Source organism: Hyaena hyaena, unplaced genomic scaffold (genome assembly GCF_003009895.1).
Source record: "Hyaena hyaena isolate Hyena2069 unplaced genomic scaffold, ASM300989v1 scaffold_108, whole genome shotgun sequence".
Taxonomy (NCBI): domain Eukaryota; kingdom Metazoa; phylum Chordata; class Mammalia; order Carnivora; family Hyaenidae; genus Hyaena; species Hyaena hyaena.
In genome coordinates this window covers 3,452,633-3,596,811 of record NW_024080741.1, presented here as the reverse complement: position 1 = coordinate 3,596,811, position 144,179 = coordinate 3,452,633, and the positions used below count along the sequence as shown (strand labels likewise).

General features: G+C 40.8%; 1 protein-coding gene and 2 long non-coding RNA genes across 5 annotated transcripts; all 3 read left to right on the top strand.

Moving 5' to 3' along the window:
- The first annotated feature begins 36,958 nt into the window (after positions 1–36,958).
- Positions 36,959–43,668, top strand: LOC120234449. The gene is made up of 3 exons (XR_005529100.1): positions 36,959–37,015; positions 38,629–38,791; positions 43,609–43,668. It is a non-coding gene; the product is annotated as an uncharacterized LOC120234449 (long non-coding RNA).
- A 26,067-nt stretch (positions 43,669–69,735) lies between these two features.
- LOC120234487 lies at positions 69,736–76,145 on the top strand. The gene is made up of 3 exons (XR_005529105.1): positions 69,736–69,833; positions 75,638–75,759; positions 75,858–76,145. It is a non-coding gene; the product is annotated as an uncharacterized LOC120234487 (long non-coding RNA).
- A 222-nt stretch (positions 76,146–76,367) lies between these two features.
- Positions 76,368–120,107, top strand: PARP11 (poly(ADP-ribose) polymerase family member 11). 3 transcript variants are annotated; one of them, XM_039236369.1, is made up of 9 exons: positions 76,368–76,562; positions 102,547–102,657; positions 104,957–105,082; positions 105,920–106,040; positions 108,521–108,596; positions 111,678–111,750; positions 111,829–111,959; positions 118,008–118,159; positions 119,637–120,107. In XM_039236369.1, the coding sequence occupies exons 3-9, from the start codon at positions 104,960–104,962 to the stop codon at positions 119,951–119,953; spliced, it is 993 nt and encodes a 330-aa protein (XP_039092300.1). In that variant the 5' UTR covers positions 76,368–76,562; positions 102,547–102,657; positions 104,957–104,959; the 3' UTR covers positions 119,954–120,107. The 3 variants fall into 3 exon arrangements, with proteins under 3 accessions (XP_039092300.1, XP_039092299.1, XP_039092301.1); XM_039236368.1 differs by having other exon boundaries at positions 102,544–102,657; XM_039236370.1 differs by lacking the exons at positions 76,368–76,562; positions 102,547–102,657; positions 105,920–106,040 and having other exon boundaries at positions 104,995–105,082.
- The last annotated feature ends 24,072 nt before the right edge of the window (positions 120,108–144,179 follow it).

Here is a 144,179-nt window from a genome sequence, read left to right as displayed (position 1 = left end):
CAAGCTCTGAACTGTCAGTGCAGAATCTGATGTGGGGTCCAAACCCATGAACCCTGAGATCACAACCTGAGCCGAAATCGAGAGTCAGACACTTAGCCAACTGAGCCACCCAGACACCCCTAAAATTAACCATTTTAAAATGAACAGATCAGTGGCACTTAGTACATTCACAGTGCTGTGCAACACTAACTGTAACTAGTTCCAAAATATTTCATCACTCTAAAAGGAAATCTCATACCCATTAAATAGTTACTTATTTCTCCCTCCCTCCACCATTTGGCAACCACCAATCTGCTTTTTGACTGTATGGATTTATCTATTTTGGATATTTCACATAAATGGAACTATACGTTATGTCATCTATAGTGACTGGCTTTTTCACTTAGCATGATGTTTTTCAAGGTTCATCCATGTTGTAGCCTGTGTCAAAACTTCATTCCTTTTCATGACTGAGTAGTTTTCCATTGTCTAGGTATGCCACAATTCATTTATCTATTCATCTGTTCATGGACATTTAGATTGGCTATTATAATGCTGTGATGCTGTGATGATGAGCATAGGTGTTAAGAAATTACACAACTCTTGGGGCATCTGGGTGGCTCAGTTGGTTAAGTGTCCAACTCTTGGTTTTGGCTCAGGTCATGATCTGACGGTTCATGAGATCAAACTCTGTATTGGGCTCCATGTTGACAGAACAGAACCTGCTGGAGATTCTTTCTCTCTCTCTTTTTTTCTCTCTGTGCCCCTCCTTCACTCTCTTTCTCTCTCTCAAAATAAATAAATAAACTTAAAGAAAGAAATTACACAATTTTTTAAAAAATAAACTATTCCAGCAAGTGTCATCTTTCCCATTTATCATCTCACTCCAGGCTCCTCTGCTAAGGTTTGGTATAGACTGTAGCTGGTTCCTTTGTCTACACACAGGCAGAGTGTGGGAAGGTCTGAGAAGGAGCGGGCAGGTGGAGGAGAGAGACAAAAGAGTGCTAGTTTGTGTTGCCTTGGCTTTAAACTGTATTTTTTAAATGCACCAAGTAATGTATATTCATTATGAAAGCTTTTAAATATGCAGAAAACACAGAAAAGAGATACTTGAAAATTATTTTTAAGTCCATCATTCAGAGAGAGCTTTCTGGTCTTTGACAATTTGTAGTTTTTATACTGTTTGTTTATGTGTTCTTAAAATAGACTTTACTTTTAAGGACAGCTTTAAATTTACAGAAAACATTGAGAAGATAGTGCAGAGAGTTTCCATATAGCACCTGACCCCACTTCCTCTATTTTTAATATCTTACACATGTTAGTTCACTAGGCCTTGTTGATACATTATTATTAACTAAAGTTCATAGTTTAATTATTTATTTTTTAATGTTCATTTATTTTTGAGAGAGAGAGACAGAGAATGAGTGGGGGAGGGTCAAAGAGAGAGAGAGAGGGAGACACAGAATCAGAAGCAAGCTCCAGGCTCTGAGGTTTCAGCACAGAGCCCTACGTGGGACTCGAACTCATGAACTGTGAGATCATTACCTGAGCCAAAGTCGGACGCTTAACCAACTGAGCAACCCAGGTGCCTCATAGTTTATTTATATTTCCTTGGTTTTTACCTATTGTTCTTTTGTTTTCCAGGATTCTGTCTGGAGACCACATTACATTATTTAGTCATCACGTCACTATGTGCTTTTCTTGGCTATGATAGTTTTTCATAGTTCCCTTGTTTTTGATGACCTTGGCAATTTTGGGGTGGAGGCGTCTAGACAGGTATATTGTAGAATTTCTCTCTATTGGAATTTGTCTGATATTTTTCTCATGATTTAACTTTAACTATTGTTATAAGTTAGGAGAGGAAGGTCATGGGGGTAAAGTACCATTCTCATCACATAATATCATTGGTACATATTATCAGTATAACTTATGACTCTCAACGCTGATTTGTGTCACCTGGCTGTGGTGGTGTTTCTCTAGTTTCCCCATTGAAAAGCCATTGTTTTTGCCCCTCTTCCCATGTATACTCTTTGGAAGCAAGTCACTATGCATAGCCCACACCAAAGGAATGGGAAGTTCCCGTAGTGTTTTAAACACTATGATTTTGAACAGTAGAAGTTTACTAAAGGAAGCTACAGTAATATGATTAACCTACCCTCTTATTCTAACAAGTATACTAAGTATATCACACATTGAATACTCACTGATTGTAGCTACTGTCTAGGACGCCCGCATTATTCTGCTCCTACTTATTGAGTTATACACCTACCAGTCATTTCTATTTATTCCCAAACTTACAAATGCTAATTGTATTGGTCATTGTAACTACATTATTTAATTATTAGGAAATTCAATAAACTGTGAGTGATAAAATCTATATACCAATGAGTGAACCAGCCTAACTGATATTCATTAAGAAGCTTCTATGGTAGAGGCACCTGGGTGCCTCAGTCGGTTAAGTGTCTGACTCTTGATTTCAGTTCAGGTCGTGATCTCATGGTTTGTGAGATTGAGCCCCATTTTGGGCTCTGTGCTGACACAGCGGAGCCTGTTTGGGATTCTCTCTCTCCCTCTGTTCCTCCCTTGCTCTCTCTCTCTCTCTCAAAAACAAACAAATAAACAATTAAATAAACTAAAAAAAAAAAGCCTCTATTGTAATATTGTTTGTCCAAAAAGTCTTGCCTATATTCATTTATTTTCTCTGCTAGATTAATTTTAGAATCAGTTTGTGATTCTAAAGATACATTAAAAATTCTGTTGCGATTTTCAATTTTGTTTCTGTGAGGATGAAATTGGATGATTTGGAAAGAGCCAATAAAAAGGTCATTTTAAAATCACTAGTTAGGGGCGCCTGGGTGGCTTAGTCGGTTAAGCGTCTGACTTTCGCTCAGGTCATGATCTCGCGGTTCGGGGGTTCGAGCCCCGCGTCGAGCTCTGTGCTGACTGCCAGCTCAGAGCCTGGATCCTGTTACAGAGTCTGTGTCTCCCTCTCTCTCTGACCCTCCCCTGCTCATGCTGTCTCTCTCTCTCTCCTAGGGAAAAAAAAAAGATCTTGCCTTAAAAAAAAAAAAAAATAAAATCACTATTTAATTAGAAATGGTTGGGACAAGCTTATCCCCTTATAACTTTGTACTATTATTGTTGGTAAATTGATTTTATATCTATTTGAACCTAACAAAATTCTATTTTATGCAGTTGATATTTTTCCATTTGCCATATATATTTCCTTTCTATGGCTATCATTCCTTTCTGAATCTCTGTGCTTCCATTTAGAATCATTCCCCTTTTACCTGAAAAATTGCCTTTTGTTTCTTTTAGTGTAGGTTTGTTAGTAAATTTTCTCCAATTATTGCTTGCTGAAATTTCTTTACTTCACCTTTATTATTTTTAAAAAGATTTGTTTAATTTTGTAATGTTTATTTTTGAAGCAGAGAGAGAGAGAGAGAGAGACTCTGAAAATCAGCACGAAGCCTGTCGCAGGGCTCGAACTCGTGAACAGTGAGATCATGACCTGAGCCGAAGTTGCATGCCTAATCTACCAAGCCACCAGGTGCCCCTCAACTTTTGAAATACATAGAATTCTAGATTGCCAATTATTCTCTTTAGCCCTTTGAAGACATCATTCAATTATCCTCTAGCTTTTAAAATTTGTGTTGAGAAGTAAGGTATCAGCGTTGTTTTTGCTCTTTTGAACGTGATTTTTTCCCCTCTGTTGTTTTTGAGATTTTTACACCTTTAAAAAAAAAAAAAAGATTTCCTATAATGGCCCTAGATGTGGATTTCTTTGGTTTGTTCTGTTTAAAGTTCAAAAGGTTTCTTAAACATGTGGCTTGATGTTTTATTTCCCTGGGAAATTCTCATCCAGTATCTTTTCAAATACTATTTTTGCCTCATTTTCTCTCTCCTGGGATTTCAGCTAAATAGATACTAGCTCTTTCACCCATTCCAGTAGTCATATATATTCTTTTATTTATTGTCAATCCTTTATTCACACTTCTTCAATTTGGATTTTTTTTGACCTATCTTTCAATTAATCAGTTCTCCCTTTAGCTGTGTTCATCTAATTTAATTTGCTGTCCAATCTATTGCATTCTTAATTTCAGTTATTGAATTTTTCAATTCTAAATGACTACTTCCCATATAAAATCTTTTTTTGTATGTAGTTTTCAGGTCTCTTCCAAAGTTGTCACCTTTTCATTTGCTTTATTTTACATAATTTTTTAAAGTAGGTTCTACCCCCTATGTGGGGCTTGAACTCACAACCCTGAGATCAAGGGTTGCATGCTCTACTGACTGAACCAGCCAGGTAACCCTAATTTATTTGACATATTATTCATTTTTTTAAAAAAAAAAAGTCTGTCTGATAAATCCACTATCTGAATGCCTTGTGGGTCCATTCATATTGTCTGCTATATCTCTTTCTGTTATTTTGAATGCTCATTTATTTGACAGGAGATGGGGACATAGAGTACTAGACAGATTTTTTGTATAAAACATTGGAGAGATAATTTGACTTCCTAAATGCATAGAATTTATTGTTGTTGTTTCTTTTTTTTCTTTAAATGTTTTATTTATTTTTAGGAGAGAGAGAGAGAGACAGCGTGAGCAGGGGAGGGTCAGAGAGAGAGAGAGGGAGTCACAGACTGAAACAGGCTCCAGGCTCTGAGCCGGCAGTCAGCACAGAGCCCGACGCGGGGCTCGAACCCACGAACCGTGAGATCATGACCCAAGCGAAAGTCGGATGCTTAACCGACTAAGCCACCCAGGCGCCCCTATTGTTGTTGTTTCTTGTCGACATTTAGATTAGGGCTGATCAACTAGTCCAATAAAAGGGTTAGAAGGCTTGAAGATGGGCTAGTGTTTGTGAGGGCTGGTCTAATTCTGGTTCACTACTATTCCTAGTGTATAGCCTTTTTATATAACTAAAAACCTAATTTAAGTTTTTAGGCTAATTAACACTTCCCACTTGGGGAATTCTGAACTTCAAATACCATTTTCCAAAACTTAGATGCTGCTGAAAGTTCTTTACTTGGCTTCTTAGCCACAATTTTTGATGAAATGTTTCTAGGGGAAGAGCCATATAAAATGTTGGGCTCATCAGTCTGGACTTCCTTTTTTCATAGGTCCTTATTGCTATAAATATTTGCTGCCCTGGTAGCTTTCCAGTGCCTTGAGTAGATTATTTATTTATGTGATGTTTAACCTAGCCCTTCTAGTTGTTCTCTGGGACAGGTTTGGTCTAAAATAGGCTGGTAGAGGGGTGCCTGGGTGGCTTAGTTGGTTAAGCGTCCAACTTTCGCTTAGGTCATGATCTCGCGGTTCGTGGGTTCAAGCCCCGCGTCGGGCTCTGTGCTGACTGCCAGCTCAGAGCCTGGAGCCTGTTTCGGTCTGTGACTCCCTCTCTCTCTGACCCTCCCCTGCTCACGCTGTCTCTCTCTGTCTCCTAGAAATGAATAAACATTTAAAAAAATAAAATAAAATAGGCTGGTAGAAGCTTCTGTTGTTCAAAGTAGGAAAGTTATAGCATTCCCTGATGCCATTAAAATAATTTTTTAAAAAATGATTTTATTTTATTTTATTTTGAGAGAGACAGAGCACGAGAGGGAGAGGGGCAGAGAGAGAAGGAGAGAGAATCTAAAGCAGGCTCCAAGCTCTGAGCTATCAGCACAGATCCCATTGTAAGGCTAGAACTCAGGCCAGATCATGACCTGAGCCGAAGTCAGATGCTTAACCAGCTGAGCCACCCAGGCACCCCACCTCCCCATTCCTGATGCCATTTTAAAAGTTATCTTTCACTGCCTTCTCAGTGTTTGATGTGATCATTGCTCTCAGTCAGGTTTTCTATACGTTTTGAGTAAGTCTCCTAGAGTATCATCTGTTTTATTTAAGTTAAAATTTATTGTTATAAAATGACATACAATATTCTCTTATAATTAAAATGTTAGTGTATCTTTTGCCATGTTTCCTTTCTCATTCTTAAGTTTCTATAAATATATACTTTTTTCTTTATCAGAGTTGGCAAATATTTATCTACTTTATTCTGTTCAATAACCTGGTTTCTTGTTCTATCAGTTAAGTTTGTGGTTTAAAACAATTTTTTAACGTTTATTTATTTATTTTGAGAGTGAGAGAGCACAAAGAGAGGAGGAGCAGAGAGGGAGGGAGAGAGAATCCCAAGCAGGCTCTGTACTGTCAGAACCCACTTGGGGCTCGATCCCATGAACCTGAGCTGAAATCATGAGTCCGATGCTTAACCAACTGAGCTACCCAAGGGCCCCTAAGTTTACGGCTTTAAATTTTTTAAAAAAATTTTGTTCTCTAGAGGATCTCAGTATTTTTGTTTGTTTGTTTTTGTTTTTGTTTTGTTTTTGTTTTAGTTGTTAGAAAGTGAGCATGAGTTGGAGAGAGGAGCAAAGTGGGAGAGAGTGAGAGAGAAAATCTTAATAAGCAGGCTCTATACACAGCGTGGAGCCCAAGCAGGGCTGATCCCATGACTCTGGGATCATGACATGAGTCAAAATCAAAAGTTAGCTCAACCAACTGAACCACCCAGGCACCAAGGATCTCAGTTTTAGGCCAAATCAAGATGGCAAATTGAAAAATAATAAACAAATAAGCCTTCCCCTTGTTGTAAAAGAGTCAGGTTTCAATCCTAACTCTATCTTTACTATCTGTTTCATCTTAGGCAACTTGCTCCAAGTCTCTGAGCTTCACCTGTGAAAGGGGAATAATAATATCTATTCTATAGGATATTGTGAGATAGTGTACAGTGCAAGTTATTATTTGACATGTGAACAACTGAGTAACAATATAATTAGAATTGTCATAGGGCAGATATCACAACTGCTGCCAAATATTTGAGATGTCATGTAAAGTGATTACTCTGACAATAATGGAATATGGAAGATAAGAGCTAAGATTTAATTAGACAGACTTGGATCCTGCCTCTACCACTCAGCTGTGTAAACTTGCACATGTGCCTAACATCTCTTAGCCCAGTTTTCTCATCTGTAAAATGTGAATAATAATAGGATCATTTCAAGGGCTAATCAATATAACACACACAAAGTTCTTACTGCAGAGCCTGGCAACATAGTCTTTAATTCATTTTAGCTATTGTTATTAAATTGCTAATTCCAGAAGGCAGGGCTAGAAACAACAAATAGAGATCTCAATATAAGAAGGATGTTTCCAAAGATTAAAGTTATCAAAAAATGGAAAGATCTAGCATTGCAAGTAGTAAGTTACACATGAGCTAAATGCTCAGTCTCCAAGGTGTTTTCAGCTCTGAGATTCTATGACAGTATCAGTGTTCCAGATCTTCCCCTCTTTCCAGATTCCTAAACTCTCTGCCTTTGCTGTCTCACTTGGCAATTACTTTGCTATGCTACGTCTTCTTTTTGGCTCGTTTGTCTCTTCATTCATTTAATCACAGTGCAGGAAGCCCCATGGCAGATGTTGAGAATAAAGAGAGAAGCAACACCAGGATCCCCCTCCCCCAGGCTACTGATCAGCAGGCAAGAGAGACATTAATCAACCAACCTTACTTACTACTGAGTGTGTAACTACAGCCTGAGATAAAAACCCTGAATATGAGAGAGCATGGAGAACCTGACCCAGACCCGCAGCTCAGGATTTCCCTGAGTAAACGACAGGTGAAGTGAGATTCACATGAATCTCAGGATGACTCATGATGACCAGGATGGCTGAAGTAAAACAGGGAAATGAGCAAGTCTTGTCTTAGATGTTCATCCACTGCTCCTAAATCTCACATCCCTTGACTTGGGCTTGTGCTGTTCTCACACCATACCCATTGCTCAGGCAATTCCTTAATGTGGGGCATCTCTCCCAAAACCATCCTCCCTGACTTGCCCCCACTAGTCAGAACCTACACATCTGGTGTCCCATTTCCTTAAGCTTGGCTCAGAGCTAAGCTAAGGTTAAGACGACACTTTTTTTCCATTAAATCTTCACATTTTATCAGAGGATTTAATGTATTAAAGAAGTAGAATGAATAATGAGGTCATTCCAGCCATTCTGTCAGGCTTGTAGAAGGGGTATTTTGGGGCAAAGAGCTTTTCTCTCCCTCTCAACTACCTCATGCCATGGTTGTGTACTTGACCTACCCTGAAGTTCCACTCTGCCTCTCCACACCCCATCCCCCACCTCAAGCCCCTCCATCTTCCCACACCCACAGACTCACCACAGTCAGCCCAGACTCCCTCTGACACAAGCATTCACACTCACAACGTGCTTTCTGCAGGGTTCCAGGGGAAAACAGCAGACAAAGGAATCTCTTCCACCTGACCCAAAGAAGGAGACCTTGTCAAGGAAGGGGTACTTGTTCTGTTCAGCCTCTTTTCCTGCGTAGCAATTAGTATCAGCCACTGTCGACTCCTCCCTCAAAGAAGAGAGAACATAAGAGGAACCGAAGGGTGCCTGCCCTGTCACCTCTGTGTCTGGCTCAGTCAGCTTAAATCATCTGCCTCAAACCTCTCTCTCAGGCTTTGGAACACACAGAATTGTTTTGCTTTTGGAGCAAATTGACTATGAAATGATCAATCAATCAGAAGTGTTCTACTGAAATAGATGTGAAAGACTTCTGTCTGCTCTAAATCGCGCTATGATATTAACTCTTTGCTTTTTTTTCTCTTCCTCCTCATAAAAAAGAAATACAGGCAGTACCATTTGGTGGTGGTGGTACTGCCACTAATATTTTTATAAAGTGTCACGTTGGCAATGATTATCTGTGCACATGCATGTTCTGCCTAGAGTCATGGAAGAATCATTTTGTGTCACCAATCGCAGATTGACTGATGGGTGTGAGGGAGAGGAGCAAGGCTTGTAGTCTCAGAGAAGAAGTCAACCAGGGCTATTTAAAAAAAGTAGGGGCGCCTGGCTTGTTCAGTCAGAAGAGCATGCAACTCTTGATCTCAGGGTTGTAGGTTTGAGTCCCACATTAGGTGTAAAGATTCCTTAAATAAATAAAAATCTTAAAAAAATAAATACAATTAAAAAATTAAAAAATATATTCCCAGGGTGGATAACCTACCTCTGGAGGATTTCAATAGGCTATCAATATAGGAATTGAGAGAAGTGGTAGGCAGTGTGGTGGACTAATGGTTTGGAGTGCTGGTTTGTAAAGCAGTGGAAGATATTTCATCTATATGCGGGATGAGGGCCTACAGGAGTTCTAAAAGAAAGCTCCAGAATTGATCTAATATGCAGAACATGGGATTTTGAAAGCAAGACATCAAAATCACTCAGTTCAGAGAAGAGATGATTGAGAAGTCTTCAAGGATGTGAATGAGCCTGTAATCACTGATGCATTACTGCTGTTCTGGAATCCAATATTGTTTTGAGATTCCATCAGTAGACATTTAATTGAGACATTTATGACCAGAATTGGTGCTTGGACCCTAGCCTGCACTGACAAGGCAACTAACAGCAAACATCTGAATTGTTAGTCACATCTTTGCTTAGAAGCAGGAATATGGAAGGATGCCTGGATGGCTCAGTTGCTTGAATGTCTGCATCTTGATCTCCACTCAGGTCATGATCTCACAGCTTCATGAGTTTGAGCCCTGCATCCGGCTCTGCACTGACAGTGTGGATCTTGCTTGGGATTCTCCCTCTCTATCTGCCCCTTACCTCACTCTCTCTGTCTTTGTCTCTCTCAAATAAACATATAGACTTTAAAAAAAGTATAGAAAATGAGAAATTATCTTTGGTTTTAAAAAGTAGGAGGGCATCACAAAGGAAACATCTGGGAAGGGTTTTGAAAGGTGACTAAGAATATGCCAGGTAGTAAAGGAAAGAGAGGGGACCAGGGGTTTTAGGTAAAAGAAAGAGCATATGCAAAGTATAGCTGCTCTGAAGAACATTATTTGTTTGGAGATGAATAAGCAATTCTGTAGGTGAGTTCAAGCCCTGCATCGGGCTCTGTGCTGCCAGTGTGGAGCCTGCTTGGGATTCTCTGTCTCCCTCTCTCTCTCCCTGGCTTGCATGTGTATGCTTTCTTTCTCTCTATCTCTTTCAATAAATAAATAAACAAACAAACAAACAAACAAACATTAAAAAAAAAAGAAGTAGGGATATGGAAAAGCCACTTTCATAGCAGTCATTCTAAACATTCCTGAAGCAGGATTGCCTACAGGATGGGCTAGTGGAGAACACAGGTGGAAGAGTCTAAAGCCCCTCTAGACAGCAAAGAGCTGCCCATCTTCCTGTCTACCTGCCTGACATCCCCAGCTCCTTCAAAATTTTTTGCAGATATGTGTTCATATATTAAAACATCAAGTTGTACACCTTAAATCTATACAATTTTTATATGTCAGTAATATTTCAATAAAGTAGTTAAAAACTATGGATAGATCTTAGAGCTTAGAGCTAGGGGCACTGGGTGGCTTCGTTGGTCGAATGTCCGACTTCAGCTCAGGTCATGATTTCGCAGTTCACGAGTTCAAGCTCCACATCAGGCTCTGTGCTGGCTCAGAGCCTGGAGCCTGCTTCAGATTCTGTGTCTCCCTCTCTCTCTGTCCCCACTCTGCTTGTGCTCTGTATCTCTCTCTCAAAAATAAATAAAAATATTGAAAAACTTAAAAAAAAAATAAAGGCTTTGAGTTGATGGGTTATCAGACAAGTAAGGGATAAGGGGAGGTTCCAAGTCAGAGCAATATTGAGAATGACAGGCCTAGAGGGTAGGGATCCCTGAGCACGCATAAAAAATGTAGATATTGGGTGTCCAGAATATGCCTCAAATCTGAGAGACATGTTCCAGGAGGGAAGACAGTGAAGCCAACAACCACTGATTTCAGGACTTTTCTGTGGACCCTGCAAGCTAGTGGGAGCAGAGTCCTTGCTGGCTGCCACTGGGTCATCATTCCAGGGCTAAGACTTGCAGTGTGCCCTTCCAATTGAGACCTCTTTCATCATTTGTGAGCACCTCTTGCCCTCTTGTGGGCATTTCTTTATAATAAAGTCTAAAGTTAACCCTCTCCCAGATTGCAATCAGATCATTTTGCTTTCTATCCTTTGTCACTTCATTTTACCCAATAAGCATTTTTTTGCATGACTTCCAGATGTCATGGTTATGTGGATGCATAGTTCATTGCTTGGCTGAATAGATTCTCAGTAGTAGGTGGTAAAACCATGACGGAGGTATGCGTTGAGTGCCAGAAAAGTATAAAAAGTGATGGGGTGCCTGAGTGGCTCAGTGGGTTAAGTGTCTGACTCTTGGTTTCAGCTCATGTCATGATCTCATAGTTTCATGAGTTCGAGCCCTGCATCGGGCTCTGCACTGGCAGTGCAGATCTTGCTTGGGATTCTCCCTCTCTATTTGCCCTTACCTCACTCTCTCTGTCTTTGTCTCTCTCAAATAAATAAAACTTTAAAAAAGGTTTAGAAAATGAGAAATTATCTTTGGCTTTGAAAAGTAGGAGAGCATCACAAAGGAGACATTGGGATGGGTTTTGAAGGATGATTAAGAGTTTGCCAGGCGCTAAAGGAAAGAGAGGGGACCAGGGGTTTTGGGTAAAAGAAAGGGCATATGCAAAATATAGCTGCTTTGAAGAACATTAATTGTTTGGAGACTAATAAGCAGGTCTGTGGGCCTGTGTCAAAGGCTAATGTAGAAACTTAATAGAGACTGCTACTTATTGTACATTTACTAAGAACCAGGCACCATCTAAGTGCTTTAAGCATATTAACTAAACTAATTCTTACAAGAGTCATGTAAGTTTTACAATCCCCTCCTAACTGGTAAGGAAAAGAAGATAGATTAGAGAATAAAGTGATTGTATCTTTTCATGTAATTTTATGAGGAGAAGGATTAGATGGAGGACAGCGGGCAATGAACAGCTTCACTTTCAGGAAAGAAAATGCTTGTTGTTTAGTATTCAGGAAGCCCCTCTTATCAGATATTTGCCAATGGCTCTTAATACCTTCAACTTCCAGGAAAGGCGTCTTCACGTTTATGATCTAGGCTTCATAACTCTGATAAATCCAAAACATACACATTTAGGAAGAGTAGCTATTCATCTCTTGTTTGAATTAAAAGTGGAACAATTTGGGTACTAAGATATTTGTAAAAGCAAAGATATGTTTTTCTTTAAGTACATTGCTATCTCCCTTATTCAGAATTACTTGTTCTACAACTTCCACACCCTAGAATCAGGAATACTTCAGAACAGTGAAAACAGACATCATATTGACTATGTACTAAAAATGCATGGATGTTATTCAGACCCATTTCTTCTTACCGACATACAATTCTTCTAAGCTATGATGCTTTATAAACTGCTTTCAAGTATATTATTTCGTTTTAATTTTCACTCACTTTAATTTTGTGTACTTCCTTACTTTCTGGAAATATAAGATGTACCAGGCTCATTTGGGATATTTCTTGACCCAGGGCTAAAATTGACTATGTCTTCAAGAAGCCTGGCTCCTTTTCGGATCACCTGGGTGGCTCTGGTTAGGCGTCTGGTTTCGGCTCAGGTCATGACCTTACAGTTCAAGGGTTTGAGCCCTCTGTTGGGTTCTGTGCTAACAACTCAGAGCCTGGAGCCTGCTTCGGATTCTGTGTCTCCTTTTCTCTCTGCCCCTCTCCCATTCACACCCTGTGTCTCTTTCTCTCTCAAAAATAAATAAACATTAAAAAAATTTTTTAGAAAGTAGCCTGGTTCCTTTTATTGGAAAGTGGTATTAGAAGCCAAGGTCTGGATACAAGATGTACTAATTGTTCCTGGAACACCATTTTTTTTAGGCAGACCAAGGAGATACATGTGTGTATGCTAGCCCATGCATGAATACATGTCTATAAGTGTTTCTATGTATAACCATGCGTGAACATGAGTTCATACTAACGTCTCCAATTCTAATCCATTACCACATGATGCATTTAGCCCCCCCTTTTTGCTTGTCTGTAATCTCTCACTCCGATAGTAAAAATCTGGCCCCCACCACTCACTTTCCGTTTACTTACTTGTTCCTTACCAGGATACGTGTTTAGCAGAGTCAGGATACAGTGTTCAGGTACAGTTTCTTCTGCTATTTGTCTTATAGAATCCATTTATTTCCCAAGTTATTTAAAGTTGTACATTACTTACCTTCTTTAATAAGGTTGTTTCATTCATTTGTTACAGTTATATTAATTTGATCACATATGGCATTCTGAAACCTCTGGAATGATTTTTAAAAATTTACATACATTAAGATTTATTCTTTGTGCTATAAAGATCTATGGGTTTTTTGACAAATAGTGTCATGCATCCACAATTAGTGTCATACAGAATAGTTTTACTGCCTTAAACAAACCAAACCAAACCTGGGCTTTATCAATTAAACCTCCTCCTTTTTCCCCAAAATCCCCAGAAGCCACTGATTTTTTTTTTGTTTGTTTTTATCAGTGCTATAGTTTTGCCTTTTCAAACTGGCTGCTTTCATTTATGCAAGTCTTTAAATATTTTTTAATGTTTCTTTTTGAGAGAGAGAGAGAGAGAGAGCGAGCGTGAGCAGGAGAGGAGCAGAAAGAGAGGGAGACACAGAATCTGAAACAGGTTCCAGGGCCTGAGCTGTCAGCACAGAGCCTGATGCAGGGTTCCAGTTCACAAACTGCAAGATCATGACCTGAGTTGAAGTCCGACGCTTAACCAACTGAGCAACCCGGGTGCCCCATCCATGTGTCTTTAAACTGAGAGGTTCATCCATGCATTTTTGCCACTTTTTGTCTCATTGGTTTTTTTTTGTCACTGATTACCATTCCATTGCATGGATGTACTATAGTTTGTTTAAATCATTCATCTATTAAAGGGCACTTTGATGTTGCCAGTTTTTGATGATGATAAGTAAAACTTCTATAAATATTTGTGTGCAAGTTTTGTCATAAGCATAAATTTCAAATCAGTTGGGTAAATATCCAGTAGCATGAATGTTTAGTTTTGTAAGAAACTGCCAAACTGTCTTCCAAAGTGTTTGTACCATTTTGCATCCTAACCAGCCATGAAAGAAAGCTCTTACTGCCCCACATCCTCACCAGCAACTGCTATTGTCAGAGTTCAGAGTTTCAGGCTTTCAAGTATGTGTGCAGTGGCTTCTCATTATTCTTTTAGCTGGAATTCTCTAGTGATAAATAATGTGCAGCATTTTTAATATGCTTATTTGCCATCTGTATGTGTTCTTTAATGAGGTGTCTGTACAAATCTTTTGCCTATTTTTAATTGGGTAGTTTGTTTTCTTATTGTTGAGTTTTAAGTGTTCTTTGTATATTTTGCCTATAAGGTTTTTTTTTTTTTTTTTTTTATCAGTTACATGTTTTGCAAATATATTCTCTCTGGTCTGTGGCTTTTTAAAAAATCTGAACGTAGTTGACACACAATGTGACATTGCAGGCATACAACATAGTGATCTGACAAGTTTTTACATTATGCTATATGCACCACCAAGTGTAGCTACCATCTGTCCTGACACATTACTATTATAATAACAGTGACGATATTCCTTATGCTGTGCTGTCGCCTGTCCTTTGATTCAACAATGTCTTCTATGGAGCAGAAGATTTTAATTTTAGTGAAGTCCAAGTTACCAATTTTTTTTTTCATGCTTTTGGTGTTGTACTGTTTTATATATATTAAAGGATTTTCTATATAAGCAAACATGTCTTCTAGAAAGACATATCATTTTCCATTTAGCCAAACTTTATATCCTTTATTTCTTTTTCTTGCTTCTTGAGACTTCTGGTACAATGTTGAATAGAAGGGGTGAGAGATGTTAATTCCATCCAGTAAATTTAAAAATTCATATATATTTATTAAATATATTTCAATTTGGTTACTTTATTTTATCTTTTAAAATGTTTATTTATTATTTTGAGAAGGCAAGGGGCAGAGGGAAAGAGAGAATCTCTCTCACATTGTCAGTGCAAAGTTTGAGCCCACAAACCATGAGATCATGCATTACCTGAGCAGAAATTGAGAGTAAGACACTCAACTGACTGAGCCACCCAGGTGCCCCACAACCTGGCTATTTTATATAGTTTCTACTTCTCTGCCAAGATTTCCTGTTTGTTAATGTATTATTAGCATATTTTTCTTTGTATATTTGAACATAGTGGCTTTAAAATTCTTACTTGCCAAATACAATGTCTATATTCTTTTGAGGTTGATCTCCATTGATTGCCTTTCTTTGGAAAATGGGTCACACTTTCATGTTTCTTTGTATGTCTACTTGTTTTGTATTAAGCCCTGGGCATTGTATGTGGTAGAGATTCTGTATTCCTTTGAAGAGGGTTTAGTATTTGGTTTTAGTGGACAGTTAACTTAGGTGGACCCACGCTCCATGCCATGTGCCCCCTGAGTGTTGGCCAAAACCACTGATAAGTTATTTCAAGTTTAGCAGGAGTCTTTGTACCCTACTACATAGATTTGTAATTCAGGGACCAGCCAGCATTTATATACAGATTTTGGGGCTCTTTCTTTGTGATTCTCTCCAGTCTTGGTTTTCTCCCTTCAATTTTCAGATGCTTGGGATTTCCCAAATTATATCTTCTGGTACTTTAAGCTAGTTAGGCCAAAGGCTGTTGATCCTAGTTTTAGCTGCCCTGATTGGGTGCTGACTGAGACTTTCCCTAGGACAAAAATCTGTAAAAAAAACAAAAAACAAAAAAGGAGACATCCAAAGCAAAAGTAGACAAATGAGACTACATAGAAATTAAAAGCTTTTGTGCATCAAGGAACGCGATCAACAGAGTGAAAAGACAATCTATGGAATGGGAAAAAATATTTGCAAATAATATATATATAATATATATGTATATAAATATATATTATATATGTTTCTTTTGAGAGAGAGGGAGGGAGAGAGAAAATTGCAAACAGGCTCCATGAAAGCCATGGAGCCCAATGCGGGGCTCAAACCCATGACCCTGGGATCATGACCTAAGCTGGAATCAATAGCCAGATGCTTGGGGTGCCTGGGTGGCTCAGTTGGTTAAGCATCAGACTTTGGCTCAGGTAATCATCTCATAGCCCGTGGGTTCAGGCCCTGCATTGGGCTCTGTGCTGGCAGCTGAGTCTGGAACCTGCTTTGGATATTGTGTCTCCCTCTCTGTCCCTTTCCAGATCATGCTCTGTGTCTCTCTCTCTCTCTCAATCTCTCTCTCTTTCTCTTGCAAAAATAAATAAACATTTAAAAAAATTTTTTTAAGTCAGATAATCAACTGACTGAGCCACTCAGGTGCCCCTGCAAATAATATATTTTATAAGTAGTTAATATACAGAATACATAAAGAACTCCTAGAAATAATGAGCCAAAAAAATCAAATAAACTGATTAAAAAATGGGCAAAGAACTGGAATAGCATTTCTCTAACAGAAATCTTGAATAGAAATATTATGCCATCTTTTCGCTTTGGGGCATATTAATGTAAATGGTATTGTGTTTTTAATTTCACATTCTAATTGTTCATTGCTGGTATATAGGAAAGCAATTGGCTTTTGTATATTAGCCTTATACACTACCACCTTGCTGGAATCACTTTTCTCGCTTCCCCCCCTCCCCCTAGGCATTTTTGGTGTATTCTTTCAGACTTCTTACATTGGCAATTTATCTTTCGCAAACAAAGACAATTTTATTTCTTCCTTCCCAATCTGTATACCTTTTATTTCCTGTCTGTTTTATTGTTTTAGCTAAGACTTCCAGTATGGTGTTGAAAGGAGTGAAGAGAGGAGACATTCTTTCCTTTTTCTTGATTTTAGGAGGAAAATGTCCACTTTCTCACCATTAAAACATGATGTTAGCTGTAGGGTTTTCATAGATGTTCTTTATCGAGTTGAGGAAGTTCTCCTCTATTCCTGACTTATTGGTAGTTTAAATCATGAATGGGTGTTGGATTTTCCCAAATGCTTTTTCCTCATCTGTTGATGTAATCATGTGCTTGTTGATGTGAATGATTATATTAATTGGTTCTCTGATGTTGAACCAGCCCGCACACCTGGGATAAATCACATTTGGTCATGGTGTATAATTTTTTTAAATACATTGGATTAAATTTGCTAATATTTTGTTGACATTTTACATCTGTGTTCATAAGATATATTGATCTATAGATTTTTTTTCCTATAATGTGTTTGTTTGGTTTTTGTATTAGAGCAATGCTGGACTCAGATTGAATTAGGAAGTATTCTTTCTTCTTCTTCTTCGAAGAGATTGTAGAAATTGTATAATTTCTTCCTTAGATACTTGGAAGAACTTACCAATGATCTCATCTGAGCCTAGTGCTTCAGTTTGAGAAGGTTATTAATTATTGATTTAATATTTTAATAGATGTAGGTCTATTCAGATTGTCTATTTCTTCCTGTATGAATTTTGGCAGATTGTGTCTTTCAAGGAATTGGCCTATTTCATTTAGGTTATCATATTTGTGGTCATGGGGTGGTTCATGACACTTTATTTTCTTAATGTCCATAGGGCCTGTCTTCTCTTTCATTTCTTGTATTAATAATTAGAATCCTTTTTTTCCTGAACTAGCGTTGCTAAAAAAGATAAACTATATGATATTTTCAAAGAACTAATATTTGATTTTATTGATTTTCTCTATTGATATCCTGTTTTAATTTCAGTAATTTCTGCTCTGATTTTTATTATTATTTTTTCTTCTGTTTCCTTTGGGTTTAGTTTGTTCTTTTTTCTAGTTTTCTAAGGTGGAAGCTTAGACTACTGATTTTACATATTTCTTCTTTCTTTCATCTAACATATGCCTTCACGCTATAAATCTCCCTTGAGGCATTCCGTTGCTTTTTCAGCATCCCCCAAATTTTGACTAGTTATATTTTCACTTTTATTTAGTTCAAAAAAATTTTCAAATATATCTTCAGATTTCTCCTTTGACCCTTGCATTGTTTAGAAGTGTGTTGTTTGATCTTCAAGTATTTAGGGATTTTCCACCTATTTGCTATCAATTTCTAGTCTAATTCCATGTGGTCTGAGAATAGATGTTGTGTTAATTCTATTCTTTTAAATTTCTTAAGGTGTATTTTATGGCCAAGAACGTGGCCTATCTGGTGAATATTCCATGTGAGCTTGAGAAGAATATGTATTCAGTGTTGTTCGATGAAGTAGTCCATATAGATGTTCATTCTATCCGGTCAATTGAGAGTGCTGTTGAGTTCAATTATGTCCTTACTGATTTTGTCTTCTGGATCCATCCATTTCCAAACAAATGGTGCTGAGGTCTCCAACTCTAATGGTGAATTTATCTATTTCTCTTTACAGTCTATCAGTTCTGGTTTCATGAATTTGATGCTCTATTGTTAAATGCATACACTTTAAGAATTGTTATGTCTTCTTATTATTTGCAAATCTTAGAGAAGTGACACCTTTTTCATTATGTAATGCCACTCTTTATTTATAACTGTCCTTGTTCTGAAATCCGCTATCTCTGAAATTAATATAGTTATTCCTGCTTTCCTTTGGTTAGTGTTAGCATGATGTACCTTTCTCCATCTGTTTGGAAAACTGAGGTTTAAAATGACTATTGACATAGTTGGATTAATATCTACTACATATGTTACTGCTTTCTATACATTGCTTTGTTCTTTATTCCTTTTTGTCTTCCTATTTTTTCTGTCTTTTTATCTATTCCTATTTTTTTCTGCATTTTTTGCGATAAAAACATAACATGAAATCTATCTTCTTACACATTTGTAAGTGTACAATACTGTTAACTATATGCACATTGTTGAGCAGAAGCTCTCTAGAACTTTTCCATATCGCATGATTAAAAGCATAGACCCACTAAACAGCAAAGCCCAGTTCCCTCTCCCCCACACTCTGGCAACCACCATTCTATTTTCTGCTTCTATGGGTTAACTATTTTAGACACCTCATATAAGTGGGATCATGCAATAATTTTTCTTCTGTGACTAGAGTATTTCACTAAGCAAATATATCAGCATTCATCCATGTCTAGCATATGACAGAACTTTATTCTTTTATAAGACTGACTAGTATTACATTGTATGTGGATATCAGATTTTCTTTATTCATTCACCTCCTGCCTATTGTGATAATTCAACAATGAACATTGCAAATATCTCTTCAGACTCTGTTTTACATTCTTTTGGATGAACACAGAAGTAGGATTCCTGGGGGGCACCTGGGTGGCTTAGTCGGTTAAGCGTCCGACTTTCGCTTAGGTCATGATCTCGCGGTTCATGGGTTCGAGCCCTGCGTCGGGCTCTGTGCTGACTGCTAGCTCAGAGCCTGGAGCCTGTTTCAGTCTGTGACTCCCTCTCTCTCTGACCCTCCCCTGCTCACGCTGTCTCTCTCTCTCTCTCCTAGAAATAAATAAGACATTAAAAAAAAAAAAAAAGAAGTAGGATTCCTGGATCATACAGTGAGTTCTATTTTTAATTTTTTGAGGATCCTCCAGTTTTCAATGCCAACTGCACTTTTTACTATTCCATCAACAGTGCAAGAGATTTCCAATTTCTTCCCACCCTTAGTCACAGTTGTTCTTTTCTTTTTATCACAGCAATCTTAATGGGTATGATGTAATATCTCATTGTGGTTCTGATTTGCATTTCTCTGATAGTTAGTTATGCTGAACATCCTTTCATCTACCTATTGGTCACTTGAATGCCTTCTTTGGATAAATGCCTATTCAAGTTTTTTGCCCATTTTTAAATCAGGTTATTTTGTTTTGTATTGTTTCCTACTTAGTTGTGAAAGTTCCTTTGGATACTAATAATTATCATATAAATGGTTGGAAACTATTTTATCCTATTCCATAAATTGTCTTTTAAGTTTGTTAATTATTTTCTTTGCTGTACAGAAGTCTTTTTTTTTTCTGATGTAGTCCACTTGTCCAGTTTTATTTTTTCATATTCCTTCCCTTTTGTGTTTTCTATTATTCCATTTTCTATCCTTTCTTAGCATATCAACAATATATGTTTTTTGCTTGTTTTGTGGTTGTCTTAGAGTTTGCAGTATACATTTACAATTAATGCAGAATCTATTTTCAAATAACACTATACCACCTCACCCGTAGTTCAAGTACCCTATAATAGCAAAATAATCCTAATTCCTACCTCCCATTTCTTTTTTATTTCTGTCACTCATTTCATATTTATATATAATATTATATTATATATACTCATATATTAATATTACAGATAACACAGTGTTGCTATTCTTATTTTGAGCAAACTCTTATCTTTTAGATGAATTAAGAAGAAGAAAAATAAAGGCATTTATTTCACCTTTACTTACTTCTTCTCTAATGCTCTTCCTTTCTTTATGTGATTCCAAGTTTCTGATTGGCATAACTTTCCTTCTCTCTGAAGAACTTTTAACATTTCTTACAAGCTAGGTCTACTGTCAATTAATTCCCTTAATAATTGTCTAAGAAGGTTTTTATTCATTTTTTATTTTTGAAGTATAATTTTGCAGTATACATATTTCTAGATTGGGGTTTTCTCTCTCAACCCTTGGAATGTTTTACTCCACTCTCTTCTTGCTTATGTGGTTACTGAGATGTAATTCTTATCCTTGTTTCCTTATACATAAAGAGTTTTCCTCCCTCTGGCTACTGTGAAGAGCTTTTTCTTTATTTTTTATTTTCTGCAGTTTGAATATGATATGCCTCAGTGTAGTTTTCATGGCATTTATCCTGCTTGGTATTCTTTAAGTTTCCTGGATGTGTGTGGTTTGATGTTTGATATTAATTTGGAGAAATTCTCAGTCATTATTTTTCAAATATTTCTTTTGTTCCTTCTTTCTTTTTCTTCTTCTTTTGGTATTCCCATTACACATACATTATACCTTTTGTGGTTGTCCTGAAGGTCTTGAATATTTTTTTACACTCTTTTTTCTTCTTCTTTTTCTGTTTTGGAAATTATTTCTATTGAGATAACCTCAAGCTCAGAGATTGTTTCCTCAGCTGTGTCCAATCTACTAATGAGCCCATCAAAGGCATTATTCATTTCTGTTACAGTGTTTTCAATCTCTAGCCTTTCTTTTTTATTCTTTCTTAAAATTTGCATTTATCTGCATACATTTCTGATCTACTTTATTCATTAGAGTCATTAGAATATTAATTGTAGTTGTTTTAATTCCCAGTCTGATTATTCTAACATCCCTGCCACATCTGAGTCTGGTTCTGATGCTTGATCCGTCTCTTTAAACTTTGTGTTTTGCTTCTTAGTGTGTTTTGTAAGTTTTCCTTGCTAGTTGAACATGATATCCTGGGTAAAAGGAATTGTAGTAAACAAATTTTTAATAATATGGTGGTGAGTGGTGAGGTGTGAGGGGAGGAGAAGACTCCCATAGTCCTATGATTAGGACTGTATTTTAGTGAGCCTGTGCCCTGGACTGTGAACTTCATAGGTGCTGTTTACTCCCCCACTCCCATGCCTTAGGTGGGACAGGATGTCTGGAGTAGCTGGAGTTTAGTATTTTTCTTCCCCCATGTGGAAAGTTAGTGTAAGTGGAGTTGGCTATTTACCTTCCCTAGATGGAGAACCAGAACAGGTTGTAGTTAGGTATTTCCCTTCCCCCACTGGATCACCTCTGATAAGACCTCAGTAGGCTAGACTCTGGTAAAATAGTCTTTTTTTCCTGAGGATAAGCCTCGAAGAACAGAATTCTCTGGTACATCTCAAAATGATCCCTTTCCCTTCCCCATGCCAGATGCATGAGGGGATTTTCCTCTGATACTCACTGTGAGTACCTGGTCAAGGTCTTGGATGTAAAACTGACAAAAAGGAGGGGGCCCCCTCTGAGGTTTTTCCTCTCAGACTTGTCCATCCTGAGCCTTTAGCAATTCATTGGTTTTAACATGTCCAGCTTCAGTACTGACTCCCATGTATGTTTCTACCCTAGTAAGTTGTGATTTTCTGTATTTGCCTGTCCATCTCTCCAATTCTGAGAGTGGTACCTGGCCTTGTGACTTCGTTTTTCTGATGAATCTAAGAAGATATGTTGATTTTTTAGGTTGTTCAGCTTTTTCTGGTTGAAGGGTTGGAGTAAAGACTTCTAAGCTCTTTATATGCCAAATCAGAAATTAGAAGTTTATGATACCCTTTCCATTCTTCATATGCACAAAGATCTGACTCATATTCTTTTTTGGTCTTTATAGTAGTCCTTAAGCAAGGAACTGCTATTCTGCTAGAGTATTAGGTAGCAGATGAAATATAAGTATCACATGCCCACAGTGCATGGAGCTCACCAGGTTACTAATCTGCTTGCCCAGAGGAAATTATCTTAGGTCAGTGATAGTTCTCAAACAAGAGAGATTTTTATCCTCCAGGGAATATTTGCAAATGTTACATTTCCGATTGTTACAATGGGGGAAGCTGCTATAGGTATCTAGTAGGTGGAGGATGCCACTAACCATATCTTCATTGAGCAGAATAGCCCTCCACCCCCAACAACAAATTATCCAGTCTCAGATGTCTATAGGCAAGACTGAGAAACCTTGTCCTGAGTTACCCTTGAAGTTTTCTTCTCCTACTCCCTCCCCATCTTCTATCTTCAATAAAACCAGTGTTGAACCAAGCTGTTGCCTTGAATGCGTTTTACAGCCTTGAAATTCAACTATACTTTTGATTATGTTTAGGTCTTGTCACTATTATTAGGGTATGAGTCAAGATTGAACCAACATTACACTGATTATCTATGGTCTACCAGGCAGCATGCCTATTAACTTTCTCTTGTCATCCTGATCCATTCATCTTCATTAAATATTAATTGAGCCCTTAATACATGCTAGGTACACTACTTCAACATGAGGGAAGGACCGTTTTCCCTTTTACAGATGAGGAAGTTAAAGCTCAGAGGGGTTAACTGATGTAACCCAAATCATATAGCTCAGAATTGGCTTGTCAGTCAAGTACATATGCTGAGAGAAGCCACCATAGCCTCTCATCTGGGAGTTGTGGGTGCCCAGATGCTTTGGCTAATTGAGGCTAGCTAGTGTCAGCATCTGTCAAAGTTTGGGAAACTGAGGCAAGGTTGAGGAAGTGACACCATGAGCGGCAAAAAGAGGAATAGAACCCAATGTTCCAAGTCCCCACCCAGGTGCTCTGCAGGCCTCCCAGAGAGCATGAATGGGTTTTGATGGGGATAATAGTCTCTCTCCAAATACACTCACTGCTAGCCTTTCTTATTGAGCAATTCAGCTTTCAAATGCTCAGTACATTAGACCAAAGGATGGGTGTTTTGTCTTCTTTTTCCCCCTGGCTTTTTCTTTTTTGGGGAAAGCAATTTGCTCCTTTCTGATTTAGAATGAGATCTGGCAAGTAAGTGCTTGTTCTCCCTCCTTCCCTTGTGTCCCCACTCCCTCCCCACCCTTCAGTTTAAAAACAAGTTGTGGGGAGAGGGAGGGGGAAAAAGAACACAGGATCCATGCTAAGCAAAACTATTTGCATAAGCTGTACACTTGGTTCTCAGAGCCTGAGCTGATCTAACCTATGACAAATTCCTCCGTCTCGGCCACCTGCCAGCTGCGTTTTCATCGGGGCTGGCAGGACAACTGAAGTCTACATTCTGTACTAATTAACGACCTTCGGGGAGAAGACCACCAATTGCAATGCCAGCACACTTTGCTTGTTAAAGGGGACAGGGGGCCGTGTTGGACAAGGCCCAGGCTTTTTTCTTTAGGGTGGTGGGCGGGTAAGCAGGCCAGGAGGAGTGAGGGGTGGACAGGGTGGGGGGGGGGGTTGCAGTAAACATACCAGAAAGACAAACTCTAAGTTGTAGTAACAGTTGGGAAGACATCTGCACGCGCCAGAACATTGTCATGAACCCTGGCTTCTTCAAGGTAACTCTGTAGCAAGTAGGAAAGGGGCCTAGGAGTGTGGGGCTATCTTTTGGGGAAAAGACTTCTGCTGGCCCTGAGAGTGGCAGGCAGAGCCCATGCTACACAGGGCAGCCTGGTTTGAAAACATCAGGATTGCCTTATCTGTGCCTGCTTGTTACATCCACAGCGCAGATAGTCATCAGCTTTTGGTAGCATCACCTTGTGGTACAAGGAATAGAGATGCGGGTCTACAAGTCATGCTTCAAGAAAACATCTTCTCCCCCAGGATCCCATCCATTTCATTTTTCTTTACTATTGGGACTTGGGGGTATGATAAGAGGACATTCTCAGAGAACATTGGGATGAGGAGAAGACTCATCCATAATTTCCCCATCTAACCTGGCTGCTCATTTGTATATTGGCGAATGTCATATTGTCTTTGGCCACATTGTGTGAATTCTTGTAGCCATTCTTCGTTTTCTTCTCCTGGATGGAGGAGGCCTCCAACTGTGACATATTAGGGCTGAGGAGAGTCTATGAGATCATTTCACAGACCCTCTTGGCTCCAAGAATTACTCCTTAGACACTAACCCTAGATGGGTGATGGATGACACAGTAAGCTTTTAAAGAATGAAGGAGTGTTCCCCAGGGGCCCTGTTTGCCCACTCATATGTTGGATGGTGTAGGGAATCTCTTTGTCCAACAGAAATGCTTCTTGGCCTACGACCTCCTGCCCACCTGCCCAGCAGTGTCACTCCTTGATGGAAAACAGAGTCCTCGGTCTTCCAGCTCACCTCCTCACACCTCAACCTCCAAAGTCTGTGATGTGGAATTAGTTCCTTTCTTACAGGCACATCCATTTGAACTGTGGGAGGTAAAAGAAGGGCCAGTTGTCCTTTCTCTCAGGAGGAGCCTGGAGTAGAAAGATGGGGTGTCCCTCTGCTTACCCTTACTCCCTGTAGGCCCCCAACCACCCCCATAACACCAGCCCCATGCTTCATTAAGGGAGCACAATGTGTCCCCGTGGTCGCCTGCCAGCCGGGATGTCCTGTGTGACAGCAGATGCAAAGAGAATGAACAGGCGGCTGAAAGAGCTGGGGACAAAAAGAGCACATTGTCCAGAGCTCTGAAAGGGCTGCCTGAGAGGGGACATATGCATCTGAAAAAAATACCCCAGTGGGTCCCCCCCTTGCTGGCCTCAGCCCGCCCTCACCCAAACCTTCAACTGATGCTGCACAATGGCGTCTCCAGACCCAGCAGGGCCAGGCCAGCTCCAGGCTAATGGCAGACACAGAGGTTAGCCGGTGAGTGTGAGGCACACGTTCTCTCCGGGAAATTCCCATCCCTGTCCCCTGTCTGTCACCAAACTGCAGAAGACCAGAGCTGGGAGTGTCTGGAGAAACCACCTTGCCTTCCTCCCCCACTTTGTAGGTGAAAGAGGCTGAGTCTCAAGAAAGTTGAGGTCAGGATTCCTGGGCATACAGGTCTCCCACTGCCTGCTCGGCTCTGCTTTGGGTGCCACAGCTATGGATCCAGAGGTTAAGGGTGGACTTTCCAAAGGGGTTAGATATTCTCACTAATCCTCCCCTCTGTTGCTCTGCCAGGGTATGGAGCCAAAACTCAGCTCAGGAAGTGATTGTGTCATACCCATAAGAATCCCAGGGCTTGGTTGGATTTCCGAGTCTGGGGCCTCAAAAAATGGGAGAAGAAGTAAAAACTAGCTTACAAACAGGCTGATACTTTCTGAGAGATGACTTCATGGTTTTGCAAAAGGAAAAGTGCATGGGTTTACAAGTCAAATGTAAGAGTCCATGTCCTCTATTCTGTTTTGTGAACTCGGACAATCCATGGAACTGCTGCAAGCTTCAACTTCAAAGTTAAAAAATCAGGACTAAGGCCAATATCAGTATCTTTGCTGATAACCAATTCTGGTACTAACAATCATACTAGCAATATCTTTCCTGCCTCTCCCAGGGGGCCACTTGAAGATCAAATGTGATACCATGAGTGAAAGCTCTTTGTAGACAATACGTCACTGAATAAATTAGAATATTATTTTTAACACTAGAAATCTTAGGGAAAGCTGTGATACATGGCCCAGGACCATAATCTTTGGAAGATATTTTCTAAGCAGAAATTGCTTCTTGACTTTTCGGAGGAGGGGAGGAGGACTTGATAGAAGTCAAGTTTCTTTTTAAAATCAATTATAAATTGATAATAACTCCTTTTAACCATAATGGCAGAGAAACTTTCTGTAAAACCAACTCTCCTAGTCAAGGAAGGTGTCCGTGGAAGCACTCAACCTTTAGCCTGTCTCCAGTGAATTTTATGACATGAGAAAGTTCCCCTCCACCTGGGGCCACTTCCTTTTTCCTTCTCAGCCCCTCCCAAGGTGTACTTAAGTGGACCCCACAGACTCAGACTGCATCCCCCGGAGAAATGAGCTCACCGGCTGTATGCTAGCAGATGTGGGGAAGTCTGTGTGGTCTCTCACAACAGCTGTTCAGAATTCTTTTCCCCTGAAAGTTTCCATTCTGTATATGGGGAGGTGGGCAGGGGGGAAGGGCAAGCCGGCAGGCAAGGAAAGAATGTCGGCTCTCCACCCTGTTTTGGAGCTGTTTTGTTTCTTTGAGATTTCAATGTTTCAGACACAGTGTACATGCTGGAAGATGTCATAAATGAGTTTGTTTTGTTCCAGATGTATGACACCAGGATCTCCGACTTGGATTATACATATTGTGTTGCCATGCCAACACACACACACATGCACACACATGCTAGTATCCCAAACCATGCTTAGCACTGGGGAGGGAACGAGGGGCCTCAGAGAAATATTTTTTTTGTCTCAAAGGAATTTCCCATTGTGAAGTCAAGTAACATAGTCCTGAATCAATTAGAGGCCTGGTAAACGTCAAGCTGCCCAGAACCCAGAAGGAGTGTTCTTTTTGGACAGGGCTAATCAGAAGAGTGTTGAGGTGAAGGTGGGACTTGAGCTGGCTAGAAAGGAGGGTGTAACTTGGGCAGAAAGGCAAAGGCTGAGCACCCAAACAGGGTAAAAGGATGCACAAGAAGGCAGAGGTGGGAAGAGCCACTTTCTCTTACCCATGAGCATTCCATATATGTCCAGAAGTCTACTTAAAGATTCCTAGAGCAGAGAAGACCAACTGGTCTATTCTTATCTCCAAATGGGTTCATGACCAAGTCATCCCCTCTCAATCGTAAAGCTTATTCCAGAATCTCTAGTAAGTTGTTCTGGAGTTTTACAACTGTAATTGTCAACAAATCTTTCCTCATATTTGCTTTTAATTCTTCCAGCAGCGTGGTATTCACAACCTGAAAGCAAGTCTTAAATTTGCTTAAACCCATGGCCCCAGAGAGGTACTATGTATAGGGTGAAATGACCTCACTCAGCAAACAGGCTGTATGTTAGGCTGTAGGCATTCAGAGGTAAGTTAGGATTTTCTTTCCCTTAAGATGCTCATAGTGTAGTAAGTAATTAATGCATAATGTCAGAAAGTCTATTATAAAATATAGGCAAAACGAATTCACCTGAAAGTTACTAACCGTTTGCAGGTTGGGAGATGATAAGGAAGGTTGGATGGAGGAGGTTATAGCTGTGCTGGGCTTCAAAGGACGAATAGGGGTTTGGCAGGTAGACAAGGGAGAAATTGGCATTCTACGCACAGGGGTCAGTAAGTATGAATATATGAGGGATGGACAACCATCCCCTCCTTATTTCCTCCTCTACTGTCATAAAGACAATTTAGTATAAGCTAAAAGAACAAAAAATGAATGTCCAAACACATAAATAGCACAGCACTTCATAGAAATAAACCTTACAGGTGCAAGTGCACACAGGGTTTTTTATTAATTGGTTGGTGCCCAAGACAGTGTCTGAGACTCATGGTGAGGCTAAAATTCTTACCAGCAGAGTGTCCAGGCCTGTGAAGGCCATTTGATCATTCACTTAATTATAGACCACTCTGAGAAAAGGGATTCCTTTTTATTTATTTATTTATTTATTTATTTATTTATTCATTTATTTAATAAATATTTTATTGTCAGGTTGGTTTCCATATAACACCCAGTGCTCATCCCAACAAATGCCCTGCTCTATGCCCATCACCCATTTCCCCCTCTCCCCTACCCCCTATCAATCCTCAGTTTGTTCTCAGTATTTAAGAGTCTCTTGTGGTTTATCTCCTTCCATCTCCTTAACTATTTTTTCCCCTTCCCTTCCCCTATGGTAGGGATTCTAGTGGAGGTTATGAAAGCTTTAGCTAAATTCATGAAAGATAGAATCATAACAAGAAGAGAGGTATAGGGTTGGTGTAATGAGAAGGAGACATGTTTGTCTAGTATGGCCCCTGGTCTCTTCTTAAATGTTTTTGTTACATAAAATAAGTCTGGTTTCCCTTCCTCACTGAGCTGGATGAGAAACACACTACAACAATAGTAACTATGATGGCAATAGTGACAATGGAAACTTACCACGGGCCACGCTCTGCTCTACGCGTTTTGTATTTATTAACTCACTTAATCCTCACAATCCTGTGAGGTAAGTGTGATTATTAGCTCCTTTTTATAGACAAGGAAACTGGAGAGTCAACTCAAGCAATTTACCCAGGTTCACCTAGTTAAAGGTTAGCAGAGACTAGAGTTGAGCTTAGGTGGGGCAGTTCTAGAGCCCAGATCCCAATCATGACCTTCTGGGTCTTCTTCCAGTGATATAGGGCAAACCAGAGCCCTTTCCCTGCACCCTTGATGCTTATCTACTGAGTTTCAAATAATAAAAATCATTGCTGTTCTTATTATAACTGCCTTCTAGAAGTCCTTTCCTCCCACCCTCATTTCTCCCAAATATCAGAACAGGGGTGGTGGCAGAGGAAAAGTGGACACCCCAACTAAGATGCTGTTTGATGATTTGAAAGGAGTTCTGGGCATCTCTGTTTCCCTGTCTTTTTCTTTTGCTGTGGGGATTATAAGCCCCATTTTGACCTTTTGCTTTACCTCATCAAAGCCTTGAAAGAAAGATGTCTCCTTATATAGATGAGAAACTGAGGCATGAGACAACAATTCATGTACCAGTCATAAGACCTGGAGAATATCAAGGCAAGATGAGACAGGGACTCCTATTATATAGTCCCACTGACCACACAGCTCATGTCACTAGCCAGTGCAAGGTGAGAACAGATGGTGGCCACGTGGCGCATGTGCCTCTGTCTCCTGTTCCTGCTCCAAGACAGACTTTACACATCCATGAAGGCATTCTCTTCCACTGAGTTTGGATGCTGCTTCAGAAGACTTATTTCTCAGATGAGTGCTTCAAGTGGTCACTACATCTCAATCTGATTTGACCCATGAGATAAAACCCCTTTGATATCCAATTAGCCAGCCATTAGCTGTTTGAAGATTAAGAGGTCCTTGGGCCCCTCCTAGATCTAGACCCAATGCATCATCTCTGAGGAGAGCTGGACATTTTCTCACTGCAAGGCTGTTGGGCTAACTAGTGTTTCTTTCCTGTTTTATGGGACTTGAGCTAGTGGGACAGAAGTCTGAACAGTGTCCTTACCTGAGGTTAGATACATGAACTTTGACTGTGTGTCAGTCCCTGTTAAAAATAAGATCTGGGGCGCCTGGGTGGCTTAGTTGGTTGTGCGTCCGACTTTTGCTTGGGTCATGATCTCGCGGTTCGCGGGTTCGGGCCCCGCGTTGGGCTCTGTGCTGGCTGCCAGCTCAGAGCCTGGAGCCTGTTTCGGAGTCTGTCTCTCTCTCTCTCTCCTAGAAGTAAATTTTAAAAAGTATTTAAAAAAAAATAAAAAATAAATAAAAATAAGATCTAACTATCCCCAAAGCTTCTGCTTAGGAATGTGCAGAGTATATTCAGACTACAATGCAAATGGCACCCCAGAGGGTTGAGCAGTGCACAGTCTGTACCACTGTCCCTTGAGGCCCTCATGATTCCTTCCTCAGGCAGCACATAGTCTAGTTGGAGTAATGATATCTAAATAAACAGCCATAATTCAGTCTTATCAGCACTATCTCGATGCACATCCCGAGAATACAGCTAAGAAGGAAACCAGTATCTCTCCATCTGAGAACTGGGAAAGTCTTCAAGCATAATTGCCCTTAAAGCTAAGCATTGAACAATGAATAGGAGTTTCTCCAAGACGGCAGGAAAGAAACGGCATTCTGGGTAGAGGGGTCGGAATGCGGAAAGGCGTAAGTGCATGGCGAATGGTTTATTATGTGTGTAGAGAGAAGGGGGGTGGGGGGCTGCTGGGAGTTTGCTCACTCTGTTCTCAGACCACACGGGTGATGCCTGGGTGCCTGCAGTTAGATCAGGCCACTCCCAGGAATCTTCTTGTCTGTACCGCTCAGGGCTGTCTGGAGAGGAAAGGTCCTCAGAGACAAGCATGTCCAATCAGAGAGGAGATGGAGGGATTTTTTTTTTTAAGGCAAAACCCCCACACCTCAGTCCCACAGTACATCAGTGTATGAAAGTCAGAGCACCGATTCACGGCTTTCTGGGAGTGAGGTGAGAGCAAGGCTGTTCCCAGAGGCTCCAGTCTCTGTTTGTACAGACAGCATGGAATCTTTTCAAGCCATGACCATGTGGCATCCGCTGTTTCCCTCCAGGAAAATTCATGACATGGTGAGGAATGGGCCAGGCTGGTGTGCCAGAGAAGGGCAGCAGCTCTGGGGCCCTGCCCATTGTGGTGGTCAATCCACTTGAGAGACCGTAGCAGTTCAAAGCTCAATCTCAAGCTAAACATAAAGACAAGAGAGCGAAGCGAGAAAGGGCTTTTAGGGACTACCCCTTCCTCAAGTAAAACACTCTAAGGACAAATAAATCTACTTCTAAGCCAGATAAATCCCCAGGCACTTGGCCACTGAGGGAAGTGTCCAGCACTGCTGGCAAGGGTTCGCTTTTCTCCTGCAGGCGTGGGGGAAAGTGCAGAGGGCAAATGATGGCTGACCATCTGGGCCAGACGAGTCCATCAAAACTAGATTTGGGGTACCTGTAGCTGTTCCAAACACTTCAGTGACTGTTCTTGTCTATGAGTAGAATCCGAAATCCTCAGTGTGGCTTATTTAGATCCATAGCTACTTCACTCCATCTTACCCCCATTTATCTGCTGCTCTATTGGCCTGTTCTCTCTCCCCACAAGCAGCTCTCCATTCCCTGAGGAGCTCACTATTTCCTGAGCTCATTGCAGCCGTAGCGCTGAGCCGCCAGCCGGCAAAGCCCATCCCTCCCTTCTCTGCTATTGAAAATGCAGTCTACCCCCCAACCCAGAGCTGACTCACATATTGCTCGTTCTGTACCATTAAGCCATGATCTTTCCCCTTGTTCTTCCACATGACTGCATTGTGTTGGTTCCTACCTTATTCTGATCTAAGATAAATTCAATTTATAGCATAAAATTATGCATGGCTATATACCTTTCACTGGATTCCAAACTTCTTAAGGACAGGGACCAATCTCCCACAGTGCTTGTATAAGTGTCTCACACTTAGTCATCATGTGCCTACCAGAAGAAAGGAGGGAGGGATGGGAGGAGGAATAGGTGGAAAGAAGAAACGAAGGAAGGTATATATATTTTTTGAAGATTATTATTTTTTTAAAAAATTTTTTAATGTTCATTTATTTTTGATAGAGAGTGTGTGTGAGTGGGGGAGATACAGAATCTGAAGCAGGCTCCAGGCTCTGAGCTGTCAACACAGAGCCTGACATGGGGCTCAAACTCACAAACCACGAGATCATGACCTGAGTTGAAGTTGGACGCTTAACTGACTGAGCCACCCAAGTGCCCCTGAAGACTACTGTTTAATGAGGTGATTTCTTTTTTCCATTTTTTAAGTTTATTTATGTATTTGAGAGAGAGAGAGAGATGAGAGAGAGTACAAGTGGGGGGAGGGGCAGAGAGAGTGGGAGAGCGAGAATCCCAAGCAGGCTCTGCAGAGCATAGAGCCTGATGTGGGGCTCGAACCCACAAACTGTGAGACCATGACCTGAGCCAAAGTCGGATGCTTAACCAACTGAGCCACCCAGGTGCCCCAAATGAGGCGATTTCTTATTCTTGAAGGCAGGCCTTACAAATACTGCCTTCTTGTATCTATAGAATCAATTCTGTCTGAAAGAAACCCAGTAAGCCAGATGTTTTCACAAAGATATCTATGTGTGATGTGGCATTATATATTTGAATACATGAAAAATGGCAGATGCTTTTCATAAAATGTTTCCTTTTTTTTCTTCAATAAAGATTTCTCAAGCCCCTACACTGTGTGGGGCACTACACCAAAAGAGACCGAAACATGGGGGCAGATAGGAGCTATGTCCTCTAGCAGCTCCACGTCTATAGAAAAGGAGAAGGCATGAGCCAAAGATCAAATGCAAGGTCAAAATCCTTACACGTGGTGAGGGATGGTGAAGAGGGAGCTTTACCTCCAGTCTGCAGAGATGGGAAAGCGGGGCTTTCTGCCTTGAAGGTCTGGGGAGGAATTGCAAATCTGTTTGTTTATTGCCAGAGAATGCTTGCCTTGGAAACTGGAGAGTGCCTGAGATTCAGTCCCAATGATAGAGTGTCTCTAAACTGGGTCAGGGACAAAGACAAAAGACAGACGATACCATAAATAACAAACTTATAGGGCAGAAGGTGTCAGCTCAAGTATTTAGAGGCTCTCTCTGCAAGAGAGAGGGAACCAGGGATATAATCCTTGGACTAGAGGTTTAGGAAAACTTCAAAACCCAAAAGTCAATTAATTATTGAGTTCGACATTTTTCTTTCTTTCCTGGCATATTACAACTTCTTCCAAATTGATTTCTCCAACTTCAGTCTCTCCCTGGTCTTACCTACCTCCACAGTATTGCAAGGTTAATTTCCTGGGACAATGCTTTGATCACGTTATTTTTCTTCTTACAAATGTGACATAGCTCCACTGAAAAAGAATAGAAGTAAAATTTTGGTGGGCATTCAGAATCATTTTAGCTGCAGCCTGTTTTAACAAGACCTCCAAGTGATTCTGAGGCATGCTAAGATTTACAAATTATTGCCATATGGCTTATCTCTTCTCCCAAGGAAGTATATGTATCTCCTGAGGCAAGAGCCTTCCCTAGTATATGTCAGAGTTCCTCAGCTCAGAGGCTGGCACATGGTAGATGTTTTAGAACGTGGAAAGGTAACATGTATCTTCAAAGGTAGCTTGTCAAGTGGAGTACTGGGTGCAGAGTAAAATAGAGCAGAATTAGATGTGTTAATGGGCATCTGTTCGCTTTTTCTATTTCCCTCCCTTTTATACCATGACTTATTTATTCCATAACTGGAAACCTGTACTTCCCACTTCTTTTCACTCATTTTGCCCATCACCCCACCACCCTCTCCTCTGGCAACCATGAGTTCTCTGTATTTATGGGTCTCTTTCTGTTTTATTGTTTGTTTCTTTGTACTTAAAAAAATTCCACATGTAAGTAAAATCATATGGTATTTGTCCTTCTCTGACTTACTTAACTGAGCATTATACCCTCAAGATCCATCCATGTTGTCACAAATGGCAAGATCTTATTCATTTTTGTGACTGAGTAATATTTATTGTATATATACATACCATGCCTTCTCTACCCATTCATCTTTCGACGGGCATTTAGGTTGCTTTCATATTTTGACTATTTTCTTTCTTTCTTTCTTAAAATGTTTATTCATTTTTGAAAGAAAGTGCCAGCAGGGGAGGGGTAGACAGAGGGGGACAGATGATCCAAAGTGGGCTCTGCACTGACAGCAGCAAACCCAATATGGGGTTTGACTCACAAACCGTGAGATCATGACCTAAGCTGAAGTCGGACACTCAACCAATTGGGCCACCCAGGTGCCCCATATTTTGGCTGTTTTAAATAAAGCTGCAATGAACATTGGGGTGTATGTATCTTTTCAAGTTAGTATTTTCGTTTCCTTTGGGTAAATAGTCAAGAGTGGAAATCACTGAATTTCTATTTTTAATTTTTGGAGGGCCGGCCATCCTGTTTTCCACAGTAGCTGCTCCAATTTGCATTCCCACCAGCAGAACACACGGGTTCCCTTTTTTCCACACCTTCCCTGACACTTGTCATTTCTTGCTAGCCATTTTTGATGCTAGCCATTCTGACTGGTGTGAGGTGATATCCCATTGTGGTTTTGATTTGTGTGTCTCTGATGATCAGTGATGTTGAGCATCTTTCAGTGTGTCTGTTGGCCATCTGGATGTCTACTGTGCATTTGTTTTGAGTCTATTGGAGGAGACAGAATTGACGCATGCAGCAAGTGAGAATAACACAGTGCTAGTCTGCAGGGGGCAGTTCCTAAAAGCAACACAAGCAGAGAAAAGGGGATGAGCCTGGGTGGCTTACTTATATGTCTTTATATGACTGAACTCTTCCTTCACGGTGCTCGTTTTATTTCTTATCTGTCCAGGAGTAGGTGGCCAGCAAACCAGAGGAGGAGGAGGAGGATGATGATGATGATGATGATGACGACGAAGATGATGATAATGATGATGATTATGATGATGATGGCAATCTATTACTACTTATGATAATAATAGCTAACCAGTATGAGGTGTCATAGTACTTTGTGTCATGTACTATTCTCAGCATTTTATATATTAGGTTATGTAACCCCCACAACAACCCAATGATAGATATCAGGGAGGGTTTGGAGTTGGAGAAATCAATTCGGAAGCTGCTGCAGTGTGCTAAGTAACCCGATAGATAATGTTATTAAGCAGTTTTACAGGGGTAGAAACTGAGGCACAGGGAAGTTAGGGAAGATTCTACTGATTTGAAGCAACAATCAGGTTTGAAACCCTCTGTGGACCAAAGGGGTTGAGAAGAGAGACCTGGGGTCCCAGCAAAATGCAGGATGGGGCTTGAGACTAAACAGAAATTCATGGTGTCTTCAGCAGGATTCTTTCTGGATGGCTGCTGCTCCGTATTTGGGCTTCCATGAGCTTTCTGGCTCTGTGATTAGCTCGCTTTCCCCGCCTCCATGGGAGACCTTCCATTTTCTTTATCCATTCTGTTTTCACCTGTTTCCACCATCCCTGCCCCTTTAGAAACTCCAGATACTTCTAAGAGTGATATACTGGTGTCTCGTCACCATCTTTTTCTTCCTTTGCCCCTGAATTGGATAGGCTCACCTTAACACTGAGGATCTTTGAGGACTCTCCTCCATCCTAGAATATTCTTTTCATTTCTTTTTTTCTATCCCATGAGGTATGGAACAACAAGGTCCTATCGCTCTTGTAATGGCTGGATTTTAAAAACAGATGCACAGAGAGTTAGAGTTCAGCGTGATCCCGCGGGGTGGATGCTTTGGGAGACTTGCAGCAGCTAAGTTTTATGCCATCTCTGACTTACTGTGTGACCTTGGGGCCAGACACTTGCCCTCTCTGTGTCTCAGTCCCCCGCGGTGGGATCATAATATCTACCGCCAAGCAGTGCTCGGAGCATGAATGAATTATTATCCTGAACGCCCTCTGAGCTTCTGGGACAAAGGTGCTATGTTAATACACAGTATCCCTCTTCTTCTTCTTCTCATTAGTATTATTCAAACCCAGATGGCATTATTATTGTTGTTGATTGACAGCCCCGCATAGCCCCATTCACGGGTGTCAGAGAGCCAGGCGGTAGTTAACACAAGCAAAAACCATGTTTAAAACAAAGCCCAAGGAACACTCCAATAGTGTGTGCCTTGGGTTGCTATTAAAGCCAGAGCAGCTGCATGGCATCACGGAGGGACAGGGCAAGGAAATGCATCCCAGAGCACAAAGAGGGGAAAGTGGGTCTTGACACTGATCATATAATCGTGCTGGGCTTTTATAGACACTGGGAGGCCTCAAACAGAATAAATGCTTGAACTTTATCCACGGTTTACAGGCAGCGGCTGTAAAGGTCTTTGTTTCTGTTGCTGCCATGTTAATGACCCAGCTTGGGGCGCTGCCGCCGCCGCCGGCCGCTTCTTCCAAAGAAAACAAATCAAAGTGAGTAACTCGATGTCCAGCAATGAGTTTTCCATTATATAAAAATAAGTATAAATCTTTCCCAGTTGGGCAGCCGTACTGCGACGTCGGAGGCTGGTAAAGGGGTCAAGGGAGCTAGACGCTTTGAACCCCTGAACCAGCGCATCAAAAAGAGGCTCCTTCTCTTTGTTAATTGCAAAATAAACAGATAAAAATAAACCGCGGTGTTCTGGCTCTGTGGACAGAGTTTGCACCAAAGGAGAGAGGATCGGAGGCAGCTGGGGAGGGGTAACAAGGTCCCTCTCTCTGGTTCTCCATTCCTTTTCCATCCTGCCTACACTGATAAAACCCCAGGAGTAATTGACCCTCAACCAGCAGATACATTAATCTTCAGCTACAGGGCCCGCCTTGCAACACTGGAAAAGTTCAGTCAAAGTGGTATCAGGGGCAGATACAATTTAGTGCCTCCGAGGCTTTGAAAAATGATGGTCCATAAATATTCTGATTGTTTTAACAGAACTTGGGAGTCCTTGGTAGCATGAGGAAGCTGAAAAGTGGAGGCAGCATGCCTTTGCAAAGGTTTGGACGAAGCGGGAACTCCTAGCACATGGGAACACGGATGAACCAGCGTAGCTGGGGCGAGGAGAGGCGAGCATGTGAAAGAAAGCAGGGTGGAAGCAGAGGGAGAAAACAGGGGAAGCAAGAGAGAAGCCTAGGGGAGCTTGTCCCTGGTGTCGGGGGCAGGGGAGGGCTGTGAAGGGAGGGGCAGGGACAGAGTTAGTATCAAGGGAAGGAAGCTGCACATCTGTGGGCCTTGGATGGGGAGACGGATGATTCCTGAGGGGTGCTGGCTATAGGGTCTGGGACCCATCCCCTTCCCACCCCTATTCGTCCTTCAGACACAGCAGAAAGAACTCAATGTGCTCCTTGAATGTGGTAATCTCCCAAAACAGAACGCATCACCCCCAACAAAAATAAATGTGTTCCTTTTACCCGCACATTTATTGATTTTTCATACTCTTCTTCCTCACCAAATCTCTTTCCTTCTCTGGATCCTCCAGACTATCTCTTCTTTGCCACCAGGTGGGCATTCCACTATCCATCTGTTCACTCAGTCACCATAATGGAACCCTTCCTGTGCTACCTTCCAGAATCCAACCATACAAGGTGTTCTAGATGCTAATAAGGAAGGGTCTCTGTCCTGAAGCTGCTCTTTTCCCAGCGTCAGAGACAAACTGGTGCCATGGTAAGCGCTTGAAGCATGGGGTGGGTCAGGGACAAGATCAGATGAAAGGAAGGTCATTGGATTGTGGGATGAGGAGACTGGAGGGCAGGGTGTGGGGTGAAGACCAGCTGGTTAGGAGGCTTTGTCATCTCTGAGGCAAAATACCACCTGGCATAAGCTATGCCAGAAGGGAGCAAAGAAGACAGACCATCTAAAAAGGTGGAATCAGGGGCACCTGGGTGGCTCAGTCAGTTAAGCGTCCGACTTCGGCTCAGGTCATGAGCCCATGGCTTATGGGTTCCAGCCCCGTGGCAGGCTCTGTGCTGACATTTCAGAGCCTGGAGCCTGCTTCGGATTCTGTGTCTCCCTCTTTCTCTGCCTCTCCCCTGTTCATGTTCTCTCTCTCTCAGAAGTAAATAAACATTAAAAAATATGATAAAATAAAAAGGTGGAATCACCTAAAGAGGAAGGTGTGGGAAAGGCAAGGCAAGGAAGCCTCTCAGAAATCTAGCAAGTGTAATTACCCCCTCCTCACCAGAAGCGTGTCTCTAACCCCTTCTTTATGTCTCTGCTTTTGCTGTCTCCAGCCCCATTTTTCCTCCCCCAGGCATGTTCCCAGCAATTGCAATCATTGCTCTCCATTCCCGAACATTCCTTCTCCTTCTCAGATCTCACTTTCACCCCCATATTCTCTCCTTTTCCACTTCCCTGCTCTTCCCAGGGGCACCGCAGTGAGAGCCTCCTGCTCAGGGCTGCGGGAGGGAAGGATGGAAGGATTCTCCTGGGAAGCACGGACGAGGCAGATTGGAGCCCAGACGGGAGACAGACCCAGAGAGATGAAGTCAAGGGTGGATTTGAGGCAGAAATTAAATTAAATTAAACTGGTCTTGTTTCTTCTCTGACATAGTCCATTGGGAGCTGATTCAATGTGGTCCCTGGAGATTTCCACATTCCACAGTCCTAAATTTGGGATATTTTATAGTATGGGAGAGAATCTAATTCCCAAGAGGACAAGAGGGAAGCTTCTCTTCCTCTTGTCCCCCAAGGAGCGGGAGCCTAGATTCCTGGTTCCAGACATCTCAGGAAAGGCCAGCAGAGGCTTCAGAGGGATGACAAGGAGTCATGGTTTTCCACATGGGTGGTTTCAGAGTGGTTTACTGATCATTTGCGAGATGTTCCGCTTGGCTATTGCTCATACATTATGTCTCTTCTACCTCTGACATCAACTTGTGAGGTAACTGTAATTAGAATTCCACCTCAGAGATGGAGATACCGGGGCTGGCAGGCTTAAGAAACTCAGGCATGTTCACAGGAGGCCTCAGCCAGCAGCCTTTCCCACTTGGCTGCGCACTCCTTCTGCGGCCAGCTCATGCTCTTCAAAAATAAAAGTAAAGCTCATAACCCACATTAGCCTAACGTACCTTTAATCTCACATTTTTTTCATTCTCTCTCCTAAAATGTTGGAAAAGGATCTCACTCTGTGGATCTTGCTCTCAGAGCATTTAAAATGTTCACCACATAATTATGATATTCTTCCCCAGATGAATGAAACATTTGGTATCCTGGAAAGGGTTGGTTGGTTGGTTTTTGGAGGATGACATCACATAAAGTCTTCCACTAACTTCATCTTCCAGAACCTTCCCAAGAGAAGCTCCTCTGAGGAACTGATCTCTGGGCTGATATGTCAGAACTCTTTCCCAGGATGGCCCCAAGGGGCAGATGTTCCGGAAAAAAACTGTCTGCCCCGCCCCTGCATGGAAGGGGACCAGAAGCGGCCTTGATGAGCAATGGCTGGAGGTATAAAGGGACAAAGGGGTTTAAAGTAGGGGTACAGAAAGTGACAGACAAGTGAAACACTGCTGTAATTAAAAAAATAAAACACATAAAAACTATGAGAGCGGCTCTGGGACAGCAGAAGACAGAAACTAGAAGGAACTTGAGGAGAGTACTGCTAAGAATCTAAAAGATCTCCAAGAGACTATTAACAGCAGCCTGATGTCACTTGAGAAAGCTGTTGAAGATTAAAGACAAATGAGGCAAATGTAACTGGAAACTAGACAGAAGAGGACCCTTCTCCTGCAGTGGCAGGAATTTCAGCCACACTCTGGCCTGCAGTGATGCGGAAAATAGAAAAGGTACCTCGTGAACTGGGTGGCCTGGCTGAGATTTCCAGGCAGCTTTCAAGGTCCCCCGGGGCTTCTTCTTGCTGCTGTATTGCAACCTGACAGAAGAAGGATACACTCGAGGGGGAGAAAAGTTAAATATAAAGGAAGCAGAATCTGCACAGTTTGACTATCCCTTGCCACTTCGAGCTGAAAAGCAATGTTAAACTAAGAACAGCTTCTGGACAAAAAATACAATTCAGGGAATAGTCAGAATAACACGCGGGAAAGATCAACTTGAGATAGTGGTGATAAAGTCCTTTGTGAAGACCCTGGAGAGGTTTAAACTTAGAAAACTGGTCAAAACCAAAAGCAAACAAAAACACAGAACTTTTAAGGACCCTTGGCTGCTTCAGCAAAAGCCCGAGGTACAGAATGGTTTATCATGAAGAGATTAGTGAATGTGGCCTCTTTTCTCCCCCTAACTGCATGAACCACAATAAGATTCACAGGAAGCTCCCACAGATTTAAAGAGAATTGTATAAACAGAAACATCACCAGTTTGGACTAAAAGAGACTAAGAAAAGTACCTCCCCAAAAAGTCTTTGGATCTCCAAACTTCTATACAGCCAAGAAAATTCATTAGCAAATATGGGCTACCTTTTACAGAAATGGAAGAATGTGATGGAGGGCAGAGCCAAGAGCCACAGAATAATTCCCAGGGCTTCATCTCTCATGAGGGGACTGGACATGTGTACCTTGCCACATTTCAGAGTTACTTTAAACTTTGCACTCCTATTTGCCTCCTGTTTTCCCCCTTTCTGGGTGGGAGTATCTATAGAGGCTATCCCACATCTGTGTGTAGGATTGAATGTTGGGTGTGGCAGAGAGGTACAGATAGCTGGTCCCTTTATTCTCAGGTTTTCAGATAGAAATGAGCTGTGCTGGAGGAATGGTGTCTATCTCTCTATGGAATATACCTTCCTTGGCACTTTGCACACTCTATTCCCCCTCCCTAGAGTTGTCTTCCCTTACTTCCCTACCTGGCTAACTCCTTCTCATTCTCTAAGATTCAATTCAAATATCAGCTCCTCCATGAAGCCTCCCCAGTTTCACCAGTTAAAGTTAGTGGCTAGGTTTGCTTTCTTTCTACAGCACTTATCATGGCCTTAATTTCTGTCTTCCCCACTGGCCCATGAGTTCAAAAATGGCAGGGACGTTTTATCACTTTTGTTGTTTACAGAAACCCATTGCAAATTAGTACAGATGCTCAGCACATATGTGATGGTAAATAAACGTGAGGCATATATATTTAAACAGATAGCATACAAGCTTTGAAGTGAGAGAGCAAGTTAAGAAAACCTAAATGGTGTGCTTAATAACCAAGGCATGGATGAGAGAAAGTTTGGTAAGTGTGGAGCTGCAGTCCTGTCCTGGAGGTCAGTGTCTTTGGTTTGGTGTTTGGAAAATCTGAATGTACTTGCCACATGGTAAGAGTATACAGTGAAGACATAACTTCATGTCTTTGAGGGGAAGGTGAGGCCCTCTGTTTTCCTCAGCATACAATCCGTGACTTCTAACTCATTCTCAAGTTCACAGAACATGGAAGAATCCCCACCAAGGATTTGGGAAATGTGAACATCAAATTCCCAAAGACCACCTCAGACCTAAAATGTTCTTTTTGGAGAAACCAACTTGAAAACAAACTTGTGTTAAGCTCCATGTGACCAGAAACTGGCTGTGTCTTCCTTTGTCACCAATGGGACATAGTATGCATTAAGAACATTTTGTTAATGGTTGATTATTGGCATATGGGAAGGAGGAAGAAGGGGAGGGAGAAAGTTAAGGGATATTTTTGGGAATTTTCTAATGTAACTTAAATGAGAAGGAATTTTTAAAAATGAATTGCTTGGATTTCTGGAGTGGTTTTACATCACCAGAAGAGTGATCTACAATAGCCATGCTCTCAGACTTTTCTCCAGAAGGACCCTTACATTTGGATGTGACTCTTCTCCCCTAATTCTTAGTAAGGCTCATTCCTGAGAGCGTATGAAACAGAAGCCCCTGTCTCCTGCTGTCATGGAAAACTCCATCTGAATGCCAGGGAACCGGAGTCTTGAGGGCAGATGATTCATGTTGGGCCCAAAATAAGATTTAGTGAAATGATTGATATTTCTGTTCTTTTTCTGTTTCTCCCCATGAGAATCTTATAGCCAAGATGTAAGATTTATCACAAATATAAAAACTTCTATTTTGTTTGTGTATCCTAGACTACATAGAACTTAAAGTCAACATAGGGAGTCACTCGCAAGATATATTTTAAGAGGGACTGATGAGGGCTCTTCCTTCACCCAAAAGTGCCCTGCAGCACAGAGCTGGCACTGTCCAATACAGTGGCTTTGTTAAAAGTTAGAAAGCCCATTCTTTCCTTCGGTAAGATGAGGCTCCATGCCAGGGTGCATGGCTTAGTGGATAGAGGGCAGAATGGGTTTATGGTGTCACCCACCCTGTTGGCTCTGAGTTCCATGGTGAGAACAATCTACACATTCCCGGATGAAAGTCCTGTTGTCATGGAGTCCAAAATTCCACCATTTGGATTCCATTCTTTATGACTGGATGAAAGTACTGTTCCCTCCTTCATCAAGCGCAAACGCCCTGCATCCTGACTACACACCTGGCTCCTATCAGCCATCACTGCATTATTCTACCAGATGACAAGGATTCGTAGCAGAGACAGGGGAGGAGCCACCAGGCTGAGGCATGAGCTAGTGGAAGGCCCGAGGGGAAAGACGGGCTTGTAGGAGGACTTCAGTGTCCCTGTGAGGCTGAAGTTCACGGACAGAGAGTGGGAGCGGTAGGGTTAAATTGAAGGCTGGTCGGACCAGCCCCACATTCACCTATGTCCTTGTGATGGTTTTACGTGGCTACTAGCAACTTTTAAATTACATGTATAGCTTACATTATATTTCTATTGGACAGTGTTACTCTAGAACTTAACGCAGTGCCTAGCACCTAGCAGGTGCTCATATATAGGACTTGAAATGAATGAAATTAAATGTACCACAATTACATGTCTAAGAACTATGACTGATATGTTTTCCTTCGGCAGTACTTCTTTCTCTATTTCTTAGTCTCCTTTAATTTTTTCCAGTTCTATTGAGATATAATTGACATACGTCACTGGGTAAGTTTAAGGTGTACAGTATAATGATTTGATTTACCATTATTGTGAATCTTGTTCTCCTTTGCAAAAATTCATAGATACTCAGCATAAAAAATGAATAAGCCAAAAGATAACCCCAGATATATTTTCTGTAAATAAAAAATCCCCATGGGATGCCTAGGTGGCTCAGTTGATTAAGCGTTTGACTTTGTGGGTTCGAGTCCCATGGGTTTGAGCCCTGTGTCGGGCTCTGTGCTGACACCTCAGAGCCTGGAGCCTGCTTCAGGTTCTTTGCCTCCCTCTCTCTCTGCTCCTCTTCCACTCACACTCTGTCTTTCTCTCCTTCAAAAATAAATAAATATAAAAAAATCCCCACATCCTTCTCCGTTTGCCCCTTCTCTAGGACATGGCCACAGTCTCTCAAGTATAGTGAGATAATTGGTCATACAACTTTGGATCCTTTCTGTAGATGGTGAAATTGATTCAGAATTCTAAATTGTCTAGGGGCACCAGCTGGCTCCATCAGTGGAGCATGTGAGTCTTGGTCTTGGCATGGTGGGTTTGATCCCAGTGTTGGATGTAGAAGTTACTTAAAAATAAAATGTTTGAAAAAAATTCTAAACTATCTAAACTCTAAATCCTTTCTGAGGGCTTATCATGGATTCAAAGTTAATATCTGTAGGAAATACAGCAGAGAGCAGAGGAAGTAGTTAGTGGTTTTCTGTTAAGTGAAATTGAACGAATAAAGTCTTGAGTCTGAATTAGGAATGTGCTGGGAAATAGAGATTTGGAGAAATTTTTAGGCTTCCCCTTCCCCCCCCCCCCGCCCCGAATCACCAGGGAGATGAAATCTCCCATAAGTTTCATCTGGAGTTTTCAGGAAGCTGGGATGACTAGTGGAATCAGGAACAAAGTTGTAATGTTAACATGGGACGATTGCTTCTCCTCCTCGGCTCTTTTACCCACGGTTCCCACATGCAGCTTTGGGGTGACACAGCCCTGTGTCCCAAAGCAAGCCCTCTGTGACAGGTGGGAGATGGCACGTGCAGGAGTAGGCGGCCCCTCAGGGGGAGGAGGTGCAGGCAGGAAGCGGGTGTAGACGGCGCCAGAGGAGACTGTGGTTTTAGGGGATTTTTTGTTTGTGTGCTTAATTACTTGTTAGAATGGATTTAGTTTCTCTCCCCAGAAGAGATACGGATTTGAGATGAATTTTAGATACTTTTAGAACAAAAATGCTACTCAGTTGAATTTCTGTTTTTGCCATAGCCATGCAACTGAGCTGGAGGAAAAGAAAGCCCAAGTATCCCGCACCCAGACTGAAACCCTTTTTTGTTTCTTCCGTGTCACAGAGCCTTCATTCTGTTCCTGAGGAAGAAATAGTATCCTGAAGGATTCCAGAAAATTTGGACAATTAAGTAAATATTTTTGCTCAAAAAACATGCCATTTGGTGCCATTTTCCTTGATAAATTATCTTCTCATGGTCAAAAAGGGACCAAAAACACGTAACCCTTCTCCCGAGATAGAATCGTAATGAAGAGAAAGATACAATTGGGCTTTTATAGATGTTAAAGCATTTAAACATACTAGATCTTGAAGTAATTAAGCTTTTTTCCATCATATTTCTAATGTTCCTGAAATGAAAAAAGAAAATAGTGCCCAGGCTAACATGTCTTCTCTTTTTAAAAGAATGCTGTGAAGTTGAGGAAGGAAATGATGCAGTTTGTCCCTAATCGTCTTGCCTTAATAGTTGTAAAGGCCACACTTTTACAAAAGTATATTAGGCTGTCTTAACTGGCTTCATGCAGAATTAGCTTAATGGCTGTGATACAAGACAACCTTCACGGAAAAACTGTGTCCACTGCTTTCCCCTTACATTACAGTTGCTCAGACCAGACACTTAGATAAACAACAATTGACCGCAGAGGTAGCACTATGGCAATAAGTCCCATATCCTGTGTGCTCACTCAGTCTTGCACCTCAAATGATTCATTCATTCATTCCTTTTATATGTATTAAGTGCATTGTGCAGAGAAGAAATAGAAATAACTGAGCCTGTAGGATCTGGAGCCAGCTTCCCAGTTGAAATGAGTTTTGATCAAGGTCTTAACGTTAAACGTGTGGCAGGAGAGCCATGCTGACAGAAGGAACAGAGGTGTGAAGACACAGGAGCATGAATGTTCAGGGAACAGCAAGTAACCGTCAATGTCAATGGAGTGCAGGATGCCTGGAAGTGGAAGTGGAGTGGATCTGAAATGCAAAAAAATGTTGAATGGCAGCCCAAGGCGTTTATATTTTATGTTTTATTAAAAATTTTAATGTTTTATTTATTTCTGAGAAAGAGAGAGAAAGAGAGAGAGAGAGAGAGACAGTGTGGGCAGGGGGAGGGTCAGAGAGAGAGGGAGGCACAGAATCTGAAGCAGGCTCCAGGCTCTGAGCTGTCAGCACAGAGCCCGACGTGGGGTTTGAACCCACGAACCGTGAGATCATGACCTGAGCCGAAGTCGGACACTTAACCGACTGAGCCACCTAGGCGCCCCATATATTTTAATTTTTAGGGAGAAAATTATAGGAAATTGATAGCCTGTCAATTTGGCTTTCCTTAATTTTGTATTCTCATACATTTCCTGTTCTCTAAACACAAAGCAATAAAAGACAAAGTGTAAAAACAAACATGATAAGATGCAGCCAAACTCAAAAACAAGAAAAAAGTATCTTTATGGGTCACTGCAGAGCAGGGAGAGGGGGTGAAGCCATGGGGTCGTGGGGCTCTGGGTCCAAATTAGGCAGCAGCAGAAAAGCCTAACTCCTTTGGGGCACAGGGACTGAGCATCTATGCACAAGATGATCGTGGCAGGCTAACTCCCTGAAGACAGGGTCTGACTCAGAAGCTATGGGGCCAGGGAAGGCAGATCCTTAGACCCCAGCCCCCGAACTAGGAACTTATCCAGGCTCTGCTACTGATTCTGTAATAATACTCTCATTATCACCATAAACTGGTGAAGGACCGAGGGTGCAGGGTCCTGGGTGAAAGCATCCACAAAACTTCTCAGCTGGGTGCAAGAGAGATTGAAACAAACAAAACAGAAATCCTTCCATGCAAAACAAGTCTGCAAACTTTCCAGAATATGTGTAGAAACGAGACAATCAACAAAATCAATACTTAACTCATGAAAAAAACAATTTTTTGAAGCAATCTGATAAGAACTCACTTAGGATGATTAAAGATACTAAAAAGAAATTAAATACATTTACAATGAGCAGAAGTTGTGACACATAACAGGGAGAGATTGAACATGATAGAGTCAGTATCAATTACCTTTGGTTTCATCATAAACCACCCCAAAACTCAGTGGCTCAAAAAAACAAATCTGTATTATATCTTACAGTTTTGTGTTGACTAGACAGTTCTGATCTGAACTGGCTTAGCTGGAGCTGCGTGGTCCAGGGTGGCCTCATTTGCACATTTGGGGCCTCCGCTGGGATCACTGGGACAGCTAGGTGGCCTCTTTTTGTGCTTTCTCATCTTCTAGGAGGCCAGTCCAGGCTTGTGCACATGGTGATGGCATTTTCCCGCAGCCAGAAAAAAGGACAAGTTCCACTGTACAAGCTCTTCTCAAGCCCTTGTTTAAATCATATTTGCCAATGTCCCCTGGCCAAAGAGAGCCACAGATCTAATCCTAGATTCAAGGATGGAGAAAGAGACTTCACTTTTTGATGAGGAGAACATCAAAGTCACATTTCAAAGGGACATGCATGTAGGAATGGAATGAATTTGAGGCCGTTTTGCAAACCACCACATGTAGGAATGCAAAAGGATCTTCTGAAAATCTTGGACCTGAAAATATATTACTGAATCAAATAAGAAACTCAATAGGCAGGATAAATTCTTTGCACACAGGTTAAGAAATCATTAGTAAATTAGAATATATTACTGACAAATTCACCCAGATTTAGTAAGAGGAAACAAAGAAATACAAAATTTAAAAGAGAAGAATAGTCACAGGCATAGAGGATTAAATGAGAGGTTGCAACACGCATCTCTAATTTGAGTACCAGCAAAAGGAAAACTTGAAGGAGTGATGGAGAAGCCATTTACTGAAAGATAGTAGCTCGGAATTTTCCAGAATTAAAGGAGAACATGAGATTCAAATCAAAAGTGCACTTTGGGTGTCTAGCAGGATAAAGATATATCTTTATCATCCTGAAACTGTGTAATGTCATCAATAAAAGAAAACTCTTTAAAGTTACCAGAGAAGATAAAATAGATTACTTATGAAAGACTAACAATTAGACCAAAGTTGTGCCTTAAACTTTATATCAGTAGCAATAGAAACCAAGAAATATTGGAGTCATATCTTCAAAGTACTAAGAAAATTTATATTCAGCTCTCAGTCAAAATACAGTATAAATTTCAGAAATGAAAGGGCTGAAAATCTTGCCACCAGCTAATCCTCACTGGCAGAACTTATAGTCAGTTATATTTTGACAAAAAAACAAATGGAAAAATTAATCAAGTATACAGAAATTAATGAAATATGTTACTAAATATAGTGAAGTATTGACAGTGAAAGTAATACTTTTTTTGTTTATAAAATAGTGAAAGTAAAGTTCAAAAGAATAACAAAATGATAGAAGAAGGAGATTTATAGACAAATTTTTTACGTGATCAGAAAGGGAATAAAAATATTGAAAGAGTTAAAAAATATTAAAAGTTTAGATTTGTTAATTTTTTAAAAAAGTATATTATTGTTGACTGTTTAAGGATACATAGAATCATTTAAAGGATAGAAATGCATACTACAGGCAGAGGAAAAAATAGTGGTAAAACTTTATCAATCTAAAAGCACATAGAAAAACAAAAAAGCAAAGGAAAAGCAAATTTTAAAAAGATAAAAGAGGGGGTGATGGGCATGGAGGAGGACACTTGTGGGGATGAGCACCGGGTGTTATGTGGAAACCAACTTGACAATAAACTACTTGTAAAAAAAATATTTTAAATGGAGCTTCTACCCAAATGAAGTGAATTCCTTAAATTATATAGTAAACACCTGACGTTTTAAGATAAAAAAATAAAAAAATAAACTCTGAAAGAAAACATAAAAAGATAAAAGAAGGATAATAATAATTCATACTACTTACAAATGGATTAAAGCCAACAACTGAAGGCAGAAACTATTTAAATGAATGAGAGAAAGAGAGAGAGATACAACCAGAAATGACTAACAAGAAAGATGTACCTAAAACAGTATCAAAAGGCTTGAAAATGAAAGCTGGAGAAAAAAAAAAAAAAAAGAAAAGAAAAAGAAAGATTGTTCAAATTCCAAAACAATATTGAGCAGCAGTGTTAATATTATACAAAGTGGAATTTATGGCAAAAATAACAAATAGGGAAAAAGAGAAACGCTATATAACAATAAACTGAATGATCTTCTAAGATATGTAGCAGTCATGATCTTGTATATACTGAACAAGATTAAAATTATATGAAAGGGGGAAACTGATCATTACATATGTACATTAGGAGATTTTTAACATTTTTACAATAGAAAATAATAAATCAAATGGACAAAAAGTAACTCTAAGACATTAGAAGAATATTTGAAGAAAAAAGTCTATCACTTTATCTGATATCTATATGTAGAGCCCTGAACACAATAAACATTATAATTTATTTTCATGTTAACATGGAGCATTTGTGAATTTGACTATAGAACAAAGAAGATTTTAAAAATATTTATTTTATTTTATTTTTAGAAAGAGAATGCAAGCAGGGGAGAGAGATAGAGAAAAAGAGAGAAAGAGAGAATCTTAATCAGGCTCCATGTTCAGCACAGAGCCCAATATGGGGCTCGATCCCATAACTCTGGAATCATGGCCTAAGCCAAAATCAAGAGTCAGACGCTCAAGTGACTGAGCCACACAGGTGACCATAACAAAGAAGTTTTTAATATTTTTCAAAGAATTTATATTATACATATTTTCTGATCATTGTGTGATTAAGTTAGACACCTGTAAGCCAGAGGGAGAGGATTGTTTTAAATGTTTGTTTATTTTTGAGAGACAGAGAGAGAGAGACAGAGTGTGAGAGCAGGGAAGGGCAGAGTGCTAGGAAGACCTAGAATCTGAAGCAGACTCCAGGCTCTAAGCTGTCAGCACGGAGCCTGATGCAGGACTCAAATTCACAAAAGAGAAGATCATCACCTAAGCACAAGTTGGACATTTAACTTACTGAGCCACCTAAGTGTCCAGGGTTTTGTTCTTTTTTTTTTTTAATTTTTGTGAGTTTATTTATTTATTTTTAGAAAGAGAGAGAGAGAAAAAAAGAGAAAGAGAGCCCACAAGCAGGGGAGGGGCAGAGAGAAGGAGAGACAGAACCCCAAGCAGGCTCTACACCATCTCAGAGCCCAAGGGAGAGCTCGAACCCACAAACTCTGGGATCATGATCTGAGCTGAGATCAAGAGTCAGATGCTTAACTGACTAAGCCATCCAGGGACACCCCAGAGTTTTTTGTATTTTTTTTTTTTTTTAGTTAAAAACAAACAAACGAACAAACATGTTTGGAAGGTTAAAAATGTCCTCCTAAATAGTTTTTGGGTTCAAGAAGAAATCACAGTGAAAAGTCCAAAATATTTTAAATTAAATGAAAATAAAAGGGTCACATATAAATGTGTGATACAGCTAGAGTGAAATTAAAGGGTATAATTGTACATAGATCTACATAATCATACATATTCAGCCCCTTCAAACCCATTGTTATATCCTTTTTTCATAATCATTAAGGGGTTTGTATTTAATTTTCATGAATTGTTTTGTGTGATATTCTTTATTCTAATTTTGAACTATTCATCAGTGCTATGTAAAAAAAAAAAGGTGCAATTAGAACCTACAATTAATTTATAAAAAGAAAGATGAAAATTACACAAATGTACAATCAATTCAACTCAGAAAAAGGCTACAAACACTGGAAGGAAGGAGATAATAAAGCTAAAGCAGAGATCAATAAATTAGAAAATGAATGGTATAAAAAGATCAATGAGTAAAACTGGATTTTTTGAATAAAAAAGAAAACATCTTACAAGGCCAACCAAGAAAAAAAGGCATAAATAAACAATATTGTGAAGCACAACAAAAAGAACAAAAAAGAACAGAAGCACACCACATTAGGATATGGAATAAATAAACCATGGGAGGAAATACATAAGTGTATGCAAATTAATTTCAAAATTCAGAAGAAAAGGTTGAAGTTTATTTTTACAATGAGAGAGGGGAGAATACATACTGGGCGAAGTCAACGAACTTGGCCATATATTCTAGTCCTAGTTTGTTAAGGTTTAAAAAAAAAAAATCTCAAGTCTGTGATAAATTATTTTCTTTTTTAATTTTTTAAAAAAATGTTTATTTATTTTTGAAGGAGAGAGAGTTAGATCATGAGCGGGGAATAGCAAAGAGAGAGGGAGACACAGAACCCAAAGCAGGCTCTAGGCTCTGAGCTGTTAGCACAGAGCCCGAAGTGGTACTCGAACTCACAAACCGTGAGATCATGACTTGAGCCTAAGTCAGATGGTTAATCGACTAAGCCACCCAGGTACCCCATGTCTATATGCTTTTTCTTCACCTATTGGGAAAAGCTTACCTTTTTCACCTTTCCCGTGAAGATGGTGGAATTGTAAAAGTAGGAACCAGAATCTCTCAGACTGAGATGCGCTCACTATCTGTGTGTTGAGCTGACCACCTCTGGACATCTTGAACATGAGAAATACATTTCTATCTTGTTTAATCCACTGTTATTTAGACTTTTTGTGTTATTTGCAGCCGAGCCTAATGCAAACTGATAGAAAAAGGAATACTTTAACCAAATGAAGAATATTTATAAAAATATATCACAAAATCACACGTAATGGCACAGTAATGACATGGAGTCCCCTGGAGTCATGCCATGATGAGGCCTAAAAGGTAAAACTTCATAAAGATTCCTATCAGAGCCAAGAGGAGCCAGGACTGCTTACTGTAACTCCTTCTTTTCAATACTTTACTGAAAGCCTAAGTAATACATTAAGATAAAGAAAATAAGTAACAGATACAAGAATTTAAAAGCAAAAGGAAAATTGTCCTATATTTGCAGATGATATGATAGAGATATTTTAGACAGACTTTTGGAATTAATAAAAGTGTTAGCTGGATATAAGACCAACAAAAAAATTAGTAGCCTATTTCATCGTCAGTAACAGATAATAAGAAATATAATTTTTAAAATGTTTTATTCATAAAAATGTATGAAGTGCCTGTGGCAAAAATGAGGGAATAGTAGTGAAGGAAATGAAAAAAATGCCTGTTACATTCATTGGGTTGCTTTCACATGCTAGTAACAGATACCCACCCCAAAAATTTCTTAAATTGGACAATGTTTATTATTTTGCATAAGAAGAAACCCAGCATAAGTAGGGCCGGAGTTGGTTAATTCTGTCACTCAAAGATGTCAGCAAACACTCAAGCTCTTTCCATCTTTCTGCTGTATCATCTCCAACAGGGCTCTTATCTTCAGATTTGTCTTCTTGGGGTTGCAGGTTAGATGTCCTAGCTCTAGTCCATATGCAAGGTCCTCCTCACATAGCCCTGTTCTGAAGGAGGTAGAAGTATCTCTCCACATATCCATTATTATCAAACCTTTCTCTTTTTTAAAAAAATTTTTTTGAATATTTTTTTAAATTTATTTTTGAGAGAGACAGAGACAGAGACAGAGCATAAGTAGGGGAGAGGCAGAGAGAGAGGTAGACACAGAAGCCAAAGCAGGCTCTAGGCTCTGGGCCATCAGCACAGAGCCCGATACAGGGCTTGAACTCAAGCTGTGAGATCATGACCTGAGCTGAAGTTCGAGGCTTACCAACTGAGCCACTGAGGCACCCCTATCAAACCTTCCTCATAAAGCTTCACCTTATGCCCCACTGCCCAGGAGGAAGTCATGAGTCATGCCTACCAGTAAGGGAGCTGGGGGAGCATCGCCTGTCTGCAGCCTCTATCATGGAGGCATGCTCTACCAATAAGGAAGGCATGTTGGTCGGGAAGGTTGCTGATGAGTAGGCAACCAGCATACCCTGCCACACCTGGATAAATGGATGGAAGAACTCAATATCATTAGGTTGTCATTGTCAGCCTGCACCCCCCCCCCCCCAATTTAAATCCATAAATTCAGTGCAGTGACAGTCAAAATCAAAGTGAGGATTTTTTCAAGGAACTTGAAAAGCTCATACTAAAATTAATATGGAAGAAAAAGGAGCCAAAAATAGCTAAGACAATTTTGGAGGAACAAACACTGGAGACACTTGTCTACTAGAGATCAAAACGTATTATCAAGTCACAATAATTAAGCTGGAATTGCTTTGAGGAGTCTGGGTGGCTCAGTGGGTTAAGCATCTGACTCTTGATTTTAGCTCAGGTCATGATCTCACAGTTGTGGGATCAAGCTCTATGTTGGGCTCAATGAGGAGCTTGGAGCCTCCTTGGGATTTTCTCTCTCCCTTTCTCTCTCCATCCCTCTCCCACTCATCTCTCTCTCCCTCTCTCAAAAATAAATAAACTTTAAAAACTTAATTAAAAAAAAGATGGAATTGCTTTGACATAGAAACCTACACCAGTCGAAGATAGTCCAGACATAAGCCTGAATGTTATTAAAAAACTTGATACATGAAAGAGGTGGCATTAATTCACCCCTTACATCACTGTTTCTCAAACATCAGCAGCAAAACCTATCACCTCCTTTGATAAAAATTAAAATCCCATGCACTCTTCTGCACTCTCAAAATAATATGCTCTCCCAAAAGGACTGAGAGTTAACATATTGCCTATATATCACTACCAAGCAGAAATGTATTTACGAGCAAAGTGCTTTAATTTTTCTTTTCAGATAATGTCTGATGCTTTGAACCATGCTTCATTTCCTCCTAAGATTCTGAAATGTCCCCTCCCAACTGTGTTCGGAGTCTTTGTGGGAGACAATGGAAGCTAAAGAAATCTAAACCGGGGGCTGACGTGGTCAGATCTGCATTCTAGAGACAATGTTGAGTGGCAGAAGGATGGCATGGAAAAAGAAAAATAACATAGAACCCTACCCGAAGGGGTGTGTGTTTTTTTTTTTAAATATTTTTATTTATTTCTAGGATAGAGAGAGACAGCGTGAACAGGGGAGGGTCAGAGAGAGAGGGAGATACAGACTCTGAAACAGGCTCCAAGCTCTGAGCTGGCAGTCAGCACAGAGCCCGACGCGGGGCTCGAACCCACGAACCATGAGATCATGACCTAAGCGAAAGTCGGACGCTTAACCGACTAAGCCACCCAGGCGCCCCCCGAAGGGGTTTTTAAAACCTAGCATCCTAGATGCAAAATACACACGGTTGTAAAAGACAAAAGACCTTCCTATGGGAGCCCATAAAAGAGCACCCAGGGACTCACACCAGAGGAGTGACATCTTATTGTGGAAAGTGCCAGAAAACGTGAGCTGGAGGACTGAGCCGTGTCACTTGAGCACTTCAGGCTTCAATTTTCTCACTTTTAAATGTGGGAGAATGACAATACCTACAAGAATGAAATTACAAGGTCTATATGAAAAGTGCATTGTTGACTGTAAAATGCTATCTAGACGAGAACCAATACAGAGCACAAAGATGCATATTGTATCTCTGAGCTCCAGGGCTCACTCTAGCAGTAAAATTAATGACATCAACTTCTGTCCTCCTTACCTGCCATAAATTCTTCATGTGAACAAGGTCACCGAAGGGCAGTTTTGTGACTTAGAAAGCAACATCAAACTTTCCGGTAGGAAAGAATCTTTGAGGTTATTATTTTTGCCTCCCACTCCACAGAGGAATCTGGTCCACAAATTCCTGCCCCGGGTGACCATCCTGCCTGGGCGTGAGTATTCCCCACGATGGCCATTGGTAGGCAGCGGGAATCATGATAGATGGAGCTGTGATCAGACTTTCCCCAGCCCCTTTCTATGCTCTTTATTCAACCTTCTGGAGCCAACACAACACTAATTCCCTCCCTTTCCCTTGTGACAGCTCTTCAAGGATTTAAAGACAACTCTAAGGACTCTCTTATCTGCCCTTCCCTGGGACAAACATTCTCATTATCTAACTGTCCCTTTCATGACAGGATTTTCTAGGGCCTTCACGCAACTCACTGACCCCCCTGAGCTGCTCACTGCTTTGTTGGTATCCTCTATAAAATCTGGTGTCATCTCCCTGCCACACCTCTAAATAGAAACAACCTAAATGTCTAAGAGTAAATCAGTGTAAACAGATTAAGACATATCTGTATGATAATAGATTGTCTAACTATTAAAACTGTGTTTTTAAAGGATATATAATGACTCGGTGAGATAATTCAGGATACAATGTTTCTTTTTAAAAACATATAAAACTACATAAGCCACATTTTTAAAAAGTTTATTTATTTTTAGAAAGAGAGAGAGAGAGAGAAAACGCAAGCCAGGGGAAAGGGGCAGAGGGAGAGAGAGAATTTGAAGCAGTGTTCACACCATCAATGCAGTGCAAAAGCTGCCCCCGGGCTCGAACTCACAAACTGTGAGATCAAGGCCTTGAGGCAAAGTCAAGAGTAGGACATCTAACCACCTGAGTCACCTGAGCACTGACTGGTGTCTCACATAAACCACATCTTTAAAACATTTTCCCCTTGCCTCCTTCTTACACTAAAAAAGACCTGAAGGATGCATACCAAAATGAAATCAGTAGTGATTCCAACTTATGAGAGAACTAGATTGCTTTCGTGTTCTTCTTCTTTTTTTACTTCTCGACATTTCTAAGTTTCTTTTTTTTTAATGTTTTATTTATTTTTGAGAGAACAAGAGACAGTGTGAGCAGGGGAGGGTCAGAGAGAGAGGGAGACACAGAATCCGAAGACAGGTTCCAGGCTCTGAGCTGTCAGCACAGAGCCTGACGCGGGGCTCGAACCGACGAACTGTGAGATCATGACCTGAGCTGAAGTCGGATGCTTAACCGACTGAGCCACCCAGGCACCCCTCGACATTTCTAAGTTTCTAATGATTATATTTTGATCTTATAACTAAAAAAAAATTACAAAGGCCCACAAAGCTTAATATGAAGGAGAAATCTGGTGCCTAGGGCATACCTTGATGCCCTGAAGGAAGTGGCCCAATGGCACTCTCATGAGCCACGGGTGGGGAACTCCCATGCTTCCCTCTCTGTTGCCTGATGAACATTAGTCTCTTGTAGCCATGTCAGAACTTTTGGCTTCTGTTGAGCTTTTTGAGTTCAAATCCTCAAGACTTCTTCACATTAACCCTTGTCAGTAGTTTGAATAACTGAGTTGCTGTTTTCTTTAAATCAAAATGAAAAACCTTCATTCCCCCCCACCTCACCCCTGTTAAATTCCATTGTGTTTGTTTTGGCTCCTTGTTCAGGCAGACCATATCCTGTTTCTGTCATGCAGTGTATTATTTATATTTCGTTTTGTGTCAGCCCACATTTATACATTGTCACATTGTGCATGTCATTGAAAGATTTTTAATGGAACCGGTCCCAAACAGGGACCAGAGGCATCTCATCCTATCTACCTCTCCTTGGGTGACTTGGCTCAATCATTTGAGGCTTTCTGGATGCCATGGTGTGCCCGGTTGTGCCTTCATCCAACTGGAGAGCATCTGGTCCTTATCTATTCATCTTACCATGAGAAACTTTGTCAAAAGCCTGGCTGAAAGATTCGCTCCCTTTAGAACAATCTAGTGAGCTTTGGTAACCTTGCAAAAAAATGTAAAAAAAAAAAAATGAAATGATGTCAGCATGATGTGGTTTATTCTATATGAACTTGTGCTGGCTTCTTGAGAGCACCACTTCCTTTTCGAGGTGATTACAATCTAACTCTTTAATAACCCAGGTTAGGGTTTGCTGGGATCAAAAGTAAACTGAACACTGCAAACTTTCCTGAACCTACGTAGTCTCCCTTTTGACAACTAGGATAGTTGCTTGTCACTGTCACTTTGGCATCCCTCCAGAGATTCCTGAAAGATTACTGACAATGGTTCTGTGATTAAATCTACAAGCTCTTTCAGTCCCCAGGGATGTAATTTGTCAAGGCCTGGAGACCTGAGCTTATTTAGAGAGGCCAGGTATTTATTTTCTAAGGAGCTTCACACCTAGAGCTGCAATTTCCTCTTCACCATGTTTTTACTCTTTCCAGTTTAAAGATCCTTCTTGGAGATAGAGAAGATGGAAGTTAAGTAGGAATTGAGTAATTCTGCTTTGTATCACTCATCTGTTAGCATGACACCTTCTGCCTAAGCACTGGACCTGCCCTTCCCTAGTCTTCCTGCACAGAACATATTCGCAAAAGCCCTTTTTGCTGTTCCTGAGCATTTTTTGCAAGTCTCAGCTCCCTCTGAGCCCTGGACATGCTAACGTGGTGGCTACAAGCAAGTGACACTCTTTGCTTTTCTGCTCTGATTATGTGCCCCTCCTTCCCACTTTTGTAAAGGCTCTTTGAAAACCTCAAGAGTGCTGTGGAGCTTTCTCTTCTGGCTGGGGGGTGGGGGGTGGGGGTCTTCCCTTTGCAGCATAGTCAGGATCACTGGACATCATGTTGTCTGAATTTGATTTAATTTGGGGAAGAATGTTTCTTTAATATATCCTCTGTCCTCCTGTCCTTAAAAAAATAAAACACAACAAAATAAAATAATAACCAAAAAATTCCTCTTCAGGTTTGCTTCCTGTCACAGATGCAAATGAGGTCTGGTAAGCAACTGGTATTGTAATTTTAGGCTCATTGTGTCCAATTTTCCTAGAAAAATGTATGATAAATGATAGAAATGTTGCTTAACTTGCTTCAAATAAGAATGTGGAGGAGCTGTTCTTTCCAGTTTATTGTGCAATGTGAAAGAGGGGAGAGGGCAGAGAATAGAGAAAGAAGGAAAATTAACACTGAGTGCCAACTACACTATTTCATTTAATTTGTATATCAATCCTGTAAGCAATGTCCTGATTTTGGAGATGGAAAAAATGAAGCTTAGTTTAAGGAACTTGAAATAACATTGTGATCTAATAGGTAGAGCTAAGAGTAGAATTCAGTCTGTATGATACTACTTCTCATTCTCTTTTTCCTGCATTATAGGTTGTAGGGAAAGCAGCTCACAGGACCAATTTAGCCCAGAGATGCGTTTTGTGGACCACACATCATTTAAAAAATTTTGAATATATTGCCAACATTTCCAATTTAGGAGGTTTTCCATCATCAAATTCCAGATTTCCAGCTTTCGAAAATTTATGGACCTACATTTTCCCCCATGGCAACCACTGGCCAAGCTGAAGAGTGGTCATCCCTTTAGAGAGATCATTTCCTCTCAAGGTCTCCATGATCTGCACTTCTTCCCTCATTTTTATTCTCTACTTGATCCTGCTAGGTATTTGGGTTTCCAATGCCCAGGGCCATGCTGCTGCTCCATTGTTCTTCCTGGTTTTGGAGAGAAAACCTTCAGCCACATGGAAAAGGAGCAAACGTTATGAAAATCACAGATATGTCTCTTACCCTCAATTCAGCCTTGTTATTCCCCTGGAATAGGGGCTCCCAGAAACTCAAGAGGTTCCAAAAAAGAATGTGCTATGTTACTCAGCTTGTCCAGGCTCCTACATTCCCAATAATGTATTCACTTTCTGTGCTGTGGTTTTTTTTTAACAACAAAGTCTAACAAGAATATAATTTAAGTCCTTAGAACCTCTAAGAATGGGGGGGGGGGAGTAGATTGTTCTCATGACCGCTTACACAGGGCTCTCAGGTATAATCAAAGCTTACGCTCTCCACGAGTTTCTGGCTAAGCCTGCCATTCTAGATGGACACTACTAACAGAACATTAAAAATATTTAGAGGCTGGAATGACCAGGTAGTGGAGGTAACCTAGGCCGAGAATCAGGAAACCTATTTCATAGTCTTGATTCTGTTATTAAAGGACACCAGCGCATTGGTATTATAGTAATACAGACTTGAGAAAATAAGTTCTAAACTAGGGCTGGTAGATGAAATGAAGAATATAGGAGGATATCTGAAAATCATCTTTAAAAAATTATTTCAGAGGGAGAGAGACAGAGAGTGAGGGTGGGAGAGGGGCAGAAGGGGGGATGGAGAGAAGGGGGGGCAGAGAGAAACTTAAGCAGGCTGCATGCCCAAGACAAGGCTTGGTCCCATGACCCTGGCATCATGGCCTAAGCTGAAATTAAGAGTCAGACGCTCAACTGACTAGCCACCCAGGCGCCCCTGAAAATAATCATCAAGGGAGAAATCCATTCACTCATTCAAGACACAATGTCCACTAAATGTCAGGCATATTTTAGGCAATGAGGGTTCAGAAGTGAACAAAACAGACAAAAATCCCTGCCATCACAGGGCTTACATTTTAGAAGGGAAAGGTAGACTATAAAAAGAAGAAAAAAAAAACAAGTAAATATACATAATGACAGTTGGTGATTAGGCTGTGGAAAAAATCCAAGCAGGGTAAGGGAGTTGGGGAGCTTTGAGACTAGGAATGGGGCTGTTTAAATAGAGTAAGTGGGACATCTTCAACAGGAAGACAATATTGGTATACAAACCTGAAGAAGTAAGCAAGCAAGTCATAATAGATATTTGGAAAAGAGTACTTGGGTAGAGGAGAGAGAAAGGGAAGATCAGAGGTGGGACTATGCCCAGCATGTTTGAGATGGAGCTGAGGCCAGCATAGCTCGAGTGGAGAAGGCAAGGGGTAGAGCATTTGGAAATGGGGTGCGACAGGCAACAGGGTTTCAGACCATGGAGGGACTTGTAGACCACTGTGGACACTTTCATCTTTGTTCAAATCATCATGGGAGGCAGGGAAGTGACAAGCTCAGTCTATACAGGATTGCTCTGAGAGCTCTGTTGAGAATAGCATGTAGGCAGCCAGGAGTTAGGAGCAGGGAGTTAGGAGGCCAATACATGGTGGCTGGACTAAGGAGGTACCTTGGAGGTGGTGGGTCATGGTTGTATTGTGCACATTATGTTGAAGGTAAAGAGAAGAAGATTTGCAGAGGATCCCAATAGAATGTGGGAGAAGAGAGGAGGAAGTGGTGGGAGGAGGGAGATTGGTTTCTAAGATTTTAAGCACCAGCAACCAGAAGGATTCCATAAACTAAGATGGGGAAGGCTGTCAGGAGAGCAGGTTTTGGTATTGAGATCAGAAGTTCAGTTTTGGATGCCTTCAGATGTCTCTTATACATTCAAACAGAGATTGTGAATGGGCAATTGGATATGTGTACATGCAATTTCAAATGTGGGCATTATAGGCATATTGATTATATTTAAAACCATGGATGAATGAGGTCATTCAGGGAGTGAGAGTAATTAGAAAGAAGTCTAGGGACTGGGCCCTGGGCATTTGAACAGTAAGAAGTGGGGAATGAGGTGGAATCAACAAAGCACGCTGAAAAGATGTATCCAGGAAAGAAGAAGGAAAATCCAAAGAGGGTGGCTTCCCAGAAGCCAAGTGAAGAGAGTGTATTAAAGAAGGATGGAGTGATCAATTCAGTCAAATGCTGTCAAGGGGTCAGGCACAATGGTTACTTGGAATGACCACAGACTGCAGTGGTGAGGCAAGTATTGGTGATTTTGATAGGAACAGTCTTGGCAGTGGTGACATGCTTTGGAGGGTGCCAGAGGGTAAGATGCTGTGAAATTCTAACGAGACCAAGTTCAACAGAGAATATGGGAGAAGAAAGATCGGAGACTATGAGTATAAACAACTATTGAAAAGAGTTTTGCTATGTAAAGAAGAGAAATGGGATGGGAGCTGGAGGAGGAAGTGGGGTTAGGGAAGGTTCCCGGTGTGTGTGTCTGTGTGTTTAAGGTGGGGCCATGTTTGAATGCCCATGGGACAGTTCTAGTAGAGAGAAGAGAAGTGATTCTTCAGGAAAGACAGGATAATTGCTAGAACAATGTCTGAGTAAATTTGCAGGATAGGATCTGGTGTGTACATGGAGAAGGTGGCCTTTGCAAGGGCCAGGGCTAGCTCATCCATGGCAGTGGTATAAAGATGAGATATAAGGGCACTTGGGTGACTCAGTTAAACATTTGATTCTTGATTTTGGCTCAGGTAATGATCTCAGGGATTTGAGATCAAGCCCCATACTTGGTTCCACATTGATAGCACAGAGCCTGCTTGGGATTCTCTCTCTCTCTCTCTCTCTCTCTTTCTCTGCCCCTCCCTCCCTCACACACACAAATACTCTCTCTCTCTCTCTCTCAAAAATAACTAAAATAAACATTTTTTGAAAGAAAAATAAAGGTGAGATACAGATATGTCAGTTCATGGGGTGACAAAGCATGTAGCTATAGCTGGCCTAGTCACCAAACTGAAAATGTGCAGGACAGGGAATACTTAGAAATCCAGGCCCAAAGGCCCATGGAAAGGTTGATAAAGGATAGATGTGTTTTACTCCAGAAATGAATCTGAAAAGGCACCAAGTGGAGGCATCCTCTAAGTCATGAGACAGAGTAGACCTGAAGGTCACAATTAGCTGGTCTACTTCAGGTGCCATGACCATAGGTACTTCCCCTTTGTCAAGCTTCTTTTTTTCTTTTTTTAAGTTTATGTATCCTTGACACTGTCCCTCATAGAGACTCATAAATGCAGTCCTCTTCAACGCCCACACCACCATAAAGGTCAGAGATTCAACATCTTCCAAGGCTAGGGGCCCTTTAGGGGCCAGCATGATCTTCTTTAATCCTGACATTTCCACCTCCTCAACATTCTCCTTCTCCAAAAGCAAAAATAATATTTGGGTGGTCAAGTGGTGGCCTTTTGTCATGCACAGAGTTTCTCTGTTGTTTTCTTCCTCCTTTCCAAGAATATTTCCATTTACCAGTTCATTAAAGAGTATGATAAGGATACAGATGACCATCTAGATGGAAGAAATGCATAGGGCGAGGTATAGGGAAGGGGTGTGGAGTTTCCATTCTATCTAGAGATATTCCATTCTCTTCAAATCTCCATGTGTTCACCAACCCAGAAGCTCTGAGGGTCACAATTAGAAATGAAAACTGTGGGGTCTGCCATCTGAGCTGATGGCTAAAAACATGATATGGGATGAGTTCACTGAGAAAGAAAAAAGAAGAGCACAGGCCAAGGAGTGAATGTTGTAGGACACCTGCACTTAGGGAGACTTGCATGTGTGTGCATGTGTGTGTGTGTGTGTGTGTGTGTGTGTGTGTGTGTGTGTGTTGGGGTGGGGAAGGCAGCAAAGACAGAAAAAGGGCATTGCTTGGTTTGTCAGTTCTTGTCCAAGGGAGTGAAGACAACCCAGCATGCCAGAGAGGATGGAATGAAGAGTATTTCCAGAAAAAAGGAATCTTTATCTGGGTTACCAGCCTCAGGGAGGCCCCAGGGCTGAGAAAGGGGTGGGAAGGTGGCTTAGGAATGTCACCAGATTTGAGAAGAAGGTCACTAGCTTTCATGGGAACAGTGGATGAAGTTGGGCAGATGCCCAGTCTCTGGGGCTTAAGATGTAATTGAAAAAGGAGGTAGAGACACTAGATGGGTATAAGGTTTTACACTTTGAAACAGTGTTCTCATGAAATGAACAAACTTACATGAAAAACTATATAATGTCTTGAGAAACCAAGCAAAACACGTTGAGGGATATCTAGGATGACATGAGGAAAGGGACCCACGGAGAGGGCAAGAGAACCTTGGAAGCTGTGGTGTGCGGGCACGGTCCTCAGAGTGTTCTGACTAGGCCGTCCTTGTAGCAGAGCTGGAAGCTCCGTGGGACAGGCAGAAGGTTGCAGGCTCTTGCATCTTCCTAAGATTGCACACAACAAGGAAATGGGAACGCAACATGTGCTGTGCCTTAAAATCCCCCGGATCTGTATTTCGTGGCCTTGAGGCAACTGTATGAAGATACTGAGTCTTCTGTTGCTTTTCCTTATTCATTTTCTGAATTACTTTTCCCACATGCCTCTAAGGTGGCTGTAAATGTGTGTCTCTGAGGGGTTTTCTAACAGGCTCCTAGTTCACAAGAGAAGTCCAGGAGTTTATTCTTGGAGATGGCACCATCAGAGATGGACCCTACAACTTTTGGAGAATGATAAATATTGTGCTTTGGGTCCTACAACATCCTCCTAGCCATGTCTTTATTGACATAGGCCTTTACTGACACTGAGCCAAAAACTTCAGCCACAGCAGGATAAAACAGCTTCATGCTCCTCTACTCCAGTTTGCTCCCTGACACTCTTATGGAAGGTCTCATGAAGCCTTTAGGGTTGAAGCACCAGTGATCATTTTTACTCTGGAAAGAACTCGTGTTTTTCTTATATTTTAAAGATACATGTTTCTATTTATTGATCCATGAACACATTTCTGTTTTTTTAATGTTCACTTATTTTTGAGAGAGAAAGCACGAGTGGGGGAGGAGCAAGGAGAAAGAGACACACACAGAGTCTGAAGTAGGCTCCAAGCTCCAAGCTGTCAGTGCACAGCCAGACTTGGGGCTCGAACGCACCCACCTTGAGATAACGACCTGAACCAAAGTCGACCCGAAACCGACTGAGCTGCCCAGACGCCCCCATTAACACATTTCTTAATACATATATTACATTAAAGTGCAGGAAATGAAGCTTAAAAAAAAAATCACCTCTCCACTTAAGGCAAAAGTCATTTTCATGAAATACAACAGAGATTCCCAAGTACTTGAAATATGGAAGTCACAGGGCCACGCACTTGACCTGTATCACCAGATTGAATCTTCAAAACAAATTGATGAGATAGGTATTTACTGTCGCTATTTTATAGATGAGGAAAGGGAGCCTCAGGGACATTCATGGGCCCAAGAACAAGGGCTGGCAAACGAGTTTTTATACCACTGGAATCCCCTGATGGTTTTTAGTCAACAGTTGTTTTTCACTTGGCGACCTCGCTTTCACCGTTGTGGTCATGAGGGGTTTCCCTGTAGGAGGAAGGCCTCTAGAAAATCCGTAGGGTCCCTTTTCCTCTTCCCCCAGTGACGCCACAATTCTCAGGGAGCGTGGACCACCCCCGCCTTCCTTGCCGCACTGAGAACCTCTGTGGGTAGAGGGAAGCCCAGGCAGCAATGGAGCCCCCTGCTGGTGAAGGGCTGGATGCGCAGGCGGCTCAGAGGCTCGCAAAGCAGGCCAGGTCACACTTCCTGCTCAGGATCCCCTTGGACCTTTACTAGAAGTGTGACCTTAGACAAGTGGCAAGACTCTCTGGGCCTCCGTTTCCTCAGGTGGAAGGAAGAAGTGATCTCACCCTCCTCTCTGGGGAGGTACAGTGGGAAAGGGGTGTGTGTGGGGGGGGCAAAGGAGCTCCACCCAGTCATTGGAGACCAAGCTGGAAGAGAAAAGGAGAAAATGTGGGGAAGCCATGGTCCAGACAATGGGCTGACTTGGAATTTGCAACCCGGTGAAGGGCGGGGGGATGGGGTCAGGGACTCAGGCATGTGAGAGATAAGGTTGGCTTCACAGAGATGGGATTTGCCAAGGAAAGTACTTTCCTTGATTTGAAGTGACAAGTGCTCTTGACAGTGTTCTTTAAGGGAAGGAGATGTGGCTTCGGTGGTGTGATTTCTGGATGACTGTTACTGGCGAGCAGGAGTTTATGTTCCCACGGCTGAGGATGCATCCAGCAATGCATGTGGCTGGGCTGTTTCTTCACACGCTTTTACTTTTGCTCTCCTGTAAAGAGTTCCAGTGTTATCATTATGTTTAACAGTTATAAACACTCCCATTTATTACGAGATTTCTAAGCACCGGCTTTACTTGTATTTGCCTGGGAAATTTGTGCTTATCGCCCCCAACCAGGGGAATGAGTGAGCTGTACAAACACTTTTATAAGCCTCAGGCTGGCTTGTTAGTATGCAGCTCTCACTATATTAGTACATGATTCAGCCTCCCAGTTCCCGACTTTTTCCTGGTGTTGGAAGATGGCAGGGGTAGTGATTGCCAGAGAACGTAGCCTCTTCTCAGGTGTGTGGGGAGGTTTCAGAAGTTTAGGGCATGCCCCTCAGGAACAAAGATGTTTGCTCCCTTCTACATTCACCCAGCCCCTGGGCCCCAGTGGATTCACAAATCACCGTCATAGCTTTCTCTTACCACACAACCCTTATCTGTTTCTTTAGTGGTCTCTCCCCCGAGACAGAGAGCTTCTCGTGAGCAAGATCTAGATATCCTTTCTATATCTCCCCGTGCCTAACACTAGTGTCCCCAGTAGGGTCTGGTACACAGGGTATGCTAAGCGTGTGTTGAACACAAAAATGACTTCTTTTCTCAGCTCTATTTCCGACATGCTTTGTGAGCAGCTCCTTTTGGAAAGACTTTATTTTTCCTCTGTCACAAACTCATCTCAAGGCTTCCCTCACAACTACAGAACATGTTGGCCCTTGACCGACATGGTTTTGAACTTCACAGCTCCAGATACATGTAGATTTTTTTCCAGTACAGTCTTGTAAATGCATTCTCTTTCTTAGGGTTTCCTTAACATTTTCTTCCCTCTAGCTTACTTTTTTGTACGAATACATGCACGTAATATAACATATTACATATATATACACACATTACATGTAATATAATATGACATATAACGTACAAAATATGTGTAAATGGATTGCTAGGGGTAAGGCTTCTGGTCCACAGGAGGGGATGAGTAGCTGAGGCTTGGGGGAGTCAAAAGTCATAAGTGGATTTTTCTTGTGCAGGAGGTTGGTGCCCCTAACTCCCAAACTGCTCAAGAGTCAACCATATTTTTATGACAGTGGTGTGATTTTGAAGTGTTCTGTTAAGACTATTCATGACAATTTATAATTTACTACCAACAACTATTTCATAAACAGTCCTCCCTGTCCATATTTGCTGGGGTGCGCCTGATGTTATGTAGGACACACAAAAGTAGTGTCTCCATTACTAAGAAATGTAGCTGTACCATCTATTAGATGAAATATAAATGGGACACCCAACCCAAAACTTTAGGCTGTTAGCCAATAGAAGAAGGGTTAGATTAGAATAGGATGGTCACCAATGAGGCAAACTTGACGCTGAACCAGTTAGTTGTCCATTCAACAACTTTTCTCAAATCCCATAGCATTTCCCCGTAGGGAGGAAAGTGAGCTAGTTCGGGCTCCGTTATCAATTATGTACTAAAATCATCTTCTTGTCTTAAAATGAAATGTGTTCTAGTATTAAGCTATGTGGGCTCACCTTACCTTCCTATGACCCCTAAGATAAAAAAGAAATGTCTGCGTATTAGATTATTACCTAAATGTTCTGATTAAGAAAAACTGGCAATGGCTTGGAATTCATTCGCATCAAACTTTTTGGAGTGTCCCCTGGACAGTGCTCAACAGGGAGAAGGGAAGAGGGAGGAAGGGAGCAGCCCAGGACACGCAAATCAATAACAACACAGCTCAACACCCACAACCCAAATGCCACGAGGATTATCGTGGTTAAGTGGCAGACCAACTGCACTGAATGCATCAGAGATTTAGAGAGAGGAGAGCATTGTGCCTGGGGGTGGTTAGGAAACACTGCTTAGGAGAACTGGTAACTTAAAGGGCCGGTGAAAGCCCGCTGAAAGAGGTGGCTGGGGATCACAGATCACTTTTCCCCTTTGGGAAGTGGCCTTGGAAAAGGATGGAAGGGCTAGTGCACCTGGAAGACGGTATCGCTCATCCAAATGGAGAGCAGGCTTGCACCTGGGTGGAGGGGACACAGCCAGAATGAAACGCTGGGGCCAGATATGTCGGACTCTGAGCGTGACACTAAAAACTTTGGATTCTAAACCAAAATATATCTTCCAAATTAAAAAAATAAGGGGTGGAACAATTTTTACTGAGAGGAAATTGAAAGCCAAGATAAATGAGAAAAGCTAGTAAGAAAATGTTAGATTACTTGAGACATAGAACAGAGACCATCAGACCTTGAAGGGCCCTTCAACATCATCTGGACCAAATGCCCTATTTCACAGATGGGGACGTTTCAGCTGAAATAAAATCAAAACCTACCCACGCTCACTCAGCTAGTGAAGGGCAAAGCCAGAGCTAGAAACTAGTGTGGTGTTCTTTTCACCCCCCTTAATAAATTCAAATCTCCAGACTTAGACAAATCACATCCCAGGTTGCTCAAAGAACTCCCAGAACCATTGTCAATAATCTTTGAAAAAGCATGGAGAATAGGAGAACTGTTAACAGACAAGAGAAGAACAAAGTTGTCCCGATTCTCAAAAAGGGGGAAAGGGGCATATTATAAAAACTATAAGCCAGTCAGCTTGACAATTATCCCTGGCAGAATTCTAGAACAGAATTTTAAAAAGCTATTTACTCCACAAACATTATTATAATAATAGAAACGAAGGGGGAAATAACCCACAATTTCCCCACTTTAACCCATCAACTGAACAGATTATTAAGTAGACTCTTTGTAAGTCTTTAGAAAAGCAGAGATCACTCAGAGCCAACCCGAAATCTCAGAAAACAAAACATGTCTTCATTTATTCCTTTTTGGATAGGGATATTAGACTGGCAGAAAGAAGAGGCATCAAAACCATACTTGCTTTCAGCATGGCATCTGACGAAATCTATCATAATCACCTTGTGGATGAGACATGACCTGGCTGATAGCCAATGGGCACAACCACGGCTGGTGTAAGAATTATACCTAAAGACTGCTGATTAGTACATATGTCAGCCTGAAGGGAAACCATGGCGGCGAGCCCTGGATGTCTCTCTTTTACATGTCCCTGACAGGATTTTTGTCTGTGTCTTAGAGGAGATGCTTATCAGATTTTCATATGACATGAACAAGGAGGGATAGCTAACAAGAAGGATGACTGAGTAATAATAATAATAATAATAATAGCAAACATTTACTGAACACTTGCTATGTTGCATGAACTGTGTTAAATATACTTTTTCCACAAAATTATCACATTTAAATTGTACCACTCTCGGAGGCAGGTGGTAAAATTAGATCTCCATTTTATTTCTTATTTTTTAAATTTATTTTTATTTTTTTATTTTTTTAAATACTTTTATTTATTTCTAGGAGAGAGAGAGACAGCGTGAGCAGGGGAGGGTCAGAGAGAGAGGGAGACACAGACTCTGAAACAGGCTCCAGGCTCTGAGCTGGCAGTCAGCACAGAGCCCCACGCGGGGCTTGAACCCATGAACCGCGAGATCATGACCTAAGTGAAAGTTGGACGTTTAACCGACTAAGCCACCCAGGCGCCCCTAGATCTCCATTTCAGAGATGAAGAAACTGATGTTTTCAGTGACCAAGTCACTAGCCCAAGATGACACGGTTCATGAGCAGAGGAACAAAATTTTGAATCCCATTATGTTTGGCACCGGAGTCTGAATTAAATGAATCTATGTAATTTTGACAGACCACAGCCAGGAGCTGAAATCCATACCACATCACAGAGCTGAATACCTGCATTATAATTTAAAAAATAAATTTCATATACAAGGATTGGGCTGGTCTGACGTATCACGTCCATGTGAGTGACCTAGGAGCTGGCCACAGGCTCCAAAAAGAAAACAGTGAAGAGAGTTCACCAAACGTGGGTCCTCTTCATAGAAACACAGTGTTTGAATCAAGGCAGCTAAAGGGCCTGCTGGCTATGTGATCAGAACATGTTTTAAGATATTTCAGAAAAAGGCAACCAAAATCAATCCAGAAACCATGTTGTATGAAACATGGTTGAAGAAAGGGATGCTATTTTAGTCTGAGAAGGCCTAAACCACCACATATTTTAAAAAACATTTTAAATGTTTTTTCTTTATTTTGAGAGAGAGAGAGAGAAACAGAGAGCAAGCAGGGGAGAGGCAGAGAAAGAGGGGAAGAGAATCCCAAGCAGGCCCTACGCATGAGCACAGAGTCCGATTCAGGGCTTGAACTTAAAAATCATGAGATCATGACATGAGCCAAAATCAAGGGTTGGTCACTTAAATGACTGAGCCACTCAGGTGCCCCTAAAGCATCACATATTTAAAAACAAGTCATATGAAAAAAATGCTTGGAATTCCTTTAAAAAGAAGAATGGAGATCTACAGGTAGAAGTTATAAAGAGCCATGCTTTGGCTTAACCTAAAGGACTTTCTGTTGGAATTCTCTCGAAATATAATGGGCAGTTTCTCAGAGTGGCCAGTTTGCCATTACTATAAGAGTTTAAACAGATAGACCGAGCCCTTGTTAATGTGGAAGAGATTAGTGTGGGAGCTGGGAAGAAGACAGAGGCCATGTAAGCTCCCTTCCAAGTCAAAAATTCTAAGACTCCACTTAGATATTATCTTATCAGAATTTGGTTAGCGGTCATAGTTCAAATAGTGAATAACTTATCAAATGGTCCATCAGCCAACCCTGAAACAGATCCCAATATGTTCAAGCAATATGGTTAGTTGGGAAACAGGAAAGTTTCTACTTTAATTCCTAATTGAATTTGTAGCTACCTGAATTTATATCAGCATTGTTTAACTGGCAAAGGCCCATCCATATCAGAACAAGAATGTAAAACTTCTCGCTTTTAATTATAGTACAGTTGAGCCTCTTGACCACCTATCTCTTTTTGACACTATGTAGTTAAGAGATCTATTGTTTTTTTTTATAAATGCCTTTACTCCTAAATACACATTATACCACTTTCATTTGGTCTTGACCATTTGGTTGATTTGGGGTAAAGCAGCACAATTAGATTACTGCTACTCTAGACAGCTATTCTTAAATGTGCTTGACAAAAGCTGATCTTGCCCACCCAGAAACAAAGGAATTCTCTGGCTTATTAGAAAGTTTGTGCTCGCCTTTTTTTTTTTTTTTAAATCAGAGCCATTCTTGCCTGTGTTTCAGCGCCATCTAGTGATGAGATGAGCACACTTTCAGTCAGGGAGTAAAAACCCGGTTTCAGACAGTCTGTGAGGGACCACCATTCCTTTCTGCATCCCAAAATATTTGGAGTGGAAGAAACCTCAGGGGCCAAATATTTAACAGGCTTGTATCATCGTATCATCCAGGCAGGCCTTCCCCACGATCTTGCCCAGAGATAGTGATTTTTAGTCTAGTCCCAGAGTAAGTATTCACCCAGGAGATCCTAGGCTGAAAGAGATCCTCCCAGGAAAGATGAAAATCAAGGAATTGAATGGTAGAGATCTGATTTTTTCCTTTTTTTTTTTAGTTTCTTTTTTTTTTTTTTTTTTTTTTTTATAACTCATGGCTAGTGAGGACAGGCAAAGGCATGTGACTCGAGACCTGCGGAAATGCTTAGAATAGCCTCAGGGAGTGGGAATGGATCTGGAGTGAAAGCATGAGATAGGAAAATGCACAAGTGCCCTTCTATAGAGGGGAGGAACTTGACTTTCTTCAAGGCAATGATTTTTGAGAAGTGGTTCCTAGGCAAATCTTGTTCAACTCTATAGCAATGCTGAGCCTTGTCTTAAAACCATTCCACATTTAACCCACTGGACTTTGGAGGGAAGGATATTAAAGGCATTCCTATTCCAGTTTTAGGATTATTCAGGATCATGGACAATGTTAAGAGTATCCTATCAAATAAGAATGTAAACATGAGAGAAGCATCATCTACAAATGCTAAATGTAGACGGAGGGATTTGGATTACATGTTTGCTAGGGTTCCTTTTCTACTCTAAGAGTTTCTTTTTTTTTTTTAATATTTTTTTTATTTATTTCTAGGAGAGAGAGAGAGACAGCGTGAGCAGGGGAGGGTCAGAGAGAGAGGGGAGACACAGACTCTGAAATAGGCTCCAGGCTCCGAGCTGGCAGTCAGCACAGAGCCCGACGCGGGGCTCGAACCCACGAACCGCGAGATCATGACCTAAGTGAAAGTCAGACACTTAACCGACTAAGCCACCCAGATGTCCCTCTAAGAGTTTCTTATTCTGTGATTTGAGTCCATCCACAAGGTCTATAAGGAGTGCCTTTGTGTCAGGGGTACCTATCCTAGAGGGCCATAGTTTGACATAGTAAGAGCCTCCTTGATTCTTTAGTTGCACAGTTGAGTCAAAGCAAGATGATCTAGACAGGAGAACTGATTGTCCTTCTCAGCTCCTTCCTGTCCTTTGCATTCTTTGGATGGTTTGTGTATTTACTTTATATCTTTAACAAGTCTTACATGTAACTCTCTTTTTCGTTTCCTCCAGTAGATTAAAAGTTCCTCAAAGGCAAGGGGTTTATCTTTTGCTTCCTGATGTCTGAGCATCGTGGCACTGATACACCTTAGCCCAGCATCTGATTTGTCTCATTATGACACCAAATCATGGACTGTGAGATCTGGCGGCAACATTGCAGATCACCTGGTCCAATTATCTCATTTTTTTAGATGTGAAATTGAGGCCCCCTAATCGGGATGTGACTTGTGCATTATAACCCAGCTAGTTAGGACCAGAGTTTGGATCAGCCTCTGAGTCTCCTGACTGTTCTAGACTTTAACATGTCATCTCAAGCTTCTCTCCCAGGATGGCAGGGAACACATGCCTCCCCATCCTTAGCAGGAAACAGCCACAAGCAAGAAACTGCTTCAAACAGTAAGTATTGTCTTCTAATGTATGCGAATATTACCTTCTACTGCATAATATATACGTGTTTGTTTCAAGATACAAACGTTAGAATTACTGTTTTCTAATAAGGAAAAGGTAGCAAAGGTATAATAGGAAAGAGTCATTTCCTTGGCGTAATGCTGTAAGCAGGGGAGTCAAAACAAAGTTGTAACTTTGGGTGGAGTGCTTGGGGTTTAGGATTGGTGGACATCTTTCTGAGTGTGGTTCTGGGCTCCCTAAAGCTACGTGAAGGAGGACAGAGGAGGCTAAACCATGGATGTGAAAGCCACGATCCTGTATTTTCACAAAATGAATTGTTGTAACAGCTTTTTTTTGAGCTGTAATTCACAAATCACATAATTCTTCTATTTAAAGTGCATAATTCAATGGTTTTTAGTATAAAGGTGCTATATCTTGAGAAAATGGGAAGAAAGTATGAGAACAGCCAGTGATCAGTGTGTTACAAACACACTTCCTCCACACGGTGACTTTTAGAGTGGAAGGAAAGACAATAAATATCTAGTTTTTAAATGCAGTGTATGCTCTGTCCTCCCTTCTAGTGATCTATAGGGCATTAGTAATCCATAGAAGCACCCCTCTATTGCTCACCAACTCCCCCTCCCACACTGAACCAAAGCTCTATCCACAGATGTTTATTTGATTTGCTGGACGAAAGCAACGGACTTCACGGTGAACTTGCAGAAAGTCCTCAAGTTGGTAGAGGAAGGATGCCAAGGGTCAGGGAAAGGGATGTAGGCAGTAAAGCAACAAGTAACACTACTTTTTTTTTTTTTTTTTTTAATAAAGAAGAACATAAATTTATCCTGGGAGAGTACTTGAATTCCAATTGCAACTGGGTAATCAGGTCTGGTGTCAGAAGTAGATGGGTTGAAACGACATTGAAAAGTGGCATAGAGTAGTAATTAGGGGCACAGGCTCTTAAGCCAGGCACCTAGGTTTGAATCTTTGGTCTTGGGCGAAGGTCATTAATCTCCCTGAGGCTCACTACTCTTACATGTCAAAGGGGGTAATAAGGGCACCTACTTTATAGGGTTGTTGTGTGATAATTATATTTGTAAATATATACAAAGAGCTTATCACAGGGTCAGACACATACTTTGTGCCATGTAAGTATTTGCTAATTGTTATACCAGGTCCAGTTCAATCTGCACATCTTATCTGCTCCCCACTTTCCAAACACACACACTCAGACACACTCACACTCACACTCCTTAGGAAATTTCCACCAACTGTTCCCTCTGTATGGAATACGTTTTGCCCAGATATTCGTCACATTTGGCTCCCTTACTCCTTCCAGGCTTTTCCTCAAATGTTACCTTCTCAATGAGGACCATTCTGATTACTCTCAATATCCCTTACCTTGTTTTTTTCTTCTTCTTTCTGTAGTCATCACCCTGTAAAATACTACACAATGTACTTACTTATTACAATATATTATCAGTTTCCTCCCACACCCAGCCCAAGCCTTGCCTGGCCCCCCTTAGCATGCAGATTCCACAGGGACAGGGATTTTTCTCTTATTTGTTCACTGATATATCTTAAAAGGCTAGAGACAGTGCCTGGAACATGGAGGGTGGTTGGTAAATATTTGTTGAACGAAGAACTGAAGAGTAATTCATATTAGATAATTTGTTCTAGTTTTTTGACCTCCCAGGCCATGCTCATTAGGAACAAGAGAAAGCCCCACATGCCTGGAATGACTTAATGCGGGCAGGACACCGTCTGGCTGCTCTTTCTATCACCTAAGGCTTTTTCTTGCCTCCCTGTCTCCTAATTTTTAATAATATTTCTCATGGAAGTGTTTTCCTGCTTTCTGCTTTTAACCTCAAAGCTTCTCACACTCTTTTCTAAGTCATTTCTGTTGTCCCTTTCCAGATCAGCCCTATCAAGTTCTTCTTGACAATGTGATGACCAAAACCCTAATGTGGCATTCCTGGAAGGAGAGCCCCAGCCAGGAATGTCACAGCCCCAGAGTCCTTTCAGAATCTCCATCCTCTAATTAGGATGGCCACACATCTCAGCTGCTGCTTTTGACTGCTGCTGTGAGCTGCATGTTGATGCCTAGCATTGTGCCCAGATAATTTCCCCGAGCAGCTAAAACTAATAATCAGTGGTATTTTCAATAGAGCCTTGCCACTTAGTGGGGGGAGTTATTTAGCACTTCATTTTTTTTTCAGTTGAATTTAATTTCTGGTCATGTTTCCTAATTAGGAAGATTTACGGGATTCATTTTGATTTTTTGAAAAATTCCTTCCCAGGAATGCTTATCTCAGCTTCAGCAAACGTTTCATCTGCTTATTTCACCTCTTAATTCCTGCCGGGGTTGTTAACACATCAGACTTCAGCAGAAGGGCTGATTCTGGGGCTGCCTCATTGTTGGCTCTTTTTCAGGCTGAGCCTGGGTCTTTATGTTCAAGGCTGATGGGCACAAATGCTGCTTTTTCTCCCTTACTCTGGGTTCCCTCTTGTGGCCCCTTGGCTCTCCTTTTGCGCCTTCTTCCGGTCTCCGGCTCCTCCTTTTTGTCAAATCCAGCCTTGTCGTCCACGTGCATTTCGAGTGCTCTCCTCTTTCTGGCTGTAAATGAAGATTTAAAAATAAAAACAATTATGAAAATTATATTAAAATTATAAGTGATGCTATATCTTGCATCTCACTAATTGGTTCTCTTTTCTCCCTCTACTACTGTCTTTATGTGAGATTTGATTTTCACCACCTTACCTTGCCACTCAACTAATGGTTTTCTGATTTTTTTTTTTATGCTTTCCAGTGATAGGTCTTCACTGCTCCTTTTCTTCTTCTCTCTCCTTTCCCCTCAGGCATTTCCTCCCTCCTCTTTTGACATTCAAAGATCTACTACACTCAACCAGGTGGAAGCGGGGCTGTAATCACTCAGTATCCTTGGGCTGGGGTTAGCATGGCTCTAGACACTTCCACCCAGAACACACATAGAAAACACGAAAGATAAAGTAAATTGTCTTCTGTTTGTTTGGTCTTCCTGAGAATGCCAGTGACCGTGGTCAGTATGCATAGTTTCTACTGCTGTGGCACTTTGCCCAGAGCTGTAATGTAACGGGAAACATTCCCAGTGCCAGCCCTTGTGTGACAGGGAACATCTCAGGCATTACATGCAGAGAGTAATCTACTGAAGGCTGAGAGGTTGAGCTCCAGTGATTGGGCCCATCCTTGGGAGAAGTATGGAAGAGTACACTCAAGTTGTTTTCTATGAGGATATTTTAGAAAGTCCCAGATCCATTGCATTTCCTCAGCCAAATAAGAGGTGGATTATTAGTACAATTTCAAAGCTGTAGATTGGTAACTCTCTCATCCTTAAATTACCTACTTGAGCCATTTTGGTAACTTGGCAACTCAGGTAAACCTGAGAGGCCAATTCTAGTGGGATGGGATCAGCAAGACTTTGGCCAGTTGTTGGCATATGAGAATACTGAGTCTAAGGAAAGCTGGAGAGCCACAGAATTTAATGTGAAATTTCCTAGTTTTCCTAGTTTTAAAATGGCAGCCACTTACTCCTCAACATTTAGATAGTCTGTGTGTGTGAAAGCTCATTAGCTATGAGTTTATGACCCCGGGACTAAATGATCACTAAGGTCCCTTCCCACTCTTGCTCTCTCAGTGGTCATAAATCAAGAATGACGGGAAAAAAATTAATACTAAAATTTGCACAGTTATTTTCAATTTGTGAAATATGTTCCCTTCATTTTACTTTGAGATATAGCAGTTTATATTTTAAAAGCTGATATATATTCAAACAAGTTGTGTTCTTTCCATTCCATTCTTTGATCACCAGCGCTGGCAACTCGAAGACTTCAAACCCCACAAAAAGTGAAGGACTTGGTCCTAACTTGCTTTATAAAAATCCCCACCTTTGAAGAGGAGCTAAATACTATTCACTTAACAAAACTTGTTGGACACAAAAACACCAGTAACAATGGGCCAATTTCATTAATTATAAATAAATTTTAATCCTAAATAACAGAATCCAGCAGTGTATTCAAAGAGTAATGAACACACCTAAAGGATTGTTTATTTCAAGTATGTAAGGGTGGGCTGGACATTAGGAAATCTAGTACAGTTCATTATATTAATAAGTCAGAGTAAAAAGTGAATATAGTAATAGAGCTTAAGAGACAGTTCAGGGGCGCCTGGGTGGCTTAGTCGGTTAAGCGTCCGACTTTCGCTTAGGTCATGATCTCGCGGTTCGTGGGTTCGAGCCCCGCGTCGGGCTCTGTGCTGACTGCCAGCTCAGAGCCTGGAGCCTGTTTCAGTCTGTGACTCCCTCTCTCTCTGACCCTCCCCTGCTCATGCTGTCTCTCTCTCTCTCTCCTAGAAATAAATAAAAATATTAAAAAAAAAAAAAAGAAAAAAAAAAAGAGACAGTTCATAAAATTTAACCTCCTTTCCTAATTAAAGCTTGACGAGAATTAGAGGAAGTTTCTTTAGAAATGACAGTGTTTTCTTAAGATTTTATTTTTAAGTAATCTCTACACCACAATCCCAAGATCAAGACTTGCATGCTTTACTGACTGAGCCAGCCAGGTATCCTAAGATGACTGTAGTCAAAGGACATGAAGAACCAACTAGGAACAAGTGCTTATCTTACTGCATTATAGACTGAATGCTCATTATCTTGTCCTGTCTTCCTCAAAAGTTTTCTGAGGTTTTGGCCAATGCAATAGGGAGAGAAAAAAAATGCATTATTTGCAGGTAAAATGATTGTTGACATAAAAATTCAGAGATCAGCTGGCAAACTATTAGAACTAATAAGACATTTTCAGTGTGTAGGGATACAAACGAAATAAACAAAAATCAATAGTTTTTCTAACTTACAGTAATGAAAAATATCTCATTTGCAATAACACCAAAAAAACTATAAAGTATCTGGGAACAAACTTCACAAAAATTGTGCAAATCTTTGTGAAAAAATTTTTATGTATTTGAAAATATAAAATACCTAAATACATGAAGAGATGTATTCCTGAATGGGAAGATTCATGATTTTGAAATTTTTGAAAAAGAAGAGAGAGGACTTGCTTTATGAAATAGCAAAAATGTTACAAAGCAGCAATGATTATAACTGGGACATGGCACAGAAATGAACAGATAGTTAGTAAAATAGATAAAAATGTTCAGAAACAGATATGCCCTCCCTGCACACATTTAGTTTGTAATTAATATGCCCCTTCAGAGCAGTGGGAAAAAATGGGTTATTCAATAGATGATACTGGGGCAACCGGTTAACCATTTTGTAAAAAGTGGAAAAAAATAAGGTGAAGATACCTGTCTCAATCCATTTACAAGAAGAAATTAGAGATTTCAAATTTACACACTGTTCTCGAGTATGGTTTGGCAATGTGTACCAAAATTTCAATAATCCCTTATTAAACAATTCCATTTATAACAACTAATCCAAAGAAGTAAATGGACGAATGTACAAGAATGTTTATTGCTGCACTCTTTAGAAAAGCAAAAATTGAAAACAACTCAAATATTTATCGCAATGAGTCATTTCAAATGTGTGTGTGTAAGATATACATACAAACCTTGGAATGCCATGTGTCCACTTAAAAATGATGAAATAGATTTAAATGCACGGGAGTGAAGGCTATCCATACGATATTAAGTGAGAGAACCAGGTTCTAAATCTATAGGTATTCCTTGATAAAAAAAAAAAAATTTTTTTTAATGTGTAGAGCTATATAAAAGCCCAGAAAGATATTTAACAAACTGTTTCTTTTTCCTTTCCCTTGGATAGATTCTATTCTTTGCCCAGAAGATTCTCCCCATCTCTTAGAGCTCTTTAAGAGTTCAATAGTACATCCTTGAGGTCTTAGTTTAAACCATATAGGTGGGAGGAAGGAAAGCACTCTATCCTAGGTAAGCTGCTCTCACAGAACCCTGTACTTGCCATACTACCTACAAACCATACTGCACATTTTTATTTACCTAAATTACTTTTTCCTTTCTTCCCTAAGATTCTAAGCTCCACGGGCATGGGCTGCATATGGAGCAGTCTCGCACGCCAGAGCCTAGCGCGATGTCTGGGAAACAACGGTCGCTTATTGAGCTTGTGGTTGGTGTTTTAAATGATCTCACTACGCCCATAGGTGGGTACTGTTACTATTTCCATTGTGAAGAGGAGGAAATTGAGAGACTGTGAAGTTTATCCCAAAAGCCATTGGCCACTCTGGGATTAATTCTCAGGCCTGTCTGATTCTTGGCACTCACTACGTAGTGATCAATAAATACCGTTGGAAATACAACCGGCCACAGCTTGAGGATCACTCGGGGGAAGAAGTTGCCTTGGAGACTGAGCCCTGGAAAGGTGGTTGCAAGAGAAGCCCTTTAAATTCCCTTACGCTCCGCTTACACCCAAGCCCCGCCCACCGCGGCCCGCCCACCGGCCCGGAAGGGAGGGACTGGGGCAGAACGAACTTCCGGGGGCGGGGCGGGGCAAGCGCTGGTTGGCCGGCTTCGGGCGGAAGTCGGGAGGGTCGGTGGTCCGAAGACGCTGGCTTGTGACAGGGCGGGGTAGAAGGAAGGCTATATAAAGGTTGCCTCTCCATCCGTTCGCTCCCGGGGACCCTCGGATAAAACCCAACACCCTGGTCCCGCGGCTAGCCCCTTCCCCCAGGCTCTCTCCGCTCGATTTCGCCACCGTTATGTGGGAAGCGAATCCGGTGAGTAGCCGGGCGGGACGGGGCGGACCCAATGGGCGGGGTTGAGGGGAGAGGAGCGGGAGGGGGTTCCCGGGAACTGCTCCCCCTCACCCGCTTCAGGCTGGGTGTTGAGTTCCGGGACCCCGAAGATCCCGGCCCTTGTGGCTTCTACAGTCTCTGGCTTTTTGAATGGTGGAGATGATTCTGTGGGATCCCCAACGCATTATTTCCTTCTGTTACAATTATTTATTGGACTAGCTGTGGTTTCTCTGACTTCCTCCGTTCACTCTCTTTTCAAACTTTGTGTTTTGCTTCCTGATCGGAGTTACGGGGCTTCGGACCTGTTACTCTTCCTTTGCCTCAGGTGTACCTGCCGGTCCCATCTGTCTAAAGCGAGGGACTTCAACCCCCCGTGTCTTGAATGGGCCTAGGAGGAACCATCAGTACTCCTTTTCCTTTCTTGGTGGACAGTCATTTCAAACTTGAGGGACTGAGTGTATGTTCTAAGCCTTTAGATGGGGAAGTTCTTAGATAATTTTTTTTTCCAGTGGACAGAACTGATGACCTGGGACTTTTCAGCTGCAAGTCTTGCCTCTCTCTTGTTTGACTCCGGTATTTGGATTGTGTCTGCCTGTATTTTTGTCTGCTTTGCTTTTTATACATTTATTTAATGTGCTGCCCTCAAAGAGTGGAATCTGTTTGCCGATTCCATTAATCTGTTAGAGTTGAAATCGCCTAGTAACATGGCAAACGTACACTATATATGCTGTACGAGTTGACAGGGGAAATGGCAGAATCACATTTTACCAAATCGTTGGACTGTGTGAAACCACCCCTATGCAGAGATAACTGCCGAAACTTACTTACAGCCGCGTTTTCATATTGCAATAACTCTTTTGCTGTAATCACTTATTTTTTTCCCATTTCTGGAATATATTCTGAGGTGAATTGGAGAGTTTGTCAGTTAATTCTGTTATGTTTTTTAAGTTTTTATCCAGTAGAAACTAGTCTGTAGGTCCACATTTGTTGGTTGTGTATTGTGGTTACATCCCAGCCCATCATGTCATCCTCTTGAGATTTTTTTTTTTTTTTTGGTTCATACATACAATTGTGCAGTAGCAAGGCCACATCAAAGGAAAATGATTGCTGGTGTTTGATTTCAGCAAAAATAATTTAGAATTATGAGAATGTGTTCTCTGCTTTTATATTCATTTTCACTATCATCAACAGTCTTCATTGTATATCATTGTATGTATATGTGTGAATGTATATGTGTGCATTCGGTGTGTGTGTATTCAGTTTTTATTCACAGTCCCTTTCATCTTGGTTTCTCCGTACAAACTTTTTAGTCACCTCAGTATGTCTTGGCCAAATTCTTCACTATATGGTAAGCTCTAGATAGGCAGGGATTTTTGTCTGTTTTGTGTATTTTTGTATCCTCAGACTAGAGAACAGAGCCTGGCACTTAGAAGGCACTCAATAAATAACTGTTGAATTAACAAAGGTGACTGGATTAGTACTAGAGAGAGTTCTTGGCTCCTACTGTTCACTCTGCCTCCTTCGTCACATATAAGCATCTGCTGTTGGCTCATTTGTATGTTTGTAAGGATTATAAAGGAATTAGTGAATGTCTCATAAATTTAGTTTGTTATATCATCATCTCGTTTCTTTGTTTCTTCTCACCTTACCCTAATGATTTTGTTTGATTTCAGTAGAACAGACTGACTTTTTTGTTAATAGTGGTGAACCTTCCACATAAAATCCCACATTCTTCTTTGATTTTTATCATGCTGCCTCAGTATATCTTAATGCTACTGTGTTTTCTTACTAGTACTGGTTTTCTTCTGATGAGCATATGAATCCCATCAATAAGGACAAGTTTAGTTTTTGAAAATACAATCAACATCTGCATGTGTGTTTCTCTTTAACTTATTAGCTTATGTTAATACGAGAGGACAGTTTGTCCAGCTGTGGTCATGGAATGAAAATTAATTTTAATGTTACCCTAAGCCAATCACATTGGGAATTTTAAAAAACCCACAATGTATCCTAAAGATAAATGCAGATGAGTTTTGCATTATACAGTTGAATTTACTATAAACTGAAATTCCTGTTTACCATATCTAACCATTGAATGAAATAATAAATTCTACTTTGTGAAGGAAGGCCCCTGTGAACTGCTTTAATCAAAGACTTCTGCCTAGTTTCTCCCTGCATATGTTTGGTAGCATATATGGTCTTAATAGACCACCTGTGAACTACACCATATACCTCCTGTTGCAAATATACCTTCTGTATGATACTGTGTTCTACTCACCAGTGGCTTTGAGATAATGTTACACTGATGCTTGCTATGGTAATACTCTGGAGCAGCTGCCCTTTCCAAGTGAAAAGTCTCTATGACATGGTTCGAGTGTGGAAAATCACCACTGAGCTTGCAACATTTCCTCAGGGGCTGGGGGTAAGGGGGTGGGTGGGTAAGATAACCAAGGAGTTATAAATAAACTTTGTCACAGTACAAAATTTTATTTTACTTTTCAAGACAGTAATGAGGTCAGTGCTATCTACTCAAGCTTTTCACTGACCAGGCACCTTGAGGTAAGCATAGTGTCCCTGCCAAGGCAGATCTGATTGACGGAAGCAGCAGGCACACTCAGTTCTGATATGAGTTCCTGGCAGTTCTCCATCCACCTGGGGGAGGTAACCCTTGACTAATGTCCCCCAGTTTAGGAAAGGGGCAAAGTCTGTAGAGAGGAATTGAAGGGGTTGCCGTCACTACCTTGACTCTGTAACTCTGACTTTGTCCTGCTTTTCTTTGCCCCCTTGTCATTATCTTATTCCTCTTTTCTGGAGTTGGAATGAGTAACCACTGTTACATACGGAGGAGTTTCAGTTTCCCTTTGTCACACGGAGAAAGGAAACTGAAAAATGACAAACATCTGTAAGGAATCTGAAAGGATTCTGAAAAATGACAAACCCATTTATTGAAGCATTGAGACCTTACTTTCAACAATAAACTCTTCCATAACTCCTTTCCACATATTACTCATACTCTTAGAATCTGATGAGTTAGCTAAGCGAGGGGAAAATGATTTTCTCAAGATCACACAAGTGAGAGAGCAACAGAATTATATGAGTACTTACGTCCTGTGCTACTACATTCCGTTGTGAGGTGGTAGCAGTGGTAACATTTGTGTATTGGTGCAGTGCTTTATCTGCTGAGCCATCTTTTTCTCTGTTATTTTATGTTCACAGCTGCCTCCAGACTCCCTTGGCACTGTGATTCTTCTCTCTCCTGTCAGACTTCTTGAAAGAATAGTCTTAGGCTTTTTGTTACCCTCATTCATACCTCTCCTCCCCCAGCCCTACCTCTACCTCTACCTCTAACACCTTACTGGCTGATGGTCACCGAGAATTTTCAAACCAGCACGTACAGTAGTGACCTTTATGCCTCCAGCCTCTTCTTTCTGCAACATTAATGCACTAGAGGTGTTTCTCAGGATTCTCTCTTATTTTTCTGGGGCTGTGTATTCCTTTGGATTTCTTTTCCTTTCTGTGATTTATATCTGAATAATAATCTTAACTGCGGTGCCTTCTTCTATCCCTGAAATGTTCTATTGTTAACTTTTGTTTTCTCTCAGCACATCCCTTTTTTTCCCCTTGTGAGCTCCAAGGCTTCAGATACTACTGTAGTGAATGCCTGCCAAATGTACATTTCCAGTCCTGCCCCTATTCCGGCCCGACTCATAGATACCTCTACTGGTTGTCTGTCTGATAGTTCCCACTATCAACTATAGGTCAAAGCCAGACTGGCAGAGAAACCAATCATGGATTCATTATTTCACCCATTCAACAAATATTTACTAAGTGTCTACTACATATAAAACTACTACATATAAAACATTCTAGACACTAGGGAGGAGGATTACAGACATGGATGAAGCCAGAATCTGCCCCTAGGGGTCTTGCAATATGGTTTGGGGGATAGAAGGGGGTACCAGAGCGTGCGGGGGACTAAGGTTTACTAGCGTAAGTTACATTTGAGCTAGGTGTCAAAGTTATAAGTGGTCTTATGGGAAGGTCAGGGGAGCAAAATGCCCATAAACCACCAAGGTGAAAGAGAACAACAGGTACAGTTAGGATAATGGAGTGAAGTGGGAAGAGTTCATACCTGATGAGTAGAGTCTCAAAATGGGCATTTTCAGAGAATGAGGATGGAGAGGTTGTGGGTAGTGGTAACTAACATCTGTGTACTATCTCTTCTGAGTCAGGCAGTGCCCCTGAGGTTTGCGGGGGAGGATGAAGGTAGGATTTGTTCCTGGAAATGGAAGTTCTACAGCAAATGTAGTGTCTTCATAGATCAACATAAGTCATGGGTCCATATACTGATGATCTGTATCTTGACATTCTTTTTAATTGCCCTAGTAGTGGATTAAGTTAAGCCCAGAGAGTAGTGTGAGCTCAGAGAGTGCCAGTGCTTGGTGGCTGAGGCAGTGGTAAACAACGTATGTGCACACTGAGGTCATCTAATACCTATGTGAGGTAAGAATTAACAAATCATTATCCTTACTTTTTCAGTGATGATACTCAGTCTCAAAGTTTGGTGAACTTTCTGGATAAGCACGGAACCAGGTTTTAAATCTAGGACTTTCTGGCTCCAGAGCACACACTCTTGACAGTCTGACTTAGGAGATGGGATTTCAAGTGGGTAGAAAAGGACCTTTGAGAGGAAGCTGGGTGGCTCAGTCAGTTAAGTGTCTGACTTTGTCTCAGGTCATGATTTCGCAGTTTGTAAGTTCAAGCCCGACATTGGGCTACCTGCTGTCACCACAGAGCCTGCTTAAGATCCTCTGTTCCCCTCTCTGCCTCTCCCTGCTTCCTCTTTCTTTCTCTCTCCCAAAAATAAATATATGCACATTTAAAAAAAAAGAGGGGCACCTGGGTGAGTCACTCGGTTAAGCAGCTGACTTCAGCTCAGGGCATTATCTCACAGTTCTTGAGTTCGAGTCCCACATCAGGCGGTGTACTGACAGCTTGGAACCTGGAGTCTGCTTCAGATTCTGTGTCTCCCTCTCTCTCTGTCCCTCCCCTGCTTGTGTTCTGTCTCTCTCTCTCTCAAAAATAAATAAACATTACAGATTTTAAAAAAAGAAAGAAAGAAAAGGACCTATGAGAACACTTACAGGGAGTCAGAGAGAAGGAGGGGTTCCTGAGCTGCAGAAAGTCAACTTTCTGTGGCACTGACTCCCATGGTTTTTTTTAATTTTTAAAAAATTTTTAAATTTATTTCTGAGAGAGAGAGACAGAGAGACAGCGTGAGCAGGGGAGGATCAGAGAGAGAGGGAGATACAGAATCTGAAGCAGGCTCCAGGCTCTGAGCTGGCTGTCAGCACAGAGCCTGACTCCCATGTTTTTAGAACTTGTTTCTAGTGGTTCAGCACCTGAACAGGGGTAGGGAAATGATATGGCCTCCTCAGGATTTGCATGGCACATACAGCACAAGGCCAAGGAAATGAGTCACACGTATTTTGGAGTCTCAGAGTTTGGTATACAGGCTGCAGGCAGAAGTTTGTAACAGGTTTGAAGGATGGGGTGAGGGAAATGCTGCTCATGACCCACCTGGTCTAAAATTCTCAAGCAGAATGTTGAAGTCTTTGGCTGATGCAACTCACCTCCTAAGAGTTAGGTCTGCTTTTGAAACAGTATCTGATAACACTCCTCTATTTATTGAGCACCTACTGTAAATCAGTCAGTTTTACACCTCTGTGTTTGCAGTGGTGAACAAAACAGACTAGGCCCCAGCCCTCATGGCTTGCAGTGTAGTTCAGGGAAGCAGACATTAAGCCAATAATTACACAAGTAACATTTAACTGCAATTGCAGTAAATGCTTTGAAAGAAAAAGAACAGTGAGGGCACCTGGGTGGCTCAGTCAGTTAAGCATCCAGCTCTTGATATTGGCTCCGATTGTGATGTCATGGTTCCTGAGATCAAGCCCCGAGATGGGCTTTAACGCTGACAGTGCAGAGTCTGCTTGGAATTCTGTGTCTCCGTCACTCTATGCCTCTCCCCCACTCATTCTCATTCTCTCTCTCTCCAAAATAAATAAAATTTTAAAAAAAGCAATGACAATGAATCATAGAGGGAGCTAATATTGCTATTATTATATTGGGAGACCAGGTAAGTCCACTCTGTGAAAGTCACTTTTACAGTGATCTGAAGGCTTGAGCAAGAGTCAGCCAGGTAAAGGTTAGATGGAAGGCGAGGAGGGTTGTGTAGACAGCAGAAATAGTGTGAGCAGAGACCCTGAGGCAGAAAGGAACTTGGTGCGTCAGGCAGAGAGAAGCCATGTGTGGCGGGAACCCAGCGAAGCAGATGAAGCCAGTAGGTAGGCAGGACCTAGCCAGGCATGTTTAGGATTTTGAACTTTGTGCTTAGAGGAGTGGGAAGCCATTGAAGGGTTTTATATAGGAAGTGGCATGAACATATCTGTGGTTTAAAAAAGGCCATTCTGACTGCTATGTGGAACGTGAGTTCTGTATTTGGAAGGGTGGTAGGCAGAATAGTGACTCCCCAAAGATAGCTACATCCTAATCCCTAGAAGGTGTGAACATGTTAGATTGCATCGCAAAGAGGTTAAGGTTGCTAATCAGTTGACCTTATGATTGGGAGAGTGATCATTTGGATTATCTAGGTGGACCCAGTGTAATCACAAGCATCCTTAAAAGCGGAAGAAGGAGACAGAAGAAGTGAGTCAGAGAGAGATGTTACTATGGAAGAATAGTCAACATTGCTGGCTTTGGAGATGAAGTAAGGGGACCACAAGGCAAGGAATGTGGGTAGCTTTTAAAACCAGGAAAGGCCAGGGAAACAGATGCCCCCCTACAGCCTCCAGAGGGGAATCAGTCAGGCCCATACTGATTTTAGCCTAGTGAGTTCCATGTCAGACTTCAACATAGGTGTCAGATAATAAATCTGTGTTGTTTTAAGCACTAAGTTTGTGGTAATCCCTTCCAGCAACAATTGAAAATTAATATGGAGGGGCATCAGAAAGGCTGTTGGAAGACCACTTGGGGATCTATAGTGTAGTCCGGGCTAAAGTTGAAGTTGATCTGCACTAAATCGATGGTAGTGGGGAGAGAGAGACAGAAGTGGATCAGTTCACGCCGTGCTTTGGATGATGAGTGACAGATTTCTGGCACAGGCAGCTGGGAGGAACTGATATGGGGAGATTGGGAAAGTAGAAGTTATGGCTAAGATCAAGAGTTTGGTTTTGGGCCTATTCTAGCTTTAATGTGCCTGTGAAGCACTCGAGCAGGGAAGTCAAAGAGGCTTTTGGCTATTGGGTAGTTGGGTCCAGAACTCAGAGAAGACTGAGCTAGAAATGGCAATTTTGGCCTTAGTCTGTGTAGATGGCTTTTAAAATCATGAGAGTGAGTGAGACTCCTAGGGCATTGTTTCTCAAACTTTCAACACCCATGCAGATCACCAATTTTAAATAAGAAAAGTGGTACTTAAAGAATTGTTTTCAGTATTGAAAAGGATGATATTTTTGCAGCCTCTTACAAAGTATGTATCTAGGGGTGCCTGGGTGGCTTAGTCGGTTAAGCGTCTGACTTTCGCTTAGGTCATGATCTCACGGTTCATGGGTTCGAGCCCCGCATCAGGCTCTGTGCTGACTGCCAGCTCAGAGCCTGGAGCCTGTTTCAGTCTGTGACTCCCTCTCTCTCTGACCCTCCCCTGCTCACGCTGTCTCTCTCTCTCTCTCCTAGAAATAAATAAAAAATATTAAAAAAAAAAAGTATGTATCTAACTTGTTGACAGATAGCTTGAGATGTAGGTTAGATCCAGACACCCTGAATCCCCCCCCCCCATATTTCTATTAAATTGGGAGATTCCATGCTATAGTTCTAGATTGTCAAGATTTGCAACTGGTGTTTTCTGGCTCTGTCAGTGTTTGGGGTTGCCAAGACCAAACGCAGATTGAGAAAGTATGAGAAGATTTCTCCCTGAAGACTATTCCTAATGCTCCATCAGTTGCCAGACTGACACACTTAAAAGATTAAGTAACTGTAGGGGTGAATGTTTTAACCAGCCTGAATGTTTGGAAGATGGGAGCAAATGGATTCTTAGTCATTCTTTGATTACTTCCGTCTCTGGAAAGTATCTGTTGGTTTTTGTTGTAACATTTGGATGTGTTCTTTATATATCCACAAGCATAAAATCATTCTCACTTTGCTGAGTGAAGAAGGCCATTCGATTCTGGGAAGGAGTCACACCCTAGCAATTCAACCATATGCAGCCTAGTTTCGTGACCAGCAAATCTGGTATCTTGTTCTCCTCATTAAAAACTGAGATATTTTGGCCTTGAGGTAATGGTTCAGGTTATTGAAGCTGCGGAGTATATTTTAGCTAAGCAGTCCTCTGGAAATCAGGAATGGCTATTAGTATTATCAGCATCACAAAGAAATATTTTTATCTGATCTGTCCTTTCGGAAATTCTTGTCAGCACTTTTTTCCTCGACGCCCTTTACAGTCGAGTAGGAAGGGTCATTTTGCAAACACTGCCATTTCTTTCCACACAGCCAAGAGCACATACTGAGTTGTCAAGGTTTTCTGACACTCAATTTTCATTATTTCCTTCAACACTCAATTACAATCACAAGGCATATTGTTGACTTCTAATTGTTCCACGTGTCTAAAACTCCTTTCAGTAATGTGGCAACACCTTTTCTTGTTGTTTGTATAGCTCATGCTCTGTTGGTTTTGAGCAGGTTGCACCTTTTCCGTCCCATGTCACAGCTCACAAAAGCATCATCGTCCAAATGAAAACTGTCTTCCCTTGTGCTATGAGTTCTCACTGATAAGCAGAACAAAAAGTTAGAGTACTTCTACCTCATTACAAAGTACATATATCACAGGGACAGTTTTGTGTTTTTTTCCACAAATGGTTTATTCAGTTTTAAAACAAAATACATGCTGAAATACTCATGTGATAATAATTGCTCTCTCATATGCCATTGATACTATGTGACTTCCAGCAGAGTCATATAATAAAGAAATTTTGTCAATAGCTGTCCCCCCCGCCCCCCCCCCACACAATTAAATTGGGCTTTAAATTTGGGCTAACAGCTTCTTAGGAATATTAAGACCTTACCTGTTTTAGCTGATGAATGCCTCTTTAGTTTTGGTCTCTTCTCTACCCTATCAACAAAGTAAGTTGATTTGAGGCTTTGTTTGAAAATGAGGTGAAAGTTCACTTGGTTCTACCCCACCATATTTGCTGAACACTAGCTGATATGCAGTGATCAGCAGAGACTGAACATACTGACATAGCAAGTTGGTAACTTTAAGGAAATCCATGAAAGTCACTATTACTCATATATTTCAACTTTGCAAAATGTATATGAACAAATTTCTTTAATTTTTCCTCTGAAAGTGCCTGTGAACTACCTCATAATTCTTGAAAACTGACCATGTTTTTAAGTTGCTGAGAAAGACAAGAAAAGGGGCTAGGGCCGAGCCCACAGAGCCTAAAAGTTATAGGCAGATAGATTTTGTGGTGAAAAATGTAAGACAATCTAGAGAGTATGATTTCATGGAAATTAAGAAAAGAGTAATTCAGGACAGAGGGTAAGTTGTGGAATGTTACTGAGAGGTCAAGTAAGATGAGGATTGATAAAAGAGTGTAAGATTTAGCAACATGAAGTTAGGATTGGAAATCTTAGCAAGTCCTGTTTGCTTGCTTGTTTGTGATAGTGGTGGGAGGTATTGGGCCAGAGGCTAGAGAAACTAAATTAGAGTGAATAGAAAGTGAGGAAAAGATGTGTGTAGCAAAGAGTTCTAGTTAATCCACCAATGGAGATAAAATGGGATCCTAAAAGTGTACTGAATCCAGAAGAAGGTAGAAAAAGATGAAAAGGGAACAAAGAACAGAAGGAACAAGTAAAAAGCAAATGGCAAGATGATAAACCTAATCATTAATAATCATACCAAAGTAAACACTGTAAACATTTCAGTTGGAGCAAAGATTGTCAGATTAGAATAAAAAGACCAACTCTAAGTTGTCTTCAAAGAAACACACTTTGAATATAAAGACGCAGTAGGATAAAACTAAATGGAGAGAGGTCTATGGTGCTGACAGCAGTCAAGAGAAAGCTTGAGTGGTGTGTTAAAGTAGGTTTCAGGGATGATATCAGGGTAAAGAATGTCATTTCCTATGATACAGAGCTCAGTTAATCAGTAACAACCCTAAACATTTATACACATGATAATAGACCTTCAAAATACATGAAGCAAAACTCATAGAACTGTAAGGAGAAATAGACGAATCCCATTATCGTTGGAGATTTTACTACTCCTCTCTAATTGCAAGAATATGTAGGTACAGATGAGCAAGCATATAGAAGACTTGAACAACACCATCAACCAATTCATATTTATAGACCATTACACTCAACAACAGCTGAATACACATTTTTTTTTTCAACTATACAGGGAACATTTCACGAGATAGACCATATTCTGGGCTGTAAAATAAGTCTGTACATTTAAAAGAATTCAAGTCATATAAAATATGCTATCTGATCAAAATGGAATTAAATTAGAATTCAGTAAAAGAAAGATCTGTAGGGGCGCCTGGGTGGCTCAGTCGGTTAAGCGTCCAACTTCGGCTCAGGTCATGATCTCACAGTTCGTGGGTTTGAGCCCTGCATCAGGCTCTGTGCTGACAGCTAGCTCAGAGCCTGGAGCCTGCTTCGGATTCTGTATCTCCCTCTCTCTCTGACCCTCCTCTGCTCATGCTGTCTCTCTCTCTCACACATACAAATAAATAAAAACATTAAAAAAAAATTTTTCTTTAAAGAAAAGGTCTGTGAAACCAACAAGCATTTAGTAAGTAAATAACACTTTAATCCATTGGTCAAAGAGATAGAAAGTATGAAGATAATATATCAAATTTGTGATATGCTGCTACAACAGAATTGAGAGGGAAATTGATAGTTAAATTGATGCCTATATTGGAAAAGAAATGTCACAAATCCGTGACCATAGCTTCCTCCATAAGAAGCTAGAAAAAGAAGAGCAAATTAAACTCAAGCAGGAGCAAGGAAATAGAGTGGAAATCACTGAAATGAAAACAAAAAAAAAAATCAATGAATGCAGAAGCTTTTTGTCTGTTTGTTTGTTTTTGAGGAGCATCAATAGAATTGATAAACCAGACAGATCAGGAGAAAAAGAATACAAATTATCATTATTAACAGGAGAGGTGACATCGCTACATATTCTGCAAACATTAAAGGGTAGTAAGGGAATGTTATGAACAATTTAATGTCAATATGGCAACTTAGATGAAATGGACATAGTCTAAGACACGAACTACTGGAGCTCACTGAAGAAGAAATAACGTAAATAACCCAAAATCTATTAAAAGAGTTTAAATTTATGGAAAAGTCCTACCCAAAAAGAAAACTCCAGGCCTAGATGGTTTTCCTGGTAAATTCTAACAAACATTTAAGGAAGAAACAATACTAATTCTGCACAAGCTTTCAGAAACTTGAAGAGAAGGTTATACTTCACAACTCATTCTGTGAAGCCGACATTACCCTGATACCAAAGCCAAAGATATCACAAGCAGCTACAGATCAATATTCCTAATGAACCCACCGATAAAAAAATTTTAAGCAAAATTTTAGCAAATTGAATCTAACGTATAGGAAGGTTAATGCATAATTACAAAATGTTGTTTATCCTAAAAATGCAAGGTTGGTTTAATATTTGAATAGCAATCAATGTAATTCATCATTGAAACAAACTAAAATGGAAAGAATATGATCATTTCAATGTATGCAGAAAAAACATTTGGCAAAATCCAGTATCCTTGGTAAAAACTCTAACCTAGTAGTGGAAGAGAACTTGCTCAGCTGGATAAAGGGTGTGCAGAAAAGGGCTATCTCAACAGGCCTGGGGTGCTCAAACCATGTACATTCTCAAGAAAGGCCTGAGCTCTTAGAATAATTTGTCTAATAAGTATATTTGCATGCCTGAGATATTGAGCCATGCTATGCCAGTTTATCCAGATAGTTTATACTGGCAGTGTGATTTATGGTGACATTTGCTTTCTCTTTGGAGTTCTGGAATGTCTGTAGTTGAGGTCAGTCACGTAGGGTGCTCAACAGTTACATGATTAACTCCTAGTAAAAGTCTTGGACATGTAGGCTCAGGTGAACATCCCTGGTTGGCAGCCCTCTGTATTCGTTGTTGCATGTGGTTGCTGGGAGAATTAAGTGTGTACTCTGTGACTCCATTGGGAGGGGACACTTGGAAGCTTGTACATGGTTTCCTCTGGACTTTATGCACTTTTCCCCTTTGCTTATTTCACTCTGTGTACTTCTACTGTAATAAACTGTAACCATGAATAGAACAACTTCTGAGTCCTGTGAGTCCTTCTCCTATGAGCCTGACAGTGATTGTGGGAACCCCTGACATAAGGGGCATCTACAGAATACCTGTATCTAATATCAAATGTAAGAGTGAAAGAGTGAATACTTTCTCACTTAGATCAGGAACAAACAAATAATGCCCATTCTTTATTCAGCATTGTACTGGAGATTATGATCTATGCAATAAGGCAAGAAAAAGAAGGCATGAGAAAGAAATAGTAGGCATCTATATGCTAGAACAGTGTAAGGCAATCTCTTTCTCTCTCTCGCTCTAGAAATGCTTATGTAGAAAATCTTATGGAATGTCCAAAAAGCTAGAAGCCATAAGGTTTAGTAAGAATGCTGAGTACAGGATCCATGTACAAAAAATAAGGTTATCTATATACTAGCAACATTCAACCAGTAATTGAAATTTCAAATGTAATTCCATTTACAATAATATAATAAAATGTGGAATACTTAGGCATGAAGCTTGTATGAATGCAAGCCCTGTACACTGAAAACTGTAAAATGTTACTGGAAAAAAGTTAAAGAAGACCTAAAACAAGTCAAGAGATATGCCTCGGGGTGCCAGGGTGGCTCAGTCTTTTCAACATCAGACTCTTGATTTCGACTCAGGTCAGGATCTCATAGTTGGTGAGACTGAGCCCTGCATTGAGCTCTGCACTGACAGTGCAGAGCCTGCAATAATTCTCTGGCTTTCCCTCTGCCACTCCCCTGCTCATGCTCTCTCTTTCTCTAAAAATAAATACATAAACATTAAAAAAAAAGTATTGAAGAGATATGCCTCATTCATGGGTTAAAATTCTCGATATTCTTAAGATGGCAGTTGTCTCCAAATAGGTCACTACACCATCCCAATCAAAATTGAAAGGACCTAGCAGAGCTAAGAAGTTCTGAAAAAGAACAAATTTGGAGCACTAACACTACTTGATTTAAGGATTCGTTGTGAAACTACAGTCATCAAAACTGTAGTATTAGCAGTAAAATAAAGAAAATGATTATTGGAATAGAACAGAATCCAGAAATAGACCCACCAACATATAGATAACTGATTCATTGTTTCTCAATAGAAGTAAGATTAAGTTGAGAAAGACAGTTGTTTGATGTTTGCTCAGTGGCTGTGTTTAAGCCTCTTGTGCCAGTGGAGGCTTGCACCCTGTGTTGATCCATCCATGTGCAGCTTAGGAAATGTTTTCAAGCCTGTCCCATGACCTGCTGTGATAATTTCTGGGTAGATACAGCCTGGTGATTGTACACAGCCTTCCTGACTCTCATGGCTAATGTAATCCCAGGAGGGCTTTTCTTGATTATCCCTGGTTCTCTATATTAAATTTCCATATGCTCTACCATTTGGCTTGTATCAGAGCTTTGGGCCTCTTAATGGCTTTTCCTCCTATATTTCCATTATTTTCTATAATGCGCTTTCACATGAGGTTGTCTATTTTCTGTTCCAAATTAAGTCAATCCCCTCAGGCAGAGACATGGAGCTCTTTGTCCTTACAGTGTACCTTTCCCCCTCACTAAAGCCCTGTGCCGCTACACCTGCGGCTTGGGTTGGGAGTGACTTTTCCCATAGTGATTGACACCTGCTTTTTGGGTAGAAGGGGTGTTGGTACCCCCGGGTCTTCTTGACTTGCTCCTTCTGACATGGAACTTCTACCTTATGAGTAAACTAGTGTGGTAGCAATTGGGGTTCAGTATCTTTAACCTACTGGGCCTGGAGTAGAGTTTCCACCACATCAGCTTGAGACTGGGTGGAGGCACCCAGAGGTCGGTCCTGTCTATGGCCTGCTCGGAATAGACCTATTCCCCTAGGCTGATGGGGATGAGAAACAACAGCAGCCTGCTCCTTCCAGGATGAAACTAGCCCAGGACTAGGATCTGGAGGGAAAGGAAGCCCCTGTCTTCCTGTCTGCACAGGCCTGAAATAGATCTTTTGTAACACAGTGCTGGGGAATGGGGGAATGGAACGGATCTTGGCTCAAATGCCTCAGACTCTCACCTGTTCTGAGATTTAGTAGATTGTTTTTGTTTTTGTTTTTGTTTTTTTAAAATATTTTTATTTATTTCTAGGAGACAGAGAGAGAGACAGCATGAGCTGGGGAGGGTCAGAGAGAGAGGGAGACACAGACTCTGAAACAGGCTCCAGACTCTGAGCTGGCAGTCAGCACAGAGCCCGACGTGGGGCTCGAACCCACGAACCGCGAGATCATGACCTAAGCAAAAGTCGGACGCTTAACCGACTAAGCCACCCAGGCGCCCCTAGTAGATTGTTTTTGAATAAATGTTTCTCCATTTGTTGTATGCCCTTAGAGACTTTACATGTTTTTGTTCGTTTCCTTTTGTTTTTTAAAATAATGCTCACCAGTTAAAATGCAGTTTTGCTGGGAAGTTCCACTGAACTCCTTACTGTCATTCCAGAAGTTCCACCTTGTTTTTAAGCATTTATTTATTTAAAAATTTTTTTAACGTTTTTAATTTTAGAGAGAGACAGAGTGCAAGCAGAGGAGGGGCAGAGAGAGAGGGACACACAGAATCTGATGCAGGCTCTAGGCTCTGAGCTGTCAGCACAGAGCCCGACAAGGGGCTCAAACCCACAAACCATGAGATTATGATGTGAGCTGAAGTCGGACACTTAGCTGACTGAGCCACCCAGGTGCCCCTTGTTTTTAAGCTTCTAATAGCAGGCTTTGGATCTTCTTTTTAGACGAGAAGATTTCTTGTCTTCGAGACAAGAAAGTTTTCATTACCAAATATTTTCTCAAGATACTATGTTTATACTAACAAAATATATTTTGTTCACTGTAATAAACTTATCAGAAAACTTTTAACTAATCTGGAAGGTGGCATTATTTTTCTAGTATAGACTGGGATTTTGACTTCAAACTCATTTTCCACATAGCCTTTTCATTTGATGATCCAGATTGACTGTTCCCAGGCTCCATAAATATTCTCTTTGGAATAGATAGCATTATAGACAGATATACCCAGCATACCCACTGCACTTGAAAATTTACAAAATCATTTTCTACTTTATACTAGCTTCTTTTCTTCATAGACTGGTGTGCTGGAAGCATCAATCCTGCCAATTAAAAACTGAACATTGGCATGATGGCTGAACTAATTTGTTCAGCTAGCATTTATTAGTTGCCGACTCCACAACAGACAGCTTGCTTACATTCCTTTTATTGCCTATAAATGTGTTCTAATCTAGATCCATTATTACTATGGTTAGTGTATTGTAAAGTTATTAATTTAAACTTGGCTTACTCTTTGAGCCTCATTATACAGAATAGCCCTTCCTTTGGAGGAGTAACTTATTATAGAAAACCATAAGACTAGTCTTATGACCTAAGTCTTTGGAAAGAGCCGCAGTGTCTGAGAAGTAAAGCAACCAAATTAAGCTTTGGCAACGGAGGAGAGAAGGAACAACTATCCATATATGAAAATAGGGCCATGGGGTTGGCAGTTTAGGGAAGAACAGATGCTCAGGAGGCCTTGGGTGTTTCTTTAATCTCCTTTGTACTGCTAACTCTATGATTCTATTTTTTATTTTGTTTTGTTCCAAGGTTTGTTTATTTTTTTTTTAAGTTTATTTTTTGAAAGAGACAGAGGCAGCGTGAGTGGGGGAAGGGCAGAGAGAGAGGGAGAGACAAAAAATCCCAAATAGGCTCCCCACCGCCAGTGTACAGCCTGACATGGGGCTCAAACTCATGAATCTGAGATCATGACCTGAGCAGAAACTAAGAATCAGGTGCTTAACCTAAGACTGAACCACCCAGGCGCCCCTCAAGTTTTTATTTAAATTCCAGTTGGTTAACATATAGTGTAATAATAGTTTCGGGAGTAGAATTTAGTGATTCATCAGTTACATATGATACGCAGTGCTCATCACCACAAATGCCCTTCCTTAATACCCATTACCCATTTTAGCCCATCCTCTTCCCACCTTACCTCCAGGAATCTTCAGTTTGTTCTCTGTTGTTAGGAGTCTGTTTTATGGTTTGCCTCTCTCTCTCTCTCTTTCCCCTATCATCATCTGTTTTATTTTGTTTCTTAAATTCCATATATGAGTGAAATCATATGGTATTTGTCTTTTCTCTGACTGACTTATTTTGCTTACCATGATACACCCTATCTCCATCCATGTCATTGCAAATGACAAGAACTTATTGTTTTTATTACTGAGAAATATTCCATTGTGTGTGTACATGTATGTTTGTATGTTTATTTGTTCATTTATATGCATATCATATCTCATTCATCAATCAATGGACATTTGGCTCTTTCCATAATTTGGCGATTATTGAAAATGCTGTTATGAACATTGGGGTGCATGTGTCTGTTCCTTCAAATCAGTGTCCTTTGGGTAGATACCTAGTAATGCAATTACTGGGTCATAGAATAGTTCTATTTTTAACTTTTTGAGGAACCTCCATACTGTTTTCCAGGATGGCTGCACCAGTTTGCATTCCCGCCAACAGTGCAAGAGGGGTCCCCTTTCTCCACATTCTTGCCAACATCTGTTGTTTCCTATGTTGTTAAATTTAGCCATTCTGATGAGTGTGAGGTGGTATCTCATTGTGGTTTTGATGTGTATTTCCCTGATGATGAGAGATATTGAGCACCTTTCATGTGTCTGTTAGCCATCTGGATGTCTTCTTTGGAAGAATATCTGTTCATGTCTTTTGCCTATTCTCAACTGGATTATTTGTTTTCTGGGTCCCGAGTTTGAGAAATCCTTTGTAGATTTTAGATACTAACCTTTTATCAGATATGTCATTTGCATATATTCCAAAGGTTGCCTTTTAGTTTTATTGATTGTTTCCTTTGCTGTGCAGAAGCTTTTTATCTTAATGAAGTCCTGACAGTTCATGTTTGCTTTTGTTTCCCTTTCTTCTGGGGATGTGTCTAGTAAGAAGTTGCTAAAGACAATGGCAAAGAGATTGCTGCCTGGGTTCTTCTCCAGAATTTTGATGGTTTCCTATCTCACATTTAGGTATTTCATCCATTTTGAATTTATTTTTGTGTGTGGTGTAAGAAAGTGGTCCAGCATAATCTTCTACATGTAGAAGTCGACCATATAGTTGGAGCCCATTTCCAGGTTTTCTATTCTGTTCCATTGTTCTATGTGTCTGTTTTTGTGCCAGTATCATGCTGTTTTGCTCACTATAGCTATAGTAAGATAATTTGAAGTCCAGAATTGTGATGCCTGCAGCTTTAGTTTTCTTTTTCTTTTTTTTTTTTTATTTTTTTTAATGTTTTATTTATTTCTAGGAGAGAGAGAGAGACAGCGTGAGCAGGGGAGGGTCAGAGAGAGAGGGAGTCACAGACTGAAACAGGCTCCAGGCTCTGAGCTGGCAGTCAGCACAGAGCCCGACGCGGGGCTCGAACCCACGAACCGCGAGATCATGACCTAAGCGAAAGTCGGACGCTTAACCGACTAAGCCACCCAGGCGCCCCTTTAGTTTTCTTTTTCAAGACTGCTTTGGCTATTTGTTGTCTTTTATGGTTCCATACAAATTTTAGTATTGTTTGTTTTAGCTCTGTGAAAATTGCTGGTGGGGTTTTGATAAGTATTGCATTAAATGTGTAGACTGCTTTGGGTAGCATAGACATTTTAACAATATTTGTTAAATATTTGTTCCAACCCATGAGAATGGATGTTTTTCATTTCTTGTGTCCTCTTTAGTGTCTTTTATAAGTGTTCTATGATTTTCAGAGTACAGATCTCCTTACCAATTTGGTTAGGCTTGTTCCTAGGTATCTTATGTTTTTCTGGAGTGATTGCAAATGGGATTGATTCCTTGATTTCTCTTTCTGCTGGCTCATTATTGGTGTATTGAAATGCAACCAATTTCTGTACCTTGATTTTGTATTCTGAGACTTTACTGACTTCATATATCAAGTTCTAGCACTTTTTTGGTGGAGTCTTTCAGGTTTTCTACATAGGGTATCATGTCATCTGTAAATAGTGAAAGTTCAACTTTTTCCTTGCTGGTTTGGATACCTTTTATTTCTTTCTGTTGTCTGATTGCTGAGGCTAGGACTGCCCAAACTATGTTAAATGACACTGGTGAGAGTGGACATCCCTATCTTGTTCCTGACTGTAAAGAAAAAGCTCTGTTTTTCCACATTGAGGATGATATTAGCTGTGGGTTGTTCATATATGGACTTTATGATGTTGAAATACGTTCCCTCTATCCCTACATTATTGAAGGTTTTTATCAAGGATGGATGCTGTACTTTGTCAAGTGCTTTTTTTTCCATCTGGTGAGAGGATCATATGGTTCTTAGCCTCTCTTTATTAATTTGATGTATCATGTTGATTGATTTGCAAATATTGAATCCCCTTGCAGCCCAGGAATAAATGTTACTTGATCGTGGTGAATGATTCTTTTAATGTACTGTTAGATTCGGTTTGTTAGTATTTTGTAAGAATTTTTACATTTATATTTATTAGGGATATTGGCCAGTAATTTTCTCTTTTAGTAGGGTCTTTGTCTGGTTTTGGAATCAAGGTAATACTGGCCTCATAGGATGAATTTGGAAGTTTTCCTTCCATTTCTCTTTTTTGGAACAGGTCGAGAAAAATAGGTATTAACTAATCTTTAAATGTTTGGTAGAATTTTCCTGGGAAGCCATTTGACCCTGGACTTTTGCTGGTTGGGAGATTTTTGTTTACTGATTCAATTTGTTTGCTGGCTCTTAGTCTGTTCAAATATTCTATTTCTTCTTGTTTCAATTTTGGTTGTTTATTTGTTTCTAGGAATTTATCCATTTCTTCCAGACTACCCAATTTGTTGGCATATAATTTTTCATAATATTCTCCTATAATTGTTTATATGTGGTGTTAGTTGTGATCTCCCCTCTTTCATTTGTGATTTTATTTATTTGGATCCTTTCTCTTTTCTTTTTGATAAATATGGCTAGCAGTTTATCAGTTTTATTATTTCTTTCAAAGAAGCAGCTCCTACTTTCATTGATTTGTTCTGCTTGAGTTTTTTTGTTTCTATATCTTTATTTCTACTCTAATCTTTAATGTGTCCCTTCTTCTACTGGCTTTAGGCTTCATTTGTTGTTCTTTTTCTAGCTCCTTTAGATTTCAGGTTAGGTTGTATATTTGAGATATTTCTTGTTTCTTGAATTAGACCTGTATTACTATATATTTCCCTCTTAGGACCACTTTTGCTGTATCCCAAAGGTTTTGGATGGTCATGTTTTCATTTTCATTTGTTTCCATGTATTTTTTAAATTTCTTACCTAATTTTCTGTTTAACCCATTCATTCTTTTTTGTAGGATGTTCTTTAGCTTCCATGTATTTGTGGTCTTTCCAAATTTTTTCTTGTGGTTGACTTCAAGTTTCATAGTAGTTTTGTTGGAAAATATGCATGGTATGATCTCAATCTTTTTGTACTTGTTGAGGGCTGATTTGTGACCCAGTATATGATCTATTCTGGAGAATGTCTCATGTACACTTATAAAGAATGTGTATTCTGCTTTAGGATGAAATGTTCTGAATATATATGTTAAGTCCATATGGTCCAGTATGTCATTCAAAACTACTGTTTCCGTGTTGATTTTCTGCTTAGATAATGTGTCCATTGCTGTGAGTGGGGTGTTAAAGTCTTCTGCTATTACTGTATTATTATCAGAGCTCCTTTATGTTTGTTATTAATTGTTTTATGTATTTGGGTGCTCCAAGTTGAGGGGATAAGTATTTACAATTGTTAGATCTTGCTGGATAAACCCCTTTATTATGATACACTGACCTTCTTCATTTCTTGTTACAGTCTTTGCTTTTGGTTTTTTTTTTTTTAATGTTTTGTTTATTTCTGAGAGAGACAGACAGCGTGAGCAGGGGAGGGTCAGAGAGAGAGGGAGACACAGAATCCAAAACAGGCTCCAGACTCTGAGCTAACTGTCAGCACAGAGCCTGACGCGGGGCTCAAACCCACGAACTGTGAGATCATGACCTGAGCCGAAGTTGGACGCTTAACCGACTGAGCCACCCAGGCACCCCTACAGTCTTTGGTTTAACGTCTAGTTTGCTTGGGGCGCCTGGTAGGCTCAGTTGGTTAAGCATTGAACCCTGCGTTGGGCTCTGTGCTGGTAGCACAGGGCCTGCTTGGTTCTCTCTCTCTCTCTCTCTCTCTCTCTCTCTCTCTCTCTCTCTCTCTCTCGCTGTGTGCCCCTCCCCCACTCACACTTGTTCCCTTTCAAAATAAATAGATAAACATTAAAAAAATAAAATCTATTTATTTTATCTGATAGAAGTATGGTTACTCTGGCTTTCTTTAATGTCCATTAGCATGATAAATGATTCTCCATCCCTTCACTTTCAATCTTGAAGGTGTCTTTAGGTCTAAAATGTATCTCTTGGGGCACCTGGGTGGCTCGGTCAGTTGAGTGTCTGACTTCAGCTCAGGTCATGATCGCATGGATCGTGGGTTCGAGCCCCACATCAAGCTCTGTGCTGACAGCTAGCTCGGAGCCTGGAGCCTGTTTCAGATTCTGTATCTCCCTCTCTCTCTGACCCTCCCCTGCTCATGCCGTCTCTCTCTCAGAAATAAATAAAATATTTTAAAAAATTAAAAAAAAATGAGTCTCTTGTAGGCATCATATAGATGTATCTTGTTTTTGTTTTTAATGTTTATTTACTTTTGAGAGAGCATGAATGAGGGGGGAGCAGAGAGAGAGGGAAACATAGAACCCAAAGCAGGATCCAGCTCTGAGCTGTCAGAACAGAGCCCCATATGGGGCTCGAACTCATGAACCATGAGATCATGGCCTGAGCTGAAGTGCTGAAGTTGGACATTTAACTGATTGAGCCACCCAGGCTCCTTGATGGGTCTTGTGGGTTTTTTTTGTTTTGTTTTTTGTTTTGTTTTTTTATCCATTCTGACACTCTATGTCTTTTGCATTCAGTCTATTTACATTCAGAGTGATAATTGATAATGCAAATTTAGTGCCATTGTATTCCCTGTTAAACCATTGTTTCTGGAGATTTTCTCTGTTCCTTTCTAGACTTTTTCGCTTTTGGGGTTTCTTTCCCCTCTTCCCACTGAAGAGTCCCCTTCAGTATTTCTTACAGGGCTAATTTAGTGGTCATGAACTCTTTTATCTCTCCCTTATTTTTTTAATCTCTCCCTTCTATTCTGAATGACAACCTTGCTGAATACAGTTTTATTGGCTGCATATTTTTTCCATTTAACATGTTGAATATATATCATGATACTCCCTTCTGGCCTACCAAGTTTCTGTGGAGAGGTCTGCTGCTAACCTTGTCTTCTCTTGTAAGTTAGGGATTTCTCTTCCCTTGCTGCTTTTAAGATTTTTTCCTTATCTCGATATTTTGCAAACCTTGCTACAATATGTTTTGGTTGTTGGCCTGCTTTTGTTGATTTTGTTAGACATTCTCTGTGCCTCCTGGAGTTGGATGTCTTTTTCCTTTCTCAGATGAGGGAAGTTTTCAGCTGTAATTTGTTCAAATAAACCTACTGCCCTCTTTTCCCTCCCTAATTCTGGGACTCCTGATATGAATGTTATTATACTTTATTATTATTTTTTTAATGTTTTATTTATTTCTAGGAGAGAGAGAAAGACAGCGCGAGCAGGGGAGGGTCAGAGAGAGAGGGAGACACAGAATCCGAAACAGGCTCCAGGCTCTGAGCTGTCAGCACAGAGCCCAACACGGGGCTCAAACCCACGAACTGCGAGATCATGACCTAAGCGAAAGTCGGACGCTTAACTGACTAAGCCACACAGGCGCCCCTGAATGTTATTATCCTTTATGAAGTTGCTGAGTTCTCTGAGTCTATATTCATGATCCAATATTTTTCTTTCCCTCTTCTTTTCTGCTTCACTATTTTCCGTAGTTTTATCTTGTTTTTAAATATTTTTTTTTTTAGGGAGAGAGATTGAGAGAGCATGAGCCAAGGAAAGGGGCAGACGAGAGAGAGACAGAGACAGACACAGAGAGACAGAGAGAAAATCTTAAGCAGGCTGCATACTCAGTGTGGAATCCGATGTGGGGCTTGACCCCATGACCCTGGGATCATGACCTGAGCCAAAATCAAGAGTGGGACGTTCAACTGACTGAGACACCCAGGCACCTTGATCATTTTATTTTCTATATTACTTATCTATTCCCCTACTTCTTCCATCCTTGTGTTCATTACATCCAGCCAGGTTTGCATATTGCATTTTTGTTTTGGCCTAACTAGTTTTTAGGCTTTAATCTTTGCAGTAAGCAGCTTCCTGGTGTCTTCCACATTTTTCTCAAGCTCAGCTAGTATCCTTATGATTGTTGCTTTAAATTCTGAAATCAGGCATATTACTTATATCTGTTTGGATTAGATCCCTGGCCGTGACCTTTCCTTGTTCTTTCTTTTGGGATGAATTCTTCCATCTTGGCATTTTGTCTAGGTCTATGTCTTCTTCTCTGTGTTAGGAAAGCCTGTTATGTTTCCTGTTTGTGAGGCTTTATGAAGAGGAGGTCACATAGTGTCCAGGGCCTTGTGCTTCAGGGAGTTTCTCTGGTGTGTGCCGTGTGCACCCTGCTTCTGTGTCGTAGCTGCTCTATCCTTCAGACCAGTTGTCTACGGAGGCTCTCCTTGCCTACAGCGGGCAGTGTTTGGATCTTGGCCAGAGTGTGGCAAATTTTAAGTAGGTGTGCTCTGGTCTCCTTGTTAAAAGAGGCCAGATCCTATTTCCACTAGAGGTAGGGCTTTGCAGCATGCTATGGTCATTAGACATGGTGGGTGTGGGGGGGTGTTTGTGCTGTCCTTCTGGGGGAGGGGTCCACTGCTCTGGTTCTCAGGCTCATTTGCCCTAGTAAAGAAGAACTTGCAGGGTGCAGGGGGTGGGACTTGGTGTAAGCGGTTTAGGTCACCACTGTTGGCACTGTGCTATTTACTAAAGCTAGTTTATGCTGCAGGGCCAGGGAGGGAAATGGCACCAGCCCTGTCCCTCACACTGGAGAGGGGAGTTTGTGCCCACCACTGTCTGGGAAGCCCTCCCAGAAAAGCAAACAGTCTCCCCTGTATCCCAGGCGTCCCTCAGATCCTTGCCTTCACCCTGTCTGTGTCCCAGCCATCTGCTCACACAGCAGGGCAGTGCACCTGTGTTCTATCCCAGGCAAGCCCACTGAGTTTTAAAACACTAAATTTTAGGGACCCAATGTGGCACCTGAACTGGTCCTCTGGGAAAGGGTCTCGCTGGGCTGGTGCCGGTTTGTCCTAGAAAGGCAGTGGCACTGATGTGCAGGAGATTGGAGTTTACAGTAAAGCACAGCAGGAAGCTGGTGCCCAGGTTAGCCACCCTCAACAGGTGTGTCAGCCCTTATGCTAATAAATGGGGCAGTGCAATGGCACCTGCTGGCTATTTTGTACTCTGGGAGGCACCACCACCTCTCCCAGATGCACTCCCAAAAGGGACAACCGTCTCTCCCAGTATGTCCAGGGGATCCTCAGATCACTCTATCTGCTCCTGGGCCTCTGTCCTCCTTTCCCACAGGAGCACCACAGTGCCTACCAGGCTCTACACCAGCCACAGCGTGGACTTCTAAAACTCCAGTCTTTGAGCCCCACTGTTTGTAAAAATTCACCATAATCAACCTCTCTTGTTTTCCCAGTCTTTGGCTTTGGGAAAGTGTTTTCCTTTTATTTATTTATTTAGATTCAAATTATAATTTAGTTTTTATTTATTTTTATTTTTTTAAAAATAGTTTATTGTCAAGTTGGTTTCCATATAACACCCAGTGCTCATCCCCACAAGTTCCCTCCTCCATGCCCATCACCCCCCTTCTCCTCTCCCCCACCCCCATCAGCCCTCAGTCTATTCTCAGCATTCAAGAGTCTCTCATGGTTTGTCTCCCTCCCCCTCCCCCACTGTTTCCCCCCTTCTTCTCCCCCATGGTCCTNCTTTCACCCACCATTTCTCCCCTTCTTCTCCCCCATGGTCCTCTGTTAAGTTCCTCCAAATCCTCCTATACGTGCAAACATATGGTATTTGTCCTTCTCTGCCTGACTTATTTCGCTCAGCATAACACCCTCAAGTTCCATCCATGTTGCTACACATGGCCGGGTTTCCTTCTTTCTCATTGCCATGTAGTATTCCATTGTGTAGATAAACCACATCTTCTTGATCCATTCGTCTGTTTCCAGCCCCTCTGGAAAACAGTGTGGAGTTTCCTCAAAAAATGAACAATAGAACTCCCCTATGACCCAGCAATAGCACTGCTAGGAATTTACCCAAGGGATACAGGAGTGCTGATGCATAGGGGCACATGGACCCCAGTGTTCATAGCAGCACTCTCAACAATAGCCAAAACATGGAAAGGGAAAGTGTGTTCCTTGTGTAATCGCTTCTGTGCTCCTTTCCTTCTCTCTCCCTCTCCATGAGCAGGGCTCATTCCCCTCCGCAGCATGCGTGAGCCTTCTCTCCCCCAAACCATGTCTCCGCACCTCCTACCTCCACAGTGTGGCCTCTGCTCCCCACTAATTGTGCCATTTGTTCTATCCTCAGATTGATTTTTTGGGTGTTCAGAATGATTTGAAATTTTCTAGCTATGTTTGAAGGATGAGGCAAGCCTAGCTCTCCCACTAACTCTATGATTCTTGACAAAATAATTGCATTTTCTCTGCTTCATTTTTTCCCTAACTTTGGAAGATAGCGACTTCTCTTGTGCATTGGGTTATGGAAGACAAAAAATTTTGTGGAATTTGAAGTGCCTTAGGAATGTCGACTACAGTGGCACCTGCCTATAGTGTTGCCCTCTCCAAAATAGGGATAAATATGAGTCTGTCCTGGGTCCCACCCAAAGCTATTTATGATGGGAAGTTCTGGAAGGACTTTGGTAAAACACTTACCATTTACCCTGGCTTAGAGTGTGATCTTAGGGACAGTGTGACACGGCAGAGCACAAGTGATGCATGTATACTGTATAAAGGATATTTTCTGTTTCCTGTTTCTTGTTTTTATTTCCCTCTTCTAGTAAAGAAAAGATAGAACTCATAAGCCAAATATTTGCCTTTACTATTACCTTTAAACTCATCCTTCTAAATTTTGGGAATTGTTTTCAGAAGAAAAAATAAATTTAGGTCATTCTTGGTTTCTTTCTCACAGTAGAATGGACAAATGATGTGAACAATAATAGAAGCAAGAGCAGGAGCTGGGAATAGTTAACGTGAACAATTGGTCTGAAATTTTATTTTATTTTTTTAAATTTTTTATAGTTTATTTTTTTTGTTTTTGAGACAGAGAGAGACAGAGCATGAGCAGGGGAGGGGCAGAGAGAGAGGGAGACACAGAATCTGAAGCAGGCTCCAGGCTCTGAGCTAGCTGTCAGCACAGAACTCGATGCGAGGCTCAAACTCACGAACCGCGAGATCATGACCTGAGCCGAAGTCAGACGCTTAACCGACTGAGCCACCCAGGTGCCCTTGATCTGAAATTTTAAATCATTGCCTTTATTTTCTGATTAAAAGGTATAAGGCAAATAGTGGGTTCTGTACCTGAAGCTCTTGACCCTAAGGTGTTCTATTTTTCATTTCCTAGCAGCCGGTCAACTTTAAAACATGAAGGAAAAATCCAGAAAATAACCGTAAAGCATTCCTTGGAGAAGTTTCCAAGCATGAATAAAAGATAACAAGCCCCCTTCATTGAGTTCAGGTACTGTATTTGGTTCTTCACTGCATTATCTCTTTCATTTCTAATGAGAGCCCAACAAGGAAGGAGCCTTTAGTTTCCATTTTGTGAAGAGGCAGCTGTGGTCTAGATGAGGTAATCAGAAACTTATCCCAGGTTACACAGCTTCTGGAAACAGGATGGACCATTTTAAGTGATGAAATTTACTCAAGTAGTTATATATTCTTTGTAAAAAAAAAAAAATCAAAGATGTAGGAAATAAAAATTTTTAACAAACCACCAATAACCATATGTTTATATGTGTGTATATGGTTAAACACACACACACACACACACACACACACACACCTGAAAGACACATACTAAGTTGATAGTCTTGGTTAACCCTAGGGAAGGAGGTAGAGAAGATACCAGAAATGGAACTGATGATGGTCAAAAATGTTTTTAGCTTTATCTTGAGCATTCTGACTCTTTGCAAGGAGAATGTTTTCATATATTAATTGTGCAGAGTTAAATTTATTCAAAAACCCCGAGGACACATAGTATCCAGATAGTTAGTCTTCTTTGACTAACCTCATTGCCTTTTTTCTGGCAACCCTCTCTTCATCCCAGTCTCTACCCAAGAATGTTTAAAATTTTTCAAAGATCATGTGTATGTGAGTTACTTGATATAGTGACAATTATAAAATCATTTATGATGAAGTACAAGGCAGTATATTAATGGTAATTAAGGCATAGGCCCTGGATCTAGACTGCCTGGGTTTGAATCCTGGCTTCCCTATGGTAGACCTCTCTGTGCTTCAGTTTCCTCATTTATAAATTTGGGATAATAGTACCTATTTTACAGGATTGTTGTGACTCCTAAATGAGCTATTATCTGTATAGTACTTAGTGCTTAGCATATTCTAAGAGCCACATAAGAGTTACCACAATTATTTGTATTATTCTAACTCTAAGAAAAAACTATGATAAATTGTATGTATATCCAGACTTTCTTCTGTGTGTGTGTTTGCCTGTGTGTGTGTGTGTGTGTGTGTATGTACACATACATACATGTACATCCACATACATTCATGTAGGTAAATATAGGTGAATTTTTAAAATTAAAATTGGATTATACTATTTGTGTGTATCGTAGCCTTCCTTTTTACTCAACATTATAGATTGCAAACATCTTTCCATGCCATTAAATGAAGTAATGAATGTTTAAAACAAACCTCAGGTGTATTTGGTTTTATTTTTTTATTTTTTTATTTTTTTAAATAAATTTATTTATTTCTAGAGAGAGAGAGACAGCATGAACAGGGGAGGGTCAGAGAGAGAGGGAGTCACAGACTGAAACAGGCTCCAGGCTCCGAGCTGGCAGTCAGCACAGTGCCTGACGCGGGGCTCGAACCCACGAACCGCGAGGTCATGACCCAAGCGAAAGTCGGACGCTCAACCGACTAAGCCACCCAGGCGCCCCATATTTGGTTTTAACTAGTGTGATACATGGATTTTTTTTGACCAAATATGTGAACATATGGTAAGACAGAGATTTCTTGGCTCTATACGGAGAATCTGGAGTGCTTATAGATATTGAGATAGCTTAATTAAATCATTGAATGGGCATTGCTGTATCTTACCTAAGTGTATTATTATTTCTTTTATTTGGTAAGGAGTGATAGTCAGCCTTTTTAAATGTTTGTCTTCAGGGGCACCTGGGTGGCTCGGTCGGTTAAGCGTCTGACTTCAGCTCAGCTCATGATCTCATGGTTGTGGGTTCGAGCCCCGCGTTGGACTCTGTGCTGACAGCTCAGAGCCTGGAACCTGTCTTCGGATTCTGTGTCTCCCTCTCTCTCTGACCCTCCCCTGCTCATGCTGTCTCTATCTCTCAAAAATTAAAAAGAATTTTTTTTAATGAAAAATAAAAGAAAATAAATGTTTGTCTTCAGAGTCTATATGCCAGAGAGAATCGTATTATTTTTTTTAAGTTTATTTATTTATTTTGGGAGAGAGAGAAAAAGACTGCAAGCAGGGGAGGGGCAAAGAGAGAGGGGTGGGAGAGAGAGAATCTCAAACAGGCTTCATGCTGTCAGCGCAGAGCCTTGATGTGGGGCTCAATCTCACAGACCATGAGCTCACGACCTGAGCCAAAATCAAGAGTCGGATGCTTAAGTGATTGAGCCACCCAGGAGCACTAGAGGATGGTAGTTTTGAAGTGTCACCATTGGAAGGACACTTGCCATACAGTTCTTTGTAAGAAAAAAATGATGTATAAACGTACATTGATTGTTAAGAAACGTATGTATATTTCTTCTTCTGCCCCTTTCTGGCTTTTCAGGAGATGTTTCACAAAGCAGAAGAATTTTTACCCAGAACGACAAATAGCGAGGATGAGATGGACACGTCAGACACCCAGTGGGGCTGGTTTTACTTGGCGGAGTGCGGGAAGTGGCACATGTTTCAGGTACCTCCTTTCCAGAATGTAGCACACGGGCTTCCGATTCACTTAGCATCATGCTGCTGACTCACACAGTAGCAGTGCAGACCTGGAAGGAAATCAAACCTTAGGGAAATCAGATAGCTTCACTACAAGAAAAATGAGAAATTCTTTTAGTCCTTTTCCTTTTCCTGTCCCCAGGTTTTCTCAATCACGTATTTAGAAGCCGTTTGAGTTCACTGTGTGTACAGAGGGTGAATGTGACTGAGTTGCACGGTCTCAGTATGGCTGAGCAATTCCAAGTTCCATTTGGTGTACAAGGAGGAGAAGAGAGCAGGCCCTTAGTAAGCACCTTGTGTCCGCCAGGTATCATGTTAGATGTTGCAGGCATATTTTCTACGTTAGCCTCACAGCAGCTCTGAAACAGATGTTTAACACTGTCTCATGGTCAAAGACAGCCAAACTCAGAAAGGTTAACAGAATCTGTCCAGAGTCACATACGGCTCGTGAATTTCAACCAGTACCCGAAAGCTTGGTGGTCTTTTCTGACTTAGAAGCCTACCTAAAGAAGATCTAATTTGAGCCAGTTAGGAAGTTGTAATTATTGAAATCATTTGTAGGAATTGTAACGATCTGGAAAGAGGGCTTCTCACCAGTTGCTGGAGTTTCTTTGCTGGAAGTCCTTACACCGTTCTGCACACACTCACTTAGCTGCGATTCTCCGTGTGTGTGGGAACTAGAATGTGCGCTCAGTCAGTTCCCCTCGTCGCTCCAGTCTCTGTCTCTGTGACCACAGAACCGCCTCTGTGGCCAAGCCATTGATGTGAACAGCTGGTAAATGACACTCTCTGGTTTGTCTTAAAGCCGGATACCAACATTCAGTGTACAGTTAGCAGTGAAGATATCGAAAAAAGCTTCAAAACAAACCCTTGTGGCTCCATTTCTTTTACTACTTCCAAATTCAGCTACAAGATAGACTTTGCAGGTATGTTTTTACCCCTCATAGTTGTGTGTTTTTAGCATATTGATACAGTAAAACCTACAGTTGTGAAGATGAGAATTAGTTGATGTATTTGTGAACAGTGAAGTAAATCTCTTTTGTCATACACAAAAATCTCTCTTTAAAAATTCAAGATTTTAAATCTTCTTGCACAACATTACCTTTTATAAAGGAGTATTTGTATGCTTATAGATACTAACGTATGTAGAGATTGTCGTATCTTTTGAACTTATGTAACTCTTCTCCCCTAAGGAACACGAAACACTTTTTTAGCTGTTGTTTTGTTCATCATCCTATTAGCCTTTTGAAATAGCTGGGGACCTTTTCATTTTAAGGATCCATCTGAGAAGTTAGGTGACAGAGTCATAGGTAGCTGGTGATAGTTTTAAGGCCAAAGTTCACCTGAACAACCCATCTCTTAGTGTCTTTGCCAGAAAACAGTTTCTTTAATGGATGTTGCCTTTTGCCATTTTCTGATTTCATTGGCTCTTTCACAGAGCAGCTAGCTAATCTGGAAATCAGCCCTACTTTGGATTTCATCCATGATCTATAGGCATGGTTTTAAGTATCCCATAAAACGGTTGGATTCAACTCTTTTAGTTTCAAGCTGTTGGTTTTAGCTGTTTGTGGCAAAGAGGCATACAAGATCTAGAAGGGAAAGCTTTTTTTTTTTTTTTAAGGTTTTTTTTTTAAGTAACCTCTACACCCAACGTGGGGCTCCAACTTACAACTCCAAGGTCAAGAGTCACATGCTCTACTGACTGAGCCAGCATGGTGCTCCGGGAAGGCTTTCTTAACAAAGCATATTTTGGCTGCTACATGGCTCAGTCATCTAGCTGTTCCCTCCCAGTTTCTATGAGTTGTGTCTTTATGACAGGGTTGTGGTGTGGTGTGGTAAGGTGGTGACACCTTAGGAAATTACCTTGGATGAGCTAAGGCCCAGAAATGGTGAATGGGATTTGTCCAGTAAGAGGTTGATGCAACCAAATCTCTAATGATTATTGTCCCCCCAGAGTTTTTTTTTTTAATTCTCAAGAGTTCAAACCATTATATTCTTCCTCGCAACTAACCATAACTGCTTTTTTATGACATTAGCTAAATAGGCTGCCTTTAAGGGGCCCTGACATTTATCTTTTTGTTGCAGTCTAGACAGAAGGTATCCCTTAGATCTTTCAGACATCTTGTGCACAAGTGCCAATTTGAAGCAATACTAAGACATAGTGATATGCACACACATCAGGCTTCGTGTAGAGGATGAAATTAATCAACACATTTAACTCAGCAAGCCACATGTTTCTGAAAGAATATTTGCTAATTAAAACTATATTTTGGGGAGAGCTTTCTCTCAGACCATGCAGTTTGTTAAAATATCTTTATCAAAGAATAGGAGTCACATTTAATAATTTAATTTCACCAGCCCCTCTATATGATGATGCTGCATCAAAGGTATAGGCATCAGCATTTCGAATGTACTATTTGCAAAATTAGCTCCAGCTGCTCTGCCATAAGCTGACTAAGGTGCTCTTGGTAAAAATGGTGAAGAGGAAACTCAGAATGAGGTGGTAGAAGACACTGCAGGCTTTGCTCCTTGTGCTGACATGATCTTGCTTTTTCCTGCATAGCGGTGATGCCGGTGTGTGTGCGGAACCTTAGAGAATCCAGAAAGGGCAGGGCATACTTTATATTTTATAGCATTTGCCTGGATGGGCAAAGCTCTTTATTTTGGAATGGAATGATGCCAATTAGATAAGATATACTGACTGGCATCTCAAAGTAAGCCTTTGTACTAAACTTTGTGGGAACGAAGACATGGATCTGGTAACATTGGCACAGCTGAGGCACAGAAGGGAGAAGAAAATGACACCTCCAGTTAGTTATCAGTCTCATCTCACTAGAACCTTTTGAAAAAAGCACGTATTTAGCCTAGTTAGGTTTTCTGTCGTTGGTTTTGGTATATGATTCCGAGAAGACCAAAAATGTACCAATTTTTGAAATTCTGTCAGTTCTTTCGGTTTTATAGTGGTAATTATCTTTTAATCATTCCCAAAAATTTTGGAGCAATCAAAGTACACTTCCCATTTCATAAACCAACCAGAAGGTTCAGTACTATAATTTTATTCTCTTTCTAGTACTCTTCATTTTCCTAAGTTGGGAACTCTTATACCATAGCATCAGCTTAAGCTAAGTGTGCTCCAGAAAGGTGTGGACCCTGCATACTGAGCGGTCTGAGCCTAGCATCCTGTGTGTGAGCTTAGACCTCACGATGAAGCCGTGCTCCCTGAATAGCACTCCTATGTTGTGATAAATACATGGGTGGTAAAGTGTCCTTGATACACTGTGCTCGTCAGCGCCTCCCCAAGTGCCATGGTTCCGGATCACCACGTGCTGTGGCTACACATCTTTGTGACTATGTATAGCACAGTCTGTTCCCACCGCTTATCTAATATCTTTGTCTTTGCCTACAGAAATGAAGCAAATGAATCTCATCACCGGAAAACAGCGCTTAATAAAAAGAGCCCCCTTTTCTATCAGTGCTTTCAGGTATTGTAAAGAGAATAGGGGTGGAAAGAGTGGGCTTTCCTCCTCTTTTTTAGTATTTGATAGAGGAACAAATAGACTGAAAATGTTTGGGTAGGTTATTTAATGACCTTGATGTTGATCTTTTCATGACTGGATTTTGCGTTAGTTGATGAAATACAGTATGATGATTGTCTGCCCTTGTTGCCTTTCCTGTTCTCCTCTTCATTTCCTCTTCTATGTACACATTTTTCATTTCTTTAAGATGGTTACAGAACGCCATATGGTCTCTGCTATAAATCCTTAAAATAGCTTGCTGAAGTAGGTTTGAATTAACTTGCAAATACTCTGACAGAGCCATCCAGTGATATGGGCTAGTTATAGCTTCTAGGCAGTTGCCCCCTTTTTCTCTCCCTCCACTTATCCCCACTGGGCAGCTCCCAGGAATGATTCCAAATCTGTAATGACCACAGGAGACCTAAAGAAGGTGCGAGCTCAGTGGGATGGCAGCATAGCCCTCTACTTCTGGGTCTGGGTCGCACATTGTCCTGTTTGCTTTCTCTGGTGGTACACAGCTCTAAAAGAGAGCTGTAGATGCCAGAAGAAAGTAAGTGTTTATTATTCCTGTGAATGAAATTGAAGGGGGAAATCTTTGAGAGTATACCTCCTGCTTTTTGTCATGATCCCTCAAGCAAATATTGCTGTTCAAAGAACATAAAATGAAACAGAAAAGAAAAAAAATAGGAGCATGTGAATTGGAGATACCCCTTTGCTCTTTCTAATGAGATATTTTGAAACAAGGGGTCAAGAAGGAAAGAAATGCTTTAAGTTTCTATCAGTTTGTTTCTTAAGGCTTTTGGCTCATATTTTTGCATCCTGATTTAAAAGTTATTCAAGTACTTCTATAACAAATGCCCTAGACTAGGACTTCTATGGAATGTGGAGGATATTATTTTCTTACCACCACATCATATCTTTATTCTTTGGCACAAGGAATGTAATAAAGGAATTGCTTAGTGTCCAAGGATATTTAATCTAGGAGAAAAATGGGACATAATAATGGAAAATGTTGTTGTAATTGTACCTTATTATTTCTGGTATACTTTGGTGGGGAGAAGCCACAATACTATGGGGCTGAACACTTTTCTGTCACAGACAATACAAACCAGAACAAAGACAGGAGAGGGAGAGAATTAACCAGAATGGAGGACAATAAGCAAGGTAATAGCAGAGGAGAACAGTTAGGCAGTGTTAGAGTGATGCAGGTAAGTGGGTGCTGATACAGAAATGTTTAATTATTCATGGCAGGAATATATCAAGTGTGTATTACACACAAGGTGAATAGCTCACATTTCCTACCGGCCAGGAAATTACAATTATTTAAGGCTATGCTCTACATAAAAATTTTTTTAAAAAGTCAAAAAATAAAAACCTTTCCCATAGCTAAAATTTACTCCAGGCAAAGTAAAAAAAACAAAAACAAAAAAAGCAACAACTGGGAGAAGTATCATTGCTTATTATTGTAAAGGGCTCATCTCTGTAATATATGAAGTACTCCTAGAAATTTCTGAATAGAAGACCAGCAACTCATTAGAAACATCTGGCCTCACACAGAATCAGAGAAACACAAATTACACCAGACAGTTTTTTATTAGCAGATTGTCATAAATTCAGTTTGATAATGTACCTTTTTGGAGAGGTGGGGAAGTAGGGATTCTCTACCTTTCTGGTGGTAATGATGTTAATGAGCATAACCTTCAGAGAGGGCATTTGGGCAGTATCTGTCAGAATCCTAGTATCTGTCAGAATCCTAAAATTTCCATTTCACAGATGTCCTCTTACAGGTACACTAGTAGACAGATAAAATGGCAGAAGGTCAACTTGTGGTTTTGCAGCATTCTTAACAGTAGCAAAAAGTCAGAGACACACTAAATACCATCAACAAGGGGCTTGTTACACAAATTATGGTATGTCCATACCATGGAATTCTCTGCATCTGCAAAATAGATTGCACTCATTCATTCAACCAGTAGGTATTGTGTGTTTACCATGGGCCAGGTTCTGTGGTAGGGACTGGGAATGAGGTTACTCTCCATCTACTGATGCAGAAAGATCTTTAAGAACATATTAAGTTGGGGGAGAAAATGGCTGCAAAACAGTCCCATAAGTTTTATGCTGCCATTTGTATGTGGGGGAATTTGGCTTGTGTGAACCTAAAAAAGTCAGGAAGAATACCCCAAAGACTAAAGAACAAAAACAAAGCTGATTACTTGGAGTTAGGGCAAAGGTTGAAAATTGGACACTTTTCACTGTTTGCTTCTTTATAGGTGTGAATTTTCAAATCATCTGATTGTAGGATCTTTTCAAAAATTAAAATGAGCCTTAGAAATTAAGCTAAAGATAGGCTTGAAATTTATGACTTTTTTCTAGTAACCTTCAGTCCCCAGGGAGGACTAGTATGTCCTTTTTAGCCTTTTGCCATTAAGCCCTCCAACTTACTCTTTTTCTGTGCTCCCATCCAGTGGCTTCAGTGTGGTGGGCAGGTTTTCAAAGCTTCGCTGGCTTAACTGCGTGAATCAACGCAGGCTGTGTATGAGGAAGAGAGGGCAGTAAGCAGAGAATGGCTTAGGTTTGACTTAGAGCTTGAAAGACATTGCATGCATGGCTGAGAGGTTTGGGTTTTATTTGATAGGCAGTATCAATCTTTTAGAGGGTTTTGTTTTGTTTTTAAATAGAGAGTTTCATTTCTTCTTGGAAATTCCTTTCCTTTATCTAAAATCCTCCTTACATTTTAAAGGAATTCTGACAATTAAAAACAACAACAACAACAACAAAATGACAGCATTAAACAACTGTTTTTGAAATTTTGATGTTATTTAAGATTGGATGTTTTCCACCCAAGTTGTCAATTCTGCACCTAAAAAAGTAGTACCCAGGAGACATGGAGTAAATATTAGAAAGTGAAGAACCTAGAGCTTCATTTCATTGCTTTTGTCACAATGTCCCAAATGTGAAAATTCAGCTTTGGAGAAAAGGTGAAACTAAAGCACTGACAATAATTATTATCAACTTCTAATATTTTGTCTTGTCTTTTGCTGTGTAAAGTTATATCTGTGAAAACGAGGCTATCCCCATGCCCCCACACTGGGAGAATGTGAACAGTGACGTGCCCTATCAGGTAAGAGCAGAGCTGATGAACCCCACTGCAGAAGAGTGGAAAGGGCCCCAGTAAAACTATGCAAACTTCTTTTTCCAGCTTATTCCTTTGCACAATCAAACACATGAGTATAATGAAGTTGCTAGTCTCTTTGGGAAAACAATGGATCGCCACAGAATTAAAAGAATTCAGAGAATTCAAAATCTGGACTTGTGGGAGTTCTTCTGCAGGTGAGACAGTGTCCAATCTGAACCCTCTCTTTGGCCTCTAAGACCTTCGTAGTCTTAGAGATAGCGAAGCTCAGATGTCTAACCGGACTGCCCCTCAGGTGTCGCTCCAACTGTGGAGTTGTGCTGTGTTTTTCTCTTGGCGGTATCTCGACCCTGTCTGTCAGCGCTCCTCAGCACTCTCGGGGAGTGACACAGAGCTGCCCTGGAGGTGAAGGTCAAGTTCACTTCCAGCCCTGTGAGCCCACCTCGGAGGGCAAAGACCCTCTCTGCTTTGCAGGTGCAGAGCTGTGCATCCTGGCTGAAATCTGCATTAGAAGGGAATGTAGGGAGCTCGTTAGTTTTGTTGACATTACTTTGGTGATGCAGACCTGTATGTGGAATTGGAAGTCACTGGAAACATTGTTGAACTCATTTATTTATTTTTTACTTATTTATTTTTATTTTTTAGAGAGAGGGAGGGCGCGTGTGCCAATGAGAGAGGGGCTGAGGGCAGCGGAGAGACAATCCCAAGCAGGTTCCACACCCAGCCTACAGCCTGACTCGGGGCTTGATCCCACCATCATTAGATGATGACCTGAGCCCAAATCAAAATTTAGTTGCTTAACCGCCTGAGCCACCCAGGCACCCCAACATTGTTGAATTTTTTAAAAAAGCAATCACACTATCTTGCCTCTAGTCATTTGATTATTTTGTTTTGAAGGACATTGTTGACTATACTTTCAAATGTCCTGCTAGGTCTAAAGTTTAGGTAGTAGATTTAAAATCTCAGTTGACTACTTAATTTAGGGTGTAAATGAGCCATTGGATTGCTCAGTATACACTTAAGCTAAAAATAAAGCCCATTACTGAAAAATAAGGGCTTTCAGCTTGTATTCTTTATAGTCTTGAGTCTTTGGACCAAGCCAACTTTATTTCTGACAGTAATGAATTTAACTGAGTGTAGAAGGTTTTATTATGTCTTGTTGAGATGAAATTTCTTTTGTTGAGGAAGATAGAGGCCTCTCTCCCCTTTATTTTTATTCTCTCAGTGAATATAGTAAGTTTTTCTTAAATGGTCTGATGAAAACTTAATTCACTATTCATAATCAAGCCTCTGAAATGGAGTTCAGTTATAACTGAACTCATAATTTGAGTTGTCTCCACTCAATCTTAGTGGTAAAAATGTACCAGTGAATCCCCATGTTTAAACATTGTATATACTAAGAATTTCACTGGAAATAGTATCTCTCTGCCTATGCCTCTCATGATTTTATGGAATGTGAGCCTATAAAAATCTGTGAAGGTGAATGAAACTGTCACCTGCTGTGACATTAGAAAATACTGGGTCTCATTGTAAGGACAATCTGTTATTTTGACATCTCCATTAAGAACTAAAATCCTAGTCAATCTCATTGTCATGTAACCTATGACTGATTGTGCAGGCAGTGAGGCCCACACAAGTCCATCAGGCATCCATTTCCATGTCGCCCAGTCCTTTTTCCTTTTCTTTTCTTTTTTTTTTAATTTTCCTCCTTTCTTCTAACAAATATGTCAGAGCACTTACTTTATGACGTGCACTTTCTGAGGCACACGTGGGACATAGCAGTGTACAGGACCATAACTTAGACAAGGAGCCAGGCAATTGCACCATAAAATGAAAATGAAAATGAAGATGAGTAGTTAGAGAAGAAGGTAGAAAGGTAGTCAGGAGGTTGAGCATGGACGAGTTTGTAGTAGAGCCATTGGAATGGTTGTGTGATTTTCTTCAGTAGTGAAGAGCTTAGCATAGTTTGAGTCCTACAATATTCCCTGAAGGTTTAGCTGCAGCCCAAGAGGTCCTAGGGCTCAATATGAGCCTTTCCTGAACCCTAAGGTCATAGTATGTGAGGCTGCACATTTCATGGGTGCCTTATTAGTTGGCACTAGAATAAATTATGCTGTGGGAATGCAAAGCTTTGCCCACCCCCTCCCACTCTGCCTTCAACTGGTCTATATGCCACGTCCAATCCGGTGACTGAGCAGATTTTCAATGCCCACACTAAGAGAGACTCAAGTAAATTTTCAAATCAGAAATTATTTTGATGTTTGTCAGAGAAATAGTAATGAGTGATTATCCTGATTTTGGAGTGGATTCTAGGCATTACTGATGGTGAAGCTTGACCTTAGGAAGATGTACACTAAACAAATATTTACTTGGGGAAAAAGAGTACAAATTCACTAGTGCTCAGCAAACTAAGAGGACTGTCATAGTGGTAGATGGCTGAGCCCCTTAGACAGTGTAACTTGATTTCTGCAAAATGGTTGACAGAAGTTCTTATGCTGGAGGCAAGATAGAGAAATGTATTCCAGTGGTAGTTCGAAGAGAAAAACTAATACCCAATTAAAAGTCTTGGGCAGAGAGTAACTTGAGTGGCATGCATGCTTTCTTCTTGAGACCTTCAACATTTCAGTCGATAATTTGGATAGAAATGTAAAAGGCTTGCGAAAGCTTTAAAACTAGAAAGGGTAGCTTATTGTGTAAATGAATTGCAAGTAGAAAGACCTTGGAAAATTGAAGCAGTCAAAACAAATTATCTTTTTAAAAAAAAAAAAAAGATTTTTTTCCTTGCTTAGAACAGCAACAAATGTGCATCATTAAAAAAGGGGAAAAAAGGCAGTACCTAAAGGTCTAAAAAAGAAAGTCAGCAAATCTGTTCATAGCAAAAACATGCTGGATTTTTCTGAAGTGAGTATTTGTTTCATGCATATCCTTCTAACATCATGCTTCATGATCTGAAACACCATCACCAGTAGATCAAAGCATATACACTGAAAATTTTTTTTAGATTTTATTTATTTATTTTGAGAGAGACAGAGACAGCAAGAGGGGGAGGGGCAGAGAGAGAGGGAAAGAGAGCGTAGAGCCTGATGCAAGGCTTGAACTCATGAAACCACGAGATCATGACCTGAGCTGAAATCAAGAGTCAGACACTTAACTGACTGAGCCACCCAGATGCCCTTGAAGTTTTGATACTATATTGCCAAATGACTCTTGAGAAAGACCATTTCCATTTCTCTCATTTTCAAAAGTTTATTTAATGTGAGAGAGAGAGAGAGATGGAGAGAGAACGAGTGGGGGAAGGGCAGAGAGACTCCCAAGCAGTCTCTGCGCCATGTGAGTCTCCAACTCACTGTGAGATCACGACCTCAGCCGAAATCAAAAGTTGGACGCTCAGCCAACTGAGCCATCAGGCGCCCCACCATTCCTGTCATTTAAATGCAAGTATCTTTCCCCCACGTAGTCACTAAGCTGCATGTTGTTTATCAATTATGTATTTTTTAAAATTACTATATCAAGATTAAGTTTAATCAAAATGAATCTACTACATTAGGTTTATAAATGAGTTGTACAAATATAGCAAGCCAAAAAGAGATCCGGTTTGAGAAAGTCTTGGGGTTTCTGAGTACAGAATTATGGTTTTATTGTTGTTTTTTTAAAAAAAAATTTAATGTTTTATTTATTTCTGAGAGAGAGACAGCATGAGCAGGGGAGGGTCGGAGAAAGGGGGAGACACAGAATCTGAAGCAGGCTCCAGGCTCTGAGCTGTCAGCACAGAACCCGACGCGGGGCTCGAACCAACAAACCGTGAGATCATGACCTGAGCTGAAGTCGGACGCTTAACCGACTGAGCTACTCAGGCGCCCCCAGAATTGTTTTGAGTGACTACAAATTCATGCCACTGCTCCAAAATGAATGCAGTGGTGTGGCAGTAGAGCCAGTGCTGGCTGATGGTATCTGGAGTCTTTTTCTATTTCTTACCAACATTTATAAATTAGAAGGTATCCAATAGATTCTTGTCAACTAAAGGCTGTCCAGGATAGAACAAGGTGTGGAAGCCATACTCTGAGAATGGGAATGGATGGAATGGATCTTTAACCTTGAGTAGAAAGCCTAAGTCAGTGGTTATGTTGTGGATAATCGCAGAGTTGTGCGTAAGAGTGACTGGAATTGTTCTGTGCTTGGGAGAGAATTATTGGAACCAATCAGTGAACATTAACAAGAAGGCAGATTCTGGTTCAGTGTTGGGGGCACGTACTTCCTAACCATTCTAGCTGATCACAGAGAGTTGTGCTGTCTTGCAAAGCGTGTACCGGAATGAATTGAGGCAGATGTTAATTAGCTATTTATCAGAGATATAATGAGTGGAGGGAATTTTTTTAATGAAATATTTAAAAAATGGAAATGCTACAGTTAGTTCATGGACACCCTTGTACCTGCCAGTGAGATTTTAACATTTTGATACCTGTTACATCTTTTAATATTTTCTTCATCTTTGTATATGTGTTTTTTCATTTTTTAATGTATTTTAAAAATTTATTTGTATTAATGAAGTTTAGTTGACACACAGTGTTGTATTAGTTTCAGGTGTCCAACATAGTGATTCAACAATTCTACACATGACTCGCTCAATGCGCATATGCCCCATCGGTCACCATAGTGTTATCACAGGATTATTGACTATACTCCCTGTGCTGTGCATTTGATCTCCCTGACTTTTTAGTTCTATATTTATTTGTTCTTATTTGTTTATTTTTATTTGAGTATAGTTGATATATAGTGTTACAATAGTTTCAGGTGTACAGCATGGCGATTCAACGTCTCTATGCCTAATGCTCTGCCCACCACAAGTGTAGCTATCATCTGTTGCCACTTGAGGCTGTTACAATATCATTGGCCATATTCACTATCCTGTGTCTTTTATTCCCGTGACTTATTCATTCCATGACTGGAAGCCTGTATCGCCGTCTCCTGTTCACCCATTTTACCCAGCCCCCACTAACCTCCTGCCCTCTGGCAAGCATCAGTTTGTTCTCTGTATTTATAGGTCTGATTGTGCTTTTTGTTTGTTTATTTCTTTGTTTTTCTTAGATTCCACACATGAGTGAGATCATATTTGTCTTTCTCAGTCTGACTTATTTCACTTAGCATAATACCCTCTAGGTCCATCCATGTTGTTGCAAATGGCAAGATCTGATTCTTTTTCATGGCTATTTAATATTACACTGTGTGTGTGTGTGTGTGTGTGTGTATACACCACATCTTCTTTATCCATTTGTCTATCAATGGACACTTGGGCTGCTTCCATATCTTAGTTATTGTAAATAATGGTGCAACAAATATAGGAGTGTCATATTTGGGCTTTTTTAAAGATACGAAGCATTACAGATACAGTGATGGATAAACACCCATCCCCATCCTGTTCTGCTTTCCTCCTGAGGCTGGTGTTCTGCCTTCTCGTCTATGTTTTTATATTTTTTACTACCTATATGTGTTTGTATACAACATACAGTATTGAGTCGTATATCTCTTTCTGCAGCATTCTTTTTATGTTCAACATTATTTTTCAACAAGAGTTGCCTCTGTTAGTACATGTAGATCTGGTTTGTTTTAATTTGAATGTATGTATATATAATTATTCATTTTTCTATGAAAGAGCTTTAGGCTGTTTTTAGTTTGTTTTTTTACTGTTACAGTCAGTCTTTCATTGCATATCTTTTTATGTGTTGGAAGAGATTTGTCCACTGGGAAGTGTGTTGAACTGGATTGGTTAATATTCCTTCCAGCCCTATGATTCAAAATTCAGTTCAATCCAACCAGCATTTTCTAGTCTCTGGAGATAAAAAGATTAAGGCATGGTCCCTCCTCAAGGGATGCAATGTGTAAAGACTCTCTGAAGTTTATATTATTTAGTTGTTTATTGTGTCATTTTTAGGCATCTGTAAAGCGTGGCTGGCTTAGGCATTCTGTTAGCTTGACTATGATGGGGCATCATCTGGGATATCTATAGTTTTGGTATAATTTTCAACCTTAAGTCTCAGTTTTAACTAATAATTTTTGGTAAGATGATTATGTGTCCAAGGGCATTCAGGATTATTTCTTTTCCAGAGCTGCTTTGTCCACCTTTGATTTATGTTAAAGAAGTGTTTTCTGTTTTGCCCTTTTTCATTGAACTTGGCTCTTCTGAAAACTAATAAATGCCACTTATGGTCTCTCTGTGTGTCTTATGCCTATGTGTATTGTGTTCTTAGGAAAAAGGCTCAGCTCAAGAAAAAACGAGGCGTGCCTCAGATTAATGAACAGATGCTCTTCCATGGGACCAGCAGTGAATTTGTGGAAGCCATTTGCATTCATAACTTCGATTGGAGAATAAATGGTATACATGGTGCTGTCTTTGGGAAAGGTAATTATCAGAATTCCAAGCCCAGTTTGAGTCCTAGGAATGAATCTCGTCCCTTTAGAGATAACTGATTGTTTTATAATTCAGGAGTTTGATAGTCATTAAGTTAGAAGATAAACTGTACTAGGTTCCTGGCACACCCTCAAAGTTTCTGAGCCACAGAAAAGCCACTTCCTGCATGTACAAGGTGGAAGTAAGACTTTGACACTTCTACCGGGTTAAGTAGCTCCCCAGTCCCAGTCATTCAGATGGGACAGCATGTCTGTATTGGCTGATTTTTGCATTACATTTAATTTCCATGTATAAATCCTATACAGGTATGCCTGCATACCAAACTGTTTTATGTCAGATTTATAAAGAACTATAAAATAAATTGACCACATTGTGCCCAGGTTTAGGTACTAGTATTTTTTTGTTCATTTTGTTTTTTAGAAAATGATAGGTAAGGATATTAACGAGCAATAAGGAGTAATGGGGGAATTCCTCACCTTTTTTTCTAATGTCATCAATTTATACTTACTACTCAAGCAAATTAAGGTGAGAGATGAGGAGAAAAGGTAGGGGTAAATGTTTATTTTTCTGGTCCTTACTTTGTACCTTATCTCCAGTTAGAGAGCTGGCTACCACTTAGGATCAAGATATGCTACATTTTTAAAGAATAAATTAATTTTTAAAGTAACTACTGAAAAGGGCATCCCATTGATCTCACTGTAAGAGGATTAGAAAAATGTTACCTTGAATCCTCAGCACTGGGTAATCTGAGACTTTGTGATTCGTTTCCCAAATATTTTAGAGTAAATATTCCCTTCATGATGTCAGTCTCCTAGGCCTACTGTTTCAGAAGATTTGATGCTTCATTGACTTTTTAGGCAATGAACCTGTGTGAAATTGTACTTCCAGAGTGTCTAGATGTGAATAGTGTTGCACTCTTCAGAGATCTTTTTGTGGTTGTGGGGTGGTTATTATCTTCAGAAATATTGATTTGTTACTCTGTATCCTAGAAATGTAGTTTCTTGGATTTTGAAATAATCTCCATAGACCAGTAGTTCCCACTGTGCTCTTCAGAGCTCTCTGGATGCTGGGTAAGGGCAGCGGGCTGAGGAAAGCAGTGGAGGGAAATAGAAATGGAAGGGAGATTCAGGCAAAGAAAACTCAGGTCTTGCCTTACTTTTAGTCACAGAAACGGTCTGTATCTGTCTTACATACTGGATCTCTCTAGAAGCTTTCTTTTGAAAATAGAAATCAGATAGCTAAGTTTTGGTGGAAGTGGGAGAATGATCTGTGTAACATAGCTATTTGTGGGGCCGTCCACAGTACGTGGCTTTCTATTCTTTCCTTAAAGATCCACAGATGAGGACATCGCACATCTCCTTTTGTTACACGATTTGTGTGTCTGTTCCCCTAACAATTAGAGTGTTTTGCTTGTGTTTCCTAGATCCTTCATAGTAATCTTGGCTTCTTCTGGTCCTTTTTGTTTAAGGAACCTATTTTGCTAGAGATGCTGCCTACTCCAGTCGCTTCTGCAAAGATGACATAAAGCACGGAAACACATTCCAAATTCATGGCGTCAGCCTGCAACAGCGGCATCTGTTCAGAACGTATAAATCTATGTTTCTTGCTCGAGTGCTAATTGGGGATTACATAAATGGAGACTCCAAATACATGCGACCTCCTTCCAAAGATGGGAGCTATGTGAATTTATACGACAGCTGTGTGGATGATACCTGGAACCCAAAGATCTTTGTGGTGTTTGACGCCAACCAGATATATCCTGAGTACTTAATAGACTTCTGTTGATTTCACTTCACAATCTCAGTGGGCGAGGACTTTCTAGTCTGTTTATGCAGGAAGATTTGCTCTCTTGTCTAGCCACTAAATGTTCACTATCTGATACTTTTGAAACAGATACGGAAAAAAGTGGCATCCGTATAAAAAGACACACTGACTTAAAGGTTGGTTTTCTGTTGTTCTGTTTTTGTTCGTTGCTCGTAGTTTTGTCTGTTAAAGACTGATAACCGTTGCCATTTTAACACAGAGGTGAAGATAGCACCCAAAACTGAATCAGCTGGATCTCAATTAACATGATCATTCAGAGTCTGTAAAGTTTATGTGTGTGTTCTATTTATTCATATATATGTTCAAAAAAATAAAAAAAAAAAAAGACATAACTGTGTCCCTTCAGAGGAATTGATCCTTTGTAAATTGAATTCTGAGAGTATTATCCACCAGTCAATATGTTGCCTTTGTTGGTCTTCTGAAGTGGGAATTTTAATTTTTTTTAATGTGTATTTATTCTTTGAGAGAGAGGCAGACAGAGCATAAGCAGGGGAGGGGCAGATAGAGGGAGACCCAGAATCTGAAGCAGGCTGCAGGCTCTGGGCTGTCAGCACAGAGCCCTACACAGGGCTTAAATTCATGAACCACAAGATCATGACCTGAGCTGAAGTCATACGTTTAACTGACTGAGCCACCCAGGCGCCCCATGAAGTAGGAATTTTAAACCCTGAAGCAGTCTGAGTACCTTGGGAGAAATCAGAAATAAAAATGTTATTTACGGTGCTTCCAGACCAGCCAAAGGGAGAAAGTCAAGGTAGAGTGTCCTGCCTCTGATTATGTCTGGAGAGCAGGCTGCAGTCTCAGACCACTCAGGTCATTCTCTTGTCCCCTACATTGACATTGACAAATGTTACAGAGGGCAGTTAGCCCACAGTTCATCCACCAATGCTCTTGAATTCTCAAGACTTGCTGCACACTGTTTATTGCACCTTCAAAGTGAAACCCCTTTGTTTTGGGGTCACTGCAATAATTGATTATAAGATTTCTTAGCTGCTCCCTACCACACACAGCTATTCAGCGATGATTCATAATATTCATATTTTAAAGTTGTGTCTCCCCATCTTGAGTCCTTGCACAAGGCATGGGGTACTTGGAACAAATCTGGTGGAGTCTTTTGAGTAGCAAAATGACAATCTGCGAACTCTTGAACAGTTAGCTACAGTTCATAATCATGCCTAATGCAAGTTTGTGTATCTGTTTCATCTGTTTTGCTATTATTCTATTCTGAAGAAGAATAGGTAATGTTGGAACAGCTTCCTACCCCTATAGATACTCTGGTAGAGACTAGACAACCCCTTGGCAGAAATGTCATATGAGAGTTCAGGTATCAGAGGGGAGAATTGGCCATATAATTGCTGATTGTCCATGGTTCTACCTGAAGAAAAAAACACTTATATCAAGCCTAGCCAGAAAATGGTTTCCTGACTCAGTCAAATAGTGAATTCTCTCTCTCCATTACCTCATTCAGTTTTGACCTAGAGGTTGTGAACATAATTTAACTTCTCAGGAAAAAGCCAGTAAATGTCCATGCCTGTGTGGCTCGTTTCAATCATTTGAATTGGGAAGGCATCTAGAAGTAATAAAAATAAAGAGAATGGAGCAAGATTAGACCTGGTAATTCTTCAACTGCCGTAAACCCTAGATTTTTATTGTAGCCCAAAGTACATGTAACTGTGCAATTGAAAGTAGGTAGTACACAGGAAACCGTTATGTACAGCACTCTGACACCACGCAGGAACAAAGATTTCCTGACCCAGCTGCACACACTAGAGCCACCTCCATGAAATGCTGCAGATATTTAGGAAGAGCCCATTTTAGAAACACGCAGAGGTTATCATGGAAATAATTGGAGGAAAATCCCTAGGCAACGTTGTGATAGGCTCTAGACTCTATCAACAAAAAACAACTAGAGATAATCAGGATTTTGATCTTGAAAATCTTTTTGTTCTAGGTATTTGTTATTCACACACACAAAATGCTACAGTATCGCCCACTTCAAGATGGATGTCTTCTTTTCAATTTAACACGATTGCCCTTCCCATCACTCGAAAGGAACAAGTGTTGTAGCATTTGGGTGTTCTTCTTGTAGATGTGCAGATCTTATCTCGAGGTGTGACTGAGAGCCCTGGCTTGAGGTCTGCAAGGCAGTCTCTCTGAACTCTGAACTTCCCTTGCTGGCTCACATGTTGCAAGTAGAGTGCACCACAGTAGACTTCTCAAGGAAGAATTCTTCTCTTCTTGTCTGACTATGTAGTTCAACTCTCCTTTTATAAGAACTGATTTTGATCATTTTTTTCAGTGTGATAGTGTAGCATTAATTGATGTTAAAATTCTGTTTGTTTTGGTCAATAGATTGGGTTGAGAAATCGTCATTAGTGTGAAAAACAGACAGGACACAGCCAGCTGCCACCTTTTCCTCTTGCTCTCACGTAGTGTGTGTGGGGAGAGTAAAGAGAACCTGTTCCAGATTCGTGAATAAATGATTTTTTAAATTCTATGTTGAATAAATTCCAGCTGATAGTGACTTTTCTTTTTCACTTTGGTGACATGAGTCTCAGGGTAAAAAAAAAATGTGTTCATGAGAAACAGTGTCATAAATCTTGCAGTTATGAATAAGCAGTTTTTTTTTATTATTAGTGCAACTTTCGTTTCTAGACTGTTACGGTGATGATAAAGCATTTGGAGCCATTTTTGTTATGTGAATATGTTGTTTTTACATGTGGTGATTAAAGCTTTCCGTAGCAGGTTCGGTTGTCTATGTATGCCATATATTTGTTTCTGTGATTTCTGTGTCTCATCTCCACTTTGCATTGTTTAAGTCTACATTAGTAGCTCAAACTTGATGGGCCCTCAGGAAGTTTGTTATCACTAACTCTTATGTAACCCACTTACCGATGGGGGAAGTCTCTTGTTCTTGGTTTAAGTCATTGTTAGTAATAGCTAATCAAATAATCTGGGAAAATAATTTACTCTACTATTGGGAATTCCAAAAGCGATCAGGGCCAAGTGCCTACAGTCAGAGCCTTTTACTCTCAGTGTGCTCCCCTGCCTCAGAACAGCCATTCTGGAGGGTGTGTCTATATTCACCTGAGGCCCATGTCTCCTGTAGCTCATCTAGCCTCCAGCCACTCCTGGTATGCCCACAGTAAGTTTTGAAACAAGGTGGACATTTCATCTAATCTTCAAGCTTTTTTTGGCAAAAAAAAAAAAGAAAGAAAGAAAAAGAAAGGAAGGAAGGAAGAAAAGACAGAAAAAAGAAAAGAAAAAGGAGCGGGAGCTGTCCAAAGCTGTCTTAATTTTAAAGGTGAGAGAAATGAGAGACGGAATGATCAGGGCTACCTGTGCAAACAAAGCAGGTTTCCTGTTCGCTACAATCATGTCACAGTCTGTGCAAATGTTGGCCTGTTGTTAAGGCTCAGTGTGATAAATATGCAACTTTGATGATGTAAAAATGTGACATCTTGCCAAGTTTTGTTCCTAGGCCATCTGGGATTTGAGGTCCCCTCCCAGGTCACCAGGAGCAGCACTGGGAACAGTCTGTCAACGGCCCTGGTTGCATTGTGGCCTCACGTCCATTCTCCTTGGGGAAGGATATTCTGTTTGCTTTTAAATAAACTTTGTATTTTGTTTAAAACCCAGGGAGAATCTATTTCTAGATGAAATTACACATTCTGTACTTATAAAGAGGAAAAATAAAAGGGAATGGAAAATAGCCAGGAAAGGAAAAGCAGACAAAGCCTTGTCCAATATTAGTTTTCATTAGAAACTTGAGCAAAAGGGTTTTACTTATTTTTACCCCGTTGCACTGTATGCAGGAAGAGGTTTGGTGAAATGAGCCCGACCTGCCTCATTTCCTAAGAATAATTTTATGACGTCACTTGAGGTGACACTGGTGGAAGCAATGAACATTTCCAAGAACCACGAAGTGCACCAATAATTGGGGGCTGCCTGGGTTTTGTGAGTCATATGTAAGGAGAAGTGAGTCCTACATATCCAGGAAGATATTCTGATCAGGAAGATATCCATTCAGCTTTACATTTTTTGCAGAGCGGTTCCCTTCTCACATTCCAGAGACCGCAGGCTGGAAGGTGGTGGAGAGCTTATGCAGTCTCTCTCTTTCCTCTGCCTCTGCCCGCTTCCCATGCTGTGCCTGACCCATCCCAGGTAAAAAGGTATCTTGGTTATCCAAACGCTGAGACAGTAAATTCCCTGCTGTTACTGATTTAAGTCTCCTGCTATCAAATTACGTAATCCATTTTCTCAGCTCTAATTGCTTGCCTTTCATTCTTCAGCACTGCAGGCTGAGAACTTGGCTTTTATTTGAACTTTCTCACTGTATGGTGGTGTAGCTAGGAATTTAACATTGGTCTTACTCATTTTTAAGTGGCTTCTCATGAGGTGAAAACACAGGGTAATGCCAGGGACATTTGTGTTTCCTGCAGTTTTTTAGCCTTGCTGTATCCTCTACCAAGAGGTTATACAGGAAACTGATTCTGACAGACTCGGTTTATGCTGACTTCACTGTGGCAAGCCAGCTTGGGAGAATCACAATCCAGGATTTCATTCAGGTCAGTTTTGCAATATTAATTATAAATCTAGATTGTACTTCTTGTGTTTCCTTGTTCCTTTAAAAAAAAAAAAACACCTTTTCCTGTAGGGCTCATTATGCTTTAATGTCTCCTGGATAACAGGTGGAAGCCACAGGCATTGTAGGTTCACGTTTGATTAACATTCTTAGAGGATCAGTGTTCAAGCCCAGCTCCTCCTCCTTATTCCTTTAAGAAGGAGATCAAGCACCATCTTGGGAATTGCTGATCGGAGTTTTATTTCTAGCTTTGATGTTTCACTTAGCTTGACCTTGGATAAATCAGCAGAGGGGAAGTTTCACTTTTCAGAAGGTGAAGTTTAGAAGGACTCTTGTTAAAAGTAAAAGGCCTGACAGAGCATGGCTAGATTTCTCTTGGCAGCATCTGACCTGCCGGCGGATGGTGTTTGAGTTTGGGTCAAGAAAGTCCAGCAGCAGGGGTGGTGATGCATTACGAAGCGAGAGTATGGAGTAGGAAGGGAAGCTTCTTCCTGAACCTCTACTGCTATTCAGCCCCCCTTTCTCTTTCAAGTTCACAACTCAGAGGTCGTGCAGTGTGCCAGGTGGTTGACAAGTCATGCACCACCTCTGCTGTCATGGAACTCACGTCTAGCGGGGAGGACATACACTAAACTGTACCAGGAGCAATGGGCTTTACTGAAGGGGAAGTTCAGGCCGCTGTGAAAGCCTGTCACAAAGGGAAAACTATCCTAGAGAATTTGAGAAGTCTTCCCTAAGAAGTGGCATCTGAATGTGGAGACCTGAGAGATGAGTGGGTGTTAATTAGGTGAAGGATTGATTTTAGTCCCACCAGCCATACCCAATGGGGCCACGTCAGGCTTTCCGGAGATGAGAAGAACAAGGTATGGGGAGAAGACACGTTGTACTGTTTTTATCATTAAAATTAAGGTGACAGACTTAAAGCCACTTGAAGAGTCAGAATTGTTGCCTCCAACCCCACACCTGGCCCTGGAAATCAGCCTCAAGGGAATCAGAACCCGCACTAAGGGTCCGTGGAGACAGGAGCAGCGATGGTGTAGATCTTTATGCAACTCGCTAGGTGAATCAAGATGCTTGTTAGGTAGCTGTGCACATTCTTGCCCCTGTGCCTTTGCTTATGTCTTGCTGCTTCCCCCCAGAACCCACACTTGCATTCCTCCCTTCTGCCTTTAGAGTCCCATCTCTCTGAAGCATGGGCCCTGGAGTCAGATGACCAGGTTGAACACTGGTTCCACCACTTACCAGCTATCTGACCCTGGAGAGGTTTCTCAACCTCTCTGTGATTCAGTTTCCTCATCTATACATGGGAATAATAATATTGCCTACCTTATGTGATGAAATAATGCCTGTGGAGTGCTTTGATAATGCCTGGCATGTAGTAATGAGCTTCAGTAAATGTTTGTGGGTATTGACCTATAAGACCCTTTGACTTTTAGGAAGTGTTCTGTAGCTAATTCAACCCTCCAGATCTGGGATTCTTACAGGATTCACATTACACTTGGAGTTAGAGGCATACGTTTTTTTTTTTTCCGTAGCATTTACTTGGCCTTCAGCCAAAGACCTCCAGAAACAGTCCTGTACTTAAACAAGTTGGGTTGCAGTGAGAGGGAACACATACCATGAGGAACCATGGAGTGTCCCAGTAAGAAGGTGCTAGAAATTCTTATAGGATTTGGACTCTGGTTGCTTAATTTGGGGGAGCATCTAAGGAAGTGGGGTTTTGCCCTAGATTGGACGCTGTCAGACAGCAGGGTGAATCCTTGATTGAGTATGTCAGTAAGCCTTACCTGTCTGCCTGGGCAGACTAGGCAGGGAATACACTGTACTTTGTAAAGCAGTAGCGATCTCTCATTTCAGCTGAAAGGTGGGATGTTTGGTATTGTGCAGGCGGCACAGTGACCTCGTTTTTGTGTGTGCTTGGAAAGAATTATGAAGTGGGCTTGCTTTGCCTCATTTTATCATCGACTCAAATAACCTTGTCTGGGGTTTGAATTCTGGAAGATGGTTTAGGGTCTGTAGGAGAATAGCATGACTTAGCACGAGTACCAGGCCAGCTTCCAAACGTCAGCAGCTGATCTCTTTTTCCTTCTCAACTTGTTAAATAACTGTTTTGTTTGGGTTAGTTTTCTTCCTTCAGGGAAGTTATATGTGAATATATTCATTCATTCAACAAAACACTAAGGGAGCATCTATATCTACCACATGCCAGGCACCATGCTAAGCATAGAGCACAATGGTAAAAACCCTGCTTTCGAGGAGCTCCAGGTCTATGCGAGAGAAGATAAGACTGCCTGCCTCAGTCAGTCATTTGGATTGTTTTGATGGTGTGAACTCCTTCTTCAGCTTTCCTATTAAAGAAGTTCTCTGGCCTGGGTCTGGATGCAGTAACAGTAAGCACCAGCCCCGTGAGACAATGTTAGAAGTTTAAGGCCAAATGTTAGAAAATCTTACCTTGATCTGTAACCCCCTCCCAGTCTTTTTGACCACTTGGATCCACATCTAATATTAAAGGCACACAGAAGAAGTTTTCTGCACGTTCCCGGTAGCCCCTCTACATAGTGAACACGAGAAGCTTATAAGCGAACACTGGATTCTTGCTGAATGACTACTCATCTTTTTCTCAAAAGAGTATTCTCATTCAACAAGTGATTTAATGTGGTTGTGTTTTCTGAATGGCTTTGCTATTAACATAGGCCTATGTTGTGTGGCTGGAGAACAGAGTCTGTCACTGGGGGTTCCTAGGTGGGTGGATGCTATTGAGATGAGAGCCACATACACTAGAGGGCAGCACCTTCCTTCAGAACTGGCAGCAAGACCTAGGTGCCGAGTTCCTGTCTCTGCATTTTACAGAGCAGGGTGAAGGGACCCTCCAGAAACCATCTCTTCTCTTCCTCTGCCACCAGGGTGGGACAGCCCCCACTCAGGTCCACCTGGTTACGCCTTTGTCCTATTTCTTGTAATTGCTAGGAAAAGGGGCGGGGGTCTTTCTCAATCGTGACCTCTTCTAATGTTTTGGAGTCTTGCCTATTTGAAAGCTCTTCTTATACAATCATTCACATGCTATTGTTTCATCTCATTTTCTTTCCTTTTTTCGTATGAAATTTTATATAATCCAGAAAATAATTATTAGGTACTTTCTGAATCCATAAACACTAAGATAGTTACTCTTCAAACCTTACATCTTGAGGCATAAAATGAAATATTAATAAAATAAAATAAAATAAAAGTCTCTGGTTCTCTAACTTATTTCTGGCCTCCCCTACAGCTCTTTATGTACCTGTGGTTCTGTGTGCTGAGTATGCTCTATATCATCTGTAAGTTGCAGACCCCAAAGTTTCACCATCTTCTTTACACAGACATGACACTGTTTCTTACCATTGTAAAGCTAACACCTCAGAAAGCAATATGCACATTCATTGCTCTTTATAAAATGTGTGCCAGAAAAGAGAGGCCATAAACTTGGCTTGAACTTGCAATCTATGACATACCAACACACGTTTCTGAAATACTTCTCTCAAACTCTGAGGAGTTGAACTTGGTGCACTATAATTTTTACAGGTATAATTGCATACTCCTCCTATGGCCCCAGGTGGGTGGAGGGTCATGATAATTCACCACTGTGGAGGACAGAATGAATGGACTCTCTGAGGTTGTGTTTTAGTGCCAGAGCTGGCATAGACCCCAATCGCAAGCAATGTGCTTACCTGTCCAGGGATTCTTTAGCATAACTTTGTTGCAATGTGGCTATATTTGCCTGATCTTAACACTGATTGATATCCTTCAAAAAAAAAAAAAAGGTATATTTTAAGATGAACATTTTGAAAATAATATGTCATGTGTTTAGCATTTTGTATTTGAAAAGCAATGTGCCATAAGGAAAAAACAGATTTTAGAGTCAGATCATCCCATGTTAGAGACCCATCCTTGCTACTTTCTGCCCATTGTAGCTGGAGAAGTTGCTGTTCTCCTCTGAGCTACTGTTTATCTTTACTCCTTTTCTTTCCCTGATGTTGGGAGAATTACCTGAGGCTGTGTGAGTATGAAAAGCACTTAGCACTGGCATAGGCTAGTTGCTCAACAGTGAGATGTAATTTCATTACAAGTTGCATTGTTCCGTGAGGGGGGAATCTGTTAGGCAACAGTGGAAGGGCCAGAAGGTGTGGGAGAAGTCATTCCGTAGTGCTGTAGTGCTGCAGAGCTCAACACGGTCCTTCACCTCTCCAAGCCATAAGAAACAAGGACTGCAGGAAGGAAGAGGCAAGGCACAGAAAGTCCAAGCAACATAAATAAAAAGATTATCTATGATTTAGATTCCTTGCTGCCCATCCATGCCCTCACGTCCAGACAGATCTGTATCCCATCAATTCCAGACAGTCCTAGTGGGCTGGGAACAAAGCAGCGTTGTGGGTAAGGATAGCAGGATGGACGTTGGATATCCCTTCCAGCCTGAGAACCTGTTGAGAATGCTTTGTACATCTTCATACTCAACAATAGCAACAATAGAACCTAATGCTTTGGCTTCATCTAGATTATCAGAGACTGCAGTTAAGTAACCTACCCTCATTGACTTGAGTCCAGTCTTGGCTCTTCTGTCACCTTGGCGAGACACTTTCTCCTCCTAGGCCTCAATCCCACATCTATAAAATGAGAAGGGGTCTAAGGCCCTTCGAGCTCCTTCCTCTGTGACACACAGCCTTCACTCTCTCAAAGCTGCCAACAACAAAATATAAGATCAATTCTGCAAAGCAATTTATGTTCAGAGTTCTCCAGGTTAGAGTGAGTATTGGATTGGAAAATGGAAGCTAGAAAGAAAACTAAATAATAAACAAAATATACTAAAATAAAGGGTAAAATACCAAAGACTGAGGGTACCTTAATTTTTTAATATTTATTTATTTAGAGAAAGAGAGATAGAGCATGCACAAGTGAGGAAGGGTCAGAGAGAGGGAGAGAGAGAATCCCAAGCAGGCTCCACACTGTCAGTGTAGAGCTCAATGAGGGGCTCAATCTCCAGAACCGCGAGATCGCGACCTGAGCCCAAATCAAGGGTCAGATGCTTAACCAACTGAGCTACCCGGGTGCTCCGGCAGTGTAGTCAAAGGTGTTTTACAGAAAGTTGACCCTCTTGCCAGATTACCTGGAGAGTCCAGTTTATTCTTTAAAAAAAATTTTTTTAAAACATTTATTTATTGTTGAGAGACAATAAATCTCTTTTTTAATGATTTTTACATTTTAATGTCCATTATTCAAAAATGCCATGCTTTGTTTACTTAATATAAGAAGCTTCCGGTAAAATACATTAATTTTCTAATTTGAACCATGGACAAAGTGTTAGTGGAATTATGTTAAAAAAAACATTTTTAAAGGACACATTACATGTTCAGTTACCCCGAAATTAAGGATCTTTATTTAGGTGATTGCAACTGAAGTTATTCTTTCTCAGTAATTATGGCTGTCACTGGAGGTAATTTAGTTTTACTGAAAGAAATTTGATTAACATATGAAGTTAAATAAAATGAATTTTATGACTTTTAAAATAAAATAAAATAAAAATAAATAGGCTCTTCTCCAGATAGCAAAGGAGCTCAAGAGAAAGGCAAGGACTGGAGACATAGATTGGAAAGTCATGTTTGGATAAAGTGGTTGTTTAGCCTTGGGAGCAGACAACCTGGTCTCAGGTAAGTGTAGAAGGCCAGAGGCAAGGACGGAACCTTGGAGAAAGCCAATATCTGAGAGCGTTGAGAGGAGGAACCAGCTGTTTCACACTTGGGCCATCTCTGATTTTACCCAGAGCTTCCAACCTTACCGTCCTCAGTGGGGAGAAGGCAATCTCGGAAAGCCCTTAAGGTGTCACTAGCTTTCCTTTTTAGTTTATTATTTTTTAAACTGCTCTAGGCCACATCTTCTGAAATCAGCCTCCTGTAGCTTTCAGTCACGGGGGCGGCGAATCCTTCTTTAGAATGTTCTTGCCTGTATTTGAAATCTGTGATCTCATAATCTTGGGTCTTCTCTTTCTCAGGGTTAAACCTCTCACTTCCTCCAGCCATTACTCATAATACCAGATTTTACTGAACTCCTCGAAATGTCAGTTCACATTGCTTATGAAGGGTGGTATCTGGAACAGACATAGTGTTTCAAATATCATGTGCCTAGCACAGACTACAGTGTAACAAGATGCCAGGGTTTGCCATACCGAACAACATACTGGTCGCACTGTTAGGAAATATTGCACTTGTGAGCAACCAAAACATCCTAGGTCCTTTTTCTCCCCTAGAAATTGCTGGGAAACCAGACAAATAAAAACTATAATTTTGTGATTGCCTTTGAGCCTAAATAAATGCCTTGACATTTGTCCCTGTTATTTTGAACATGCAAGAATGATCATTGTAACATTATCTATAAGATTAAATAATTGGAAACAATATACCTGACCAAATATAGAGGAATTTTAAATATATGACAGTATATATATAAGATATAATATCATGTCTGTGAAAATGATCTTTCTGAAGTACATTTAATGGCATAGGAAAGTGTGTAAGGCATATGTTAAGGGAAATTCTGGACTTAAACCCTGTGTAATCAATTCTTAAAAGTCCTTCCACTGGCACTCAGGAGGATGGGAGGGAGTGTCCCTGCTCAACTTAATCCTATTGATGTAAGTCTACTTTTTCAACTTCAAGAAATATGTTGGTCCTAATTGCATTGCCCAACAATTCTTGTCATCCAAAACTCGGTCTGCCAGGAAGAAGGTATAAATGATTATATTATTGGGCAAGAATAGAGAGCTGCGGTCAATATCCAGGAATGCACTGAAGTTTTGAATCATAGTAACCAGGACCTACTGGGATTTTTGACTTAAGCAATATATAAAGCTCTAACAATGCATTAGTAGAAAGTATATGCAGACCAAAGGGCTTCTTAAAAGACCATTTCAAGGGGTGCCTGGGTGGCTCAGTCGGTTAAGCATCCAACTTCGGCTCAGGTCATGATCTCGTGGTTTGTGGGTTCGGGCCCCATGTCAGGCTCTGTGCTGACAGCCAGCTCAGAGCCCAGAGCCTGTTTCAGATTCTGTGTCTCCTCTCTCTGACCCTCCCCTGCTCATGCTCTTTCTCTCTCTCTCTCTCTGTCTCTCTCTCTCTCTCAGAAATAAATAAAAACATTAAAAAGTAAATTTAAAAAAGAGCATTTCATCCATCTTTCCCCCTCTAGCCAAATTTGGTGTTACACCTTTTAGGAAGAACCTCATAACCCACCATTCCCATCAGTGGCCTATAAGTCAAATGTCCTTAATTCGGTTTGTGCCTCAATATAGGATTTTGACCAAAACGCTCAACCAAAACTCTTGCTTCCCCTGTCTGCAAAACGAGATTTGCTTTATGTGAAGTTCCTCAAGTTAGTCTAATGTCAGGACAAGATGTAGTTCTTACAAGAACTGTTGCATTCAGCTGTAGCAGAAGGAAGGTAGATTAGAACAAAGGCATTTTCATCTCAAAGAAACTCAGATGGCAATTGAGGAGCCCTGACAGCACAATATGGAAATTAGGAGAGAAAAATCAAGAGACAAAAGGTGGAAATTTTGACAAAGAAACCAAGATGCATGTTCGTGGATATTTTCGTTTTGATGATAGCAAAAGAGTGATATATTTGCATACCATGTAAATACTGTGTGTGCTTAACAAAAGTCCAGTTTCTTTTCATAGAGTTCTTGAAGGACAGGAGAGATCCATTTTTCTGAACACCAGTAGACAGGGAAATGATTGATGCACTGCCTTCTGAATACCTCTTCAAATCTGATATCTGTAAAATAGTTGAATTACTGGGAGAGAAGCTGAACAAAATACAAAGAAGGTTCATGGTCAAGGTAGGTCAGGAAACTTAGTTTTCCCTCTACCTTCTGAATTCTTGCCTGAGATCCCTGTAAGGAAAGACAGACTAACAAGAGGAAAACAAACAGAAGCTTAGTAACATATGTACCTCATGTATAAAGGGGAGATGCTGAGGGAAAAATTAATAACTCCCTGAGGTGGCTTAGAATTCAGGCTTAAATACCATGTTAATGGGGAAAGGGGGTGGGATGTAGGCCTCTTAGGGAAGAGTAAATTGGTTTTAGGGGAGATGAATGAATGGGCCCTTAGAAGAGCAGATGGGAGGTATAATACTTTGTGACACAGTTTATCTGGGTGTGGTGTTAACTTCTAGTCTCCTCTCCTGTGATGAGATTCAGTCTTCTGTGGTTGATGAAACTCCCAGGGAGGAGATTCATGACAACTGAGTTCCTTTTGGAGGATCTGTCTTTAAGCAGATAGGGTTGTTCAGAAAACTCCTCTCCTTGTGTTTGCTGGGTTTTTTTTTGTTTGTTTGTTTGTTTTTTGGAGTGCCTATAGTTCAAAATAACACCTAAGCAGCATATTCTGAGGTGGGGTATTTTGGAGCAGCATATTCTGCTACCCTTCATTAATATTTGCAAGTAGAAAAGGAATTTTTGGATCAGAAGGTATTACCTGAGCAATGGGCATTATTACCCTAACAATATTCAGTACCTCATAGTTTAAAATTAATGCCATTTGAGGCATATTTCCTGAGGACTTCGCAGGTAATAAATGGATGTCTTTTTTAAACAACTGTAATGACATCAACTTAATTAAGATCAAATTAAAACATAATATAGGTTTCTCTCTTTACTCCTCCTTTTACCACCTGCTTCTCCCTCAGAAGGTGACTGACTCTAAACAGGAGCAAACTCCCCTTATCTTTTAACACTGAGGTTTTAACAGTGATGACATGTTTCCTGGAATGCATCATAGTCTGGCTATTGCCCTGGAGAAGATCATGGCCACCTTACACCTGCCTACCCCAACACCTTGTCCATGCACAAAGGCAACTGCACTGGCCTCAGGGTCGTTAAATTCCACAGGAACTCATTTGCCGTGAAATTGGAGTACGATCTCTGCATCCTGTTTCCTCAGTCTACCCATGAAGGGTAATAGTATCTAGTGCCCAAAAGGGACTTACTAACAGTCTCTAATCCCCTCCAAGGTTATTATGCAGAAGATGGTGGCCAGCTACTCTCCATTTGCTCTGAGAGCAGACCAGAGGGACCATATTTAAACCACAATATAAGATGTTTTAGACGTCAGGAAGAATTGACTGTTACTCTTTTAAGACAGAGAATTGGTAACCAAGGGCAGCTCTGAAATCACCTGCCTTGAGGATCTTTAACAAGAAAGATACGCAGGTGGACTAGGCAGGCTGCCAGGGCAGGTGTACAGAGAGGCCACTTTTCATCGATTTCCTTAGGCAGATGTGCACTCGTCCTTAGAACTTGTCTCATGAGACTGATCCCAAGGTGGATCCATTTCTCATCCCCTCTACCAGATGCTAACAGTGTTTAGGACAAGGAGAAAGTCTGGCTTGGCACCTTGAACATAGTAGACATTCAAGATAGATTTCTGGAGTGAATGAATTAAATTCAGATGAAATTTACCTTTGTAATTCCTCAATTCCTTACCTTCCTTTCCACCACTTCCTCCTTTCAGAACGCTTCCCAGCTCAAGCAATCTCCCAAGTCTCTTCCAGCTCAGAAATTTTAGTAGTCTCAGTTTCCTTGTGTGGGCAATACACCATTTTGCCTTTCTTTGGAAACACAGATCTTATAAGTCATACCTGAATCTGAATTCCTTAATAATAGAATAATTGCTTCCAATTGTACACATTATTTCAATTAACCCTCACAACTCTGTGGATTAGGCATCATCCTGATTTACAAATAAGCTAAAGCTTAGAGAGACTGTGACACATTCAAGGTCAAATAGCTAACAAGAATGTAGACTCACATCTGTCTGACTCCAAAGCTCAGCATTCAAACAAGGCCATATGAGTTCTTTCATTCAGGAAGGGAGAGGTGGGGGGGTGTAGGGAGGGAAAAACACAGAGAGAGAAACAGAGAGGCAGAGAGAGAGCTCCCAAAGACATTAGTCCTCAGTGATGGGATAGCAACTCCCATTCTCTGGGGTGAAGGAGATATAAATTGAACCTTACAAGGAACTAAATTCCTGCCACATTCCAGAGCAATTCTGGAATCCTGTCCCCTAAGCCTACCTGACCTTACACCAGCTACTGCTTATTGCCTGCAAAACGCAGGCAGCTCCAGTTGTCTCCTGGGATACTGGTCTCCAGGTACCAGAAGCTATGGAGTTGCTTAGGGCCCTAATATTTGAGTTTATGTCACTGCCTTGCAACCTTAAGACTCTAGCATTTCATCCATTGGCAGAGTTACCTGCCAACCCTCCCATTCTGGCACGGGAACCACCAGATTTAGGATCTCTGTCAACAGTGCAATTTGACAGTTTATTTTCCACTCCTTCAGTTGCATTTTGTTCTGATCTTGGACCATTAATCCAAGGGGGAACTTCTGATCAGACTTGGATCACAGACCTTCAAGGCTGTGATCTATTTAGCTGCCATATTGGAAGTAAGAAATACAGAAACTTGTAGCACACACGGCCCACAAGGCCTTGTGCACTAAGTTCTCCCAGTGAAGTTCTTATTGTTTGGCCATATATTGATCTTCCCAGACTCCTTTTAAAGAAAGTTGTAAATCCCTCCCATTCCGTCCCTGCAACTATGGTGTAATTTACTGGGGAAGTGTGGTTTAATTTGCACATAATTTTCTTGGATCAAATACATCACCCTAAGGCAATTGTCTTTTGAAGTTTTGTTATTACATATGGAAAGAAGATGGTCCAGTTATCGCAGAGTGGAGACTGGCCCTTTCTACGGTGGGAGGCTGAAAAGGGAAGACGTGTACTTGCGATGACAATGATCCAAGTTTGCAACAGCTGAGCATCTTCCATGCATAAGAGACACTGAGCGGCCTGAGCCGGAACTTGGAACACCTGCTGTGGAAGAATAAAAAACTCTGGGGATACATCCACTCAACTTTCAAATTGTCATATCCAAGGTGGCATGGCACAATGACTAGGAATATAGACTCCGAAGCCAGGCAGCCTGGGTTCCAGACCTGCCCGGGCACCAGCAGGCTTTGTGACTCCTCTGCACTTCAGAGGAGTCACTGGCAAACTGGCCCTTCTCCCTGGAGCTGTTATGACTGATGGTTATATGAGTTGTTGATGTTAAGTGCTTGGGACAGACCTGACATACAGTAAGTGCCCTACAGCTAACACAGCACCTCGTGCCCAGAGGTTCAGTGAAGGCTTAGGAATGACTAGCAGCACATCCCACTGCTCACCTGTGATCATCCTGGCAGGGGACCCCTACCACTAGGTCAGAATGACAAATTGTAAGTAGTTGGAATGACGGACCAAGCAGAGAGCGAAATACCTTTCTTTGAGGTTCTTATAACAATATTGACTCTCCTGAGTCAGGGATTCCCGCGTGGAGTCCTGCCTATGAACAAGGAGCTGGAGGCTTGGGGAAGAAAAGAGCCCTGCGTGCTCTTCCAAACAAGAGAAGCAGCTGTCCTCTGCTCACCTTGCAATGCTCTTGTCTATATTGTAAACAAGCCACTGAGCTCCACTAGAGGGCGCTGTGTCAAGAGTGCGTGCAGGGCAGCCTAGAACCCCTTAGGCCTTCCCAGCAGGTGTGCCAGCCCCGCCCCCCCCCCACCCACTTCTCATGTATGGCTTTGGTCTCTGCTGTATTTTTCTTCCTGGGGCCTTTGAGGTCCCCCCTCCCTGTCTTCCTTCACCCTGTGTCTTGTGATCCCAAGGCTCTGACCAAGAATTGTGCAATTTACCAATGCCCGACATTTAGATGTCATAGAAAACATGATTCTGTGATCCACTGGGAAAAGCTGTAATGTAAGCATTACATCTGTGGCAGATCCATTTAGCTTCAGTATGTCTTCAATATATGAGTTTTTATGCATGTATACACGTGCACATATACACTCGTGCATGAACTTTATAAGTGATTATACGTATATACCTTTTAAAGCCTATGATGTCTGTACTCATACTGCCCCTAAAGTATAAAAAGTATAAAGTATAAAATGTATAAAGTATAAAATGCCTTGCTTCTTTTTTTTAAAGTAGGCTCCCCACCCAACATGGGGGCTTGAACTCACAACCCTGAGATCAAGAGTTGGATGTTCTTCCAACTGAGCCATCCAGGTGCCCACTAGAATGTCTTGCTTCTTATGCTGCCTGAAGCTTTCGGTTTTGTGTTCCTTCTACATTTCCATGACTGAAATCTCCAGAATACTCCTATTATATCAAATTCTTCTAGTTCAATGCTTAGAAGAGAGAGAAAGAAAAGAACAATTTGTCCCATCTCATATTTTTCTAACATGAGATGCTTTATATTTTTCAGAAAAGAATAACTCTATCAGCTTATGAACTTGAAATTTCTACCAAGTATATTAGTTGACCATAGTTTTTCTTTTAAAAAATGTTTATTTATTTTTGAGAGAGACAGAGAAATAGAGAGACAGAGAGAGCACACGCACGAGTGGGGGAGAGACAGAGAAAGAGAGGGAGACACAGAATCTGAAACAGTCTCCAGGCTCTGAGCTGTCAGCACAGAGCCTAATGTGGGACTTGAACTTGGAAACGGCAAGATCATGACCTAGGCCGAAGTCGGAGGTTTAACCAACTGAGCTACCCAGGCACCCCTACCATAATTTTTTTGTTTATTTTGAGAGAAATAGAGAACAAGAGAGGGAGGGCGGGGAGGGGGTGAGAGAGAGAGAGAGAGAGAGAGAGAGAACCTCAAGCAGGCTCCATATTGTTAGCACAGAGCCAATGTGGGGCTCAAACCCACAGAACCATAAGATCATAACTTGAGATGAAATCAAGAGTTGGAAGCTTAACCGACTGAGCCACCCAGGTACCCCTAGCTGACCGTATTTTATGCATACCTCAGTTTTGACATTTGCTGAGTAGTACATCATCCCTTATCTCCACCTTGGGTTCCCTATCTTCCAGATTCTGTGGTCTTTAAGAAAAGAGGTGGGTGCTTCTCAACCTTCCCGAACAGCACTCAAAATATAATTAGTTAGGGGCACCTGGGTGTCTCAGTCAGATGTGTGTCTGACTCCTGAGTTCTGTTCGGGTCATGATCTCATAGTCATGGGATCAAGCCCCATGTCGGGCTCTGAGCTGAGCATTGCGCCTGCTTAAGATTCTCTTTCTCACTGCCCCCTCTCCCTGCTCCCATACCCTCTTTTTAAAAAATATATATATATATATAATTTATTAAATGAAGTAGTGATGTTCATGTGTGTGTGTGTGTGTGTGTGTGTGTGTGTCTGAGACAGAGAGAGAGAGAGAAACTATTGGGGGGGGTTGTCTGCAAGAAGCAGAAAGTCACTTGTAGCTCAAGGGAAAAAGGGGTTGATGGTACGGTTGTCTGAGAACACCGGAACTGGAAAACACATCAGGATTTCCACAGTTTCAAGACACCCACCCCCCTTCTCTCTGCTTTGAAGTCTCCTTCATGACGAATTTTCTCATCTTTACATATCAGTCCCTCTTCCCTTCTGTCCTCACTGGTCTGTCTCCTTTACATTCTTCAGCGTAAGTTCTGACAGACTTAGCTCATTCCTACTACCCTAGTGGACAGCACCATTTCCACAGGCTGCCTTGTGGACTGATGCCCAGCCTGTGGCTGGGCTGCCTGAGGTCAGAAGCACACTCTGATCTAATCAGTAGCTATACCTGCCAAAAAGATTGCCTGGCCTTGCCACTTTGAAGGGCGGGGTGTGAGGGGCTATGGATGACACAGTTAAAGGGAACAATAAATGTGGCAGGAAAATTACAATTCATGCAGAACATCCCTGAAAGGGGTGCTGGGACTGTAACAAACAAGCAAAAAGAATGACTGACTACTGCCTGATTGGTATCTGCCACGTTTCTTCCAGATCCTTCACACATAATCACTCACTTGACCTTTTATGAGGTGGTAATAGGGTTGTCAGATTTTGCAAATAAAAAAACAGAATGGATGCCCATGCAATATTTGGGACATATTTACACTAAGAAGTTATTCGTCATTAATCTAAAATTCAAATTTAATTTGGCATATTGTATTTTATCTGGCAACCTTATGTATCCCCCATTTCAGAGATGAGATCACAAGCATGAAAAGACAATTTGCTCGAGGACACACAGCTAAGAAGTGGCAAAGCCAATTTGGTTTCAGGTTCTGTGCTTTTAACCCCCGTGCTAAACCACCACGTGCAAACACTCGTGTGTACATGCACACACACACACACACACACACACACACACAGACCCACACACCCTAATGAGAGTCTTTTGTTCTTGTCAGCTTTCAAAAATAAAAGTCAAACACCAATGAATCCTTAGCGAGTGTATTAATCAGGGTCCAGGCAGGAGACAGAAATCACAGCAGAAATCCAAACAGGAAATGTTTATTATAAAGACTTGTTAACTCTATAGAGGGTTGTGAACTATTAAGAGGGTACAAGAGAAGGCTAAGGACTGGAGAGGCAGTAACTAGAGGAAGCAGGTATTTCACCGAGGACTCAGGGAAAAGTAAACAAGGAAGAAACTTAGAAACTCTGAGAAAAGTTCCCTGCAAGGCTGGGTCCTGACCTTGGGGAGAGTTTCCACTGGTGACAGGAACATTCCGCCTGCAGTGGGGAGAGGAAAGGGTGGAGGATGCCCACTATTGAGCAGCAAAGGGCAGCCCGCCACGACTACAAAATGCTGCTGGGACACTGCATCTGATCTGTGGCCTGCCTCACGGAGAAACAGAAGACCGGAAGGAGAAGAAAAGACTCTTCTTTGTCTTCCAGTCTTGCATTGTCCCTCCCACACTTCTATTGTCAAAACCTAACATTAAGCCAGCTGGTGAAGAGAAATATAGCCCATAGAGTCCAGCTCCTGTATTACAAAGCAGGATACAGAGGGTGGGTTTGGAGCTGAAAGATACTAAATTAATAACTGGTGCAGATGGAAGGTACATTTTTTTCATCCCAGCGATGGAAAGAATCCCAAAACATCATCACGCAAAAGGAAGATAGATCGACTAAGAGATGCATTTGCTTTTAAAAAACCGAAGGTTTGCATAAAAACATCTCTTGGAGTAGAGCTGTAAAATGCAGTCTGCTGCCAAGGTCTTAGATAAGCAAGACAAGGTGTTATGAAGCCTGTTATGGAAAAAGATGCAGAATACTGAGAGATTTTTAACTGAGCAAATGCCTGATACGGAATTAATCGAGCCGATAAATTCATTTTGTAAGAAACTGAGTAAAACCAAAAATCAATCATTACAGGATAGATCACTTTTTAAGGAGTCTCCTAAGTTATTACTTTCAAATGGATGGTGATAAACATTTTCTATGTAGAATATCATTCACCTCCTCAACTGCTGGCATTTCTGGAGAGGGTAAGACTGATGTTTGCAGAGGCAGGGGCACACACTTGATGAACTGTGAAGACCCCATTCACTGCCAGAAGGGAATGGGTCTGGAGATGATGAATAGAGACAGTCTTTGTATGTGAAGGAGAGGAAGTCGGGCCTGTTACTTTAGTCGTCAAGTAGTAACCATTCTATATTGTCAGCAGTTACTTCTTTTTCTATAGAACCCCGACTTTCCTGCTTCCATAGCATCTTCTCTAATTGCAAAGTGTCCTCTCTGATTTGCTCTCTAGACAATCATGCCTGTCCTGTAAAGTGCTGACTCCCAGCCTTGCTGAGCAAATTGAACACATCACTCTTTGAAATGCCGATGTTACCAAGGTCAGTCCAAGGGGCATTCTTCTATATTGAAAGCATGCTTCACTCTCTTGCCTACCATAGCAGCGGTGTCTCTTAGTATTTATGGAACATCACCCCTGCAGCTGCACCTGGTCCACATTGATTGAGTCAAGACCCAAGCCATGCTACATGAAAATACCTCCTATGTAGAGCCAATGCTTTGTATTCACCCTCTTCTTTAAATTGGAAATCAGGGCTACATCCTATTCCTTCTTCAAATATCTAAGTGTGCTTTAGACATTTTTATATTTGTAATTCTTCCTTGAGGGGCAATATAATATAGTGCTTAAAAGCATGGGCCAGACTTCTAAGTTCAAATCCTTCCTCTAACCTCTACCAGATATATGAATTTGGGTGAGATTTAAAAATTCCTTTGTGCCTCATCCCCTCATCTGTAAAATGAGTGCAATGATAATAGGATCTATTTCAGAGGGTTATCATGAGACTTTAGGTCCATATAAGAGACTTAGAGTAGAATCAACAGCTTTGGGAACAGCCCTCCTGCCCGAAAGAATTAGAAGGCATTTTGCAGCAAGGAATGCAGAACCATAATATCTGAAAGAAGAGAAAGAAACCAGCTGAGTCCTATGATTGCCCAGTTTTCTGACTGGAGGCTATTTATGAGCCACAGTGCAGGTCAACGAAATCCAAAGGACATTCTGTGGTCTCACTAAGTTGATCAGAGCTCAGAGTTTGGGGAGGCCACGGCAGCTAGAATTTGTGGTACAGATAAGCTCCAGAGAGCTGCAGAAGGGTTTCCTCATCTTTGTGTGGACCAAACCCCCATGAGGCTGAGGAAATTAGCACCAGAAAGACTAGGCCAAGCAGTTTATACAAAGCTGGAGATAGTTACGATTCCAGCAACCAGAATGGAGAGAGATTATAATACACAAGACATTGGGCAGAGTTCTTAGAAGGGTAATTCTTTAATAGAAGTTTGGTCTGGACCCACTTCATCAAACTTAAAAGCAAGCTTCTAAAGGAATAAAAATATCTTCTAGTAACTTAAACATATCTAAGCACAAAAATCCAGCATTCTTTAAAGGATTACAACGAAATCCAGGACTCAACATCATACGACTCACAACATCTGTCATACAATAAGAAATTACCAGATGTCCATAGAGGCAGGACAATATAAACCATAGCCAGAAGAAAAATAAATCAATAGAAATGGATGATAAAAATAAGAAAGATAATGGAATTAGCAGATTAGGACTTTGAACAGCTATCATAAATATGCTGACATATGTAGATAATAGCATGAACATAATAAAGAGGAAAATGGAATATACAATAAAGATCCAGATAGAACTTCTGGATATGAAACCCACCTGAAATGAAAAATATACTAAATGAGATGGGAAATTACAGAAGCAAAAAAAAAAAGAGTGAAATTGAAGGCATACTAAGAGAAATTACACTGAAACACACAAAGAAAAAACTTTAGAAAAACAAGAAGAACAGAGCCTGAGTGGACAACAGACCATTTATCATAAATTGTGCAAGTCCGAAGACAGTGTAACACCATCTTTAAAATGCCAAAAGGATTAAAAAAAAAAGGAAGAAAGAAAAGAAAAGAAAAAGTCAAACTTGATTTATATAGCCAGGGAAAACAGCTTTCAAAAATGAAGGCAAAATAAACCCTTTTTTCATCTGATTACAAGCCAAGGGAACCCATCACCAGTGACCTGCATTGAAAGAAGTCTTAAATAAAATTCTTCAGGCAACAGACAAAGGATAGCAAATGAAATTTTCTATCAATAGAAAGAGGTAGAGAATGTTGAGGATGATGGATATGTAGGTAAATATAAAAAGCATCTTTTCTTATATCTTTAAGTCTCTAAAAACAATTGACTATTTAAAGCCAAAATAAAAACACTGTGTTGTAGAATTAATAAAATATGTAGTAGTAAAACTCATGACAACAAAAACACAAAGGAAAAAAGAGGAAGTGGAAGTATAATGTACGTATTTTACACTGTGGATGAGGAAGTAAAATATTCTGTGAAGGTAGATTGTGATATGAAGATAGATATTGTATGTCCTGGAGCAATTTCTTAAAAAAAAAAAAAAAAGGAATAGTTAATAATCCCGTGATGGAAATAAAATAGAATTATGAAAACTATAATTAACTCAAAAGAAAGCTAGAAAAGAGGAAAAGGAAAACAAAAAACAGATAAGGCCTATAGAAACTAGTAGCAAGATGGAAAATTTAAATTCAAAGAAATTAAATAAAATATAAATGCCTAGGGGCACCTGGGTGGCTCAATCAGTTGAGTGTCTGACTTTGGCTCAGGTCATGATCTCACCATTCGTGAGCTCAAGTCCCACATTGGGCTTGTTGCTGTCAGCATGGAGCCTGCCTCAGATCTTCTGTCCCCTCCCCCCTCTGTCCTCCCCTACTCATGCTCTCTCTCTCTTTCAAAAATAAATAAACAATAAAAATAAAAATATATATAAATGCCTAAACAACCCAATTAAAAGCCAGGGATTGTCAGGTTGGATAAAAAAGCAAGACCCAACTATATGCTGGATTCAAGAAATCCACATTATATTAAAAATATAAAAATGGAAAAAGATGTAACATGCAAACCCTGATTAAAATAAAATTGGAATGGATATATTAATAATAGACAAAGCAAATTTCAGAATGAAAAATACTATAAAAGATAAAAAGGGACATTGCATAGAGATGAACAGGTCAATTCATCAAGAAGTCAAAACAATATTAAGCATATTAGCTGTTAATAATAAATATTCAAAATACATGAAGCAATATTTGATAGAACTGAAGGGATAAATTAGGAAATACACAATTATAGTTAGAAATTTCAACATTCTTCTCTCAATAATGGATGAAACATTGAGAACTAACCAACAAGTCTATAGAAAACTCAAAGAACACTATCAACCAATATGATCTAATTGCTATTAGGTCATTCCACCCAGCAAGAGCACAATACACATGTTTTTTGAAGTCCACATAGAACATTTCACCAAGATAGACCATATACTGCTCCATTAAGTTAGTCTCAATAAATTTAAAATAGTTGAAATGAACAGAGTATGTTCTTTGCCCGCAACAAAAATATAACATAAATATATCAGGAAAATCCTCAAATAGTTGGAAGTTAGCATACTTCTAAATAACCCATAGTCAAAAAATTTTAAAGAAAATTTAGAAATGCTTCATGCTGAGTGAAAATGAAAACACACACATAAATTTCTGAGATGCAGCTAAACCAGTACTTAGAAAAAGATTTATTGCATTGAATGATCAAATTAGAATACATAAAAAGTCTTAAATATAAATATATATGTTTTAGAAAGAGGGTAGCTAAGCAGGGGAGAGTTACAGAGGGAGAGAGAATCTTAAGAAGGCTCCATGGTCATTGGGGAGCCTGACGCCTACTGATCAGTAGGCTCAATCTTATGACCCTGGGATCATGACTTGAGCTGAAATCAAGAGTTGGATGCTCAACCAACTGAGCCACCCAGGTGCCCCTTAAATTAATAATTTTATATATCAAGGGCACTTGGGTGGCTCAGTTGGTTAAGCATCTGATATTGGCTCAGCTCATGATCTCACAGTTTGTGTGTTTGAGCCCCACTGATAGCTTGGAGCCTAGGGCTTGCTTCAGATTCTGTGTCTCCCTTTTTTTCTCTGCTCCTCCCCTGCTGTGCACACACACACTCTCTCTCTCAAAAATAAATAAGTAAAAACATTAAAAAAAATAATCTTATCTTTCACCTTGTAAAATTATGAAAAGAAGATCAGGTTAAACATGAAGTATGCAGAAGGAAGGAAATTATAAGGACAGAAGGATAAAAAATGATACAGGAAAGCAAAAG

What these genes read in the sequence shown, in the direction of transcription:
- PARP11 (XM_039236369.1), top strand. Translation starts at nt 104,960, where the DNA reads ATGTTTCACAAAGCAGAAGAATTTTTACCCAGAACGACAAATAGCGAG. An exon ending in TTTTCTATCAGTGCTTTCAG is followed by an intron (nt 108,597 to 111,677) that starts GTATTGTAAAGA and finishes TGCTGTGTAAAG; the next exon opens with TTATATCTGTGAAAACGAGG. An exon ending in TGGTGCTGTCTTTGGGAAAG is followed by an intron (nt 118,160 to 119,636) that starts GTAATTATCAGA and finishes TTTTTGTTTAAG; the next exon opens with GAACCTATTTTGCTAGAGAT.